This window comes from Bombina bombina, chromosome 1 (genome assembly GCF_027579735.1).
Source record: "Bombina bombina isolate aBomBom1 chromosome 1, aBomBom1.pri, whole genome shotgun sequence".
Lineage (NCBI taxonomy): Eukaryota > Metazoa > Chordata > Amphibia > Anura > Bombinatoridae > Bombina > Bombina bombina.
This window is the reverse complement of record NC_069499.1, coordinates 941,656,483-941,800,661: the sequence shown is the minus strand read 5'-3', so window position 1 is coordinate 941,800,661 and position 144,179 is coordinate 941,656,483. Positions and strand designations below refer to the sequence as shown.

Genomic DNA, 144,179 nt, shown 5'->3' with positions numbered 1-144,179 from the left:
AACCAGCGTTAGGAGCCCCCAATGCTGGTTTTGACGGCTAACGCAGAACTCTAAATCTAGGCGTTAGTCATTAAGAAATTAATAATTGAGAAAAATGTTTTTTTGGTAAAGGTAGGGTTAGTTTATTTTGGGTTAACTTAGTGGATGTTAGGTTAGGGAGTTTAGATGTTAGTGGATTATCTTGCGATGTGGGGGGCTAGCAGTTTAGGGGTTAATAGTGTAGTGGAGACTTTGCGATTTGGGGGTATGGTGGTTTAAGGGTTAATACTGTAGTTGAGACTTTTTGATGCGGGGGCTGGCGGTTTAAGGGTTAATAGTGTAAAGAGGTAGATTGCAATGTGGGGTGGCGGTTTAGGGGTTATTAGTGTCGATGAGACTTTGAGATGTAGGGGGGGTAGCAGAGTTTTAGGGTTTCATAGTGAAGTTTAGTGAATGACCGCATACAAATTTTGAGCAGTAAATGCGATTGTGTTCACGCAATCGCATTTACTTTCAACTTTACTCTATGCTATAGTTTGTACAAACAAATTTGTGGTAATTTGAACAGCGCTTCACTTGTAATATGGATTTATGCATAAAGAACACCACAATCTCGCTTCTTATTTGGGAGAGAGGCACAAACCCGATTGCAAGATTGCTGTGTTTTTTTGCACTCTACTCCGTAGTATGAATGGAATGGTGTTTAACTGCAATTTTGTTCCCTATACTTTGAAAGGACTCGTGTTACAGGTTGCATGTAAATGTGATTGTTTGAATGGAATTGCATTTTAAGTTTAAACTATTTGCATAACTTGAAAGTTTGCCTAAAGAATTTGGGTGGAGGAATAAGTTTCACTAAACTATACTATTAACACCTAAATTGCCACACCCCATCACAAACTACCCCACTATACTATTAACCCCTAAATAGCCACATACCCTATCACAAACTTCTCTGCTGCACTACTAACCCCCTAACCGCCACATAGCATGCTTAATTTACACAGCTACACTATTAACCCCTTAACTGCCACATATCCCAACACTTTAATTTCCCTAAATTATTAACCCCCTAATCACCACTAGCCTCATTGCAAAATACCCCCTAACCTCCTAACGGCTAACCCACCCAACAACCCTAACCTAACACCCCCTAAAAAAATAAAAAAAAAATCTAGCTTTCTAGAAAATAAAAAACCTACCATTACAAAAAATAAAAAACCTACCATTACAAAAAATAAAAAACCTACCATTACAAAAATAAAAAAATGACCATTACAAAAAATAAAAAACCCCAACTAGTAAGTCCTATCCTAAAAAACCTATCCAAAAAGTTGCCCTGAAAAGAGGAGCACCGCTGGAGTTGCCCAACTAAGGTGACCAGATTCAAGTTGGTGAGTACTAACTTTTGGGGTTTAGCATTAGGGATATTTTGGGGCTTTTTTTTTAGGTTAGGGATAAAAAAAATATATCAATGATGCCCATATTTTTTAGGTTAGGGTTTTTTCAATTTTTTTTTATAAAAGAGCTATATCACTGATACTCTTTTTCATGGCATTTTTTTTAGGATAGGGTATTTTTTTTGGCAAAAGAGCTATATCAGTGATGCCCTTTTCAGGACATTTTTTTATGATAGTGTTTTTTAATGATAGTTTTTTTTTGGTTAGGTTATTTTGGTTTTAAAGAATATTTTTTATGCAAAAGTGCTAATCACTTCAACTAGTGCACTGCCCAACAAATGCCCTTTTTTAAAGTTGGTTTTAGTGTTAGTTTAGGATTTTTTATTTTGGGGTAGGTTTTTTTAAGTTTTAGGATAGGTCTTACTGGTTAAAGGTTTTTTATTTTTTGTAACTTAGACTGTGTTAGATTAGGGGTGATGAGGGGTAAGCTGGTAGGAGGTTAGGGGGTATTTTACAATGGGGGTTTGTGGCGGTAAGGGGTTTATTAGATAAGGGGGTAGTTTGTGATGGGGGTTGTGGCAGTTAGGGGGTTAATAGGCTAGGGGTAGTTTGCTATTTTGGGTTGTGGCAGTATAGGGGTTAATATTGTAGCGGCATAATTTGCAGTTGAATATGTGTATTAGAGTAGGGTACTTATTGTGTTAGCGGGCGAGTATGGGTGTTAAGTTCTTTTTCAGTTTGTGTGCTCCATAGAAGTCTATAGGGGAGTACGTTAACACAATAACAATTTGCAAAGTCTGTCTTTTTGAGTGCATAATTTCAACTAGTAATACAAGCGCAACTCAACGCTCGCAAAAAGCCTTCATCTAGCGAACTCGTAATCTAGCCCTTTATAGGTAATGTAAAAACATTCTATCATTTTACTTTATTAATTAAAATTCTTGTAGTACAAGGGGACTTTTAAAAAATAGTTTGCAACATGATCAAAATGCAGTTCAGAGATTTGTAAGAAAGAATATTGCCATAGAAACACACAAAACAATGATTCATCTTTAAAAAATATTTTAACAAGATAGTTCAGTAAATAATAAATGATTTAATAATCAGAGAAGAAGGTAAGAGTAGTAAAAGTAAAAGTATTTATATCAATCACCTCTGAGAGAATGAGCAATACCTAGTGTGCTCAGTCTACTTCGGCAGTCACACGGCATAACACAAAAGTCAGTCTGGAAACACTAATAGTAAGAGAAGGCAATGGCCTCTATTTATCAAGGTCTGTCGGACCTGATCCGACAGTGCGGATCAGGTCCGACAGACCTCGCTGAATACGGCGAGCAATACGCTCGCTGTATTCAGCATTGCACCAGCAGCTCACAAGAGCTGAAGAGCTGCTGGTGCAACGCCGCCCCCTGCAGACTCGCGGCCAATGGGCCGCCAGTAGGGGGTGTCAATCAACCCTATCGTACTCGATCGGGTTAATTTCCAGCGATGTCTGTCTGCCTGCTCTGAGCAGGCGGACAGGTTATGGAGCAGCGGTCTTTGTGACCGCCGCTTCATAACTGCTGTTTGTGGCGAGTCTGCAGGCTCGCCAGAAACACAGGGCATCAAGCTCCATTCAGAGCTTGATAAATATGCCCCAGTGTGATGGATAAAATAAACAGAGATCAGGAACAGTTTGATGTGTGTGAATAAAATACATATCTGAATAAAAACAATTCACAACATCACAAATATTAAATAGGAATCACATCTGATTAGGAGCAATGTGAAAAGGAGATTAAGGGAGGTGTGATCAAATAAGAATGTGTTGGATACTGACTGTGATTTAGATAAATTAAATGACTACTAGAAACTTCACATTTGCAGACTCAATGCTAAGAATACACTTTTTTTTTCTACCTCCTGAATTATTTTAAATCTAGGCTAATACAGTATCTCCTGTCTAAAAATGCTTTATTTAATATGTTGTGCCTTGTTAAAGGAGCTACCTTTGTCTTCTTTTCCTGTAAATAAACTTTGAAAATAGATTTTGTTTTCCATTGTCCTCAGAGAGAGGAAAGTGGTTCCTGTAGACTTCAGATCCTGCTACATGCTGTTTATTGCCTGGTCAGTGAAGGAGCTCATCTATATTAGATATGATAAAAAAGAGGATTTTTAAGGGGTGTGTCACTGAACTCTAAAACAATATATAACTTTTCTGCAATACAGAAAAATCCAGTTCCTTGCACACAGTGACCAGTCAAAGATGGAATCAGCGCATCAGGTACTTTGCCATAAAAAGCTTTTATTGAATGATAATATAAAATCAAGCCATGAAAGAAGGTCAACGTGTTTTGTTAGTTCGTACTTTATCAATGACCCATATGTACCATAGTTACACCCCCATATTTAAAGGGGTAGATATAACTCTATCATTAAGTGTACTATAAACATATGTGTTAACACAGACTTGCTCTAAACAATAGCTTAAGCAATAATAAATACGCTGTGTCCTTAATAATGATATAACTATAATGATGATAAACCAATGTTTAACTTCCTTGTTCAGCAAAATCCCCAGCTATTCCATCACTCAATCTACATACAATTTCAGATCCCAATCAGAATTCAAGCCATGGGGTATGCTTGTGCTAAATGGAAAATCCAAAATACTTCTTTTTCAAAGGTCTTGTTGTTTGACCTACATATTTAATATTACATGATTTACAAGTAAGTATAGAAATCACATACAGCTAGATTACGAGTTGTGTGTTAAGGTAAAAAAGCAGCGTTAAGAGGTCCTAAAGCTGCATTTTTACGCCCGCTGCTAAAGTCTTGCAGGTTTAGGGTCACCGCACACTTCTTTGGTCTTACCGCAAAATGACTTACGTAAACTTCGTAAAATCTTTTTTCTATGGGACTTCCATTGCGCCAGTATTACGAGTCTGTCCTGGGAGGCCAAAAAGTGAGCGGTACACCCTACCCTGTCAAGAGTCCTAACATATTTAAAAGTCAGTAGTTAAGAGTTTTATGGTACAACGCCGTAACATAAAACTCATAACTAAAGTGCTAATAAGTACACTAACACCCATAAACTACCTTTTAACCCCTAAACTGAGGTCCTCCCACATTGCAAACAGTAAAATAAAAATTTTAACCCCTAATCTGCAGCTCCAGACACCGCCGCCACCTACATTATATTTATGAACCCCTAATCTGCTGCCCCCAACATCGCCGACACCTACAATATATGTATTAACCCCTAATCTGCTGCACCCAATGTCGCCGCAACCTACCTACACTTATTAACCCCTAATCTGCCACCCCCAATGTTGCCCACTATAACAAACATATTAACCCCTAAATCGCCGCACTCCCACCTCGCAAACATTAGCTAAATATTATTAACCCCTAATCTGCCATCCCTAACATCGCTGCAACCTACCTACATTTATTAACCACTAATCTGACGTCCCCAATGTCGCAGCTGCTATACTAAATGTATTAACCCCTAAACCTAAGTCTAACCCTAACACCCCCTAATTGAAATATAATTAAAATAAATCTAACTAAAAATTCCTATCATTACCTAAATAATTCCTAATTAAAACTAAATACTTACCTGTAAAATAAACCCTAAACTAGCTACAATATAACTAATAGTTACATTGTAGCTATTTTAGGGTTTATTTTTATTTCACAGGCAAGTTTGAATTTATTTTAACTAGGTAGAATAGTTATTAAATAGTTATAAACTATTTAATAACTACCTAGCTAAAATAAATACAAAAGTACCTGTAAGATAAAACCTAACCTAAGTTACAATAACGCCTAACACTACACTATAATTAAATACATTAACTAAATTAACAACAATTAAATAAATTAAATTAAATTAGCTAAAGTACAAAAAACCCCCCCACTAAATTACAGAAAATAATAAACATATTATTTAAATAAAAACCTAACACTAACCCCCTGAAGATCGATTTACAGTTCTGAAGCCTGAACATCCATCCTCAAGAAAGCGGCAGAAGTCTTCATCCAACTGGGCCAAAGTCCTCAACAAAGCCGGGAGGAGTCTTCATCCAAGCCAGGCGAAGTGGTCCCCCAGATGGGCAGAACTCTTCATCCAGACGGCATCTTCTATCTTCATCCATCTGATGTGGAGCGGCTCCATCTTCAAGATATCCAAGGCGGAGCATCCTCTTCATCCGACGACTACCCGACGAATGACGATTCCTTTAAGTGACGTCATCCAAGATGGCGTCCCTTAGATTCCGATTGGCTAATAGAATTCTAATAGCCAATTGGAATTAAGGTAGAAAACTTCCTATTGGCTGATGCAATCAGCCAATAGGATTGAGCTCACATTCTATTGGCTGATTGGAAAAGCCAATAGAATACGAGCTGAATCATATTGGCTGATTGCATCAGCCAATAGGATTTTTTCTACCTTAATTCCGATTGGCTGATAGAATTCTATCAGCCAATCGGAATCTAAGGGATGCCATATTGGATGACGTCACTTAAAGGAACCGTCATTCATCGGTTAGTCGTCAGATCAGGAAGATGCTCCGCATTGGATGTCTTGAAGATGGAGCCGCTCCGCGTCGGATAGATGAAAATAGAAGATGCCGTCTGGATGAAGACTTCTGCCCATCTGGAGGATCACTTCGCCCCGGCTTTGATGAAGACTTCTCCCGGCTTCGTTGAGGACTTTGGCCTGGTTGGATAAAGACTTCTGCCACTTCCTTGAGGATGGATGTCCGGTCATCAGAACTGTAAGTCGATCTTCAGGGGGTTAGTGTTAGGTTTTTTTAAGGGTGTATTGGGTGGGTTTCATTTTTAGGTTAGGGACTTTGGGCCGCAAAAGAGCTAACTGCCCTTTAAAGAGCAATGCCCATCCAAATGCCCTTTTCAGGGCAATGCGGAGCTTAGGTTTTTTTTATAGTATTTTATTTGGGGGGTTGGTTGTGTGGGTGGTGGGTTTTACTGTTGGGGGGGTTGTTTGTATTTTTTTTTTACAGGTAAAAGAGCTGATTACTTTTGGGCATTGCCCCGCAAAAGGCCCTTTTAAGGGCTATTGGTAGTTTAGTTTAGGCTAGGTTTTTTTTGGGGGGGCGGGGGGCTTTTTTATTTTGATAGGGCTATTAGATTAAGTGTAATTAGTTTAAATATCTTGTAATTTGTTAATTATTTTCTGTAATTTAGTGTTGTTTTTTATTTACTTTAGCTAATTTAATTTAATTTTTTAATTGTTGTTAATTTAGTTAATTTATTTAATTATATTGTAGTGTTAGGTGTATTGTAACTTAGGTTAGGTTTTATTTAACAGGTACTTTTGTATTTATTTTAGCTAGGTAGATATTTAATAGTTAATAACTATTTAATAACTATTCTACCTAGTTAAAATAAATACAAACTTGCCTGTAAAATAAAAATAAATCCTAAGCTAGCTACAATGTAACTATTAGTTATATTGTAGCTAGCTTGGGGTTTATTTTACAGATAAGTATTTAGTTTTAAATAGGAATTATTTAGTTAATGATAGGAATTTTTATTTAGATTTATTGTAATTATATTTAAGTTAGGGGGTGTTAGGGTTAGGTTTAGACTTTGGTTTAGGGGTTAATATATTTAGTATAGACGGCAGATTAGAGGTTAATAATATTTAACTAATGTTTGTGAGGCGGGAGTGCGGCGGTTTAGGGGTTAATATGTTTATTATAGTGGTGGCGACGTTGGGGGCGACAGATTAGGGGTTAATAAGTGTAGGTAGGTTGCGGCGACATTGGGGGCAGCAGATTAGGGGTTAACAAATATAATGTAGGTGTCGGCGATGTTGGGGGCAGCAGATTAGAGGTTCATAAGTATAATGTAGGTGGCGGCGGTGTCCGGAGCGGCAGATTAGGGTTTAATAAATATAATGCAGGTGTCAGCGATGTTGGGGGCAGCAGATTAAGGGTTAATAAGTGTAAGATTAGGGGTGTTTAGACTCAGGGTTCATGTTAGAGTGTTAGGTGTAGACATACATTTTATTTCCCCATAGGAATCAATAGGGCTGTGTTACTGAGTTTTATGCTGCTTGTTTGCAGGTGTTAGACTTTTTCTCAGCCGGCTCTCCCTGTTAAATCCTATGGGGAAGTCATGCGCGAGCACGTACGACCAGCTTACCGCTGACTTAAGCAGCGCTGGTATTGGAGTGCGGTAATGAGCAAAATTTTCCTCTACGCTCACTTCTTGCCTTTTAATGCCGGGTTTGTAAAACCCATAATACCAGCGCTGCATGTAAGTGAGCGGTGAGAGAAAACTGCTCGTTAGCACCGCATAGCCTCTAATGCAAAACTCGTAATCTAGCCGATAGCTTGTACTACAGTTAATTTATTTTAAAAGTTTTTTGTATTATAAGTTGGTTAGGAAATATTCGGCTAGATTTAGAGTTTTGTCGGTAACGACCCGCGTAGCTAACGCTGGCTTTTTTTCCCTCGCACCTTTTAAATATCGCTGGTATTTAGAGTTCACAGAAGGACTGCGTTAGGCTCCAAAAAGGGAGCGTAGAGCATAATTTACCGCCACTGCAACTCTCAATACCAGCGGTGCTTACGGACGCGGCCAGCTTCAAAAACGTGCTCGTGCACGATTCCCCCATAGGAAACAATGGGGCTGTTTGAGCTGGAAAAAAACCTAACACCTGCAAAAAAGCAGCGTTCAGCTCCTAACGCAGCCCCATTGTTTCCTATGGGGAAACACTTCCTAAGTCTGCACCTAACACTCTAACATGTACCCCGAGTCTAAACACCCCTAACTTTACACTTATTAACCCCTAATCTGCTGCCCCCGCTATCGCTGACCCCTGCATATTTTATTAACCCCTAATCTGCCGCTCCGTACACCGCCGCAACCTACGTTATCCTTATGTACCCCTAATCTGCTGCCCCTAACACCGCCGACTCCTATATTATATTTATTAACCCCTAATCTGCCGCCCCCAACGTCGCCTCCACCTACCTACAATTATTAACCCCTAATCTGCCGGCCGGACCTCGCCGCTACTCTAATAAATGTATTAACCCCTAAAGCTAAGTCTAACCCTAACCCTAACACCCCCCTAAGTTAAATATAATTTAAATCTAACAAAATAAATTAACTCTTATTAAATAAATTATTCCTAATTAAAGCTAAATACTTACCTGTAAAATAAATCCTAATATAGCTACAATATAAATTATAATTATATTGTAGCTATTTTAGGATTAATTTTTATTTTACAGGCAACTTTGTATTTATTTTAACCAGGTACAATAGCTATTAAATAGTTAAGAACTATTTAATAGTTACCTAGTTAAAATAATTACAAAATTACCTGTAAAATAAATCCTAACCTAAGTTACAATTAAACCTAACACTACACTATCAATAAATTAATTAAATAAAATACCTACAATTATCTACAATTAAACCTAACACTATACTATCAATAAATTAATTAAATACAATACCTACAAATTAATACAATTAAATAAACTAACTTACAAAAAATAAAAAAATATTTACAAACATTAGAAAAATATTACAACAATTTTAAGCTAATTACTCCTACTCTAAGCCCCTAATAAAATAACAAAGCCCTCCAAAATAAAAAAAATGCCCTACCCTATTCTAAAATTAAAATAGAAAAGCTCTTTTACCTTACCAGCCCTTAAAAGGGCCTTTTGCGGGGCATGCCCCAAAGAATTCAGCTCTTTTGCCTGGAAAAAAAAAACATACAATACCCCCCCCCAACATTACAACCCACCACCCACATACCCCTAATCTAACCCAAACCCCCCTTAAATAAACCTAACACTAAGCCCCTGAAGATCTTCCTACCTTATCTTCACCACGCCGGGTATCACCGATCCGTCCAGGCTCCGATGTCTTGATCCAAGCCCAAGCGGGGGATGAAGACGTCCATCCTCCGGCTGAAGTCTTGATCCAATCGGCAGCTGAAGAAGTCCATCTTCGGGCAGAAGTCTTCATCCTATCTGGGCAGAAAAAGGAGATCCGGAGCGGTAGATATCTTCATCCAAGCGGCATCTTCTATCTTCTTCCATCCGATGACGAGCGGCTCCATCTTCAAGATCTCCGGCGCGGATCCATCCTCTTCTTCCGACGTCCTAAAACAGAATGAAGGTTCCTTTAAGGGACGTCATCCAAGATGGCATCCCTCGAATTCTGATTGGCTAATAGGATTCTATCAGCCAATCGGAATTAAGGTAGGAAAATTCTGATTGGCTGATGGAATCAGCCAATCAGATTCAAGTTCAATCCAATTGGCTGATCCAATCAGCCAATCAGATTGAGCTCGCATTCTATTGGCTGATCGGAACAGCCAATAGAATGCGAGCTCAATCTGATTGGCTGATCCAATCAGCCAATCGGATTGAACTTGAATCTGATTGGCTGATTCAATCAGCCAATCAGAATTTTCCTACCTTAATCCTATCAGCCAATCGGAATTCGAGCGACGCCATCTTGGGTGACGTCCCTTAAAGGAGCCTTCATTCGTCGTCTAGTCGTCGGAAGAAGAGGATGGATCCGTGCCGGAGGTCTTGAAGATGGAGCCGCTCGCCCGATGGAAGAAGATAGAAGATGCCACTTGGATGAAGATGTTTGCCGGTCTGGATGTCCTCTTCTGCCCGGATAGGATGAAGACTTCTGCCCGATGATGGACTTCTTCAGCCGCCACTTGGATCAAGACTTCAGCCGGAGGATGGACGTCTTCAGCCCCTGCTTGGGCTTGGATCAAGACTTCAGCCGGAGGATGGACGTCTTCAGCCCCCGCTTGGGCTTGGATCAAGACATCGGAGCCTGGATGGATCGGTGATACCCGGCATGGTGAAGATAAGGTAGGAAGATCTTCAGGGGCTTAGTGTTAGGTTTATTTAAGGGGGGGTTGGGTTAGATTAGGGGTATGTCGGTGGTGGGTTGTAATGTTGGGAGGGGGTATTGTATGGGGTTTTTTTCCAGGCAAAAGAGCTGAATTCTTTGGGGCATGCCCCGCAAAAGGCCCTTTTAAGGGCTGGTAAGGTAAAAGAGCTTTCCTATTTTTATTTTAGAATAGGGTAGGGCATTTTTTTATTTTGGGGGCTTTGTTATTTTATTAGGGGGCTTAGAGTAGGTGTAATTAGCTTAAAATTGTTGTAATATTTTTCTAATGTTTGTAAATATTTTTTTATTTTTTGTAACTTAGTTCTTTTTTATTTTTTGTACTTTAGTTAGTTTATTTAATTGTATTTATTTGTAGGTATTGTATTTAATTAATTTATTGATAGTGTAGTGTTAGGTTTAATTGTAGATAATTGTAGGTATTTTATTTAATTAATTTATTGATAGTGTAGTGTTAGGTTTAATTGTAACTTAGGTTAGGATTTATTTTACAGGTAATTTTGCAATTATTTTAACTAGGTAACTATTAAATAGTTATTAACTATTTAATAGCTATTGTACCTGGTTAAAACAAATACAAAGTTGCCTGTAAAATAAATATTAATCCTAAAATAGCTACAATATAATTATAATTTATATTGTAGCTATATTAGGGTTTATTTTACAGGTAAGTATTTAGATTTAAATTGGAATAATTTATTTAATAAGAGTTAATTTATTTCGTTAAATTTTAATTATATTTAATTTAGGGGGTGTTAGGGTTAGGGTTAAACTTAGCTTTAGGGGTTAATACATTTATTAGAGTAGCGGTGAGGTCCGGTCGGCAGATTAGGGGTTAATAATTGTAGGTAGGTGGAGGCAACGTTAGATTAGGGGTTAATAAATATAATATAGGGGTTGGCGGTGTTAGGGGCAGCAGATTAGGGGTACATAGGGATAATGTAGGTGGCGGCGGTGTGCGGTCGGCAGATTAGGGGTTAATAATTGTAGGTAAGGTAGCGGCGATGTTGGGGTGGCAGATTAGGGGTTAATAAATATTATGTATTGGTCGACGGTGTTAGGGGCAGCAGATTAGGGGTACATAGGGATAATGTAGGTTGCAGCGGTGTGCGGTCGGCAGATTAGGGGTTAATAATTGTAGGTAAGGTAGCGGCGACGTTGGGGTGGCAGATTAGGGGTTAATAAATATTATGTATTGGTCGGCGGTGTTAGGGGCAGCAGATTAGGGGTACATAGGGATAATGTAGGTTGCGGCGGTGTGCGGTTGGCAGATTAGGGGTTAAAAAAAATTAATAGAGTGGCGGCGATGTGGGAGGACCTCGGTTTAGGGGTACATAGGTAGTTTATGGGTGTTAGTGTACTTTAGAGCACAGTAGTTAAGAGCTTTATAAACCGGCGTTAGCCCAGAAAGCTCTTAACTCCTGGCTTTTTTCTGCGGCTGGAGTCTTGTCGTTAGATTTCTAACGCTCACTTCAGCTACGACTCTAAATACCAGCGTTAGAAAGATCCCATTGAAAAGATAGGATATGCAAATGGCGTAGGGGGATCTGCGGTATGGAAAAGTCGCGGCTGCAAAGTGAGCGTTAGACCCTTTCCTGACTGACTCTAAATATCAGCGGTAGCCCAAAACCAGCGTTAGGAGTCTCTAACGCTGGTTTTGATGGCTAACGCCAAACTCTAAATCTAGGCGATTGACTTTAAGATAAATTCCCTGTGATGAATGTAACAGTTAAAAAATACTTCTAGACATGACTCTATTGCCTGCAATACCTTTTCATGGGGAATTGATGTATACAACGAAACAACATCAATGGTGACTAAATAATAGTCATCCTGCCATTCTACTGTTTCCATTTGTGTAATTAAATCAGTAGTATTTCTGATATAACTTTTTAACCCCAAAACAATAGTTTGCAAAAGCGTGTCAATCATGGCACATAGTGGTTCATTCAAAGATCCTATTCCTGCCACTATATGGTGCCCTGGGGGGGAGGTACTTTTATGTATTTTAGGCAAGTAGTGGAAGATGGACATTATAGGATGTTCCACCAACAAGTAATCCTAGTTGGCCTTTGTTATTACACCAAACATTGTGCCCCAATCCAATAGATCATCCAAAATTAATCTATAGCTAAAGGTGGAATTGCTCTGTAATTTCTCATAAACTGTAGTATCCAATAACTGTATGTAAGCTTCTGTTATATAATCATTATGGTTTAGAACAACTACATTCCCACCTTTATCCAAATAACATATCACTATTGAATGGTTGGATCGCAATTGTTTAAGAACTATTATTTTTTTCTTTGTCAAATTATCCTGTTTAAAGGTATCCTGTTTCTGCATAGTTATGTCATACAACTGTTGCAGCTCTTTCTCTACTGTCATCTGGAAGAGTAACTTTGTGGGATAAAAAGAAGATTTATTTTTAAATGCTTTTAAATCTATCATCCTATTTCCATCACTATAAATTACCTTACCACTCTATTTTCTTTAATAGGGAATTACAATCCTTGAGAAAAAAATGTATATACTAAATTACATAACCGCTCTCTTTTCTTTAATAGGGAATTACATTTCTTGGAAAAAAATGTATATACTAAAATTCCCATAGACATTAAAGGTGATTTTCTGTAGAAAATCATTAGGTATGTTTTACTAAAGGATAGGGAACAAATCCAAAATGACAATTATAGGAACACTGCAGGTACCGCCCCATCAGGCACTGAGCATAGCTTGCATGCTTGCTTCACCTCCCATTTGGCAGGATATTAGTCTCAAGAATGTATCCATCAATCACACGGAAGTGTCTAATACCGTTGTTCTGTCAAAGTTTGCTCCCTCATCAAAATGTGCTACTTCAATGTGCGCATGCACCCAATTACGTGATCACGCACTATATATGTTTGAAAAGCCTGCACATCTAATCCAAATTAAATAAAGCATTTTCTCCACCTGTACAATAGTTTTTAATATGCACATTATAGGAGTAAGCTTTATTAAATAATGCGCATATTAAAAAATGTTGTACATGTGGAGAAACGCTTTATTTCATTTGAATTAGGTATGTGTGGCTGAGCAGTCAAAAACCTTGTGTAATTGAAGAAAAAATTACTTTGTACCAACATGTTTAACTGCGCAGGTGCGCATCTACACAGGCACTTTAATAACAAATACCAGGAGTTATTTAGTCCTCCGTATTAATTTGCTACCTCAATCTGTGCATGCTTGTTATTACATTATCGTATTTCACACATTCTTCTCAAACCTATGTGGAGTGTGATTACGTAAGATGTGTGCATGCGCACATTGAGGTACCAAATCTTATGAGGGAGCAAATTGTGACAGAACACCGGCCCAAATTTACATCATGTGATCACTCACACAGACCATATTATTAACCAGGGGACAAGACAGTTATCACATATAGCCTTTCTCAATGCGATATCTGCTGGTCACTATTAGAGTCTGCAACTTTCGCACAAAGGGGCAATATCCTATGAAAAAAGTGATACTAAACAAAAAATAAAAAAAAATATACTAAACAAAAAATGTATATTGTATCAATACATAAATCACACATCCTGTAAAGATATACATGTCAAATATATGCATCCTATTCATTGTGTATCATTGACACACTAACTAAATATTCATCAGGCTTAAAACTTGCCCTCAATAACTAGACTGGGGAATGTCAACCTATTTAAAAGTATCCATGCTATAGCCTCTCCTTTGACCTTATTCTTTGGCAGTGATGTAAAAGACTCTTTGTATTATTTAATGTGTTTCGGAGAATATCCTCTTTCCAAAATCTAGTGGCCATATTGCTAAGTTGCTGTACCTTATTGGTCAACTCATTGTTATTCCTAACCACTACTTGCTTCTGAGCATGTGAAATAGCTTTAATTAATGTGAGAGGATGACTACTGGACATGTGTAATAGAGAATTCCTGTCAGTGAGTTTCTGCAACAGAGTGGTACCTAATGCATATCCCATTTTATAGATCCAAAAACTAAATGAATTTATAATTGCATGTCCATTTAAATCTAACTGGAAGTTGCAAAGTTTTCAGATCTTCAAACTAATCAACAAATGCAGTATTTGTATCAGCCCATGGAATGAACAGATCATCAATATATGTCTGATATAAATAAACCTGTGATTTATTATATATCCCGATAGTATGGACTTCATAATACTCCATATAAAGGTTTGAAAAAGATGGGGCCACATGGGATCCCATCTCTGTACAGATATCTGTTGATTATATTTTAATATAAGACATTAGTCCAATAGTTGCAAATGAAATTCAACTGGTGGCTCCACATAGGAAAATGTATTCAAGGCATTCTCCACTGCCTGCTTATCATCTGCATGGGGAATAATAGTGTATAAAACTATTAACATTGTCTGTCACTAACAATAGATTGCAACAGTTTGTTGGCTTGAGAAAGGGGCAGGAGCCCCAAAATTTTGCTCTATTAAAAGGTTATCCCTTATCCTGGAGTGCTACCTTCTCTTTTTGTTCTCTATATTCTTATTGTGGATCCTTGAGGGGGGCCATAATGGTTTGAGCACCCTTACATAAACTTATTTTGGAAGTGTCAATTGGCAATTGTTGAGCCACAAGCAGGAGTGCTGATCTGAATTTACACTCAAAATATTACTTTACCCTCATTTGGATTCCAGCACCGTTATAAAAGAAACAGTACATTGACTTTATTGTTACAATGTTGAGTGAAACTGGTATGTTTGCATATACGGAGGAGGAAGCAGCTCATATAGCAACCCTAACAGTGGGACCCAAAGAGTTCTGTACTAAATATCAATAGATTCTCAATAAGAGCTTGATGGATGTCATGATACTAAACATCGAATTTGCAAACCTTGAGTTCAATACATTGGGACCTGCAATAATAGCACAACAGGAGAAGCTCAGTGAGAACACTGGCAAGAATTAATAGTCAAAGTTCTTACAAGAGATTAAAGAAGCGACCGGAATATTTAAACAGGAATTTTAGGAGTGCAAGTGCCAGAAGTACAGTTGCGATGAGCATGACTACATCAAGGGAAGTGTGTACCGATGGAATCAAGGAAGGAGAAGGCTGGGCAATACATACGTGAGGAGGCCCAATACAAATACCAAGCAGCACTCCAGATTCGACACAGAATCATTCACTGGGTCTGATAACATGACCCCGGAGGTGTGTAGATAATCTCAGGAAACGGCTTCTTCTTTTTTAGAAGTGAATACAGCACCCATAAGAGGCGACAAAGGACTGGAAGGGGCAGAGGGCGGCGGAGAAATGGGGACGTGAACATGGCCCAATCAGAGGTGGTAAATGTAGTAAATTTATCCTCAAAAGAGTTAAACTGTGATGAAGTATCTGTACTAAGTAAGGGGTTAGCCTTTTGCCCTACTTAGTACCCTGATGAATTTGCACTGATGATTGACCTGACCTGCTTTTTTTAGATCATTGAGACTCAAGGCTTTCTTTAATAACTAAAATAGAGTAGCAACACAGATTACAGAGGATGAAGGAAAAGAAGTCCTTGACATAAGGGATTATGGGTTACGTGTGAAAAGTAAAATTTTTACCCCTCAGGAGATAATCCAGCATCGGAAACTTTTTATTAAGTGGTGGAGGCCAAGTTCAAGTCTCTTATCAACAAGGCCCCACGTAAGGATGAACATCATAATCTGACAAAAACTGAATTATTAGCTTTAAAATCAATACAGGAGGATAAAAAGCTTACTATCAAGCCAGCTGAAAAGGGAGGAGCTTTGGTAGAAATTGACACTGATAAATACAGAACTGAGGTCCTAAGACAATTAGGTGATACAGTAACATTTGAAAAATTGGAGAGGGATTCATGAAGACACATCTTAAGGCACCTAAGGAAAGAGATAGAATGGGGGCTTCAAAATGGCATTATTATAAAAAAAATTGGCTGATTTCTTACTTCCCCAACACCCAGTAACTGCTTTATTTTATGTGGTCCCCAAGATCCATAAGAGTATGGTTGATCCTCCTGGACGGCCAATTGGGGCAGGGATCAGATCCTTGCTGAGCCCTACAGCACAGCTTTTGGACAAAATATTGTCCCCATTGGTCATTAAGGGGAAGATTTATGTCAAGAACACTATGGACTTTATAGAGAAAATAAAACAATTTTCTAATTTGGATCGAGTTTTGTTGTCCACTTGGGATGTGACATCTTTGTACACTGTCATTCCCCACAATGTGGGGGTTAATAGTGTATAGAGTTCACTATCACATAGTGGACAATATAGTGATGTACAAAGAGATTGTTTTGATTGTGTTACTGGAATTGGTTTTGACTAACAACTTTTTAGGATTTGAAGACACTTTCTTTTTGCAAAAAAACGGCACAGCAATGGTGTCCAATGTGGCCCATCATATGCATTTCTAGTGATGGATAGAATAGAAGAGAGATACATATATACACATCCATTGTACAAGGAATTCTGTGTGGGGTGGTTCCGCTACATAGATGACTTGTTCATCATGTGGCGGGGCACCCCTGAAACATTATTTAAATTAAGAGAAGAGGAAGAGAGAGAAGTCCCCTTTTTGAAATTCAGTACTAAAAATAATGCTCAAGAGATAAATTCCTTGATATAATGGTTAAAAAAATGAAAAGAATAGTGGTATGGAGACAGATTTGTGTACTAAACCTACTGGCCACAATACTTTATTGCATAGAGAAAGTTTTCAGCATCCTAGGGTATTTAAATATCTCAATTGATTTGTGTAAATAGAATAGTCTCTGATCCTAAGGCACCTCAGGAAAGGTCAGGACAGATGTTTCACAAATTTGTTAAAAGGGGCTATAGTCCACAAGAGTTAAAAACCATACAAGAGTGTCTCACAGATGGAAGTAATAGGGTTAAAGGAGATCAAGCTAGTAGAATATCCTTTGTTAGCATATTATAGATTTAGTAGAGAAGAAAGTAGCTACCTCAAATAAGAGGTTCCTAAAAGTCTAGGGCGAAAGCACAACTGCACAATTATTAGACAGAGACTTCAATTGCCAAAATAAAACATACTTTAATGTACACCTATAAAAATATAAATATACTGTATATACACATACTAGTTATCCCTTAATATTCAAAGATGGAGTATGCGGCTATGACAATTTAAAGTTTACTTTGACCACAGAATGTCTTCATTTGAATCATTTAAGTTACGAATATGTATATATATAAGATACATTAATTAGAAATAAGCTGACCTTTTTTATTTTTTATTATTATCCTTTGTTAGCACCTATAATATTATGAGTAACAGAATGTTTAAAAAAAAAATTAGTTCCTTCTTAAGAAAGCGTGTCCTGAGATACACAGTATCCTAGAGCATCTTACCGTAAAGATAATTCCACAGGTTGAAGGCTAGTACGGGCTCATCAGGTAGTAACCATTAGGGGTAATGTTGAACCCTTTTTTGGTAAACTGCGTAATGGCACCTTTCCATGTTTAGGCTGCTCACAGTGTAATAACATCATGAAAGGTTGAGAGATATCACATCCATACACAGGAAAAAAAAATTAAATTCCAGATTTTTACACATGCAATTCCACATACGTGGTACATGCGCTAAAATGCCCTTGTGGACTTCTGTACATAGGTGAAACTAACCAAAAAGTTAAGGATCGCTTCTACCAGCCCAAGTCCAATATTAGAAATAAAAAATATGGGCCATCTCCCGGTACCCTCACATTTATTTGAAAAATGCCATCAAGCCAGTCAGCTGAGATTTATGGTCACTGACAAGCTAAAAAGAAATTATGGTGAGGAGACAGGATTAAAGATTTGTTATATAAAGGCAGAGGCTAAATGGATTTGGCAACTGGATACTATGTCCCCCAGGGGATTAAATAAAGAATTTGATTTAATGCTCCTTATTTAATATTCAGTGAAAGGTAAAAATTAGGTGTTATTTAAATAAGTCCCTTTAAAGTAGTAGCAGTAGGTGATAGGTTTATGGGTGATAGAGTCCTATCCAGCAAGTCTAGGTTTAAAATATGGAGGGATGTATATGAAATTAATGTCATGGTAATGTAACATTAGTACACGTCCCTATGAGGCCTGTAACTTGGTCACTCATTATGTGTGTTCTGTAAAAAAAGGCTCTATATTGCATTTAGAAAAAATAGAAAGAAAGTGGGCGGCTCATAGCATGATTCTGTATGGCAAGCCGGAATAAGCTGTTTAAAATTGCACTTACCAGATGATGTGGCACTGAACTCTGACCAGTGCAAATACGCAGGCTAGCTCTTAACAGTGGCTAGTACACTGCACCCAGATCAGGTTGGGATAATCACCGTTGCTTCGATCGATCATACAACGCTGCAGAAGATCTTTGATCTTTGTTTGGAACGCCAACACAGCTGGATAAAAACAAAGGCAACTTTTTAAAAAAAAAAAAGATAAAACGCTTTATTAATGTGACGCGTTTCTCGACCGCTCTCCTGGTCGTTTCATCAGACAAGATAAAGCAAATGCTTATTCAATACATATGGCAACATTATATGCAAATTTTGTTAAAAAACGGAAGTTGTCACTAATTACATGGCCAAAGGAAAGTTGGCAATTTAATTCAAAATTCCCTAAAAAAAATGGTTAAACAGGGGGGTATTGCACTATAAGAAAACAATTTAACCCCTTGGTAACCTATCATTCCTAAAAACTGGTCTATTTAATAGGTTCACTTCACGTATAACCTGCAAAGATATATATTTAACACCCAATGTTGAGATAACAAAAATTCTCAAATTCATATATACAATAAAGATATCAGTGAACGTATATAGCAGACTTGATCTCATGTATTTACAGTTTGTCAAATATTGTAACTATATGAACATGTACATTAAACTTATTGATCATATGATATATCTTCCTAACATATGAAATTACACTTGAATTATATTGTACTAGTCCTAAAGCCCGTTCACACGGGCCGTGTTGTGTTATATTCATTCTCATTTTCTCTCTCTCTCTCTCTCTCTCTCTCTCCCTCTCTCTCTCTCTCTCTCTCTCTCTTATTAAAGCATCAATGTTTTAAAATATTAGATCGTTTATGATTTTACAAAAGATGCAAGCAAAAACCCCCTTTTTTTCAGCTGTGAAACTGCGATCATAAATGAACCATAACAATATTTAGATGTCATCTTATTATCTCAAAATATATGTATATAAAATATAATATAATGTAATATAAGGGCCAAGGATGTTCAAAAACTTTCTGGTGGGAGCTAGATGAAAATAATCTCTCAATGATTATAATAGCTCTACCAATTAAACGATCTATCTGGTGTAACACATATAGAATAGAGAAAAGAATATATATGTGTCGTCAGTTGTTACACTGACTTCGGGAAATATTATTTTTGTATAACCTTATCTTAAAAAAGAATAAAAAAGAATACAAAAGACCCAATGTTCGTTTTATGTATTTTATATATTTTAGAAAAAGGTTATATATGTTGTTGGTTGTTACATTGGCTTGGGAAATGTTATTCTTATATGAACTTTGTTTGCAAGTGTGAAAATTCAATGTATGGTATATTTGTTAGAGTACTATTATTGCAAACAATTCTCCCTATTTTTGATGAAATATGTCCATGTATGAGTGTTACATGTTAGTACCCATATTAAGTTGTATAACATAAACATTGAGTACTAAAGTAACATATTAATTTAGGAAATTGAATGTAATCCTATGGTGTATGTTTGTATGAAGTTGAAACTTATGTGATGTTATTAATTTATTTTTAATCTTTGATGTTTTTAGTCTGTCTGTTGAAACATGTTAGTAGTGAATGAATGTATATGTTAATATAAGGCTGTGAATGTGTGTCTGTAATCTATTAGTGATCTAGTAATATTTTTAATCTATCATTAATAAATGTGTTATTCTTGAGAATAAGAATACAGCATAAAATTATTAAGAATGCGACAAAAAATTGTGTAGTGGGGGATTTGTGAGGATTGAGTCCAAAGGGATGTAGGGTATTCAATCGATATATCCAATATGTCTCTCGTTGTCTGAGTCTAATGAGCCTATTATAGTCAGAAGATTTGGGGATTTAATCTATGGGTATATATTTGTAAATGTAGGGATTATTGGTGTTCTTTTTTATTGTTTTTTTGTAAGATGTCTGTTCTGTTTAAAGTCTTTGCTCTATTTAAAGATTTATCCAACAATGTTGTGGGGTAATTTTTTTTCTCGAAATCTATTATATAGAATCTGACTTTGTTCAATAAAGGTGTCATAATTGTAACAATTGTGTCTAATTCTTCTAAACTGGCTGTATGGGATATTATGAATCCAACTTTTATAATGGTTACTATTGAAATTTAAGAAACTATTACTGTCCACGTCTTTGAAAAAAGTTTTAGATGTAATCTTATTTGTTTCAAAACTTAATATAAGATCTAAATATTCTATACTGTGTGTTTGAATATTTGCTGTAAAATTGAGACCTATGTCATTACAATTCAAATGATTGATCAAAGATTCAGCTGATGATATGTCACCCTCCCAAAGTAAAATCAAATTGTCAATATAGCGACCATAGAAGACCAGGTTTGCCCCAAAGTTTGTCGAGTAGATATATCTTTCTTCAAATAAACCCATAAATAGGATTGCAAAACTTGGGGCAAACCTGGTCCCCATAGCCATGCCCTTGACTTGCAGATAATATTTATCTTGGTAGATAAAATAATTGTGTTGAAGAATGTAATATATGCTTTCAAGAATAAATGATTTTTGTAAACTGGGAAGAGACATATCTTGGTCCAACATCTTTTTGTCGCATTCTTAATAATTTTATGCTGTATTCTTATTCTCAAGAATAACAAATTTATTAATGATAGATTAAAAATATTACTAGATCACTCATAGATTACAGACACACATTCACAACCTTGGGCTCCATATACGAAGCAGCGAAAGCTTCTCCGGAGCCTTTGCGGGGCAGGTTTGCATATGCAAGCCTGCTTCCCACAATGTAAGAAACAGCGGTCATTAGACCGCTGCTTCCTACACCCTACACCACCTCTTAGCTGGTGAGGCAAAATCATGAGAGCATGCTCGCTCTCGGTGATTGACAGCCCCTTCAGTCGCGTTATTGGTCACGCGATTGAAGGGGCGGGCATTACACACTCCGATCAGTGTGTAATGATACATACGGGCAAGCGGATCAACAGATCCGCTGCCCGTGTGTAGCGAAGGCGGGCGGACAAATTCGCGAGTTGAGAAGCTGTCCGCCATTTAGTACATGGCGCCCCTTATATTAACATATACATTTTAAGTCATTCATTCACTACTAACATGTTTCAACAGCATGCACAACCTTTACAAGTTTACCATTACTATTTTCGTTGTATTCTCATTTCAAGAACAACACATCTAATATTGACAGACTAAAAACATCAAAGATTAAAAATAAATTAATAACATCACATAAGTTTCAACTTCATACAAACATACACCATAGGATTACATTCAATTTCCTAAATTAATATGTTTCTTTAGTACTCAATGTTTATGTTATACAACTTAATATGGGTACTAACATGTAACACTCATACATGGACATATTTAATCAAAAATAGGGAGAATCGTTTGCAATAATAGTACTCTAACAAATATACCATACATTGAATTTTCACACTTGCAAACAAAGTACATATAAGAATAACATTTCCCAAGCCAATGTAACAACCAACAACATATATAACCTTTTTCTAAAATATATAAAATACATATAACGAACATTGGGTCTTTTTTATTCTTTTTTATTATTTTTTAAGATAAGGATATACAAAAATAATATTTCCCGAAGTCAGTGTAACAACTGACGACACATATATATTCTTTTCTCTATTCTATATGTGTTACACCAGATAGATCGTTTAATTGGTAGATCTATTATAATCATTAATCCACAAAAGAAATCCAGCGAACTCGGGCTTCAAACAAGGGGTGAGTTTATTGAAAATCTCCAATTAGATAGAATCCAACACAGTGAGAAACAAAAAAATAAATGAGGGTGGTAAAATGGTAAATATAAAAAGCTAATAGTTGCGCTTTGACCATCGGCTACCAGTCGGTCTTACGCGTTTCGGCTGGGAAATTTAGCCTTAATCATAGACCTCAATGTGTAGCCGGTGTTCTGCCTTAAAAACTATTCTAATGAGACTCAAGGGTGAACAGCTGGCAGTCACAGCGCAATTGGTCAATACTAACAGGCTAATTAACAGAAGATCTATTTCAACATTCAAGAACAGTATGAAAGTGCATTTTTCTACAAATGAATAATTAAACACGCTGGAAAATTAACAGAAGATCTATTCCAACATTCAAAAACAGTATGAAAGTGCATTTTTCTACAAAAGAATAATTATACATGCTGGAAAATATTATCTATCTTTATCAACCCTTATTGTTTTTCTGACTCTGTATTATCTTGAAAATAGAGTAACTTGTAATCCATTTGGCTAACATTAGTTAAAAAGATAGTTTCCAAATTGAATTTCTTTTCCTCAATCATTAACTATTATCTCTTATTTTCTATTTCAAAGTTGTTTCTTTACATCAAAAAGAAAATAAGTTTTAATCTTCATTCATTGGTATTACAAGTTTATAACTAATTTTGGATTTAAAGTCTACTTAAACATACTGCATTGCTCTATCTGAATATAGGTAACATCAGTGATGAAGAATGCACAACCCATATATTACGGTCTAGTTAATAAATACATCAGTGGTGAAGAGTATAAATCCCAAAAAGTATAGTCTGAACAATGAAAAACATCAATAATGAAGAATATAGAATGATAGATAAATCAAGATATTACATTAATTTAAAATCTCTCTCACACTTCACTTAATAAAGCTGTACAACAAGAATATGTATCTTACTAGATGATTCTGATACTCACTATCATTGGGTTAAACCCTCCTAATAGTTTTACATTTTTTCTGTATAGATATATATCTATGTATCAGTTATTTATTATCTTATTACTAAAACTCTTTATCTTAGATGCATACTACTTCCAAAAGTTAATGATGTCCCCAGCTACATTAAAGCCTTTAGGACGTCTAGTCTGGAGGGTAAAAATCCAGAATGCTTCTTTATATAAGAGTCGTTACATTCTGTCACCCCCTCTTGGAGTTGGAAAGATTCTCTCTATTACTTGCCATTTAAAGCTGTTGACTGACTTGTTGTGCTCATGGATGAAATGATGCACCAAATCAGACACGTCCCTTTCTTTAATATTGTTCAGGTGCTCTCTGATGCGTGTGCGTGCCTCACGTGAGGAGCACCCCACATATTGCTTTTTACAGAGAGTGCACTCCACAAGGTAAATGACAAAACTTGTTCGGCAATTAGTGCATGAATTAGATAAAAATACCCTTTGTGTACTTCTGGAATGAAATTTATCTGTAACATATGTATGATTGCAGGCTATGCAATTGGAAAAGTGACACTTATAATGCCCTTTAACCTGTAACCAACTACTTCCTGTTGCCGGAGACTTTTTTTTATCATACTAGGGGCTACTAAATTCCCAATTGTACGTCCTTTTTTAGAAATAAAGTTAAGACCCTCCCTGGTTAAATCTCTGAGGCTATCCTCACCTGTTAAAACAGGGAGGTGTTTGTTGATGATATCACAAATTGCTTTAAGTTGTGGACTATAGGTTGTAATAAAGTTTGGTTTATTAATATCAAACCTATTGTTAGACCTATAGCTACTCTGTTGTAGCATGTCATTTCTATCTAATCTGTCCACTTCTATAAAGGCTCTATTTATAACTTTCTTATTGTAGCCTCTTTCTAAAAGTTGTTGTCTCAGTGTGTCTGACTCTGTGTAAAAGTCTTGATCTGTTGTACAATTTCGTTTAAGTCTTGTAAATTGGCCCTTGGCCACCCCAAAACCTGTATGTCTCGGGTGGCATGATCGTGCGTGAAGTATAGTGTTTGAAGTGATTGGTTTTCTATATAATGTAGTTGTAATTTTCTGAGTGGAAGGTTCTCCCATTAAGTATACATCAAGATAGGCAATTTTATTTTTATCTGATGTATAGGTAAATTGTAAATTGACCTGTTTACTGTTTAGGTATTGAATGAATCCCTCCATTTCCTCTACAGATCCCAACCACACAAACAAAAGATCATCAATGTACCTTTTATATGATCTTATACAATGTTTGTAGGGGTTATTATCTCCAAAGACGTGGGACCGCTCCCACCAGCCCATGAATAAATTAGCATAGGCTGGGGCAAATTTAGCACCCATGGCGGTCCCACGTCTTTGGAGGTAAAAAGAATCATCAAATTTAAAATAATTATGAACCAGTAAAAATTCCAAACATATTAGAATATAATCCTTTAGACTGGTATCATAATTACTATAATGGTCTAGAGAAAATCTGATCGCTTCCATTCTTAAATGATGTGGTATACAAGAGTAAAGCCCAACAACATCTACAGTTAACCACGAGCAATCACTGCTCCATGTGAGTTGCTCTAAGCCAGTCAGCAGATGTGTAGTATCCTTGAGAAAGGAGGGGAGCTGCTGAAAGATGGGCTGCAGTAGCGACTCCAACCAACATGACATACTCTCAAATAGAGATCCTATCCCAGATATAATGGGTCTTCCCTTCACCTCCTCCAAGGATTTGTGTACCTTGGGGAGGTGATGAAAGATAGGAATGACAGGTGTTTTTACATATAGATAGTAAAAAGTATCTTGGTCGATAATTCTCCCCTGCAGTCCATCGTCCAACAGCTCCAAAAATTGCAACTTGAAAACATTAGTGGGATCACCAGAAAGAGGGAGGTAGACTTCTGGATCCTTGATCTGCCTTTCGACTTCCCTTATATAGTCTGTTTTATTTAATACCACAATGCTGCCCCCCTTATCCGCATATCTTATGACTATGTCATTTCTTTTAGTCAAAGATTCAATGGCCAACTTCTGGCGTTTTGTTAGATTAGGGGGGCCACATTGTGGCATTTGGACAAGGATATCAAATCCTCTTCTACTCTTTTTATGGAAAGCTTCCAAGAAGGGTCCTCTATCCTTAGTTGGGTAGAATACTGACCTTGGTTTGAACCCAGTATGTTCAGCCTTGAGGAAGTCACTCTGAGTATTTGATTCATAGTTTAAATCCTGGAGGGAAAAATAGTCACATGCTTCATTAAAATCTACAATATTTATTATAGGTTCTATGTTGTTAATTTCCCTCCATGTTTCATGATCTCTTGAACTATCAGGAGATGTCTCTGGGGATGCCTTGCCCCAGAAAAATTTCCTAAGAGTGAGATCTCTGATCAAACGATTCACATCAGTAATAATTTCAAAGAGGTTGAATGTGGTACTGGGGACAAAATTCAAACCCAAACTAAGTACTGAGGTTTCATCCTCAGTTAATATAGATTCTTAAAGATTAATGATTTTTAGATGCGATACTTGTTGTACATGTTGTATTGTCCCCTGCTTCTTCGCCTCTTTGTCCTCTTCCTATGATTTTTCCTCTTCCTCCTCCCCCTTCTGTTTCCATCCCTACCTGTCCCAAAGGGTGCTGCACAGATTGGCTATTTGTCTTTAGACACGATTTAATCTGAATGTCTGACACTGGACTATCACTCCTATCCATATTGAGAAACTCCCTACGTCTCATGTCAGTGTTTTCATTGAGAGATTATTTTCATCTAGCTCCCACCAGAAAGTTTTTGAACATCCTTGGCCCTTATATTACATTATATTATATTTTATATACATATATTTTGAGATAATAAGATGACAACTGAATATTGTTAGGGTTCATTTATGATCGCAGTTTCACAGCTGAAAAAAAGGGGGTTTTTGCTTGCATCTTTGGTAAAATCATAAACAATCTAATATTTTAAAACATTGATGCTTTAATAAGTTTACCCTATACAATATAATTCAAGTGTAATTTCAAATGTTAGGAAGATATATCATATGATCAATTAGTTTAATGTACATGTTCATATAGTTACAATATTTGACAAACTGTAAATACATGAGATCAAGTCTGCTATATACGTTCACTGATATCTTTATTGTATATATGAATTTGAGAATTTTTGTTATCTCAACATTGGGTGTTAAATATATATCTTTGCAGGTTATACGTGAAGTGAACCTATTAAATAGACCAGTTTTTAGCAATGATAGGTTACCGAGGAGTTAAATTGTTTTCTTATAGTGCAATACCCCCTATTTAACCATTTTTTTTAGGGAACTTTGAATTGAATTGCCATCTTTCCATTGGCCATGTAATTAGTGACAACTTCCGTTTTTTAACAAAATTTGTATATAATGTTGCCATATGTATTGTATTAACATTCGCTTTATCTTGTCTGATGAAACGACCAGGAGAGTGGTCGAGAAACGCATCACATTAATAAAGCGTTTTATCTTTTTAAAAGAAAAAAACTGAAGTTGTGTCCTTTCCTTGCATGTCTGCTGTATAAGTGGAATAAAAATTTCCTGAGTTTATTGATACTGCCGTGCTGCTGAATTTTTACTTTTTATTTTTTTAAAAATCGGAAGTTGCCTTTGTTTTTATCCAGCGGTGTTGGCGTTCCAAACAAAGATCAAAGATCTTCTGCATCGGTGTATGATCGAATCAACAGTGATTATCCCAACCTGATCTGGGTGCAGTGTACTAGCCACTGTTAAGAGCTAGCCTGCGTATTTGCACTGGTCAGAGTTCAGTGCCACATCATCTGGTAAGCGCAATTTTAAACAGCTTATTCCGGCTTGCCATACAGAATCATGCTTTGAGGCGCCCTCTTTCTTTCTATTTTTTCTAACAGCATACTCTACACTCCAAGATCAAGAGGAGCAGCCTTGCTTTTTATCACTACAAACAATAACTTTTTATGGTCCAAAATGTTCATTAACAGATGTCATCCCTTTTTCATCTATGTACTGGATGGACTTTATTATTACAATATATAATTTTTAATACATATATATATATATATATATATTTATTGTCTTATATATATTTTTTTCTTGTCTGCAGTTCAGTGTGCCTTTCTTCCCCTTCTGGGAATTTCTCTATATTGCATTGTTTGTTAGCTTGAGAATGGGACAGGGGCCCCGAAAAGTTGCTTTATTAAATGGTTATCCTTTCTCCTGGAGTGCTACCTTTGCTTTTTGTTTTTCTATATGCTTATTGTGGATCCTTGAGTGGGACCGTGGAGGTTTGAGCACCCTTACATACACTTATTTTGGAAGTGTCAATTGGCAGTTGTTGAGCCACAAGCAGGAGTGCGGATCTGCATTTACACTCTAAATAGATTGCCACAGTCCATGGTCAGTCCCAGCAGTATCTCACTTAGTTGTATGGAATCCCTCAAATATGAATCCATGTGTTTTACACACATTTGTAAAAAATAACCTCTAGTGAATACAAAGTGTCTTCCTTGTGATTTAAAAGGATCTTAATGGATTTTTTGTAAACGGAATAAACCTGGACAGATGTTTTAAACGCTGCTAGGAATTCAAATGTGTCCTTATCAATCCCACCGGCCTGAAGACCCTTACACAATGTATTCGTTGAAGTGTTTTGAAATTGTTGGACGGGCTCACCTATAATTAGTCTGTGCTTCTTCACATCTCCAAATTGTTGCTATACTTCCATACTGTAATCCCTATAGTTTACCCCTTTTGTCTGCAGGTCTAATATTGATAGAGGATTCTAAAGACAAGAATTCTAAAGACAAGAATTGTATGGTAGCCTTCTCTTCCTATGTCAAATTCTCATGAAACCAAATTTTTGGTGTCTGCAAAATCTGTTGGTTTGTCAATCTCATATGCATTATAATGCTAGGATTATTAATAGTACCAAAGGTATGCTGATTCCTAGATTTAGTATCACCTGTAGTTAAACTCTGATCCTTAAAATAATCTCGCAGTTTCAACACACTTGGAATTTAAAAAAATCTATCACTTAGATTACGAGTTTTGCATTAGAGGCTGTGTCACGGATATCAGACGGCTAAGGCTACCCCCCACCCCCCTACAACTTCACCCCTGTTGTTTCTCAGTGGTTTTGGGCTCCCCAGAGCAACCACCATCTCTGGAAGCTGTTTGCTTGCTTTGTGTTGGCTTGTTTTTGTGTTCAGAGAAAAGTTGGTGTATGACCGGGAAAATCCTCCTAGGCTGGCCGGGCTCCTGGAACTCCCGGTCGGCCGCCTTACAACGGACACCCGCCTAACCCCTCTCACGCTGGCCAGGCTCTTGGAACTCCCGGTCGGCCACATGACAGCAGAACACCAGCAAACTTTAACCCAGGTCGCTCCAGCAACCATGTGCCCCAGAGCTCCGCTCTTTTGGGGATTAGTAGCCCCTGGGGAGTACAAGGGGTAGGGGAATTTCCGGAGGGGAGCACCTTTGGGAACCAGGGGTTTTGGACACCCTTAACCCCATAACTTCATCGGACTGTAATTCCGGTCCCCAGTAACAAATCATGCTGATTTTTGGACTGTGAAAAATCTTTAAAATGACACACTGGAAGTTTTGCTGCTCCACCGGGATCACCCCAAAACCGCCACCCATATGTATTGGGATTATGTGGGACTGTGGCTCCTATGGAGGTGCCGGGCTGTCTGGAGGGGCGGCAATGGCGGGAAAATAGTGGGATTGTCCAGGGTCTTATCAAGATGAGCTGACTGTATAAAAGGAGTGTGTGTTTTCAATAAAATCAGTTCCTGTTAAACCTGAATGCTAGGCTGCCTAGTTATTTGGGTTTGTTCCAGCTAAAATTACTTTTCCTGGACTACATAGCAGCCTGTTCCAGGCAGAGGAAGGACACTCTGACAGAGCTACCTAGTCTGGTAGCTGGAGTCTGCTACAGGGTGGGACCCTGAGTACTGGTGCTGTCAGGTATCAGGGGTGGCTACAGGCTGTGGTCACTTGCCAGCTACAAAGCTGCAATTGGCAGGGAGGAAGCAGGACCCATTTGGCAGAGCTACCCAGTCGGGGTAGCCGGGGGTATCCGTCACATTGTCTGGCAGCGGTGGGATCTGCTTCTTTTACAAGGTTCCTGCTGACAGAGGAGACGTTCCATAGTAGCCAGTAAATATGGAGGCAGAGTTCCTAGGGAGAGTACAAAAGATGCTGACTGGAACAAAGGATCCTTGTTTGGAACAGTACATTCTAACATGGAGGAACCTTGCCCTCTGAGACCTTTGGTGGGAGGCTCTGCAACAGGAGCAGGAAAATGGAAAGGTCCTCCCCACGAATGACACAAGATTCCGGGTACGGTGGACCATGAGACTGCCTTTCCTGGGAGAACAGCCAAAGAAGGAATGGCAAGCTGTTCAACATAGACTGATCCAGCAAGAGATGTGGGTGGAGGACGGCTATCGAGCCCTCCAATGGCTCGCTATGCAAGCACAGCCATGGCTGGAGGAAGGATCCCCCACAAAGGGCTTTGGCTTCGGCGGCTCTGGATTGTTGTTTACAAAAAGGACAGAGGACCCACAGTTTGGGAGCGAGACAGACCAGGGTCTAGAGGATATCTCTGGGCTCCAAGAGGAATTGCTGGATCTCTTGGAGGAGACCTGGCTGCTGGACGATCTGGATTTTATAATTGAACAGGAAGAGGCACTGGTCAAGGAATACAAGAGGCTGCTGGATCTCGCTAAGCAGCGTGCCAGGGGCATACAGATCTGGGGTGCAGCCCTCTGGGATTCATGGAGCTTGACTGCAGAGGAGTGGCAGCAAAGAGAAAGGGAACCAGGGTTCCTGAATCCTGATCAGCAGTCTGGCTCTGAGATTATAGATTTGGAGAAGGGAGAGATGGATGTCGATAACTCTCCCCAGCAGCAGAATCCCTTCCTGGGAGAGGAGACAGTCGGTCTCTCTCCCCAGCGGCAGAGCCATCCCCTGGGAGCAGAGGTAGTCATCCTCCCTCCCCGTAAACAGAACCCCATCCTGGGAGAGGAGACAGTCGGTCTTTCTCCCCAACGGCAGAGCCAGGAGCCGGGAGAGGAGACAGTCAGTCTCTCTCCCCAGCGGCAGAGCCATCCCCTGGGAGTGGAGGTAGTCGTCCTCCCTCCCCGTAAGCTGAAACCCTGCCTGGGAGAGGAGACAGTCGGTCTCTCTCCCCAGCGGCAGACCCAGGAGCCAGGAGAGGAGACAGTTGGTCTCTCTCCCCAGTGGCAGAGCCATCCCCTGGGAGCGGAGGTAGTCGTCCCCCCTCCCCTTACAGAGAAGCCCTTGCAGGGAGAGATGGGTATCGATATCTCTCCCCAGTGGCCGAACCCCTTCCTGGGAGAGGAGACAGTCGGTCTCCCGCCCCAGCGGCAGAGCCAGGAGCCGGGAGAGAAGACAGTCGGTCTCTCTCCCCAGCGGCAGAGCCATGGTTCCCTTTCTCTTTGCTGCCACTCCTCTACAGTCAAGCTCCATGAATCCCAGAGGGCTGCACCCCAGATCTGTATGCCCCTGGCACGCTGCTTAGTGAGATCCAGCAGCCTCTTGTATTCCTTGACCAGTGCCTCTTCCTGGTCAATTATAAAATCCAGATCGTCCAGCAGCCAGGTCTCCTCCAAGAGATCCAGCAGTTCCTCTTGGAGCCCAGAGATATCCTCTAGACCCTGGTCTGTCTCGCTCCCAAACTGTGGGTCCTCTGTCCTTTTTGTAAACAACAATCCAGAGCCCTGGGAGCGGAGGTAGTCATCCTCCCTCCCCGTAAACAGAACCCCATCCTGGGAGAGGAGACAGTCGGTCTCTCTCCCCAACGGCAGAGCCAGGAGCCGGGAGAGGAGACAGTCAGTCTCTCTCCCCAGCGGCAGAGCCATCCCCTAGGAGTGGAGGTAGTCGTCCTCCCTCCCCGTAAGCCGAACCCCTGCCTGGAAGAGGAGACAGTCGGTCTCTCTCCCCAGCGGCAGACCCAGGAGCCAGGAGAGGAGACAGTTGGTCTCTCTCCCCAGTGGCAGAGCCATCCCCTGGGAGCGGAGGTAGTCGTCCCCCCTCCCTTTACAGAGAAGCCCTTGCAGGGAGAGATGGGTATCGATATCTCTCCCCAGTGGCCGAACCCCTTCCTGGGAGAGGAGACAGTTGGTCTGCCACCCCAGCGGCAGAGCCAGGAGCCGGGAGAGAAGACAGTCGGTCTCTCTCCCCAGCGGCAGAGCCATGGTTCCCTTTCTCTTTGCTGCCACTCCTCTACAGTCAAGCTCCATGAATCCCAGAGGGCTGCACCCCAGATCTGTATGCCCCTGGCACACTGCTTAGCGAGATCCAGCAGCCTCTTGTATTCCTTGACCAGTGCCTCTTCCTGGTCAATTATAAAATCCAGATCGTCCAGCAGCCAGGTCTCCTCCAAGAGATCCAGCAGTTCCTCTTGGAGCCCAGAGATATCCTCTAGACCCTGGTCTGTCTCGCTCCCAAACTGTGGGTCCTCTGTCCTTTTTGTAAACAACAATCCAGAGCCCTGGGAGCGGAGGTAGTCATCCTCCCTCCCCGTAAACAGAACCCCATCCTGGGAGAGGAGACAGTCGGTCTCTCTCCCCAGCGGCAGAGCCAGGAGCCGGGAGAGGAGACAGTCAGTCTCTCTCCCCAGCAGCAGAGCAATCCCCTGGGAGTGGAGGTAATCGTCCTCCCCGTAAACAGAACCCCTTCCTGGGAGAGGAGACAGTCGGTCTCTCTCCCCAGCAGCAGAGCCAGGAGCCGGGAGAGGAGACAGTTGGTCTCTCTCCCCAGCAGCAGAGCCATCCCCTGGGAGCGGAGGTAGTCGTCCTCCCTCCCCGTAAGCCGAACCCCTGCCTGGGAGAGGAGACAGTCGGTCTCTCTCCCCAGCAGCAGACCCAGGAGCCAGGAGTGGAGACAGTTGGTCTCTCTCCCCAGTGGCAGAGCCATCCCCTGGGAGCAGAGGTAGTCGTCCCCCCTCCCCTTACAGAGAAGACCTTGCAGGGGGAGATGGGTATCGATATCTCTCCCCAGCGGCCGAACCCCTTCCTGGGAGAGGAGACAGTCGGTCTCCCTCCCCAGCGGCAGAGCCAGGAGCCGGGAGAGAAGACAGTCGGTCTCTCTCCCCAGCGGCAGAGCCATCCCCTGGGAGCGGAGGTAGTCTTCCTCCCTCCCCATAAACAGAACCCCTTCCCAGGAGAGGAGACAGTCGGTATCTCTCCCCAGCGGCAGAGCCAGGAGAGGAGACAGTCGGTCTCTCTCCCCAGCGGCAGAGCCAGGAGCCGGGAGAGGAGACAGTCAGTCTCTCTCCCCAGTGGCAGAGCCATCCCCTGGGAGCGGAGGTAGTCGTCCTCCCTCCCCTTACAGAGAAGCCCTTGCAGGGAGAGATGGGTATCAATATCTCTCCCCAGTGGCCGAATCCCTTTCTGGGAGAGGAGACAGTCGGTCTCTCTCCCCAGCGGCAGCACAGTTTCCCATGGAGCGGAGGTAGCAGACCTCCCTCCCCAGCAGTAGATCTCCTTCTCGGGAGAGGAGACAGACGGTATCTCCCCTCAGTAGCTTGGCAGTGTCTATACCCTTTACTTGTCCTGGAGTATATCTCACAGGTCGCAGGCCAGGGGGGTACCCGCTCATGCAGTTGGTGCCACAAGTTTGGGCACCCGAGTTTTGCCTGCCCCACCAAGGAGCAACTTCCACCAACAGTCTGGGGTGGGTATACAGCCGGGAAACCGGTACTAGCTTTGTTTGTGGGTGGGTCAGCCGGTACTTAACAGAGTGTCACAGAGGGAAACAGTTTGGCCATGGAACTTAAGGACACTGGAACAGCAATTGTTTGGGAGCCGGCCTTAGAAAACTTGTTTGGGACTTTGCATTTTGTGACTATCCCTGCGCCCAACCGAAGTCCTCAACGAAGCCGGCAGAAGTGGTCCTCCAGACGGGCAGAAGTGGTCCTCCAGACGGGCAGAAGTCTTCATCCAGATGGCATCTTCTATCTTTATTCATTCGGTGCGGAGCATCCTTTTCATCCGGAGTCTTCTTCAACAATGACGGTTCCTTTAAGTGACGTCATCAACGATGGCGTCCCTTCAATTACCATTGGCTTAGAATTCAATCAGCCAATCAGAATTAAGGTAGGAAAAATCCTATCAGCCAATAGGATTGAGCTTGCATTCTATTGGCTGTTCCAATAGGAATTTTCCTATCTTAATTCCGATTGGCTGATAGAATTCTATCAGCCAATCGGAATTGAAGGGATGCCATCTTGGATGACGTCACTTGATGGAACCGTCATTGTTGAAGAAGACTCCAGATGAAGAGGATGCTCCGCGTTGGATGTCTTGAAGATGGAGCTGCTCCGCACCGAATGGATGAAGATAGAAGATGCCATCTGGATGAAGACTTCTGCCCGTCTGGATGACCACTTCTGCCCATCTGGCATCGTTGAGGACTTCGGTTTGGTGAAGACTTCTCAAGGTAGGGTGATCTTCAAGGGGTTAGTGTTAGGTTTTTTAAGGGGTGATTGGGTGGGTTTTAGAGTAGGGTTGGTTGTGTGGGTGGTGGGTGTTAATGTTGGGGGGGGGAATAGTACTTTTTTTACAGGTAAAAGAGCTGATTTCTTTTAAGGGCTATTTGTAATTTAGTGTAGGGTAGGGCTTTTTTTATTTTGGGGGGCTTTTTATTTTTTTAGGGGGATTAGAGTAGGTGTAATTAGTTTAAAAAAGGATTTTATTATTTTCTGTAATTTAGTGATTGTTTTTTTTCGTACTTTAGATAATTTTTTTAAATTGTAACTTAGGTTAGGTTTTATTTTACAGGTAAATTTGTCTTTATTTTAACTAGGTAGTTATTAAATAGTTAATAACTATTTAATAACTATTGTACCTAGTTAAAATAAATACAAACTTGCCTGTAAAATAAAAATAAACCCTAAGCTAGCTACAATGTAACTATTAGTTATATTGTAGCTATCTTAGGGTTTATTTTACAGGTAAGTATTTAGTTTTAAATAGGAATTATTTAGTGAATTGTAGTAATTTTATTTAGATTTATTTAAATTATATTTAAGTGGGGGGGGTTAGGGTTACACAGGTTTAGGGGTTAATAACTTTGTTATAGTGGCGGCGACATTGGGGGCGGCAAATTAGAGGTTAATAAATGTAGGTAGGTGGCGGCGATGTTAGGGACGGCAGATTAGGGGTTAATAATATTTAACTAATGTTTGCGATGTGGGAGTGCGGCGGTTTAGGGGTTAATATATTTATTATAGTGTTTGCGGTGTGGGAGGGCCTCGGTTTAGGGGTTAATATGTAGTTTATGGGTGTTAGTGTACTTTTTAGCACTTTAGTTAAGAGTTTGATGTTACGGCGTTGTAGTGTAAAACTCTTAACTACTGACTTTAAAATGCGGTACCAGTCTTGACAGGAGAGGGTCTACCGCTCACTTTTGGTCAGACTCGTAATACCGGCGCTATGCAAGTCCCATTGAAAAAAGAGGATACGCAATTGACGTAAGTGGATTTTCAGTATTTCCGAGTCTGGCCAAAAAAGTGAGCGGTACACCTGTACCTGCAAGACTCGTAATACCAGCGGGCATTAAAAAGCAGCGTTGGGACCGGCAAACGCTGCTTTTTAACCCTAACGCACAACTCGTAATCTAGCCGTATAAATGTAGTAATATGATCTTATGATATGGCAGGTATAAAGGAGAGTCTCCTATTCATTAGGCTCAGCTCACTGATATTAATAACAATATTCTCTTTAACCTGGAGGGTATAGGTGGTTTTTCTGCAATACCACCCCTCCTTTGGGTGCTTAGCTTGCAGGCAACCCCTCTTCAATGTTTGGGGAGTTTCTGAATCCTATGGACCTATGTGAAGTTGGCACCCCATGTTTGTAAAAACTGAATTAAAATATACCATTCGTTTGTGCTGCGTTTGTTCTGATTTGTGCTGCAAAAACCAACGTTTGTGCCGGTTTGGTTTAGGAGATATTGCACATTATTTTTTTATGAAACCCCGTCCACTTTGCACCCCATGTTATGCAATTTTAAAAACAAATATACCATTTGTTTGTGCTGTGTTTGTGCTGTTTTGTGCCGCAAAAATGAACATTTGTGCCGGTTTGGTTTCGGAGATATAGCGCATTATATTTTCTGAAACTCCGCCCACTTTGCACCCCATGTTATGCAATTTTAAAAACAAATATACCATTTGTTTGTGCGGCGTTTGTGCTGATTTGTGCTGCAAAAACGAACGTTTGTGCTGTTTTGGTTTCGGAGATATAGCGCATTATTTTTATGAAACCCCGCCCACTTTGCACCCCATGTTATTCAATTTTAAAAACAAATATACCATTCGTTTGTGCTGCGTTTGTGCTGATTTGTGCCGCAAAAACAAATGTTTGTGCCGGTTTGGTTTCGGAGATATAGCGCATTATATTTGCTGAAACTCCACCCACTTTGCACCCCATGTTATGCAATTTTAAAAACAAATATACCATTTGTTTGTGCTGCGTTTGTGCTGGTTTGTGCCACAAAAACGAATGTTTGTGCCAGTTTGGTTTCGGAGATATAGCACATTATATTTGTGAAAATCCACCCACTTAGCTCCCCATGTTATGCAATTTTAAAAACAAATATACCATTTGTTTGTGCTGCATTTGTGCTGATTTGTGCCGCAAAAACGAATATAGAACACCAGTGATTAAAGGGACATTATACACTCATTTTTTCTTTGCCTAAATGTTTTGTAGATGATCTATTTATATAGCCCATAAAGTTGTTGTTTTTTTTTTTTTTTTTTAAAAACTGATAGTTTTTGCTTATTCTTAAATAACATTGCTCTGATTTTGAGACTCCTAACCAAGCCCGAAAGTTTTAGGAGAATACCGAAGTATACCTACTCCACCTTGCTTCTGTTTGTGTAAAGGGTCTTTTCATATGCAAAGGAAGGGGGAGGGGGAGTGTCGGATATTTCCCACTTGCAATGGGTGCTCCAGTAACCTTTTAAACAGAGCTAAACTGGAAGCTTCTAAGTAAGTTTTTAAATGGTTTTATACCGGATTTTTATATCAGTAGCTGTGCATATTATTCTTTATAATAGTGTCTATTACATGCAGTTATATGAAAATTGGTGTATACTGTCCCTTTAACACTGCACCAGAAAGTAAAATGTAAGAGGGTTAATATTGTGGCATTTACAGGGCCAGATTTGTAATGAGGCAGAGTAGGCATGTGCCCACAGGTGCCCTCCATAGAGGGGAGCCGTGCCTAATTGCTGGTATTCTGTCAATTCGACAGAACAGCGACAACAACAAGGAGGGTGTGCTCTATAAAGAACACTATTCAGAGCGCACCTCCTTCTTTTCCATGACCGGCGGCTTCCGTGGGGGCAGAGAGGGACCTCGGTGTAGGCTGCCTATTAAAAAGTCTGTCCAGCACAGGCAGGCGTTTCACTGGCACCACGGAAGCCGCCGATAACAGAAAACAAGGGGGATGTGCTCTGTTTAGTGAACTCTGTGCCTATGGGCACCCGAAATGTAAATCCGGCCCTGGGCATTAAAGGATTAACATGGTAACATACTGGTTTATACGGCATATATGGGGTTATTGAAGAGTAATGGATTGGAAGAAGCCCAAACCATAGCTTAAAGGGACACTGAACCCAATTTTTTTCTTTCGTGATTCAGATAGCGCATGCAATTTTAAGCAACTTTCTAATTTACTCCTATTATCAATTATTATTTATTCTCTTGCAATTTTTATTTGAAAAAGAAGGCATCTAAGATTTTTTTGGGTTCAGAACTCTGGATAGCACTTTTTTATTGGTGGATGAATTTATCCACCAATCAGCAAGGACAACCCAGGTTGTTTACCAAAAATGGGCCGGCCTCTAAACTTACATTCTTGCATTTCAAATAAAGATTCCAAGAGAATGAAGAAAATTTGATAATAGGAGTAAAGTTGCTTACAATTTCATGCTCTATCTGAATCACAAAAGAAAAATTTGGGTTCAGTGTCCCTTTAAAGGGATATGAAACCCACATTTTTTCTTTCATGATTTAGAAAGAGCATGCAATTGTACACAACTTTCCAATTTACTTCTATCATCTAATTTGCTTAATTTTCTTGATATTCTTTGCTGAAAGCATATCTAGATATGCTCAGTAGCTGCTGATTGGTAGATGCACAGATGCCTCGTGTGATTGACTCACCCATGTGCATTGTTATTTCTTCAAAAAAGGATATCTAAAGAATGAAGCAAATTAGATAGAAGTAAACTGGAATGTTATTTAAAATTGTATTCTCTTCTTAAATCATGATAGAAAATGTTTGGGTTTAGTGTCCCTTTAAGTAATTTAACTGCAAAGTGAATAAGTAGAAACCCACTACTTAATTGAAAAAGGAAATTTTCAATTACATTGCAGTAAAGCCCTCTTCAACCCCATTAGGCCTAATAAACCTCCTTTAGCCAATTTAACCTCTTTGTTGCCATATTAATCGCCTGTAATGTCATGTTAACCACAGACAGCCCAATATTAACTTGCTTAGATTTAACAAGCGCTTAAAAGCACTCAAGCAAGTTTTCTTATATAAGTCAATTCTTTTTTAGTCGCTTTTTTTTTTTTTTTTTTTTTAAACATTTAGTGGGGCATTACATTCCTGGCGATGGGGAAAAAATTGTCTCACTAGTTTTCTATGCAGCGTAACTAGACTGTTTTCGCTGAGCAGCTACACTGCTGCGCTGCATAGAAAACTGAAACAGGTTTTTTTTCCAGTTGCCAGGGATGTAATCTCACCCATATGTTCTTAAATATTTTTTTCTGGTGTGGAAGTCACATCTGTTCTTTTGTATACCCCAAAGTTTTATAATTCTATTTGTACTTACAAACATTGTAGTTGTGATAATACTTTTGAATCAAACAGTATATGTACACATAATGCACAATATCTCCGAAATCAAACCGGAACAAACATTCATTTTTGCGGCACAAATCAGCACAAACGCAGCACAAACGAATGGTATATTTGTTTTTAAAATTGCATAACATGGGGTGCAAAGTGGGCGGAGTTTCAGCAAATATAATGCGCTATATCTCCGAAACCAAACCGGCACAAACATTCGTTTTTGCGGCACAAATCAGCACAAACGCAGCACAAACAAATGGTATATTTGTTTTTAAAATTGCATAACATGGGGTGCAAAGTGGGCGGGGTTTCATTAAAATATAATGCACAATATCTCCTAAACCAAACCGGCACAAACGTTAGTTTTTGCGGCACAAATCAGCACAAACGCAGCACAAACGAATGGTATATTTGTTTTTAAAATTGAATAACATGGGGTGCAAAGTGGGCGAAGTTTCAGAAAATATAATGCGCTATATCTCCGAAACCAAACTGGCACAAACGTTCGTTTTTGCGGCACAAACCAGCACAAACACAGCACAAATGGTATATTTGTTTTTAAAATTGAATAACATGGGGTGCAAAGTGGGCGGGGTTCATAAAAAATAATGCGCTATATCTTCGAAACCAAAACAGCACAAACGTTAGTTTTTGCGGCACAAATCAGCACAAACGCAGCACAAACCAATAGTATATTTGTTTTTAAAATTGCATAACATGGGGTGCAAAGTGGGCGGACTTTCAGCAAATATAATGCGCTATATCTCCGAAACCAAACCGGCACAAACGTTCGTTTTTGCGGCACAAACCAGCACAAACGCAGCACAAACAAATGTTATATTTGTTTTTAAAATTGCATAAAATGGGGTGCAAAGTGGGCGGAGTTTCAGCAAATATAATGCGCTATATCTCCGAAACCAAACCGGCACAAATGTTCATTTTTGCGGCACAAACCAGCACAAACGCAGCACAAACAAATGGTATATCTTTTTTTAAAATTGCATAACATGGGGTGCAAAGTGGGCGGAGTTTCAGCAAATATAATGTGCTATATCTCGGAAACCAAACTGGCACAAACGTTCGTTTTTGCAGCACAAACCAGCACGAACGCAGCACAAACAAATGGTATATTTGTTTTTAAAATTGCATAACATGGGGTGCAAAGTGGGCGGAGTTTCAGCAAATATAATGTGCTATATCTCTGAAACATAACCGGTACAAACGTTCGTTTTTGCGGCACAAACCAGCACAAACCCAGCACAAACAAATGGTATATTTGTTTTTAAAATTGAATAACATGGGGTGCAAAGTGGGCGGAGTTTCAGCAAATATAATGCGCTATATCTCCGAAACCAAACCGGCACAAACGTTCGTGTTTGCGGCACAAACCAGCACAAACGCAGCACAAACAAATGGTATATTTGTTTTTAAAATCGAATAACATGGGGTGCAAAGTGGGCGGGGTTCATAAAAAATAATGCGCTATATCTCCGAAACCAAAACAGCACAAACGTTAGTTTTTGCGGCACAAATCAGCACAAACGCAGCACAAACAAATGGTATATTTGTTTTTAAAATTGCATAACATGGGGTGCAAAGTGGGCGGAGTTTCACCAAATATAATGCGCTATATCTCCGAAACCAAACCGGCACAAACGTTCGTTTTTGCGGCACAAACCAGCACAAACGCAGCACAAACAAATGGTATATTTGTTTTTAAAATTGCATAACATGGGGTGCAAAGTGGGCGGAGTTTCAGCAAATATAATGCGCTATATCTCCGAAACCAAACCGGCACAAATGTTCATTTTTGCGGCACAAACCAGCACAAACGCAGCATAAACAAATGGTATATTTGTTTTTAAAATTGCATAACATTGGGTGCAAAGTGGGCGGAGTTTCAGCAAATATAATGCGCTATATCTCCGAAACCAAACCGGCACAAATGTTCATTTTTGCGGCACAAACCAGCACAAACGCAGCACAAACAAATGGTATATTTGTTTTTAAAATTGCATAACATGGGGGGCAAAGTGGGCGGGGTTTCATAAAAAAATATTGTGCAATATCTCCTAAACTAAACCGGCACAAACGTTGGTTTTTGCGGCACAAATCAGCACAAACGTAGCACAAACGAATGGTATATTTTAATTCAGTTTTTACAAACATGGGGTGCCAACTTCACATAGGTGTGTTTTGGTTTTGACATCTCTTAAATTTAAAATAAGAGAAATAGAGCACACATTTTTTATTTCAGGATTCAGATAGAGTGTACAATTAAAACCTAAAATCTTTCCAATTTATTTTTATAATCTAATTTACTTTGTTCTTTTAGTATTCTTTGTTGAAGATATTCTTAGGAGTGTGCATTATTTGGCAGCAGTTTAGCAAGATTAATTTTAGCATTGTTATTAGGGATGATTTGTTGGATTTGCAGAGATATAAGTGTGTTGGCCTTTCACAAGAAGAAATACATTTCCGAAAAGAGCTGAACGCCACGAGTGGCCACCTTCTTCCGCATTAGGCAGCTAACGTAACTGCCGAATGCACTTCCCTAATTGTCATACATTATACAAATGTTGCTGTCCTCTGGTGCTCAAATGTAAGTTAAAAACATTCTTTCAAAACAGATGACATATTATTCCTAGGGAGCTCCTAAGCATACCTAAGTATGCTCTTCAGCAAAGGATAGCAACAGAACAAAGTACATTTGATAAAAAAAGTTTATTTTTTTAAATTATGCTCTATATCTGTATTATGTGAGTTTGTCCAGAGGAAACAATTGCACTAAATGACTCTATTAACACCTAAATCGCCATCCCCCACATTGCAAACTACCTCTTTACACTATTAACTCCTAAACCGCCACACCCACATCAAAAAGCGACCTCTTTAAACTAGACATGTGCAGCCGTGAAAAATTTGGTTCGGATCGATTTGGACCGATTCGAATTTTGGTTCGGATCGATTCGAATTCGAAGAAATTGAATGAATTTGTTTCGGATTCATTTGGATTCTTTCAGATTCGTGTGAAATTCGGTTAAGTTCGATTCGGTTCGAAACGATTCGGATTTTCAGACTTTCGGCACTGTTAAGTGGAATGTGCTGTGTATTACACTAGTATACTGTACAATACTAGTGTAATACATGGCCATCCGAATCCATCCAAATAAATTCGAATCAATTCGGATTTATTCGGTAGATTCGGCACTGCCGCAATTCGGAAATTCGAATCGATCCAAATTCCGAATTTGGCAAAATTCGTCCAAAGTTTGATTCGGACCGAACCGAATCGCCCATGTCTACTTTAAACTATTATCCCCTAAACCGCCATCCCCCAGCATCGCAAAGTAACCCACTAACACCTAAACCCCCTAACCTAACACCCCCTAAATTAACCCAAAATAGACTAGCCTTACCTTTAGCAAAAAAAAACTAACTACATTTAAAAAATTAACAACTCACCAGAAAATTAAAAAAAATGAACCTCACCTTTAAAACATAAAAAACCCTACCATTACTTAAAAAAAAATTACATAACATTACAGAAAACCAAACAAAACTAACATTACTTTATAAAAAAAAACCACTTAACATTACAAAAATAAAAAAAACCTAACATTACAAAAAGTAACAAACAAATTTCCAAATATAACAAAAATGTTTTTCCTATTTTAAAACCCCACCCCAGCCAAAATGAAAAAAAAAACTATTATAACACGAAGCTACAAATATAGCCTTAAAAGGGCCTTTTGTGAGGCATTGCACTAAAATGAATCAGCTATTTTTCGTAAAAAAAACTATAACCTTCTAACATTAACCCCCCCCCCCCCCAAAAAAAAAACATTATTTTAAAAATCCACTCTAAAAAGTACACTGAAAAGTGCTGGGCATTGCCCTTAAAGTAGCATTTAGCTCACTTTCTGACGATATAAAAAAAAAAAAACATTGAAAAAGCGAACATTAAACCCCAGCAAGTTTTTAATTTTTAAAAAGGTACGATATATATATAAATGAGAATGGTCAGTCCTAATTGTGGATTTAAGAAACCACCATATTTATTTGATGTATACACTATCAATAAAGCATTTATATAACATTGTTGCTGTGTGTATGTTGTACATTGGTAACGAAAAAGCACAGCTTGAGTCATGTACAAAACATTATCTGACAGACCATTTAAACATCATATAAGATGCTTGCTGTGTGGCTCTGCAAGGAGACTACATACACAGTAGGAAGCAGAAAACACTTAATAAACAAAGCAAATGTTTCTCAAGATATCAAAATAATTTTGAATATGACTATATTATTCTGCGAATAAGCAGAAATGCTCAAAAAAGTCATACTAACAATGCTCACAGCTGGAAATATTTAACAATAAGTCAAATCAGTCAAAGTTGGTTATCAAGTTGCTATTTAGAGCAATATGGATATAGTGACTAAATGAAAACTTTTTTATAACTTTATTATAACTTTTAATTGAACTTGGTTTTAATATAGGGGGTTAGCCTGGACTGACTCCTACTGCTCATTTGGCTTGTTTGCCGTTTTCATACAACACCTGCAGCAATAAGACGTACTATGCTTTACTAACACGCATGAAGCTTTGGCTATATGTGGAAAATCATCCTGGTGTGATTTTTTTTTTTTTTTTTCAGCAATACATCTCTTGCGAGAACCCTATTTCTATATATGCAGGCATCTCTATGTAACTGCTGTGTTTATATGTAACTGTTGTGCTGAGGCAATTCATTATGGAAGATTAATTTGTTATGTTCCACTATCTATCTTATTGCTAATAACCATTGCAATAGTTATTCTTCATACTTGTATGTAACTCACTATCTATCTTATTGCTAATAACCATTGCAATAGTTATTCTTCATACTTGTATGTAACTCACTATCTATCTTATTGCTAATAACCATTGCAATAGTTATTCTTCATACTTGTATGTAACTCACTATCTATCTTATTGCTAATAACCATTGCAATAGCTATTCTTCATACTTGTATGTAATTCTTTGTAATTGTTGCTTTACTGCCGTTATTGTTGTTCCTGAAATCTTTACAAAGCACCTATCACTACTTAGATCCCTAAAATGTACCTGTCCAGTTATTATCCCTTGCATTGACTTGGGTACCGTGTACAGCTTGGGTGTAGCAGTGTACTAGGTAACTTTGGATTGTATTCTTGCCAACATTGTGATTATGATGTGCACATCTTCAGGGTCTTAATTGGCCACATGTACCATATTATTTGTTCAACATATTATACTTTGTGTTGCTAACATATACCTGAGGCCAGTATGTAATTTGGCCTATTGCTATGTTTGGACAGTTAGGATTTCTTTCTTTCTGTACTATTAATAAATTATTTATTGTTCTCTGTGATTGTAAAAACCCACTCTGTGGTCAGAGATTTATTTCATTTGTCTAATTTAGCTATACATTTTGAGCTATTTTTAAAAAGAGTGCTTGATTCCCTATCTGTTTAGGGCCATAGGAAATTTTTGAAGGTCCTTGTTCTCCTCTTGTAGTTTGTTGAAGAATATATATATTCTTCTATATATAGAGAATTCTATCAGCCAATCGGAATTAAGGTAGAAAAAATCCTATTGGCTGATCCAATCAGCCAATAGGATTGAGCTTGCATTCTATTGGCTGATCCAATCAGCCAATAGAATGCGAGCTCAATCCTATTGGCTGATTGGATCAGCCAATAGGATTGAAGTTCAATTCTATTGGCTGATGGGATCAGCCAATAGGATTTTTTCTACCTTAATTCCGATTGGCTGAGAGAATTCTATCAGCCAATCGGAATTGAAGGGACGCCATCTTGGATGACGTCACTTAAAGGTTCCGTCATGTAGTGTTAGTCATCAGAAAGAAGAGGATGCTCCGCGTCGGATTTGTCTTGAAGATGGACCCGCTCCGCTCCGGATGGATGAAGATAGAAGATGCCGCGTGGATGAAGACTTCTGGCCATCTGGAGGACCACTTCTGCCCGGATAGAATGAAGACTTCGGACCATCTGGAGGACCACTTCTGCCCAGTTGGGTGAAGATGTCTCAAGGTAGGGTGATCTTCAAGGGGTTAGTGTTAGGTTTTATTAATGGGGGATTGGGTGTGTTTTAGAGTAGGGTTGGGTGTGTGGGTGGTGGGTTTTAATGTTTTGGGGGGGTTGTAATTTTTTTTTACTGGTAAAAGAGCTAATTACTTTGGGGCAATACCCCTCAAAAAGCCATTTTAAGGGCTATTTGTAATTTAGTATAGGGTAAGGCTTTTTTATTTTGGGGGGCTTTTTTATTTTATGAGGTGGATTAGATTAGGTGTAATTAGTTTAATAAAATTGTAATTATTTTATTATTTTCTGTAATTTAGTGGGGGAATTTTTGTACTATAGTTTATTTTATTTAATTGTAATTAATTGTAGTTAATTTAGTTAATTTATTTAATGATAGTATATTGTTAGGTTTAATTGTAACATAGGTTAGGTTATATTTTACAGGTAAATTTGTACTTATTTTAGCTAAGTAGTTATTAAATAGTTAATAACTATTTAATAACTATTCTACATAGTTAAAATAAATACAAAGTTGCCTGTAAAATAAAAATAAACCGTATTAGTTATATTGTAGCTAGCTTATGGTTTATTTTATAGGTTAGTATTTAGTTTTAAATAAGAATAATTTAGTTAATTGTAGTAATTTTATTTAGATTATTTTAAATTATATTTAAGTTAGGGGGGTGTTAGGGTTAGGGTTAGACTTAGATTTAGGGGGTAATACATTTAATATAGTTGCGGCGACGTTTGGGGCTGAAGATTAGGGGTTAATAAATGTAGGTAGGTGTCGGCGATGTTAGGGACGGCAGATTAGGGGTTAATAAAATGTAACTAATGTTTGCAAGGCGGGAGTGCGGTGGTTTAGGGGTTAATATATTTATTGAAGTGGCGGCAATGTCCGGTCGGCAGATTAGGGGTTTAAAATTTTATTTAAGTGTTTGCGATGTGGGGGGGGGGGGGGGGCTCTGTTTAGTGGTACTGGTTAATAGGTAGTTTATGGGTGTTAGTGTACTTTTTAGCACTTTAGTTAAGAGTTTTATGTTACGGCGTTAGCCCATAAAACTCATAACTACTGACTTTTAAATGGTAGGAGTCTTGACAGGAGAGGGTCTACTGCTCACTTTTTCCAAGACTCGTAATACCGGTATTAGGCAAATCCCAATAAAAAGATAGGATACGCAATTTGCGTAAGTAGATTTGCGGTATGCTCGAGTCGCAGAAAAAAAGTGAGCGGTACACCTGTACCTGCCAGACTCGTAATACCAGTGGGTGTTAAAAAAGCAGCGTTGGGACCTCTCAACGCTGCTTTTTAACCCTAACGCAAGGCTCGTAATCTAGGCGATAGTACTTTTAAAGCCCCAGAAGCCCCACCTCCTGTGTTTGTAAATTGCACTAAAAAGTCCATTGTCCTGGTGCTCCAACAACAACAGTAATCAGCAATATAAACAAGATGTTAAAAATACACCTAAATGTGTCAACACAACTTAATTCATAGACAAAGAATGGTAACTAAACCCATTAAACCATTATTAACAAATACATAATTCGAAATTCAGAAAAATGTGATAACACAATTAATACATGTTCATATAGAGGAAATATGTGGTGTATATCCCCTATGTGTTTACCTTGCATGTGAGAACTCTACTTGGGTTTGTCCACCCTGGGACTGAAGTTACTGTTTACCTAATTGACACACTTGTAACACTTTTAGTCTTATATCAGTCTGTGTTTATCCTGCGGATATACTGATCATATTAGTAATGTTGGTGAATTAGTTAAAAATCTTCAAAGAATGCAGCCGCACCACTTCTCATATAAAAAGTTCCTTTATTTAGCACATAGTAGGAGCAGGTTAAAATAGAACGACGTTTCGGGTAGTCAACCCTTAGTCTTTTTCACATAGTGTTTGTTAAACTTAATCACCTTTAAATAGCCATCAGCCAGGTGAGACCACACCTTTCCACTTAATTACTAAGGCATACATTTTTCTTAACCTCTATTGCCATCTAGTGGTCTAACCTATATCAAACATGCAATTTATTTTACAAAACAATATTTTTTTTTAAAAAAGAGAACAATCACATTTGTTGAAGAGCAGATATCAAAATGTCAAAATACAGAATTAAATGCCAGAAAGGGAATTGTACAAAGATAGAAATATGTTACTCTATAAGAATACACTTAAATCTAGTTCCCTGTTCATACCATTGGGTATTAAGCAATCTAGTTTATTAATCCAAAATGCCTCACGTTTTTTGAGAAGCAATTCCCTATTGCCACCACGTCTAGGGCTCTGTATGTAATCTATTATTTGAAATCTTAGTTGTGCAATAGAGTGTCCTTTAGTTAGAAAATGGTGAGCAACTGGGGCCTTTAAATCTCCTGTCCTGATATTGGATTTATGTTGGACTATTCTGTCTCTCACTCTCTGAGTCGTCTCTCCAATGTAAATAAGCCCACACGGACATTTAATTAAACATATAGCAAAATTGGCATTACAATTATAATAGCCCTTGATCTTAAATTTCTGTCCCGTAAGGGGGTGGATGAATATATCACCTTTTATCATGTTATTACAACTGGAGCAATTGAGACAAGGGAAACAGACATTTTTCTCTGAAGTAATGTACCCCAATCTGGATTCGTTACTAGAGCCAATGTGAGCCTTAACAATTTTATCTTTTAAACTAGGAAGTCTAGTATAGGCTGGCATAGGTGGTTGGCGGAATGCTAGTACCCCAGGGTTGCACTCTCTTAAAACATACCAGTGCTTCTTAATGATCCTTTGTATTTCTGAACTGCAAGAATTATACTCAGACACAAATACCATCCTGTCAGGGTCCTTTCTCTTATGGGTATTTCCAGTATTAACCCTTTCATCAGGTAGCTGTACCACCTTATCAATATTCTCCTGAACCAAATCAGGGGGATATCCTCGCTGCACAAATCTAGTGCCCATCTCCTGCAATCTCTGTAATGCCAGGGACTTGTCTTTCACAATCCGCTTTACTCTCAGCATTTGACTATATGGTAAAGATTTCACCAAAGCAGGTGCATGGGCACTCGAGAAGTGTAGGCGACTATTCCTATCAGTATCCTTTCTGAATATATCTGTTTTTAGAAGGGAACCATCTTTATAGATTTTAGTATCAAGGAAGTGGTTGATAGACTCTTCGCTCCAAGACATTGTAAATTTAATACATCCTGATGCCCTGTTCAATTCACTCACAAATTGTTGTAGGGATCCAACATCACCCCACCAAATGCCAAATATATCATCTATGTAGCGCCACCAGGTGGCGCCACATAGAATGAAGAGCTCATTTTCATATACAAATTTCTCCTCGAAAATACTCATAAAAATATTGGCATAGGTAGGGGCGACATTGGACCCCATAGCAGTCCCCTGTTTTTGTAAGAAATAAGAATCCTCAAAAAGGAAATAATTACAGTGCAGAATAATTTCCATTAACTCCATAATAAATTGCTGTTGCATAGCAGTGAACCTATTACTTTTACCAATAGCATATTTAATAGAATCTAACCCACTACTATGTGGTATAGACGTGTAAAGGCTAACAATGTCCAAGCTATACAAAATACATTTATCCATATTCCCTGGCAGACCTTCAATCTTAGATAAAAAATCATTGGTATCTTTAATAAAAGACATAGCCTGAGCTACAAATGGTCTCAACAGTCTATCAAGGTATATGGATATATTTGTAAAGATGGAGTCAGAACCCGCCACTATGGGACGTCCAGGAGGGGTCCCCAAATTTTTATGAACCTTTGGGAGAGTGTAAAGTACTAGTATAGTGTATTCCTCTTTAATAAGGTAATTCTTAGTTTCATTATCAATAATCCCATTCTGGGATGCTCTCTGTATGCATCTTTTTATGTCTACTGCAATTTTAGATGAGGGGTCTGATGTTAATGGCATATATACATCTGTATTAGCTAATTGAGCTTTAATTTCACCAATATAGTAACCCCTATCCAAAATAACTGTGGCTCCGCCCTTATCAGCTTGTTTGCAAATCAATTCTTTATTATTGCAAATTGCTTGTAAGGCTTGATCATCTTCTTTTGACATATTAGGCAAAAAACGTAATTTCTTATTACAGTATTTTCTCTTTAAATTATCCAAGTCAGATTTCACCAATTTCATGAATACATCAACACTTGAATCATAACATGTTGGAACAAATGTACTCTTATTTTTTAATCCCAGACTCTTAATAGCTAAATCATCAAAGGTAGAAACATTTTTCAATTGACTTTTAAACCCACAATCAGCATTGGAAAAAAAGGATTTTAACTTAAGACTTCTATTGAATTTGTAAAGGTCCTGATCTAATTTAAACCAATTACAATAATCTTGTTTGCAAAAAGAAAGTCCTTTCTCCAACACCTTATGTTGGGCATTTCAAAGTTCTACCTTAGAGATGTTCAACACTAGCGTCTGGTCCCCTGGTGTGTCCTCCTTGGCGGTGCCTGTGACAGCTGGCTGTGGATTGGTTTTGCGGTGATGCCTCCTACCTCCCCGTCTCCTCCGACATCTGAATCCCCTGAGGTGGATTCCATGGTACTGTCAGAGCCGCTAGCTGTCTTCTGTGACCTCCGTTCTCTTCGACGAGCCGCACCAGAAGTGACGTTTCTTGAACTTCCGGTCGGGTCCCGGGTCCACGTGTAAACCGCTCCGGTAAGGTAATCGTTCTCATCACGGTTGAATTTAATCCGCTTCTTATTTTCAAGCTGTTTTTTCAGCTCGATAATCTTTATGTTTATTTCCTTTATAGATTTGTCGATGTTGAGATCTCCTGCGGACTGTTTGAAGCTTGCTATCACCTCCTTAATTTCCTCCGTCTGGGATTGCTTAATCCCCAATGGTATGAACAGGGAACTAGATTTAAGTGTATTCTTATAGAGTAACATATTTCTATCTTTGTACAATTCCCTTTCTGGCATTTAATTCTGTATTTTGACATTTTGATATCTGCTCTTCAACAAATGTGATTGTTCTCTTTTTTTAAAAAAAATATTGTTTTGTAAAATAAATTGCATGTTTGATATAGGTTAGACCACTAGATGGCAATAGAGGTTAAGAAAAATGTATGCCTTAGTAATTAAGTGGAAAGGTGTGGTCTCACCTGGCTGATGGCTATTTAAAGGTGATTAAGTTTAACAAACACTATGTGAACATGACTAAGGGTTGACTACCCGAAACGTCGTTCTATTTTAACCTGCTCCTACTATGTGCTAAATAAAGGAACTTTTTATATGAGAAGTGGTGCGGCTGCATTCTTTGAAGATTTTGGATACTGTTTGGATCTTTGCAGTGATCCTGTGCTAGCTTGCACACACCTTGGGTCTGAGTGCTGGATTCACATTTGTTTTTTTGGTGAATTAGTTAAGTCAGTGCACTATCCTATTTGATGTTATTGCTAATGTTTACTCTATAGTGCCCCAGCTTGTCTGGCTTGATCATGTATACAGATTATGTCTGCGCTTACCTTCCAGCTCTTACTATCAGGGCCAATGTTTCACCTAAACTGCGAGGAGCTGTTTAAGCTGTCTGTTCAGAAATATTCAGACATTCTGGGTGCAGAGCATTCGATCAGCGCATGGCTAATTAGCATAAACGTGGGCGTGTCCCAGTGCTGGTTGTCAGAGTGTTGGCTATTGCCATAGGTCATATCGTCTGTTAATTATATAATCCCTAACATGTTAGTAAACAAAACAGCGCTTATTTTAAATGTTGCAAATCTTTGCTGATCTAGTGTTTGCGGGATAATGGGTGCATATTCTGATTTGTGCGACCATTGTTCTTGCTTGCTATACTAGAAGAAAAGCCTACTGTGTAGGCATATATCCACATGGTCTTGTATGTTAAGAAACTAGTGACTTTAATGCAGGAAAAGATGTGCAACCCGTTTAGACCAGTCTATGATTATTAGCAATAGATCTAAGATCCCAACCGTATAACATGAAAATTATTTCTTCATAGTGTCATATTAACAGCAGATGTGTGCTAGTGTCAGGGCTGAAGGGCCATTATTATTGTGTGTTGAGAGCTAGTGTGCACCTATTGAGCTTTGTTAAACAGTATGGCCTAGATTTAGAGTTCGGCGGTAGCCGTGAATACCAGCGTTAGAGGCTCCTAACGCTGGTTTTAGGCTACCGCCGGTATTTGGAGTCAGTGATTAAAGGGTCTAACGCTCACTTTTCAGCCGCAACTTTTCCATACCGCAGATCCCCTTACGTCAATTGCGTATCCTATCTTTTCAATGGGATCTTTCTAACGCCGGTATTTAGAGTCGTTTCTGAAGTGAGCGTTAGAGCTCTAACGACAAAACTCCAGCCGCCGGAAAAAAGCAGGAGTTAAGAGCTTTCTGGGCTAACGCCGGTTCATAAAGCTCTTAACTACTGTACCCTAAAGTACACTAACACCCATAAACTACCTATGTACCCCTAAACCGAGGCCCCCCCACATCGCCGCCACTCGATTAAAATTTTTTAACCCCTAATCTGCCGACCGCCACCTACGTTATACTTATGTACCCCTAATCTGCTGCCCCTAACCCCGCCGACCCCTATATTATATTTATTAACCCCTAATCTGCCCCCCTCAACGTCGCCGACACCTGCCTACACTTATTAACCCCTAATCTGCCGAGCGGACCTGAGCGCTACTATAATAAAGTTATTAACCCCTAATCTGACGACCGGAGCTCACCGCTACTATAATAAATGGATTAACCCCTAAAGCTAAGTCTAACCCTAACACTAACACCCCCCTAATTTAAATATAATTTAAATCTAACGAAATTAATTAACTCTTATTAAATAAATTATTCCTATTTAAAGCTAAATACTTACCTGTAAAATACATCCTAATATAGCTACAATATAAATTATAATTATATTGTAGCTATTTTAGGATTAATATTTATTTTACAGGCAACTTGGTAATTATTTTAACCAGGTACAATAGCTATTAAATAGTTAAGAACTATTTAATAGTTACCTAGTTAAAATAATAACAAAATTACCTGTAAAATAAATCCTAACCTAAGTTATAATTAAACCTAACACTACCCTATCAATAAATTAATTAAATAAACTACCTACAATTACATACAATTAACCTAACACTAAAAAAACTATTATTAACTATTTAATAGCTATTGTACCTGGTTAAAATAAATACAAAGTTGCCTGTAAAATAAATATTAATCCTAAAATAGCTATAATATAATTATAATTTATATTGTAGCTATATTAGGATTTTTTTTACAGGTAAGTATTTAGCTTTAAATAGGAATAATTTATTTAATAAGAGTTAATTAATTTCGTTAGATGTAAATTATATTTAAGTTAGGGGGGTGTTAGTGTTAGGGTTAGACTTAGCTTTAGGGGTTAATACATTTATTAGAATAGCGGTGAGCTCCGGTCATCAGATTAGGGGTTAATAATTGAAGTTAGGTGTCAGCGATGTTAGGGAGGGCAGATTAGGGGTTAATACTATTTATGATAGGGTTAGTGAGGCGGGTTAGGGGTTAATAACTTTATTATAGTAGCGCTCAGGTCCGCTCGGCAGATTAGGGGTTAATAAGTGTAGGCAGGTGTCGGCGACGTTGAGGGGGGCAGATTAGGGGTTAATAAATATAATATAGGGGTCGGCGGTGTTAGGGGCAGCAGATTAGGGGTACATAGGGATAACGTAGGTTGCGGCGGTGTACGGAGCGGAAGATTAGGGGTTAAAAATAATATGCAGGGGTCAGCGATAGCGGGGGCGGCAGATTAGGGGTTAATAAGTGTAAGGTTAGGGGTGTTTAGACTCGGGGTACATGTTAGAGTGTTAGGTGCAGACGTAGGAAGTGTTTCCCCATAGGAAACAATGGGGCTGCGTTAGGAGCTGAACGCAGCTTTTTTGCAGGTGTTAGGTTTTTTTACAGCTCAAACAGCCCCATTGTTTCCTATGGGAGAATCGTGCACGAGCACGTTTTTGAGGCTGGCCGCGTCCGTAAGCAACTCTGGTATCGAGAGTTGCATTTGCGGTAAAAATGCTCTACGCTCCTTTTTTGGAGCCTAACGCAGCATTTTTTTGAACTCTCGATACCAGAGTTAATTTTATGCTGCGGCCAGAAAAAAGCCCGCAGAGCGTTAACAGCCCATCTACCGCCAAACTCCAAATCTAGGCCTATGTCTTTAAAATCAAATAGTCAAACATCACCAATAATAAGGCTAATCTTGTGGCTGGTATCTTTGGATACCCAGTGTGTAACCTCACCCATAGCTCATCAGTCATACACTTATAAATGACAATCAAGGCATCCCTTCTATTAGACATTCCCAGCCGTGGTATTATATATCTTTCATGGGTCATAGACATTATTGTTTATATACAGTGGTATCCAAACCCTTGTGCAAGTTAGATAGAAAAGTCTTCTATGTCATTGACCTCACTTTAGCGTTCATTGGTCATGAACTTACAATGGGCATTCAAGGTATCCTGTAGTGGTATACTGGCATGGTGTGCAGCTTTATTAAACACTGCAAATTGTAAGGACAATAAGCATTCCATTCACTAGTGCTGATGCACACACCCATATATTAAGGTCATCATGTTCTAGGACTAAGGTTCCCTCACATCAAACAGTTCCTCTGTCCCAATATGACTTGGATCCATTGGAGTGGTCCCCCGTGGAGATGGTAATGACACACTGACACCTCAATGTTGCACAACCAACCTGGGGTGATGCCATAGGATTATAGAAAGCAGTACTGGTCTATTGACATATTAAGACCATCAGAGGGCAGTCTGCGCAGTCTATGGGGCCAATTTATCAATGTCTGTCTGAACTGACAGACCAACAGACAGACATCGCTGAATGCCAACAGACATCGCTGAATGCCGACAGCATATTTATATTGCACAGTTCACCAGAACACCCCCGCAAGCAGGGGGTGTCAATCAGCTTGATCATAAAGAACTTGACGGATTGGAGACCACAGCCTCAGAGGAAGAAAACCAGTTATTGAGCAGCGGTCTTAAGACTGCTGCTTCATAATTCAGAGCTTGATAATTTGGCCCCTTTGTGTCCATCTTGCTATTAATCTCAGTAGTTTATCATCTCTATCACCCCCTCTCTTGAGTGGTGGGACATGATCTATCAGGATGAATCTCATTTCCAAGACCCTATGTCCGGCTGTGAGGAAATGTCTCGCTACAGGTTGTTCCGCTACAGGTTGTTCTGTCTCCCTATTTTTCAATGCCATCCTAATGGCTGATCAGTGTTTGCCATTCGTTTTCTAGTGTTGTCAGTAGTTTTACCCTTATAGAACATTCTGCAACAACAGCTCAGTAGGTATATCACAAAGGTGGTTGTGCACATGAAGAAGTGTCTAATTTCAAACTTTTGATTTGTGTTTAGTGATGTCGCGAATAGTTCGACAGTGAATAGTTCCTGGTGAACATAGCTTGTTCGCGTTTGCCGCAGTGGGCGAACATATACGATGTTAAATCTGCCCCTATTCGTCATCATTGACTAAACTTTGACCCTGTATCTCACAGTCTGCAGACTCATTTCAGCCAATCAGCAGCAGACACTCCCTTCCAGACCTTCCCAGCTCCTGGACAGCAGCCATTTTAGATTCATTCTGATCCTGCATTCTTAGTGAGAGGAGGGATAGTGTAGCTGCTGCTGATTTTATAGGGAAATTGATAGCTAGGCTAGTGTATTCAGTGTCCACTACAGTCCTGAAGGACTCATCTGATCTCTGCTGTAAGGACAGCACCCCAAAAAGTCCTTTTTAGGGCTAGAACATCTTTTTTTTTGCCTGTGTAATTTTGACTGTGAAACATCAGTCTGCTAGTGTAATCTAATTGCAGTTGCCTGCCTGAAGTGCCACCACTCATATCTGTTGTAACAGTAGTGTAAATTTTGTAAAAAAAAACTTTTTTGACTGTGAAACATCAGTCTGCTAGTGTAATCTAATAGCAGTTGCCTGCCTGCCAGCGTGTGTGCCAGACCCACTTGCCAACTAGTGCCACCACTCATATCTGTTGTAACAGTAGTGTAAATGTTTTTTAAAAAAAACTTTTTTAACTGTGAAACATCAGTCTGCTAGTGTAATCTAATTGCAGTTGCCTGCCTGCCAGCGTGTGTGCCAGGCCCACTTGCTAAGTGCCACCACTCATATCTGTTGTAACAGTAGTGTAAATTTTGTAAAAAAAAAATTTAACTGTGAAACATCAGTCTGCTAGTGTAATCTAATCGCAGTTGCCTGCCTGCCAGCCAGCGTGTGTGCCAGGCCCACTTGAAAACTAGTGCCACCATCATATCTGTTGTAACAGTAGTGTAATTTTTTTAAAAAAAAACTTTTTTGACTGTGAAATATCAGTCTGCTTGTGTAATCTAATTGCATTTGCCTGCCTGCCAGTGTGTGGGCCAGGCCCACTTGCTAAGTGCCATCACTCATATCTGTTGTAACAGTAGTGTATTTTTTTTTAAAAAAAATACTTTTTTGACTGTGAAACATCAGTCTGCTACTGTAATCTAATTGCAGTTGCCTGCCTGCCAGCGTGTGTGCCAGGCCCACTTGCCAAGTAGTGCTACCACTCATATCTGTTGTAACAGTAGTGTAAATTTAAAAAAAAAAATTTGACTGTGAAACATCAGTCTGCTAGTGTAATCTAATTGCAGTTGCCTGCCTGCCTGCCTGCCAGCGTGTGTGCCAGGCCTACTTGCCTTGCCAACTAGTGCCACCACTCATATCTGTTGTAACAGTAGTGTAAATTAAAAAAAAACAACTTTTTGACTGTGAAACAACAGTCTGCTAGTGTAATCTAATTGCAGTTGCCTGCCTGCCAGTGTGTGTGCCAGGCCCACTTGCCAACTAGTGCCACCACTCATATCTGTTGTAACAGTAGTGTACATTTTTTTAAAAAATTTTTTTGACTGTGAAACATCAGTCTGCTAGTGTAATCTAATTGCAGTTGCCTGCCTGCCAGTGTGTGTGCCAGGCCCACTTGCCAACTAGTGACACCACTCATATCTGTTGTAACAGTAGTGTAATTTAAAAAAAAAAAACTTTTTGGACTGTGAAACATCAGTCTGCTAGTGTAATCTAATAGCAGTTGCCTGCCTGCCAGCGTGTGTGCCAGGCCCTCTTGCCAACTAGTGCCACCACTCATATCTGTTGTAACAGTAGTGTAAATTTTTTTAAAAAAACTTTTTTGACTGTGAAACTTCAGTCTGCTAGTGTAATCTAATAGCAGTTGCCTGCATGCCAGCGTGTGTGCCAGGTCCACTTGCCAACTAGTACCACCACTCATATCTGTTGTAACAGTAGTGTAACATTTTTTAAAAAAAACTTTTTTGACTGTGAAATATCAGTCTGCTAGTGTAATCTAATTGCAGTTGCCTGCCAGTGTGTGTGCCAGGCCCACTTGCTAAGTGCCATCACTCATATCTCTTGTAACAGTAGAGTAAATTAAAAAAAAAAACTTTTTTGACTGTGAAACATCAGTCTGCTAGTGTAATCTAATAGCAGTTGCCTGCCTGCCAGCGTGTGTGTCAGGCCCACTTGCCAACTAGTGCCACCACTCATATCTGTTGTAACAGTAGGGTAAATTTAAAAAATTAATTGACTGTGAAACATCAGTCTGCTAGTGTAATCTAATAGCAGTTGCCTGCCTGCCAGCATGTGTGCCAGGCCCATTTGCCAACTAGTGCCACCACTCATATCTTTTGTAACACTAATGTAAATTTAAAAAAAAAAAAATTTTTGACTGTGAAACATCAGTCTGCTAGTGTAATCTAATTGCAGTTGCCTGCCTGCCAGTGTGCGTGCCAGGCCCACTTGCTAAGTGCCACCACTCATATCTTTTGTAACACTAGTGTAAATTTTTTTAAAAAAAAACTTTTTTGACTGTGAAACATCAGTCTGCTAGTATAATCTAATTGCAGTTGCCTGCCTGCCAGCGTGTGTGCCAGGCCCACTTGACAACTAGTGCCACCACTCATATCTGTTGTAACAGTAGTGTAAATTTAAAAAAAAAAAACATTTTGACTGTGAAACATCAGTCTGCTAGTGTAATCTAATTGCAGTTGCCTGTCTGCCAGCGTGTGTGCCAGGCCCACTTGCCAACTAGTGCCACTACTCATATCTGTTGTAACAGTAGTGTAAATTATTTTTTAAAAAAACTTTTTTGACTGTGAAACATCAGTCTGCTAGTGAAATCTAATTGCAGTTGCCTGCCTGCCAGCGTGTGTGCCAGGCCCACTTGCCAACTAGTGCCACCACTCATATCTGTTGTAACAGTAGTGTAAATTTTGTAAAATAAAACTTTTTTGACTGTGAAACATCAGTCTGCTAGCGTAATCTAATTGCAGTTGCCTGCCTGCCGGCGTGTGTGCCAGGCCCACTTGCTAAGTGCCACCACTCATATCTGTTGTAACAGTAGTGTAAATTTTTTAAAAAAAAACTTTTTTGACTGTGAAACATCAGTCTGCTAGTGTAATCTAATTGCAGTTGCCTGACTGCCAGTGTGTGTGCCAGGCCCGCTTGCTAAGTGCCATCACTCATATCTCTTGTAACAGTAGTGTACATTTTTAAAAAAAAAAAACTTTTTTGACTGTGAAACATCAGTCTGCTAGTGTAATCTAATTGCAGTTGCCTGCCTGCCTGCCAGCGTGTGTGCCAGGCCCACTTGCCAACTAGTGCCACCACTCATATCTGTTGTAACAGTAGTGTAAATTTAAAAAATAAATTGACTGTGAAACATCAGTCTGCTAGTGTAATCTAATTGCAGTTGCCTGCCTGTCTGTCTGCAAGCATGTGTGCCAGGCCCACTTGCCAACTAGTGCCACCACTCATATCTTTTGTAACACTAGTGTAATTTTTTTAAAAAAAAAAAAACTTTTTTGACTGTGAAACATCAGTCTGCTAGTGTAATCTAGTTGCAGTTGCCTGCCTGCCAGTGTGTGTGCCAGGCCCACTTGACAACTAGTGCCACCACTCATATCTGTTGTAACAGTAGTGTAAATTTAAAAACAAAAACAAATTTTGACTGTGAAACATCAGTCTGCTAGTGTAATCTAATTGCAGTTGCCTGCCTGCCAGCGTGTGTGCCAGGCCCACTTGCCAACTAGTGCCACTACTCATATCTGTTGTAACAATAGTGTAAATTATTTTTAAAAAAACTTTTTTGACTGTGAAACATCAGTCTGCTAGTGAAATCTAATTGCAGTTGCCTGCCTGCTAGCGTGTGTGCCAGGCCCACTTGCCAACTAGTGCCACCACTCATATCTGTTGTAACAGTAGTGTAATTTTTTAAAAAACAATACTTTTTTTACTGTGAAACATCAGTCTGCTAGTGTAATCTAATTCTAGTTGCCTGCCTGCCTGCCAATGTGTGTGCCAGGCCCACTTGCCAACTAGTGCCACCACTCTTATCCATTGTAACAGTAGTGTAAATTTAAAAAAAAAAAAAAATTTTGACTGTGAAATATCAGTCTGCTAGTGTAATCTAATTGAAGTTTCCTGCCTGCCAGTGTGTGCTAGGCCCACTTGCTAAGTGCCATCACTCATATCTCTTGTAACAGTAGTGTAAATTTAAAAAAAAAAAACTTATTTGACTGTGAAACATCAGTCTGCTAGTGTAATCTAATAGCAGTTGCCTGCCTGCCAGCGTGTGTGCCAGGCCCACTTGCCAACTAGTGCCACCACTCATATCTTTTGTAACACTAGTGTAAATTTTTTTTAAAAAAACTTTTTTGACCGTGAAAAATCAGTCTGCTAGTGTAATCTAATTGCAGTTGCCTGCCTGCCAGTGTGTGTGCCAGGCCCACTTGCTAAGTGCCACCACTCATATCTGTTGTAACAGTAGTGTAAATTTAAAAAAAAAAAAATTTTGACTGTGAAACATCAGTTTGCTAGTGTAATCTAATTGCAGTTGCCTGTCTGCCAGCATGTGTGCCAGGCCCACTTGCCAACTAGTGCTACTACTCATATCTGTTGTAACAGTAGTTTAAATTATTTTTAAAAAAAACTTTTTTGACTGTGAAACATCAGTCTGCTAGTGAAATCTAATTGCAGTTGCCTGCCTGCCAGCATGTGTGCAAGGCCCACTTGCCAACTAGTGCCACCACTCATATCTGTTGTAACAGTAGTGTAAATTTTGTAAAAAAAAACTTTTTTGACTGTGAAACATCAGTCTGCTAGCGTAATCTAATTGCAGTTGCCTGCCTGCCAGTGTGTGTGCCAGGCCCACTTGCTAAGAGCCATCACTCATATCTCTTGTAATAGTAGTGTAAATTATTTTTAAAAAAAACTTTTTTGACTGTGAAACATCAGTCTGCTAGTGTAATCTAATTGCAGTTGCCTGCCTGCCAGCGTGTGTGCCAGGCCCATTTTCCAACTAGTGCCACCACTCATATCTGTTGTAACAGTAGTGTAAATTTAAAAAAATAAATTGACTGTGAAACATCAGTCTGCTAGTGTAATCTAATAGCAGTTGCCTGCCTGCCAGCATGTGTGCCAGGCCGACTTGCCAACTAGTGCCACCACTCATATATTTTGTAACACTAGTGTAATTTGTTTTTAAAAAAACTTTTTTGACTGTGAAACATCAGTCTGCTAGTGTAATCTAATTGCAGTTGCCTGTCTGCCAGCGTGTGTGCCAGGCCCACTTGCCAACTAGTGCCACTACTCATATCTGTTGTAACAGTAGTTTAAATTATTTTTTAAAAAAACTTTTTTGACTGTGAAACATCAGTCTGCTAGTGAAATCTTATTGCAGTTGCCTGCCTGCCAGCGTGTGTTAAAGGCCCACTTGCCAACTAGTGCCACCACTCATATCTGTTGTAACAGTAGTGTAAATTTTGTAAAAAAAAACTTTTTTGACTGTGAAACATCAGTCTGCTAGCGTAATCTAATTGCAGTTGCCTGCCTGCCAGCGTGTGTGCCAGGCCCACTTGCTAAGATCCACCACTCATATCTCTTGTAATAGTAGTGTAAATTATTTTAAAAAAAAACTTTTTTGACTGTGAAACATCAGTCTGCTAGTGTAATCTAATTGCAGTTGCCTGCCTGCCAGAGTGTGTGCCAGGCCCACTTTCCAACTAGTGCCACCACTCATATCTGTTGTAACAGTAGTGTAAATTTAAAAAAAATAAATTGACTGTGAAACATCAGTCTGCTAGTGTAATCTAATAGCAGTTGCCTGCCTGCCAGCATGTGTGCCAGGCCGACTTGCCAACTAGTGCCACCACTCATATCTTTTGTAACACTAGTGTAATTTGTTTTAAAAAAAAACTTTTTTGACTGTGAAACATCAGTCTGCTAGTGTAATCTAGTTGCAGTTGCCTGCCTGCCAGCGTGTGTGCCAGGTCCACTTGACAACTAGTGCCACCACTCATATCTGTTGTAACAGTAGTGTACATTTAAAAAAACAAAAAAATTTTGACTGTGAAACATCAGTCTGCTAGTGTAATCTAATTGCAGTTGCCTGCCTGCCAGTGTGTGTGCCAGGCCCACTTGCCAACTAGTGCCACTACTCATATCTGTTGTAACAGTAGTGTAAATTATTTTTATAAAAACTTTTTTTACTGTGAAACATCAGTCTGCTAGTGAAATCTAATTGCAGTTGCCTGCCTGCTAGCGTGTGTGCCAGGCCCACTTGCCAACTAGTGCCACCACTCATATCTGTTGTAACAGTAGTGTGATTTTTTTAAAAAAAAATAATTTTTTGACTCTGAAACATCAGTCTGCTAGTGTAATCTAATTGCAGTTGCCTTTCTGCCAGCGTGTGTGCCAGGCCCACTTGCCAACTAGTGCCACTACTCATATCTGTTGTAACAGTAGTTTAAATTATTTTTAAAAAAAACTTTTTTAACTGTGAAACATCAGTCTGCTAGTGAAATCTAATTGCAGTTGCCTGCCTGCCAGCGTGTGTGCAAGGCCCACTTGCCAACTAGTGCCACCACTCATATCTGTTGTAACAGTAGTGTAAATTTTGTAAAAAAAAACTTTTTTGACTGTGAAACATCAGTCTGCTAGTGTAATCTAATTGCAGTTGCCTGCCTGCCAGCGTGTGTGCCAGGCCCACTTGCTAAGTGCCACCACTCATATCTGTTGTAACAGTAGTGTAAATGTAAAAAAAAAAATTTTTTGACTGTGAAACATCAGTCTGCTAGTGTAATCTAATTGCAGTTGCCTGCCTGCCAGTGTGTGTGCCAGGCCCGCTTGCTAAGAGCCATCAGTCATATCTCTTGTAACAGTAGTGTAAATTATTTTTTAAAAAAACTTTTTTGACTGTGAAACATCAGTCTGCTAGTGTAATCTAATTGCAGTTGCCTGCCTGCCAGCGTGTGTGCCAGGCCCACTTTCCAACTAGTGCCACCACTCATATCTGTTGTAACAGTAGTGTAAATTTAAAAAAATAAATTGACTGTGAAACATCAGTCTGCTAGTGTAATCTAATAGCAGTTGCCTGCCTGCCAGCATGTGTGCCAGGCCGACTTGCCAACTAGTGCCACCACTCATATATTTTGTAACACTAGTGTAATTTGTTTTTAAAAAAACTTTTTTGACTGTGAAACATCAGTCTGCTAGTGTATTTGCAGTTGCCTGCCTGCCAGCGTGTGTGCCAGGTCCACTTGACAACTAGTGCCACCACTCATATCTGTTGTAACAGTAGTGTAAATTTAAAAAAACAAAACAAATTTTGACTGTGAAACATCAGTCTGCTAGCGTAATCTAATTGCAGTTGCCTGCCTGCCAGCGTGTGTGCCAGGCCCACTTGCTAAGATCCATCACTCATATCTCTTGTAATAGTAGTGTAAATTATTTTTAAAAAAAACTTTTTTGACTGTGAAACATCAGTCTGCTAGTGTAATCTAATTGCAGTTGCCTGCCTGCCAGAGTGTGTGCCAGGCCCACTTTCCAACTAGTGCCACCACTCATATCTGTTGTAACAGTAGTGTAAATTTAAAAAAATAAATTGACTGTGAAACATCAGTCTGCTAGTGTAATCTAATAGCAGTTGCCTGCCTGCCAGCATGTGTGCCAGGCCGACTTGCCAACTAGTGCCACCACTCATATCTTTTGTAACACTAGTGTAATTTGTTTTTAAAAAAACTTTTTTGACTGTGAAACATCAGTCTGCTAGTGTAATCTAGTTGCAGTTGCCTGCCTGCCAGCGTGTGTGCCAGGTCCACTTGACAACTAGTGCCACCACTCATATCTGTTGTAACAGTAGTGTACATTTAAAAAAACAAAAAAATTTTGACTGTGAAACATCAGTCTGCTAGTGTAATCTAATTGCAGTTGCCTGCCTGCCAGTGTGTGTGCCAGGCCCACTTGCCAACTAGTGCCACTACTCATATCTGTTGTAACAGTAGTGTAAATTATTTTTATAAAAACTTTTTTTACTGTGAAACATCAGTCTGCTAGTGAAATCTAATTGCAGTTGCCTGCCTGCTAGCGTGTGTGCCAGGCCCACTTGCCAACTAGTGCCACCACTCATATCTGTTGTAACAGTAGTGTGATTTTTTTAAAAAAAAATAATTTTTTTGACTCTGAAACATCAGTCTGCTAGTGTAATCTAATTGCAGTTGCCTTTCTGCCAGCGTGTGTGCCAGGCCCACTTGCCAACTAGTGCCACTACTCATATCTGTTGTAACAGTAGTTTAAATTATTTTTAAAAAAAACTTTTTTAACTGTGAAACATCAGTCTGCTAGTGAAATCTAATTGCAGTTGCCTGCCTGCCAGCGTGTGTGCAAGGCCCACTTGCCAACTAGTGCCACCACTCATATCTGTTGTAACAGTAGTGTAAATTTTGTAAAAAAAAAACTTTTTTGACTGTGAAACATCAGTCTGCTAGTGTAATCTAATTGCAGTTGCCTGCCTGCCAGCGTGTGTGCCAGGCCCACTTGCTAAGTGCCACCACTCATATCTGTTGTAACAGTAGTGTAAATTTAAAAAAAAACTTTTTTGACTGTGAAACATCAGTCTGCTAGTGTAATCTAATTGCAGTTGCCTGCCTGCCAGTGTGTGTGCCAGGCCCGCTTGCTAAGAGCCATCAGTCATATCTCTTGTAACAGTAGTGTAAATTATTTTTTAAAAAAACTTTTTTGACTGTGAAACATCAGTCTGCTAGTGTAATCTAATTGCAGTTGCCTGCCTGCCAGCGTGTGTGCCAGGCCCACTTTCCAACTAGTGCCACCACTCATATCTGTTGTAACAGTAGTGTAAATTTAAAAAAATAAATTGACTGTGAAACATCAGTCTGCTAGTGTAATCTAATAGCAGTTGCCTGCCTGCCAGCATGTGTGCCAGGCCGACTTGCCAACTAGTGCCACCACTCATATATTTTGTAACACTAGTGTAATTTGTTTTTAAAAAAACTTTTTTGACTGTGAAACATCAGTCTGCTAGTGTATTTGCAGTTGCCTGCCTGCCAGCGTGTGTGCCAGGTCCACTTGACAACTAGTGCCACCACTCATATCTGTTGTAACAGTAGTGTAAATTTAAAAAAACAAAACAAATTTTGACTGTGAAACATCAGTCTGCTAGTGTAATCTAATTGCAGTTGCCTGCCTGCCAGTGTGTGTGCCAGGCCCACTTGCCAACTAGTGCCACTACTCATATCTGTTGTAACAGTAGTGTAAATTATTTTTATAAAAACTTTTTTGACTGTGAAACATCAGTCTGCTAGTGAAATCTAATTGCAGTTGCCTGCCTGCTAGCGTGTGTGCCAGGCCCACTTGCCAACTAGTGCCACCACTCATATCTGTTGTAACAGTAGTGTAATTTTTTTTAAAAAAATACTTTTTTGACTCTGAAACATCAGTCTGCTAGTGTAATCTAATTGTAGTTGCCTGCCTGCCAGCGTGTGTGCCAGGCCCACTTGCCAACTAGTGCTACCACTCATATCTGTTGTAACAGTAGTGTAAATTTAAAAAAAAAAACACTTTTTTGACTGTGAAACATCAGTCTGCTAGTGTAATCTAATTCTAGTTGCCTGCCTGCCTGCCAGCGTGTGTGCCAGGCCCACTTGCCAACTAGTGCCACCACTCTTATCCGTTGTAACAGTAGTGTAAATTAAAAAAAAAAAACTTTTTTGACTGTGAAACATCAGTCTGCTAGTGTAATCTAATTGCAGTTGCCTGTCTGCTAGCGCGTGTGCCAGGCCCACTTGCCCAGTGCCACCACTCATATCTGGTGTAACAGTAGTGTAAATAATTTAAAAAAAACTTTTTTGACTGTGAAACATCAGTCTGCTAGTGTAATTCTAATTGCATTTGCCTGCCTGCCAACGTGTGCCTGGCCCACTTTCCCAGTGCCACCACTCATATCTGGTGTAACAGTAGTGTAAATAATTAAAAAAAAACTTTTTGACTGTGAAACATCAGTCTGCTAGTGTAATTCTAATTGCATTTGCCTGCCTGCCAACTTGTGTGCCCGGCCCACTTGCCCAGTGCCACCACTCATATCTGGTGTAACAGTAGTGTAAATAATTTAAAAAAAAAACTTTTTTGACTGTGAAACATCAGTCTGCTAGTTTAATTCTAATTGCATTTGCCTGCCTGCCAACGTGTGTGACCGGCCCACTTGCCCAGTGCCACCACTCATATCTGGTGTAACAGTAGTGTAAATAATTAAAAAAAAAAAAAATTTGACTGTGAAACATCAGTCTGCTTGTGTAATCTAATTGCAGTTGCCTGCCTGCCAGCGTGTGTGCCAGGCTCACAGCATATACTGTGCCCACTTGCCCATTGGCACCACTCATATCTTGTTTAATAGTAGTGTAAGTGTACATTTAAAAAATAAAAACTTTTTGGACTGTGAAACATCAGTCTGCTTTTTTGTGTCAGGCTCACAGCGTATACTGTTCCCACTTGCCCAGTGCCACCACTCATATCTTGTTTAATAGTAATGTAAGTGTACATTTAAAAAAAATGACAGGCAGAGGCAGGCCATCCCGCAGGTAAATTTAAAAAAAAACCCACTTTTTTTTACTGTGAAGCATCAGTCTGCTAGTGTAATCTAATTCTAGTTGCCTGCCTGCCTGCCAGCGTGTGTGCCAGGCCCACTTGCCAACTAGTGCCACCACTCTTATCCGTTGTAACGGTAGTGTAAATTAAAAAAAAATAACTTTTTTGACTGTGAAACATCAGTCTGCTAGTGTAATCTAATTGCAGTTGCCTGCCTGCTAGCGCGTGTGCCAGGCCCACTTGCCCAGTGCCACCACTCATATCTGGTGTAACAGTAGTGTAAATAATTAAAAAAAAAACTTTTTTGACTGTGAAACATCAGTCTGCTAGTGTAATTCTATTTGCATTTGCCTGCCTGCCTGCCAACGTGTGCCTGGCCCACTTTCCCAGTACCACCACTCATATCTGGTGTAACAGTAGTGTAAATAATTTAAAAAAAATCTTTTTTGACTGTGAAACATCAGTCTGCTAGTGTAATTCTAATTGCATTTGCCTGCCAACGTGTGTGCCCGGCCCACTTGCCCAGTGCCACCACTCATATCTGGTGTAACAGTAGTATAAATAATTAAAAAAAAAACTTTTTTGACTGTGAAACATCAGTCTGCTAGTGTAATTCTAATTGCATTTGCCTGCCTGCCAACGTGTGTGACCGGCCCACTTGCCCAGTGCCACCACTCATATCTGGTGTAACAGTAGTGTAAATAAATTAAAAAAAAAAACTTTTTTGACTGTGAAACATCAGTCTGCTTGTGTAATCTAATTGCAGTTGCCTGCCTGCCAGCGTGTGTGCCAGGCACACAGCGTATACTGTGCCCACTTGCCCATTGGCACCACTCATATCTTGTTTAATAGTAGTGTAAGTGTACATTTAAAAAATAAAAACTTTTTGGAATGTGAAACATCAGTCTGCTTTTTTGTGTCAGGCTCACAGCGTATACTGTTCCCACTCATATCTTGTTTAATAGTAATGTAAGTGTACTTTTAAAAAAAAATGACAGGCAGAGGCAGGCCACCCCGCAGGTGCCGTCATGGTCGTGGTGCTGTGATTCCCTTTGGCCGTAGAATAATGCCCAGTGTCCAGAGGCCATGTCCCATGAACTCAAAAAGTTCTGAGGAGGACATAGTTGACTTTTTAACACAGGACACCCAATCTTTTATAGCTTCCGCTCCGAACCTTGACGCACCATCCTCCTCCTGCTTATCTTCGGGCACCTCTCAAGTTACCACCACTCGCCCACCTGCCGCCACCACCAACACTAGCACCACAGCCGCTTCACTTGATGTGTCAGAGGAGTTTTTTACACATCAGTTGGAAGAGATGAGTGATGTGCAACCATCATTGACAGAGGATGTAGATAACAGTGATATGTCTCAGTCAGGCAGCATTACAGACATGGACGTACGGTGTGATGATGATGATGTTGTACCCACGGCTGCTTCCTTTGTTGAATTGTCAGATACAAGTGAAGCGGTTGATGATGACGATGCGTTCGTGGATGTCACGTGGGTGCCCGCTAGAAGAGAAAAAGAACAGGGGGAAAGTTCAGATGGGGAGACAGAGAGGAGGAGGAGGAGACGAGTTGGAAGCAGGGGGAGGTCGTTGCAAGGAGCTAGTGGCACAGTCAGACAGCATGCATCGGCACTCGGGGTCAGCCAGACAGCACGCCAATCAACGCATACTTTTGCCACCACCAGAATGCTGTCATCGCAGAGCTCAGCAATATGGCATTTTTTTGTGTGTCTGCCTCTGACAACAGCAATGCTATTTGCAACCTGTACCAAAAGAAACTGAGTCATGGGAAGTGCAACACCCACCTAGGTACAACTGCTTTACGAAGGCACATGATCGCACATCAGAAACGCCTATGGGATCAACACAGGAGTAGAAACAGCACACAAACTCAAAGCTGTCATCCTCCTCCTGGTCCAGCATCTTCAGCTACATCAACCACTGCTGTCCTCCTTGCCCCCTCTCAACCATCTGCCACTCTATTTCTCTTACGGAGCAGTTCCTGCTCATCTGCCCACAGTCAGGTGTCTGTCAAGGACATGTTTGAGCGTAAGAAGCCAATGTCACAAAGTCACCCACGCCTGGCGTCTGACAGCTAGCTTGTCTGAACTTTTAGCCCGCCAGCTTTTACCATACAAGCTGGTGGAGTCTGAGGCGTTCAAAAAATTTGTAGCTATTGGGACACTGCAGTGGAAGGTACCCGGCCGAAATTTCTTTTCACAAAAGGCAATCCCCAACCTGTACTCGATTGTGCGAAAGGAAGTAATGGCATGTCTGGCACACAGATTTGGGGCAAGGGTCCATATGACGACTGATAGCTGGTCTGCAAAGCATGGTCAGGGCAGGTATATCACCTACACTGCGAGTTGGGTAAACCTGCTGACGGCTGCCAAGCATGGAATGCGTGGCTCTTCAGAGGAGGAGTTGCTGACACCGCCACGAATTGCAGGCAGGCCTGCTGCCACCTCCTTTTATCCTCCTACTCCATACTCTTCCATAACCTCCTCGGCTGAGTCCTCTTCTGCTGCTGCGTCTTGCTCCACATCAATGGCACCCCCCCAGCTCCGCAGGTACTATTCCACATCCCGGATACGGCATTGTCACGCCGTCTTGGGGTTGACTTGCCTGAAAGCAGAGAGTCACACCGGACCAGCACTCCTGTCCGCACTGAACGCACAGGTGCATCAGTGGCAGACTCCACACCAACTGGAGATCTGCAAAGTGGTTTCTGACAATGGAAGTAATTTGGTGGCGGCATTAAAATTGGGCAAGTTGACACATGTGCCGTGCATGGCACATGTGTGTAATCTGATTGTGCAACGCTTTGTGCATAAGTACCCAGACTTACAGGACGTCCTGAAGCAGGCCAGGAAGGTGTGTGGCCATTTCAGGCGTTCCTACACGGCCATGGCGCACTTTTCCGATATCCAGCGGTGAAACAACAAGCCAGTGAGGCGCTTGATTTGCGATAGCCCGACACGGTGGAATTCAACACTCCTAACACGAAAAAGCCGTTAATGAGTATTTGTATGACCGGTGTGCTAGGACAGCCTCTGCGGAGCTGGGAATGTTTTTGCCACGTTACTGGGCGCTCATGCGCAATGCCTGTAGGCTCATGCGTCCTTTTGAGGAGGTGACAAACCTAGTCAGTCGCACCGAAGGCACCATCAGCGACATCATACCATTTGTTTTCTTCCTGGAGCATGCCCTGCGAAGAGTGCTGGATCAAGCAGTAGATGAGCGTGAAGAGGAAGAGTTGTGGTCACCATCACCACCAGAAACACCCTTATCAGCATCGCTTGCTGGACCTGCGGCAACACTGGAAGAGGATTGTGAGGAAGAGGAGTCAGAGGAGGAATGTGTCTTTGAGGAGGAGGAGGAAGACCAACCACAACATGCATCCCAGGGTGCTCATTGTCACCTATCTGGTACCCGTGGTGTTTTACGTGGCTGGAGGGAAGAAGATACCTTCAGTGACATCACTTAGGACGAATAGCAGGACATGACTAGCTCGGCATCCAACCTTGTGCAAATGGGGTCTTTCATGCTGTCGTGCCTGTTGAGGGACCCTCGTATAAAAAAGCTGAAGGAGAAAGCTGAAGGAGAATGACCTGTACTGGGTGTCCACGATACTAGACCCCCGGTATAAGCATAAAGTGCCAGAAATGTTACCAAATTACAACAAGTCGGAAAGGATGCAGCATTTCCAAAATAAATCAAAAAGTATGCTTTACACAGCTTATAATGGTGATGTCACAGCACAACGTGAATCTAACAGGGGAAGAGATGAAAGTAATCCTCCGACTCCCACGACCACGCCGGCAAGGACAGGATGCTTTACAGACATGTTGTTGATGGAGGACATGCGGAGCTTTTTAACTCCTATGCATTGCTACAGCCCTTTGGGGTCCCCCCTCAGAGAACGACTCGACCAACAGGTAGCATACTACCTCGCCTTAACTGCATATCTCGACACTCTGAGGAGCGATGAACCCCTTGACTACTGGGTGTGCAGGCTTCACCTGTGGCCTGAGCTATCCCAATTTGCAATAGAACTTCTGGCCTGCCCCGCTTCAAGTGTCCTGTCGGAAAGGACCTTCAGTGCAGCAGGAGGTATTGTCACTGAGAAGAGAAGTCACCTAGGTCAAAAAAGTCTAGATTACCTCACCTTTATAAAGATGAATGAGGCATGGATCCCGAAGGGACTGACATTGGGCGATACATTCAAGTAAAAAAGTCCTGATGAGATGAGCTGCCTTGGGCTAAAAATGGTCCACACGCTGCTGTATTTTATCTTCAAATGCCGGATGACTTGCGTGACTTATCCGCCACCAACTAGGGTTCAAGCCGCAATGTTTTAGGGAACTTTCTGCCTGGGAAACAAACATCAATTTTTCTAGCAACTGCTACAACAGCGGCTGCAACAATACCTAATTTTTCAGGCAAGTGTACATGCCAAATTTTTCTGGCCTCTGGTGCTGCACTGTGGCTTCAAAAACAAAACAAAAAAAAAGACACTTAACAGGATTAAACTGATAGGAATAGTACTACTTAACACACAACTCCTATCTGGTGGGACATTAGAATTTGAAGTAGGAGGACCGACCAAGCATCTTTTTCCATCTCCCGGTTCCTAAAATCCATGCCATATACACATCCCCTTATAGGGGACACCGCAGTGGAAGGTACCCGACCGAAATTTCTTTGCGCAATTGTGCAAAAGGAAGTAACCTTACCATGGGTCGCAGGCTGCACGTCTTGTAATTCTCTGTCTGGGAAATTATATATCTATCAAATCTATCTATTTATCTATCAAATCTATCTAACTATCAATCGTATCTAACAAATGTATATTGCATCTATTGATCTATGTAATCTATGAATCTATCTATCAAATCTATCTATCTCATGGCCGGACTGTTTTGTGACAGCCACTTGTGTTTCAGACAAATGTCCGTCGGACAAATGGCCGTTGGCTAAAAGTCCGGCTACGATTGCACGCGCAGTGCCCCAAATTTGAAATAGGAGGACCGACCAAGCATCATTTTCAATATCCCGGTTCCTAAAATCCATGCCATATACACCTCCCCTGGCGCCGCAACTGCCTCTGGGAACCTTAACATGGGTCAAAGACCGCACGTCTTGTAATTCTTTGTCTTGGAAATTATATATCTATCAAATCTATCTATTTATCTATCAAATCTATCTAACTATCAATCATATCTATCAAATGTATATTGCATCTATTGATCTATGTAATCTATGTGATCTATGTATCTATCTATCTATCTATCTATCTATCTATCAAATCTATCTATCTCATGGCCGGACTGTTTTGTGACAGCCACTTGTGTTTCGACCAAATGTCGGTTGGACAAATGTCCGTTGACCAAATGGCCGTCGGCTAAAAGTCTGGCCACGATTGCATGCCCAGTGCCCCAAATTTGAAGTAGGAGGACCGACAAAGCATCTTTTTCTATCTCCTGGTTCCTAAAATCCATGCCATATACACCTCCCCCGATAGGGGGAGTAACAGGTATTAAACTGATTAGAATAGTACTACTTAACACACCACTCATATCTGGTGCGACAGTAGATTGCACGCCCAGTGCCTCAAATTTGAAGTAGGAGGACCGACCAAGCATCTTTTTCCATCTCCCGGTTCCTAAAATCCATGCGATATACACGTCCCCTGGCGCTGCAACTGCCTCTGGGAACTTTACCATGGGTCCCAGACCGCACGTCTTGTAATTCTGTGTCTGGGAAATTATATATCTATCAAATCTATCTATTTATCTATCAAATCTATCTATCGTATCTATCAAATGTATATTGCATCTATTGATCTATGCAATCTATGTATCTATCTATCAAATCTATCTATCTTGTGGCCGGACTGTTTTGTGACAGCCACTTGTGTTTTGGCCAAATGTCCGTCTGCGAAATGTCCGTCGTCCAAATGTCCGTCGGCTAAAAGTCCGGCCACGATTGCACGCGCAGTGCCCCAAATTTGAAGTAGGAGGACCGACCAAGCATCTTTTTCCATCTCACAGTTCCTAAAATCCATGCCATATACACCTCCACTGGCGCCGCAACTGCCTCTGGGAACCTTACCATGGGTCCCACTCCAAGACCGCACATCTTGTAATTCTCTGTCTGGGAAATTATATATCTATCAAATCTATCTATTTATCTATCAAATCTATCTATCGTTCCTATCAAATGTATATTGCATCTATTGATCTATGTAATCTATGTATCTAACTATCAAATCTATCTATCTCATGGTCGGACTGTTTTATGACAGCCACTTGTGTTTTGGCCAAATGTCCATCGGCCAAATGTCCGTCGGCCAAATGTCCGTCGGCTAAAAGTCCGGCCACGATTGCACGCGCAGTGCCCCAAATTTGAAGTAGGAGGACCGACCAAGCATCTTTTTCCATCTCCCGGTTCCTAAAATCTATGCCATATACACCTCCCCCGATAGGGGGAGTAACAGGTATTAAACTGAACAGAATAGTACTACTTAACACACCACTCATATCTGGTGCCACAGTAGATTGCATGCACAGTGCCACCAAATTTGAAGTAGGAGGACCGACCAAGCATCGTTTTCCATCTCCCGGTTCCTAAAATCCATGCCATATAAACGTCCCCTGGCGCCGCAACTGCCTCTGGGAACCTTACCATGGGTCCCACTCCCAGACCACACATCTTGTAATTCTCTGTCTGGGAAATTATATATCTATCAAATCTATCTATTTATCTATCAAATCTATCTATCGTTTCTATCAAATGTATATTGCATCTATTGATCTATGTAATCTATGTATCTAACTATCAAATCTATCTATCTCGTGGTCGGACTGTTTTGTGACAGCCACTTGTGTTTTGGCCAAATGTCCGTCGGCCAAATGTCCGTCGGCTAAAATTCCAGCCACGATTGCACGCGCAGTGCCCAAAATTTGAAGTAGGAGGACCGACCAAGCATCTTTTTCCATCTCCCGGTTCCTAAAATCCATGCGATGTACACGCCCCCTGGCGCTGCAACTGCCTCTGGGAACTTTACCATGGGTCCCATACCGCACGTCTTGTAATTCTGTGTCTGGGAAATTATATATCTATCAAATCTATCTATTTATCTATCAAATCTATCTATCGTATCTATCAAATGTATATTGCATCTATTGATCTATGTAATCTATGTATCTATCTATCAAATCTATCTATCTCGTGGTCTGACTGTTTTAAGACAGCCACTTGTGTTTCGGCCAAATGTCCGTCAGTCAAATGTCCGTCGGCCTAATGGCCGTCGGCTAAAAGTCCGGCCACGATTGCACGTGCAGTGCCCCAAATTTGAAGTAGGAGGAACGATCAAGCATCTTTTTCCATCTCCCGGTTCCTAAAATCCCTGCCATATACACATCCCCTGGCACCACAACTGCCTCTGGGAACTTTACCATGGGTCCCAGACCGCACGTCTTGTAATTCTGAGTCTGGGAAATTATATATCTATCAAATCTATCTATTTATCTATCAAATCTATATAACTATCTATCCTATCTATCAAATGTATATTGCATCTATTGATCTATGTAATCTATGTATCTATATATCAAATCTATCTATCTCGTGGTCTGACTGTTTTAAGACAGCCACTTGTGTTTCAGCCAAATGTCCATCAGACAAATGTCCGTCAGACTAATGGCCGTCGGCTAAAAGTCCGGCCACGATTGCACGCGCAGTGCCCCAAATTTGAAGTAGAAGGACAGACCAAGCATCTTTTTCCATCTCCTGGTTCTTAAAATCCATGTCATATACACCTCCCCCGATAGGGGGAGTAACAGGTATTAAACTGATCAGAATAGTACTACTTAACACACCATTCATATCTGGTGCCACAGTAGATTGCATGCGCAGTGCCCCAAATTTGAAGTAGGAGGACCGACCAAGCATCTTTTTCCATCTCCTGGTTCCTAAAATCCATGCCATATACACATCCCCTGGCGCTGCAACTGCCTCTGGGAACCTTACCATGGGTCCCAGCCTGCACGTCTTGTAATTCTCTGTCTGGGAAATTATATATCTATCAAATCTATCTATTTATCTATCAAATCTATCTATCGTTTCTATCAAATATATATTGCATCTATTGATCTATGTAATCTATGTATCTATCAATCAAATCTATCTATCTTGTGGCCGGACTGTTTTGTGACAGCCACTTGTGTTTTGGCCAAATGTCCGTCTGCGAAATGTCCGTTGACCAAATGTCCATCGGCTAAAAGTCCGGCCACGTTTTCCCGCGCAGTGCCCCAAATTTGAAGTAGGAGGACCGACCAAGCATCTTTTTCCATCTCCCGGTTCCTAAAATCCATGCCATATACACCTCCCCCGATAGGGGAAGTAACAGGAATTAAACTAATCAGAATAGTACTACTTAACACACCACTCATATCTTGTACCACAGTAGATTGCATGCGCAGTGCCCCAAATTTGAAGTAGGAGGACCGACCAAGCATCTTTTCAATATCCCGGTTCCTAAAATCCATGCCATATACACGTCCCCTGGCGCCGCAACTGCCTCTGGGAACATTACCATGGGTCCCAGACCGCACGTCTTGTAATTCTGTGTCTGGGAAATTATATATCTATCAAATCTATCTATTTATCTATCAAATCTATCTAACTATCTATCATATCTATCTAATGTATATTGCATCTATGTAATCTATGTATCTATCTATCAAATCTATCTATCTCGTGGCCGGACTGTTTTGTGACAGCCACTTGTGTTTCGGCCAAATGTCCGTCGGACAAATGTCCATCGGCCAAATGGCCGTTGGCTAAAAGTCTGGCCACAATAGCACGCGCAGTGCAAATTTGAAGTAGGAGGACCGACCAAGCATCTTTTTCCATCTCCCGGTTTCTAAAATCCATGCCATATACATATCCCCTGGCACCGCAACTGCCTCTGGGAACCTTACCATGGGTCCCAGGACGCACGTCTTGTAATTCTCTGTCTGGGAAATTATATATCTATCAAATCTATCTATTTATCTATCAAATCTATCTAACTATCAATCGTATCTATCAAATGTATATTGCATCTATTGATCTATCTAATCTATGTATCTATTTATCAAATCTATCTATCTCGTGACTGGACTTTTTTGTGACAGCCACTTGTGTTTCGGCCAAAAGTCCGTCCACGATTGCACGTGCAGTGCCCCAAATTTGAAGTAGGAGGACTGACCAAGCATCTTTTTCAATCTCCCAGTTCCTAAAATCCATGCCATATACACCTCCCCCGGCGCCACAACTGCCTCTGGGAACCTTGCCATGGGTTCCAGACCGCACGTCTTGTAATTCTCTGTCTTGGAAATTATATATCTATCAAATCTATCTATTTATCTATCAAATCTATCTAACTATCTATTGTATCTATCAAATGTATATTGCATCTATTGATCTATGTAATCTATGTATCTATCTATCAAATCTATCTATCTCGTGGCTGGACTGTTTTGCGACAGACACTTGTGTTTCGGCCAAATGTCCATCGGACAAATGTCCGTTGACCAAATGGCCGTCGGCTAAAAGTCCGGCCATGATTGCACGCGCAGTGCCCCAAATTTGAAGTAGGAGGACTGACCAAGCATCTTTTTCCATCTCCCGGTTCCTAAAATCCATGCCATATACACCTCCCCTGGCACCGCAACTGCCTCTGGGAACCTTACCATGGGTCTCAAGACCGCACTTCTTGTAATTCTCTGTCTGGGAAATTATATATCTATCAAATCTATCTATTTATCTATCAAATCTATCTAACTATCTATCGTATCTATCAAATGTATATTGCATCTCTTGATCAATGTAATCTATGTATCTATCTATCTATAAGGATATGTTAGGAGGGATAAAGGATTTGAGGCATTAAAGCCTAGTGCTTAATTAGACACTAAGTAGATAATATAAAGTAAGGGAATTGTTAAAACACTTTATTAACATTTATACTGAAATAGACGAACAAGATCAAATTGGATCATCAGAGAAATGGGTATATGCCTTCCATTACTCTATATTACACAAATGAATGATCCAAAAGAAAATTTAAAAACAGGCTTTAAAAATGGGCATATGTGTTCGGACAGGGCGTGAGGAATCCCACAATTATCAGTTTATGGCATGTTATATAGGTTGCAGCAAATTCATTCAATGCATACAGGTCTATGCGCTCAAAGGCATCCTCCTACCTGCATACTGCTGGGATTGAACCCAGTCAGCCGATTGCTAGCTAGAAGCCCTATATCTTAATCACATACCAAGCACATCAAAGTGAAGAAATATATCATACTGGTATCATACTGTCTAAGCATACCATGCACATCAAAGTGAAGAAATATATCATACTCGTATCGTATTACTTGAGCATACCGTGCACATTAAAGTGAAGAAATATAACATACTTGTATCAAATTATTTGACACTTGCATTCAAAACTTCAATCTAAAAATGCTAGTTATTGTATTATTGCATACGCTATGTCTATGTTCAGACATCCACATTCATAATGTTACTAAATTCACTCTCAGTGTATATATTCTTACTGAGATAGGCCTCGCTTCCATTGAGTCGTAATTCAGTTTGCGTGCACTCGCAAACCGTTAAATATGCTGTCGAAAGCAATAGCGTTTAACGACTGTTTCCAATGGCGCGTTATACCTTAATATCGGCTTCCGGACTTCGGCTGCCGAAAAGATTTTCGCGTCCCATAGAAAGTAATATAAGCCGTTAATCGATAAATTATACCAGGTTTCCATTGAAAGCGCTAACCGTTAATACACTGTCGGAGGCTGTCGATACATTGAGACATATTACCCCCAGCTCAACTAGGTGTAAAGGAGGAAAAAAGAGCTTTTTGAGGCCTGTTTCTCATTGAAATTGAAAATCAAAAAAAAATTACATATAGAAATATAATTTTATCTAATAATAATCTTCTCCTACATGTATATATGTATGATAATTGTATATATATATTTGACCTATATAAATCATATAATTTTAATAATTACTTTTAACTGTTATGATAAAGGCTGATATATTTAAATTGAAAAATATAATAATTACATTCAGTGTCTTTGAATTTCCGATATGTAACTACATATATGTTGAAATTATATTTCATATCAAAAATAAAAGTCATGAGTAAGTATATACTTTCAAACTGTTCATTAAATTAAGGATTAGATGAGATGAAGATAAGCCCTCCCCCCCATGTTATTCATTGCAATCACCAGTTTCACATATGTTAACAAGCAACACACAGCTATAAAAAAAAGACCACACCTAGCCTAACCTCAGAACAGATATTTCAAAATGCAGGGTGAGAGAGAAGCTGACAATGCTGAAGTTAGACAGCGTAGGCCTGACATCCCCAGAGTGAGGCTGGATATAGAAACCCTGAATGAGCAGCAGGTGTTTGAAAGTTTCAGGCTCAACAGGGAGAAAATATATCAGTTATATGCCCTGTTGCAAGATAGGCTGGAAAGCCAGGGCTATTCAAGCAGGGCTGTCCCTGGAATGACCAAACTACTAGGGGCACTTCATTTTTTGGCTTCTGGATCCTTTCAGGTGACAGGGGGCATTGTAACTGGGGTGCATAAGTCCACTCTTTCTAAGCATCTTTCAAAAGTTATTGATGGACTTTATGATAATTGCAGAAAATTTATTTTTTTCCCCACATCACCCAGAGGTTGGCGTGATGTTAAGAGGGACTTTTTTCTTTTAGGTGGCATACCCAATGTCCTTGGGGCCATTGACTGCACTCATATTGCCCTAAGACCCCCTGTGCGCAGGGAGATAATATTTAGAAATAGGAAACACTTCCACTCCTTAAATGTGCAGATTATATGTGATGCAAACATGCGCATATTAAATGTTGTGGCAGGGTTCCCAGGAAGTAGCCATGATGCCTACATCCTCAGGAATTCTGGTGTGTGGAGATTGTTTGAGACAAATCAAATGCCTGAAGGACATCTCCTCGGTAAGTGTTTATGTATATATTATGATGCCTTCATGTGTTCAATATTTTGACATTTTATTGTTTCATTGCTTTATAATCCTTTATGTATGTGTCTAAGGGGGTGAAATTGATTAAATAAATAAATTGTTAATCATTTAAAAGATATATATTAACTATGTCATAGTAAGACATATGCATAACATTATTTCATGTCATACATTGCTTTATGGAAAGATGTGTGTTTATCTATCTATCTATATCTATATCTATATATATATATACTGTATATCTATGCATTCATATTTTAGCAGATTCTGCATATCCTCTTAAAAAATGGATTTGGACACCATTGAAAGAGAACCAGGTTGTTGGGCCTGCTGAATTAAGGTAAAATATATATTTATTTTCTGCTCATGTGTGTCAGAAATATTGATTGTGCCTTGCAAAATGCTCACTATAATCTGTAGAAAAGTAGGACCAGTACACACTTCATAGGAATGTCCCTTTAAATCACTCTTGGGTGAATGTAGGTGCAAACCTGGAGGACCTCCTTTTCCAAAGTCCCAGTAAATGTAATGAAATAGAACACACAGGTAGCACTCTATGTGGAGCAACAGCACCTTTATTGAGCAACGTTTCGGGGCTCCTGCCCCTTTATTAAGCTATATATCTGTGTTTGTGCACATACATTTGTTGCTTGATTATCTTGTGTGTGTGTGCATATATCACTATCACAGACATAACAATGTTGTACTGAGTGCCTTTAAAGGGACAGTCAAAATACAAATCATCTATTATCAGTGAAGCATTTATAAATCTCTCTGCTTCAATATAAATATATTTATATATATATAAAATGGTTTAAAGATTTATAAGATCAAACCAGGAATGTAGTTAGCTCATTAGTATTTGATTTGTCTTCACATTATATATTATAATCATATTTCTTGTTCTTTTAATACAGATATAATGAAGCACATATCCGAACACGGGCTATAATAGAACGACTGTTTGGTGTTCTAAAAATGCGCTTTCGCTGCCTGGACAGATCAGGGGGGGATCTCCAATTCAGTCCGGAAAAAGCTATTAAAATCATAGTGGCATGTTGCTGTCTACACAACATGGCACAGGAGCATGGGATGTTGAACGACTTACTTCCAACACCACAGCCCCCAGGTGAAATCTTTGAGCCTGATGTAATTAATCATCCACAACCCCTCAATGCCCATTTGGAGAGATCTGCAACTATTCAAGAATTCTTTTCAGGTATTTTTATAGTATTGTAATGAGACCTTTTAGTTATTTATGATTATGTTTTTTAATAATACACATTTTTTTCTTTTAATGTTTTACAGATTGAAGATTCTCAGAAATGGAATACCACTCCCCTCCCTCTCTCCTCATCCCTATATTTACCACATTTTCCCTAAATAAATGTATACTTTACTCAAATATAGTCATGGTGAATGTTTCTTTATTTCCAGCTATGTACTAATCAATGCATTCATCTTATGATTTATGTATAACATAATTATCTAAAATATCATTTTAATTATATTCCAAATATGACTTTGTTCTCTTGGTATAATTATTTAAAGAGCAGCTATGCACTCCTGGTTAATAAAATTGAGTACATGGGTGAACCAATGACAGACAGGATATATACTGTATGTTGGCAACAATAAACAGCTCCAACATAGGTTCTATGCTGCTCCTGATCTTACCTAAATAAAACTATAATCAAAGGATACTAAGAATATTAAGAAATATAAAGAATATAAATATATTAGATTTGCTTTTAAATATATATGTTTTAGCAAAATAATGGAATTTATGTCACTTTAAAAAAAAAAAAGGAAGAGTGTGTTCACAATAAAACATTAATGAACCAGATAAATCATTCAATTCCAATCAACTTACATATGTACTCATAATCAATTTAATCCTTTTATGTTTCTTATTTCAATCATGTATTTAAGTTTAGGAGCCATTCCATTTAATGCTCATCACCTGTGGTGCACTTGCTGATTGTTGCCTACATTTAGACAACAATCATCAAGCGCTCCCCATGTGCAGATTCAAAATGGGTAGATTCCTAAGATAACATTCCTGTTTTATTAAATTACAGATGATAATTAAGTTAAATAGATTATAGGATTACATATTTAAGTATATAAATACTGCATGCTCTAATTCCTGAGTTTTATTTTTAATAGGCTATCCCTTTAAGAAATATATCAGATGCTCATTTCAAAGAGACAAATCCAGATATAATATAATCCTTAAAATAAAGATACATTATCAATACATACAATCCCCTGAGATTGCACACTTGAATGGCATGGTTACCTCATAGAAAATAATATAGAAAAATAAGTCAAAGGAAAAAATCTTTTTATCATGAAGATGAGTTTTATTATTACAGATTTACCCTCATTCAAATGTAATTTTCAATGTGAAAATCATATTTATTCAATACAAAACGATGACACATTAAAGTTATAATGTGTCATAGTACTAATATTTATAAAATATATGTAATGTCATGTCTGCTAAAGCAGATAATACATTTGCAATATTTAGACTATTAACCAAAATACATAAGTGCTTAATATGACATACTTCAAGAGATATGAAGTATTGTCTTTAACATGGAGTTATTGAAACAATTTAAAAGTGCATTGTGCATTGGTCCCAGGGAGAGTCTGTGTCTGTTCATATGATGTCAATTAAAATGTATTAATCACCTCTATATCATGGCAATCACATATATGTTGTGTATACACCAGTGCTTAAATATCATAAAGATACATTTATCTAATTATTCTAAATATTGAATAATAATCTTGACAAAAAGGAGTGCGTTAGTCATGATAGGTATATATTTCAGATATTACATTCCACATAGGACTAGAATGAATGCAAGGTGTTTGGCCATATCAACAGGAAGGAGTATTTACTTTTCAACTCTTCTATAACTGTATAAGCCTTATTAGCTTCATCTGAAGGAGCAAACAACATATGCTTGTGGAATATAAATCATAACATTTACACATGTCACGTTGACCAATGTTAGATAGCATATACTGTATAAATTTCAGACACTTATCCCCAAGTATTCTTAAACGGCATAATATCCTCAATAAAAGGACACATACATTTATCAACAATTTACACCTGCATATTAATTGACATCATGTGAAATAAAAATGAATAAAGCTGTTAATGTTTTTGAAAATAAACAGCTATTAAAACAATTTTGAAATATATTTTCTCATTTTGATTAGAAAAATATATGCATATTTATGAGATGGAAATCACACTTAAGAAAGTGCTTCATAAAAAAATTAGATATTATATATCTTGAAAGAATTTAAAAAGAAAAATACTTCTTAATGCTTGCGGCGGGATTTGGCCTTTGGAGGAGAGGTACTTGGGATGGAAGTGTGGCGTCTTGGGCGACGCACACCAGCTGGCTGGGAGGCTAAAAGATGTGATTCAGGGTCCTGCAGGGAGATAACGGAGGATGCGAGTGAGGAGGGAGTTTGCGGCCTATCTGCAACCCTCTCCACTGCCTCTGCCAGGCGGACGAGTGCAGCATTATGTATGTCCATCTGGCTCTGTAGCCTCCTGAAATCCTGCTGCTGCTGGAGCCTAGTAAGTCTAAGCTCCCTGTGAATGAGCCTCAGTAGAGCATCCTGCTGGGACTGCGTGGGGATATTGGATTCCATGGGGGGCACTTGTGGCTGTATAGGTGTCTCCGGCACATATTCCTGGCTCTGTGTGAGGTTGTCGTCACTCAGTCTTGGGGACTGTGTGGGTGGCTCAATATCCAATTGAGGACAGACGTTGGTGGGGGGTGGTGGTGATTGTTGTGGTGGTGGTAGTGGTGGTGGCATTTGTTGTGCCATGGGAGGGTGCTGAATGTGTTGTTGAGGTGGCATATAGTACATATGCTGCGGTGGAGGATGCATCTGCTGATGCTGTGGTGATGGAGGATGCATCTGCTGATGCTGTGGTGATGGAGGATGCATCTGCTGATGCTGTGGTGATGGAGGATGCATCTGCTGATGCTGTGGTGATGAAGGAGGCATCTGCTGATGCTGTGGTGGTGGAGGATGCATCTGCTGATGCTGTGGTGATGAAGGAGGCATCTGCTGATGCTGTGGTGGTGGAGGATGCATCTGCTGATGCTGTGGTGATGAAGGAGGCATCTGCCGATGCTGTGGTGGTGGAGGATGCATCTGATAATGCTGCGTTGGAGGATGCATCTGATAATGCTGCGTTGGAGGATGCATCTGATAATGCTGCGTTGGAGGATGCATCTGATAATGCTGCGTTGGAGGATGCATCTGATAATGCTGTGGTGGAGGATGCATCTGATAATGCTGTGGTGGTGGAGGCTGCATCTGATGATATGTCCTCCCAGATGAATATGGGGATGGGCCAGGAACATTTTCAACCTCATAGGCCAGTGGCTGTTGCTCATCTCCTTCAAGTATGCTGAGGTAGGAGTATCCAGCTTCAATAACATCCCCCTCCTCCTCCTCACTGAATTCCGGAACATCACTGGCCTCCGGTCTTGTTGAGGACTCATACTCATGTTCCAATTCTGAAAAATAAATTGTAATTATAAATTAATCTGATGAAACATCTAACATTTGAAAATCAATTTTATAGATATAGTTTTATATATATATATATATATATATATATATATATATATATATATATATATATATATATATATATATATATATATATATATATATATATATATATATATAATTTCTGTATGAACTTAAACATATTTAACCAGAGGTGTATATTTAAAGATTGTGCCTCTAAGCGACTCTTTGTATTACACATAGTCCATATATATGATATAGATAGAAAGAATTTAAATCTATACCCTTGCTTGTTTGAGCAGATAGCCACTCCAGAAATCAGGATGAATATATCCACTACAACTATGTTAAGATGCCATTAAAGGGGCAATGAAGTACAAATTAAACTTTCATGATTCAGACAGAGCATGCAAATTTAGTCAACATTTAATATTTTACTCCTATTATCATATTTTCTTCCTTCTCTTGGTATCTTTATTTGAGAAGCAAGAATGTAAAGCTTAAGAGCCAGACAATATTTGTTTCAGAACCTGGGTTGCTGTTGCTTATTGGGTGGCTAAATGTAGCCACCAATCACGAGCGCTAGCCAGGGTTCTGAACAAAAAATGCAAAGTCTCCATAGCTTACATTCCTACTTTTTCAGAAAAAGATACCAAGAGAACAAAGAAATATTTATAATAGTAGTACATTAGAGAGTTGCTTAAAATTGCTGCTCTATCTGAATCATGAAATAAAAAAATTGGGTTTACTATCACTTTAAGTTACTGTGCAAATTAGACTTTGAACCATGTAAAACATTACTTGTACTAATCCTACCTAGGTATGTTTTCCACTGATGCTTGAACACAATTGATTACTAAACATATATAATATATGAACATTCTATATTCTGTATTACACATGTGTATGATTACATTTATATTTTAAAAAACAAAGCCGATATATATTTCTGATGTTAACATATATTTGTTAGAAATAAAACATTTATTACATATGATATTTAATATTCACCTTCATGGACCTCTTCAGCTGGCACTGATGTGTCCATTGTCCCCTTACATCCGTAAACAGATTCATCTGAGATGACATTGGCCATCATCTCCTCCCATGACCTTAGGTGTATCCTCTTGCTAGGACCACCACCTGTCCCACGTGCATATTTGGCCTGCTGTGCCAGCTTAGCTTTGGTTTCCCTCCTGCAGTCATGATAGCGGTGTTTAATGCTGGCAATAGAACGATTACGTCCTAAGCAGCTGACTGCCACTCGAATCTCCTCCCACAGCTTATTCCGGACAGCCGGCCTCAGGTTAGGGTTCTCCAGCTGAGCTGCCCTCTCCAAGTATGCCTCAACAAGAGCCTCCTTCTCCTCCTCAGAGTACCTCTCCTCTCTTAGCCTGCCCTTCACACCTGAAGGGCCAGCAGACACAGACTCTCCCTCCTGTGACTGGGGACCAGCCCTCTCTACCTCCTCTGTCCCTGCAGGCTGTGACAGGCTACCACCAGCCCCACCCCCAGTTGCCACAGTCTGCCCCACTTTCCCTTTTCTTTTTGTGCCTAGCTGAGGCTGACTCCTCCTCACTCCTCCCACCTCCATTCCTCTTCCACCCTCTCTCCTTCCCTCCTCTGCCAGGGTTTGAGGAAGGACAAATCCTCCACCCAAACCTCGGCCCCTATTCCTGCCCATACTACTCCCTACTTCCCCCCTCCCCCTCCCTCTATCCACCCTCACCACTGCCCTCCCCCTAGCCACCCCCTTCCCAACTCCACTAGGCCTATCCATCCCTTTCTCCTTCCTCCCTAACTCTAACCTAACACTAAAGTCCCTAGCTTACCTAACTACACTAAGTCACCTAACTAAACCCTATATTAAATAGCCCCAAAACTAACTACCTAACCTATCTAGACCCTAACTATCTCTATTCTATATCCCTCAAAATAAAAATAAAATGTGGGGGTGAAAATAAACAAAGGGATGTAAATGAAAAAGGAAAAACTAAGGAGGATTAGAACAAAATTATAGACAAATAATAAGGGATGCAAATGAAGAAAGGGGTGAGCTATATAGTCAAATGAAACAAAAAATATGGGATGTAAAAAATAAATAGGATGGGAAAAATGTATATATAAAAAAAAAAGTTATATAGTGAGGAAGGGAAAGGTAGTCAAAGGGGGGATGGGAAGTGGAATAAGGGGATTAATGAAAGGAGTAATAAAGGAAGATGGGGATATGGGGGTTAATGAAAAAAAATATGTGAATGTGTTTGTATCAAATAAAAGTGTGTATGTGTGTGTGTGTGTATTTGTGTGTATAAACTAATGTGTGTTAATTAACTAATGTATGGATGTGTGTGTGTGTGTTCCTAATATTATATGAGGCCTACAATAAGAATATATGAAAATCAAATATCAAACTCTCCACTAACTCTCAAACAACTCTCAAAAACCCAAAACTCCTACCAACGCAACTAGCTCCCGTGTCTTTCTCTCTAGAGGCGATCACAGGTAAAGAGCGCAGGCGCAAACCGGTATTCTTATAGACAGAGGTCGGGTTACCATGGCAATGCACTTGTTATGGCGCGCTTTTCGACAAATCCGACATCGGTTGGCAACGCAAACTTACGTACGGCCGAAAAGAGCGACTGCGCGCAACACGCTAATCTTTTCAATGGAAACCTGGTACTAAAATGGAGCCGTAAATTACCTTTAGCTGTCGTCCGCTTCGGTAGCTTACGGCTCCATTTTTAACGACTCAATGGAAGCGAGGCCATGGTTGGTTAAAACAACCATATAATTAGAACATTCATCCAAAGTTAGCGAATATTATGCTGATAGCAGAATAAACTATCATTCAGTATAGCGTTATAGATAGTTGTTGGATATTAGCGGTAAACTATTTAAAATTTGATTAAATTCATTATCGGTAGCTCAGCGGTACCAAAAACCGCTACAAATAGTCTGTTAAAACATTGATAATGGTAATACAAAGTATCCCAGACAGTTATTGTTAGTCGACGGTTCAAGGGCCCCCATGCTCGTGTCACGGCCACACCCACAGGTGAGCTACCGATACTGAATTTAATCAAATTTGAAATAGTTTACCGCTAATATCCAACCACTATCTATAACGCTATACTGAATGATAGTTTATTCTGATATTAGCATAATATTCGCTAACGCTAACTTTGGATGAATGTTCTAATTATATGGTTGTTTAAATCAACTATCTCAGTAAGAATATATACACTGAGAGTGAATTTAGTAACATTATGAATGTGGATGTCTGAACATAGACATAGCGTATGCAATAATACAATAACTAGCGTTTTTAGATTGAAGTTTTGAATGCAAGTGTCAAATAATTAGATACAAGTATGTTATATTTCTTCACTTTAATGTGCACGGTATGCTCAAGTAATACGATACGAGTATGATATATTTCTTCACTTTGATGTGCATGGTATGTGATTAAGATATAGGGCTTCTAGCTAGCAATCGGCTGACTGGGTTCAGTCCCAGCAGTAGGCAGGTAGGAGGACGCCTTTGAGCGCATAGACCTGTATGCATTGAATGAGTTTGCTGCAACCTATATTACATGCCATATACTGATAATTGTGGGATTCCTCACACCCTGTCCGACCACATATGTCCATTTTTAAAGCCTGTTTTTAAATTTTCTTTTGGATCATTCATTTGTGTAATTTAGAGTAATGGAAGGCATATACCCATTTCTCTGATGATCCAATTTGATCTTGTTCGTCTATTTCAGTATAAATGTTAATAAAGTGTTTTAACAATTCCCTTACTTTATATTATCTATCTATCAAATCTACCTATCTCGTGGCTGGACTGTTTTGTGACAGCCACTTGTGTTTCGGTCAAATGTCCGTCGGACAAATGGCCGTTGGCCAAATGGCCGTCGGCTAAAAGTCCGGCCACGATTGCATGCTCAGTGCCCCAAATTTGAAGTAAAAGGACCGACCAAGCAACTTTTTCCATCTCCCGGTTCCTAAAATCCATGCCATATACACCTCCCCCGATAGGAGGAGTAACAGGTATTAAACTGATCAGAATAGTCCTACTTAACACACCACTCATATCTGGTGCCACAGTAGTTTGCACGCGCAGTGCCCCAAATTTGAAGTAGGAGGACCGACCAAGCATCTTTTTCCATCTCCCGGTTCCTAAAATCCATGCCATATACATGTCCCCTGGCGCCGCACCTGCCTCTGGGAACCTTACCATGGGTCTCAGACCACACGTCTTGTAATTCTGTGTCTGGGAAATTATATATCTATCAAATCTATCTATTTATCTATCAAATCTATCTAACTATCTATCGTATTTATCAAATGTATATTGCATCTATTGATCTATGTAATCTATGTACAGGGAGTGCAGAATTATTAGGCAAATGAGTATTTTGACCACATCATCCTCTTTATGCATGTTGTCTTACTTCAAGCTGTATAGGCTCGAAAGCCTACTACCAATTAAGCATATTAGGTGATGTGCATCTCTGTAATGAGAAGGGGTGTGGTCTAATGACATCAACACCCTATATCAGGTGTGCATAATTATTAGGCAACTTCCTTTCCTTCGGCAAAATGGGTCAAAAGAAGGACTTGACAGGCTCAGAAAAGTCAAAAATAGTGAGATATCTTGCAGAGGGATGCAGCACTCTTAAAATTGCAAAGCTTCTGAAGCGTGATCATCGAACAATCAAGCGTTTCATTCAAAATAGTCAACAGGGTCGCAAGAAGCGTGTGGAAAAACCAAGGCGCAAAATAACTGCCCATGAACTGAGAAAAGTCAAGCGTGCAGCTGCCAAGATGCCACTTGCCACCAGTTTGGCCATATTTCAGAGCTGCAACATCACTGGAGTGCCCAAAAGCACAAGGTGTGCAATACTCAGAGACATGGCCAAGGTAAGAAAGGCTGAAAGACGACCACCACTTACAAGACACACAAGCTGAAACGTCAAGACTGGGCCAAGAAATATCTCAAGACTGATTTTTCTAAGGTTTTATGGACTGATGAAATGAGAGTGAGTCTTGATGGGCCAGATGGATGGGCCCGTGGCTGGATTGGTAAAGGGCAGAGAGCTCCAGTCCGACTCAGACGCCAGCAAGGTGGAGGTGGAGTACTGGTTTGGGCTGGTATCATCAAAGATGAGCTTGTGGGGCCTTTTCGGGTTGAGGATGGAGTCAAGCTCAACTCCCAGTCCTACTGCCAGTTTCTGGAAGACACCTTCTTCAAGCAGTGGTACAGGAAGAAGCCTGCATCCTTCAAGAAAAACATGATTTTCATGCAGGACAATGCTCCATCACACGCGTCCAAGTACTCCACAGCGTGGCTGGCAAGAAAGGGTATAAAAGAAGAAAATCTAATGACATGGCCTCCTTGTTCACCTGATCTGAACCCCATTGAAAACCTGTGGTCCATCATCAAATGTGAGATTTACAAGGAGGGAAAACAGTACACCTCTCTGAACAGTGTCTGGGAGGCTGTGGTTGCTGCTGCACGCAATGTTGATGGTGAACAGATCAAAACACTGACAGAATCCATGGATGGCAGGCTTTTGAGTGTCCTTGCAAAGAAAGGTGGCTATATTGGTCACTGATATGTTTTTGTTTTGTTTTTGAATGTCAGAAATGTATATTTGTGAATGTTGAGATGTTATATTGGTTTCACTGGTAAAAATAAATAATTGAAATGGGTATATATTTGTTTTTTGTTAAGTTGCCTAATAATTATGCACAGTAATAGTCACCTGCACACACAGATATCCCCCTAAAATAGCTATAACTAAAAACAAACTAAAAACTACTTCCAAAACTATTCAGCTTTGATATTAGTGAGTTTTTTGGGTCCATTGAGAACATGGTTGTTGTTCAATAATAAAATTAATCCTCAAAAATACAACTTGCCTAATAATTCTGCACTCCCTGTATCTATCTATCAAATCTATCTATCTCGTGGCCGGACTGTTTTGTGACAGCCACTTGTGTTTCGGCCAAATGTCCGTCGGACAAATGTCCATCGGCCAAATGGCCGTTGGCTAAAAGTCCAGCGCGCAGTGCCCCAAATTTGAAGTAGGAGGACCGACCAAGCATCTTTTTCCATCTCCCGGTTCCTAAAATCCATGCCATATACACCACCCCCGATAGGGGGAGTAACAGGTATTAAACTGATCAGAATAGTACTGCTTAACACACCACTCATATCTGGTGCCACAGTAGATTGCACGCGCAGTGCCCCAAATTTGAAGTAGGAAGACCGACCAAGCATCTTTTTCCATCTCCCGGTTCCTAAAATCCATGCCATATACACGTCCCCTGGTGCCACAACTGCATATGGGAACCTTACCATTGGTCACAGACCGCACGTCTTGTAATTCTCTGTCTGGGAAATTATATATCTATCAAATCTATCTATTTATCTATCAAATCTATCTATTTATCTATCAAATCTATCTAACTATCTATCGTATCTATCAAATGTATATTGCATCAATTGATCTATGTAATCTATGTATCTATCTATCAAATCTATCTATCTCGTAGCCGGACTGTTTTCTGACAGCCACTTGTGTTTTGGCCAAATGTACGTCTGCGAAATGTCCGTCGGCTAAAAGTCCGGCCACGATTGCATGCGCAGTGCCCCAAATTTGAAGTAGGAGGACCGACCAAGCATCTTTTTCCATCTCCCGGTTCCTAAAATCCATGCCATATACACCTCCCCCGATAGGGGGAGTAACAGGAATTAAACTGATCAGAATAGTACTACTTAACACACCACTCATATCTTGTACCACAGTAGATTGCACGCTCAGTGCCCCAAATTTGAAGTAGAAGGACTGACCAAGCATCTTTTCAATATCCCTGTTCCTAAAATCCATGCCATATACACGTCCCCTGGCGCCGCAACTGCCTCTGGGAACCTTACCATGGGTCCCAGACCGCACGTCTTGTAATTCTGTGTCTGGGAAATTATATATCTATCAAATCTATCTAACTATCTATCGTATCTATCAAATGTATATTGCATCTATTGATCTATGTAATCTATGTATCTATCTATCTATCTATCAAATCTATCTATCTCGTTGCCGGACTGTTTTGTGACAGCCACTTTTGTTTCAGCCAAATGTCCGTCGGACAAATGTCCATTGGCCAAATGGCCGTCGGCTAAAAGTTCGGCCACGATAGCACGCGCAGTGCCCCAAATTTGAAGTAGGAGGACCGACCAAGCATCTTTTTCCATCTACCGGTTTCTAAAATCCATGCCATATACATGTCCCCTGGCGCCGCAACTGCCTCTGGGAACCTTACCATGGGTCTCAGACACACGTCTTGTAATTCTGTGTCTGGGAAATTATATATCTTCAAATCTATCTATTTATCTATCAAATCTATCTAACTATCTATCGTATCTATCAAATGTATATTTCATCTATTGATCTATGTAATCTATGTATCTATCTATCTATCAAATCTATCTATCTTGTGGCCAGACTGTTTTGTGACAGCCACTTGTGTTTCGGCCAAATGTCCGTCGGACAAATGTCCATCTGCCAAATGGCCGTCAGGTACAAGTCCGGCCACGATAGCACGCGCAGTGCCCCAAATTTGAAGTAGGAGTACCGACCAAGCATCTTTTTCCATCTCCCAGTTCCCAAAATCCATGCCATATACATGTCCCCTGGCACCGCAACTGCCTCTGGGAACCTTACCATGGGTCCCAGACGCACGTCTTGTAATTCTCTGTATGGGAAATTATATATCTATCAAATCTATCTATTTATCTATCAAATCTATCTAACTATCAATCGTATCTATCAAATGTATATTGCAGCTATTGATCTATGTAATCTATGTATCTATCTATCAAATCTATCCATCTCGTGGCTGGACTGTTTTGTGAAAGCCACTTGTGTTTCGGCCAAATGGCCGTCGGCTAAAAGTCCGGCCATGATTGCACACACAGTGCCCCAAATTTGAAGTAGGAGGACCGACCAAGCATCTTTTTCAATCTCCCGGTTCCTAAAATCCATGCCATATACACCTCCCCCGGTGCCGCAACTGCCTCTAGGAACTTTACCATGGGTCCCAGTCCGCACATCTTGTAATTCTCTGTCTTGGAAATTATATATCTATCAAATCTATCTATTTATCTATCAAATCTATCTAACTATCAATCGTATCTATCAAATGTATATTGCATCTATTTTTCTATGTAATCTATGTATCTATCTATCAACTCTATCTATCTCGTGGCCGGACTGTTTTGTGACAGCCACTTGTGTTTCGGCCAAATGTCCGTTGGACAAATGTCCGTCGGCCAAATGGCCGTCGGCTAAAAGTCCAGCCATGATTGCACGCACAGTGCCCCAAATTTGAAGTAGGAGGACCGACCAAGCATCTTTTTCCGTCTACTAGTTCCTAAAATCCATGCCATATACACCTCCCCTGGCGCTGCAACTGCCTGTGGGAACCTTACCATGGGTCACAGACCGCACGTCTTGCAATTCTCTGTCTGAGAAATGATATATCTATCAAATCTATCTATTTATCTAGCAAATCTATCTAACTTTCATCCGTATCTATCAAATGTATATTGCATCTATTGATCTATGTAATCTATGTATCTATCTATCAAATCTATCTATCTCGTGGCTGGACTGTTTTTTGACAGCCACTTGTGTTTCGGCCAAATGTCCGTCGGACAAATGTCCATTGACCAAATGGCCGTCGGCTAAAAGTCCGGCCATGATTGCACGCACAGTGCCCCAAATTTGAAGTAGGAGGACCGACCAAGCATCTTTTTCCATCTCCCGGTTCCTAAAATCCATGCCATATACACCTCCCCCGGCGCCGCAACTGCCTCTGGGAACCTTACCATGGGTCTCAGAACGCACGTCTTGTGATTCTCTGTCTGGGAAATTATATATCTATGAAATCTATCTATTTATCTATCAAATCTATCTAACTATCTATCGTATCTATCAAATATATATTGCATCTCTTGATCTATGTAATCTATGTATCTATCTATCTATCTATCTATCTATCTATAAGGATATGTTAGGAGGGATAAAGGATTTGAGGCATTAAAGCCTAGTGATGAATTAGACACTAAGTAGATAATATAAAGTAAGCTAATTGTTAAAACACTTTATTAACATTCATACTGAAACAGACAAACAAGATCAAATTGGATCATCAGAGAAATAAGTATATGCCTTCCATTACTCTATATTACACAAATGAATGATCCAAAAGAAAATTTAAAAACAGGCTTTAAAAATGGGCATATGTGGTCGGACAAGGCGTGAGGAATCCCACAATTATCAGTTTATGGCATGTAATATAGGTTGCAGCAAATTCATTCAATGCATACAGGTCTATGTGCTCAAAGGCATCCTCCTACCTGCGTACTGCTGGGATTGAACCCAGTCAGCCGATTGCTAGCTAGAAGCCCTATATCTTAATCACATACAAAGCACATCAAAGTGAAGAAATATATCATACTGGAATCATACTGTCTAAGCATACCATGCACATCAAAGTGAAGAAATATATCATACTCGTATCGTATTACTTGAGCATACCGTGCACATTAAAGTGAAGAAATATAACATACTTGTATCAAATTATTTGACACTTGCATTCAAAACTTCAATCTAAAAATGCTAGTTATTGTATTATTGCATACGCTATCTCTATGTTCAGACATCCACATTCATAATGTTACTAAATTAATTCTCAGTGTATATATTCTTACTGAGATAGTTGGTTAAAACAACCATATAATTAGAACTTTCATCCAAAGTTAGCGTTAGCGAATATTATGCTGATATCAGAATAAACTATCATTCAGTATAGCGTTATAGATAGTGATTGGATATTAGCGGTAAACTATTTCAAATTTGATTAAATTCAGTATCGGTAGCTCAGCGGTACCAAAACCCGCTACAAATAGTTTGTTAAATCATTGATTATTGTAATACAAAGTATCCCAGACAGTTATTGTTAGTCGAGGGTTCAAGGGCCCCCACGCTCGTGTCACGGCCACGCCTACAGGTGAGCTACCGATACTGAATTTAATCAAATTTTAAATAGTTTACTGCTAATATCCCACCACTATCTATAACGCTATACTGAATGATAGTTTATTCTGATATTAGCATAATATTCGCTAACGCTAACTTTGGATGAATGTTCTAATTATATGGTTGTTTAAACCAACTATCTCAGTAAGAATATATACACTGAGAGTGAATTTAGTAACATTATGAATGTGGATGTCTGAACATAGACATAGCGTATGCAATAATACAATAACTAGCGTTTTTAGATTGAAGTTTTGAATGCAAGTGTCAAATAATTTGATACAAGTATGTTATATTTCTTCACTTTAATGTGCACGGTATGCTCAAGTAATACGATACGAGTATGATATATTTCTTCACTTTGATGTGCATGGTATGCTTAGACAGTATGATACCAGTATGATATATTTCTTCACTTTGATGTGCTTGGTATGTGATTAAGATATATTGCTTCTAGCTAGCAATCGGCTGACTGGGTTCAATCCCAGCAGTACGCAGGTAGGAGGATGCCTTTGAGCACATAGACCTGTATGCATTGAATGAATTTGCTGCAACCTATATTACATGCCATATACTGATAATTGTGGGATTCCTCACGCCCTGTCCGACCACATATGCCCATTTTTAAAGCCTGTTTTTAAATTTTCTTTTGGATCATTCATTTGTGTAATATAGAGTAATGGAAGGCATATACCCATTTCTCTGATGATCCAATTTGATCTAGTTAGTTTATTTCAGTATAAATGTTAATAAAGTGTTTTAACAATTCCCTTACTTTATATTATCTATCTATCAAATCTATCTATCTCGTGGCTGGACTGTTTTGTGACAGCCACTTGTGTTTTGGCCAAATGTCCATTGGCCAAATGACCGTTGGCTAAAAGTCAGGCCACGATTGCACACGCAGTGCCCAAAATTTGAAGTAAAAGGACCGACCAAGCATCTTTTTCCATCTCCCGGTTCCTAAAATCCATGCCATATACACCTCCTCCGATAGGGGGAGTAACAGGTATTAAACTGATCAGAATAGTACTGCTTAACACACCACTCATATCTGGTGCCACAGTAGATTGCACGCGCAGTGCCCCAAATTTGAAGTAGGAAGACCGACCAAATGTCTATCGGCCAAATGTCCGTTGGCTAAAAGTCCGGCCACGATTGCACGCCCAGTGCCCCAAATTTGAAGTAGGAGGACCGACCAAGCATCGTGGCCGGACTGTTTTGTGACAGCCACTTGTGTTTCGGCCAAATGTCCGTCAGACAAATGTCCACTGGCCTAATGGCCATCGGCTAAAAGTCCGGCCACGATTGCACGCGCAGTGCCCCAAATTTGAAGTAGGAGGACCGACCAAGCATCTTTTTCCATCTCCCGGTTCCTAAAATCCATGCCATATACACGTCCCCTGGCACCGCAACTGCCTCTCGGAACTTTACCATGGGTCCCAGACCGCACGTCTTGTAATTCTGTGTCTGGGAAATTATATATCTATCAAATCTATCTATTTATCTATAAAATCTATCTAACTATCTATCGTATCTATCAAATGTATATTGCATCTATTGATCTATGTAATCTATGTATCTATCTATCAAATCTATCTATCTCGTGGCCGGACTGTTTTGTAACAGCCACCTTTGTTTCGGCCAAATGTCCGTCGGACAAATGTCCATTGGCCAAATGGCCGTTGGCTAAAAGTCCGGGCACGATTGCACGCGCAGTGCCCCAAATTTTAAGTAGGAGGACCGACCAAGCCCCTTTTTCCATCTCCCGGTTCCTAAAATCCATGCCATATACACCTCCCCCGATAGGGGGAGTAACAGGTATTAAACTGATCAGAATAGTACTGCTTAACACACCACTCATATCTGGTGCCACAGTAGATTGCACGCGCAGTGCCCCAAATTTGAAGTAGGAAGACCGACCAAGCATGTTTTTCCATCTCCCGATTCCTAAAATCCATCCCATATACACGTCCCCTGGCGCCACAACTGCCTCTTGGAACCTTACCATGGGTCCCAGACCGCACGTCTTGTAATTCTCTGTCTGGGAAATTATATATCTATCAAATCTATCTATTTATCTATCAAATCTATCTAACTATCTGTCGTATCTATCAAATGTATATTGCATCTATTGATCTATGTAATCTATGTATCTATCTATCAAATCTATCTATCTCGTGGCCGGACTGTTTTGTGACAGCCACTTGTGTTTCGGCCAAATGTCCGTCGGACAAATGTCCATCGGCCAAATGTCCGTTGGCTAAAAGTCCGGCCACGATTGCACGCGCAGTGCCCCAAATTTGAAGTAGGAGGACCGACCAAGCATCTTTTTCCATCTCCCGGTTCCTAAAATCCATGCCATATACACGTCCCCTGGCGCGGCAACTGACTCTGGGAACTTTAACATGGGTCCCAGACCGCACGTCTTGTAATTCTGTGTCTGGGAAATTATATATCTATCAAATCTATCTATTTATCTATCAAATCTATCTAACTATCTATCTTATCTATCAAATGTATATTGCATCTATTTATCTATGTAATCTATGTAGCTATCTATCAAATCTATCTATCTCGTGGCCGGACTGTTTTGTGACAGCCACTTGTGTTTCGGCCAAATGTCCGTCAGACAAATGTCCACTGGCCTAATGGCCATCGGCTAAAAGTCCGGCCACGATTGCACGCGCAGTGCCCCAAATTTGAAGTAGGAGGACCGACCAAGCATCTTTTTCCATCTCCCGGTTCCTAAAATCCATGCCATATACACGTCCCCTGGCACCGCAACTGCCTCTCGGAACTTTACCATGGGTCCCAGACCGCACGTCTTGTAATTCTGTGTCTGGGAAATTATATATCTATCAAATCTATCTATTTATCTATCAAATCTATCTAACTATCTATCGTATCTATCAAATGTATATTGCATCTATTGATCTATGTAATCTATGTATCTATCTATCAAATCTATCTATCTCGTGGCCGGACTGTTTTGTAACAGCCACCTTTGTTTCGGCCAAATGTCCGTCGGACAAATGTTCATTGGCCAAATGGCCGTTGGCTAAAAGTCCGGGCACGATTGCACGCGCAGTGCCCCAAATTTGAAGTAGGAGGACCGACCAAGCATCTTTTTCCATCTCCCGGTTCCTAAAATCCATGCCATATACACCTCCCCCGATAGGGGGAGTAACAGTTATTAAACTGATCAGAATAGTACTACTTAACACACCACTCATATCTGGTGCCACAGTAGATTGTACGCGCAGTGCCCCAAATTTAAAGTAGGAAGACCCACCAAGCATCTTTTTCCATCTCCCGGTTCCTAAAATCCATGCCATATACACGTCCCCTGACGCCACAACTGCCTCTGGGAACCTTGCCATGGGTCCCAGAATGCACATCTTGTAATTCTCTGTCTGGGAAATTATATATCTATCAAATCTATCTATTTATCTATCAAATCTATCTAACTATCTATCGTATCTATCAAATGTATATTGCATCTATTGATCTATGTAATCTATGTATCTATCTATCAAATCTATCTATCTCGTGGCCGGACTGTTTTGTGACAGCAAACCTTTGTTTCGGCCAAATGTCCGTCGGACAAATGTCCATTGGCCAAATGGCCGTTGGCTAAAAGTCCGGGCACGATTGCACGCGCAGTGCCCTAAATTTGAAGTAGGAGGACCGACCAAGCATCTTTTTCCATCTCCCGGTTCCTAAAATCCATGCCATATACACCTCCCCCGATAGGGGGAGTAACAGGTATTAAACTGATCAGAATAGTACTGCTTAACACACCATTCATATCTGGTGCCACAGTAGATTGCACGCGCAGTGCCCCAAATTTGAAGTAGGATAACCCACCAAGCATCTTTTTCCATCTCCCGGTTCCTAAAATCCATGCCATATACACGTCCCCTGGCGCCACAACTGCCTCTGGGAACCTTACCATAGGTCCCAGAACGCACATCTTGTAATTCTCTGTCTGGGAAATTATATATCTATCAAATCTATCTATTTATCTATCAAATCTATTTAACTATCTATCGTATCTATCAAATGTATATTGCATCTATTGATCTATGTAATCTATGTATCTATCTATCAAATCTATCTATCTCGTGGCCGGACTGTTTTGTGACAGTCACTTCTGTTTCGGCCAAATGTCCGTCGGACAAATGTCCATTGGCCAAATGGCCGTTGGCTAAAAGTCCGGCCACGATTGCACGTGCAGTGCCCCAAATTTGAAGTAGGAGGACCGACCAAGCATCTTTTTCCATCTCCCGGTTCCTAAAATCCATGCCATATACACCTCCCCCGATAGGGGGAGTAACAGGTATTAAAGTGATCAGAATAGTACTGCTTAACACACCACTCATATCTCGTGCCACAGTAGATTGCACGCGCAGTGCCCCAAATTTGAAGTAGGAAGACCGACCAAGCATCTTTTTCCATCTCCCGGTTCCTAAAATCCATGCCATATACACATCCCCTGGCACCACAACTGCCTCTGGGAACCTTACCATGGGTCCCAGAACGCACGTCTTGTAATTCTCTGTCTGGGAAATTATATATCTATCAAATCTATCTATTTATCTATCAAATCTATTTAACTATCTATCGTATCTATCAAATGTATATTGCATCTACTGATCTATGTAATCTATGTATCTATCTATCAAATCTATCTCGTGGCCGCACTGTTTTGTGACAGCCACTTGTGTTTCGGCCAAAAGTCCGTCGGACAAATGTCTGTCAGCCAAATGGCTGTCGGCTAAAAGTCCGGCCATGATTGCACGTGCAGTTCCCCAAATTTGAAGTAGGAGGACCGACCAAGCATCTTTTTTCATTTCCCGGTTCCTAAAATCCATGCCATATACACCTCCCCCAATAGGGGGAGTAACAGGTATTAAACTGATCAGAATAGTACTACTTAACACACCACTCATATCTGGTGGCACAGTAGATTGCACGTGCAGTGCCCCAAATTTGAACTAGGAGGACCGACCAAGCATCTTTTTCCATCTCCCGGTTCCGAAAATCCATGCCATATACACCTCCCCTGGCGCAGCAACTGCCTCTGGGAACCTTACCATGGGTCACAGACCGCACTTCTTGTAATTTTCTGTCTGGGAAATTATATATCTATCAAATCTATCTATTTATCTATCAAATCTATCTATCTATCGTATCTATCAAATGTATATTGCATCTATTGATCTATCTAATCTATGTGTCTATGTATGTATCAAATCTATCTATCTCGTGGTTGTGCAAATGGACTGTTTGCGGTTGTTTGCAGTGCATTAAATGGGGAGTTTGGTCTGTCACTGTGAAGCGGGCATAACCCTTACACTACCTGATCGATACAACATCATACATGATGTTTTAAAGCATGTTATTCCAAACAATTTAGGAATGTTAGGTGATTTATGCCCTTTATGGCTTAAAACCAGACTCTGCATCAACTATGTAATTTTCCGTGGGAGTTTTGCCATGGATCCCCCTCCGGCATGCCACAGTCCAGGTGTTAGTCCCCTTGAAACAACTTTTCCATCACTATTGTGGCCAGAAAGAGTCCCTGTGGGTTTTAAAATTCGCCTGCCTATTGAAGTCAATGGCGGTTCGCTCGGTTCGCCCGTTCGCGAACAGTTTGAGGAAGTTCGAGTCTGCCGTTCGCGAACGGAAAATTTTAAGTTCGCCTCATCACTATTTGTGTGCCTGTGACTAAAATTTCTACATGTAATCATGCCACTGCAAGTGGTACATCCACTACAACGGAAACACCTAATCTTGTTTGTTTTGAGCCATTTATCCCTATCATAATAGTGGTTAGGGTTGGTCAGCATCAACAGGTCTCAAATGTTTCTCCACCTTCTGTATCCCATGATGTGTCTATTTTCTTGAATGGCAGAGCCGGATCTGTTTGGAGGATTTCCTAACTGTTACGCATTGGCTTTGCCAGATCATGCTTTTCATTGTTGTAAGTTGTTGTAAATACCAATCTCTGGTAAATTCTTTTTTTGTCCTCCTGAATATGCTCCTGATCATTCTGTTCCAATACCTCAATTATATATATATATATATATATATATATATATATATATATATATATATATATATATATATATATATATATATATATATATACGTAAAATGTAACGTAAAAATTCTCACTGATGGATTAAAAGCATTTATTAAAAAACTGTTAATTATTGCTCCTGATTACCATATTCCTTGAGTGACACCTTGAGAGCTCTTGACTATGGTCCTGGTTTAGCTGTGCATACTGTGATCCTTGGACAATCTTGCTTACCATCATGCTTGTCAGAGTATATGAATATTATGATGAATATTACATATGTGTACATATATATATATATATATGTATATTTTATACACTGTATATGTTAGATGAGAACTCAGGATTAATTAAACATGAGTTTGTTGAACACAGCTTCTAATACACGTCTATCAGGATTGACGATCAGTAGAGCCTTTTTGAAACACAAACATTTCTTTTCTAAAGGAAATAGCTCAGTGACCCTATTCATTTGACTATATATGCAGATTTTTATAACCTCAGAACATTTGGTGAGGTGAGAAAAGAATGTGTTCAAGGACCCCTTTGGAATTTGACACGTGTGATACAACAGTTCTATCTCACTGAATCTCTATTTGAAGACTTACTGCAAAAACCCCTCTTGGGGGAAGGTGACACAAATAAAATCAAATACTCATCTGCACTGCTGGCTAAACAGGAAATATGCTGTTTTAAAGACTCTTACAACTCCTCATGGATTGACCCCATGTGGAGCAATAAAGGCCTTGGAAAACAAAGACAGATGCTGAGGTATGACTCTGGAAGTCACGTAAGCAGACAGCAAATAAACATTTTTTTTCTCTCTCTGTTTAAATACATGCCCCAGAATGTATTAAATATAGAAATTTGGGAAATTGTCTAATTCTATATTATTATTACATGGGTATTTGCTAAGCTTGGGAGGTAACTGTTTTAATCAGTCAAAAATGTGTAATAAATTCTGTTTTGTTTATATTTTTCAGACAGATAATCTCAAATCTACATAGAAGTGAATGTGCATGTATGTGTGTATATATATATATATATATATATGTGTGTATATATATGTATATATGTGTATATATATTTATATGTTTTGAAAACATAAAAGATCTTACTTAGCCTCTGTGTGTTTAAAAACATGAATAGGTGTTTATGGACCTGAAGAGAAGTGATTATTAACATTTATTTTCTTATTTCAGATCTACATAGACAGGATTCACTTGGAATACAGTACAATACTGAATTAAAAATAAGCTGTTATTTGCAAAGAAATGCCAGAATACTGATAAAATTATAATGCATTTTAAGCTAATAATTAGCAGTGTTAAATTACCTTAATATAATAAAATGTTAATAATATAACATATTTGGTATCAGAATAATCAGAAAAAATAACCTAATATTAACCATCTGTAATTGGGGTTATATATGATTAATGCAGAGAGTGTGATCTGATTAAATAACCATTTTATAAAAAAAAAATTAACTTGCTTAAAAATGTCAGAAATGCTGTATTGTATTGCTATGTTGTACTGTATGCTGCCACCTGGTGTTATGTTGCGAGAACTACAGCCAGAAGATTCTTTCTGGCTGTTAAAAATGAAATTTCCAAGGGCCAATCCGATTTAGACTTCCCAGATAACCAATGGGAAGGTCAGCTCCCGTAGTGCCACCCACATGATGTCATCAATGATTATATAATGGGAGTGTTGAATGCACAAGGGAGAGTTGTCTGTAACTTGTTGAAAATTAGTGATCTGATTTTGGCTGCGATATACCTGAAAAAAAAAAAAAAGTTCACTTCAGCAAGGAGCTTAAAACTTATCCTTGATTTGTGCAAAAACCTTCTTTCAAATGAGATGACCTAAAGACCGCTACGAATTGGTTCAAAATTGGTGAAGTATATTGTATTTTAAATTGGTAGTTATAAGCCTAGGTTTTGTTCAAATCTGTGTCTGAATTGGCTAAGTAACTCATCTATACAAGTTCTGATATTGTCGGTTAATTTTGTATTAGGATAAATTGCAGTTAAATAGCAGAATATATATTTTATCCTATTGTTTTATAAACACTGTTTAGAATTGTATTGCTTGGATGTTAAAGGTTTTTAGTCCCATTGTGTTAAATAAATAAGGCTGAATTGTGAAGATATATTGTTCTGGGTTTTGTAAGAAGAATAGCATATCTTAAGAGTCGGTTCTAACGCATATAAACTTTTATTTAGTTTCCTTTTATTGCAAATATAGTTCAATATGTTTATGGATATTAACTAAATAAAAGAATTCAGATATTTATATTAATTGTATGGTCTAGTAGGTGCATGGTTGATAAGGGTTTCTATTTCTTTGTATTGTGTTTATAACCCTGCCATAAACTTATATATATTATTTGGATAGCACTGCTAAGATTTTCATAAATATACTGACATAATAATTGGAGGCACTTTTTCTGAGATTTATTAATATTCCATCATAATTGATATAATATATTTGTAAGTAAATAGAAATTATTATAAAAGAGAAAAAAAAATAAATTCATATTTCGATATTAATATTTTAAAGATATAATTTTTTTTTTGAGAAGTTGAAATATTAATTTTCATGTTTCGAGATTGACATTAATATCTTGAAATATTATTAAAGATTAATTTTGAAAAATTAATAAAAATATTAATTTTTCATATTTCAAAATTAATCAAAAATATTAATTTTTCATATTTTCAAAGTTAATCAAAAATATTGATTTTTCATATTTCGGAATATTAATTTTTCATATTTCAAAATTAATAATATTTTTTTTTTTGAAATATAAAATTTTTCTCTCTTTTTATTGGCAAAAAAATTGTATTAGCATTTTAGTTAAATAAATACTAAACCAATACAATAATGTCTGTAGCCAGAAGTGACTCATTTAATTCTATACATAGCAATGAAATTGGTCCCATAACCATACCTATTACTAAAGGTCAGGTCCTTAAGAAAGATATCTTAAGTTACCTTAAAGGGAAGTTTAATATTGCGGGTGAATTAAATGATTTTCTGGATATGCTTGAAACTAGGGCTAAAAATATTACCGTTAATAATAATATGTGGAATGAAGAGAATGAATTCTTCCAGGAATTATTAATGATTAATCAATGCAAAGCTCCCATAAAGCGAGACGAACTAATACTAAAATCCTGGCCCCTTTTAATATGCATAATTGACGAAATGTCGTTTTGTGTCACAGACAAACGATTGCAAATACAGGAGCTAGAAAATAGTATTCGTTCCTCGCGCAGACGCGAAGAGGGTTTAAAAACAGCCAAAAATAAAATGGATGAATTTGCCCAAAACCTAGCCACCTTAGATAAGCACAATATGGACTTAATCGCGCAGATACAAGATTTAAATAAACAGCTTGCGCAAAGCCAGAGAGAATTAAGCGATTTAAAAAGGTCATATCGCCATAATGAAAACCCCTATATTAGCAATGAGAATAATACAGATAATGCTAACTCCTTTAGCGAACGCGTCAGGGACGAGGTACGAAAATATATAGAACAACATAGACAAATGACCCCTAACGGGTCAGAAGTAGATTTCCCAAATAGACAATCCCCTCAGGATGTAAATCCAGAGGACAGCTGTAGCGCAGCTGATGCGGGGGAGGGAAACTCTAACAGAGAATCCCAAAATAAGTCTGATAAAGTCTATGATTCCCATAAAATAATCACCTTCGTACAACGCGCAGTACCTATATTCTCCAATAAGGGAACAACATCTGTAATTGATCATTTACAGGCTTTTGAAAATGCGTTAGCTATAATGAATGTTACAAGTGAGAAATTGAAAATTGAATTTCTGCCTTGGGTATTTGACAGTAAGCATCACAAATTCTTTGCTTCACTAAAGGATATGAATATTCATTCCTGGAATGGGGTAAAACAACAATGCAGAAAAGAATTCGGGCAATATCGCACTAAAACTGCCGCGAAAATAGCGGTATATGGTTTAAAGTGTCGTGCGAATCAGAGTCCAGTCGAATTCCTTTCTGTATTGAAAAATGCGTACAGTATGGCTGAAGATAATCCCAGATTTGATGGCTCAGAATTTGTAAATTTATTTTTTGAAGCACTACCTACACCCATCAAAATCAACTTAGCTAGAGATTTTGATGAGGACTGCTCATTGGAATGGCTGATCAAAGAGAGTACGAAGTTATACTCTATTCAGCAGTCCAGTGAGCAGGGGGTTAAAAAGGAGTCAAAACCCAAAATTGTGGCAGAAACTAGGGTGTCACCTAGCCCACTCAATTTGGAGTCTAACAAGAGGACTTATGCAGAGGTGGCCAGTCAAAACAGGCCATCTCCACAGAGGTTTAATTCTGCCCCTCCCCCTACACAGGTTGAGGCGCAGGGAGACTATAACCAAAGTGGGGGACATAATCAGGTGAATAATTACTCACAAAGAGAATACTCACCAAATAATTGGTATCCGCGCAAGGGTAGATACAATAAACGGCGAAGATATTCTCAGGGTAACCAGACACCCCAGGTATATAATGCTTCCCAAAATATTAATACTGAACAAGCTGAACCCCAGGGACAACCACGCCAGAATAGAAATAGTGGCCCTGATTCTGAGGGAACCCAATGGTCCAGGAATCAGTACAATGGGGCACCAAGAGATAGGCCCAGGGGTAGAGGTAACTTGTACAATCAGGTAGATATGCTGTTTACCCAATTAAATCGGTTGAGCGAACAAATCGCTAATATGAGTCAAAAATCTACGGCTCAGCAACCGAACAATACTTTTTTAGGGGTACAGCCAGTGGTCAGCAGTGGACCACAGGCACAATCATAAATACTGCAGTATCACCTGAAGGGGAGGGGAGAGATATACAAAATGTAGTAATAAATATCAATGATACTAATCATGTTATCTCCCCACAGACCGGAAACGGACAAATTAGCTGTGACAATGAGCGACATCAGCCGGAAAAAGTTAACAAATCTCTTCCTTTGCAGCTCTCTCTTAACCTTGTTTCCACAGATGCAGTACAAAAGAATCCAGCCGACCCTGTCATAGAGGAAACAGGTAGGTATGAAGCTTCTTCTGCATCGGAAAGCATGGCAAACTCAGGTAATACGTGGCGAAGCCCACAAATGTATGAGAATGCAAATTTTATGTGTGAAATGATAGAAACTGCAGGAAGATATTATGTACTAGTTGAGGTGCAAGATTCAGTCTCCAACCCTATCAGGGGATTAATTGACACTGGGTCACAGGCAACTATCTTATCCCACAGATACTACACACAGCTAAATGAGCTAACACCCCACAAACCTAAAATAAAAGAATTTGACGGTTCTCTAATAGGTGTTGGGGGTGACTCCCTAAAAGTCTACGGTACTGCCTGGTTAAAATTTAAATTGGGGAACAGGGTCATAAGACACCCTGTCATTATAGTGGATCTGCCAACTGATCGTTTAATTATTGGTAGTGATCTCCTGAAACGATTAAGCACCATAATTGATTGCATAAATAATGTAATTTGGTCGCAAGTTAAACGGCCTATCAATTATGAAAAATCTGGTACATCTCGCGCCCGACATAGCTGTCACGTGGTGGAAGAGAAACCAGATGCTGTGGAGATTCATTTCAGGAATAACCCTATACCTGAAATCACTATTCTACAAATAGATGATCAGACTCCTTTTAGTGGCTCTGATGGTAATACTTTTGAAATATCGCCTGGAAAGATAGCGAATATCTCCCTAGATGGCGATATATTAACCATATCACTCCACAAGGGGGATCCTAAAATCCCTAAAGGGGGAGACCATGCTCAATACCTCACAGGGATTGAGAGAGTTAAAGAGGATCTATTTATCCCTATACAAGTACATGACCTTGGTAAAACCAAGTATGCTAAAATAAACTTAAAACAGGAAGCTAGCTATATAAGCGAAGGTTTATTAGAGCAAATAGCTGAACCTAAAGTGATTAAATATCTTTCTCCCCAAGACCACTGTGTCAACGGCCTGGATGACAGGTCTGAAAGCTATAACATCACAGCTAAGTGCTTATTATCTATCTCTCTTGGTAATAAGTCAGTGAAGCACCTGTTTTTAGTTTTAAATACTCCCCATAATCAAATATACATTGGCAATGATATCTTACATAGATATGCCATACAAATAGATCTGATTAATTCTTGCCTCTGGAGCAGGTTAAAGGGGGACCCTGAAGTATTTCAGGATGAAAATGCAGCCCTGAAATCAAACCAGCAATTGCCATATGCTGTGAATATGCAGGTATCTAGCGATGTTATAATTCCTGCTGGGGCTGATAAATTTCTGTTACCCTTACAGGTAAAGAGAGGTCAGAAATTAAAAACTTCTGAAACACTGATTTGCCTCTCCCATAGAATACAAAATCTGGGTGTCACAGTAACCTACACTCCTATGGTGAATATTGGAACTGTTCCAATACATATTATTGTGCATAACATGACCCCACAGGATATAACATTATCCAAGGGAACTACCTTAGGATATGCACTGGAATCAAGTTATTACACTTTTGGATTCCAGAATAATGTAATTGGGCTAATACCTGAAGGATACCTAACTGAAGAACAATTAATAGAACAATCCTTTGCATCTATGCCAGAGGGTCTATTTAATATTCAGTCTATTTATCCCTTCAGCTCAGAGGAAGGCATCTGTAAAATTGAAGAAGCCTCTCTAGTGTTTGATCAGCCAATCAAACAGCAAGATTACCCCAATACCCAGAGTCATGGGAGCAATGTAAATTATAATCAAGGGGATCTCACCTCTAGACTGGAAGAAGCCTATGAAATAGGACAGCCTGAAATCTTTCCAGGATTTCAGCAAATAGTCGAAGAGCAAATATCCTTAGCTAATGGCTGTTCCAGCGATGACGAACGCCAACAGCTGCGAGAACTCCTAATGGAATACAAGGATATTTTCGCTAAGGATTCTTATGACTGTGGTACTACAGACTTGCACATTGCAAGAATACAAACAGATCCTAATGCGCCACCTGTATTTGTCAAACAATACAGACTTCCCTTAGCCTCATATGATTCTCTTGCAGAGATCATAAGGAATTTGGAAGAAAGAGGTATTATCAGACAGGTGCACAGCTCTTATAATAATCCTATTCTAGGTGTCCTTAAGCCCAATGGACAATGGCGTTTGTGTGCTGACTTAAGACAGCTAAACAAACGAGTATACATGTCTGGCTGGCCTGTACCATACATTGACCAGTGCCTAGCACAAATGCAGGGATCCAAAATATTCACTGCCATTGATTGTGCACAGGGATATTGGACCATAAAGGTACATGAAGAGGACCAATATAAGCTGGCATTCTCTTTCCAAAAGGTCCAATATGCATTCCAGAGACTTCCATTTGGATACATAAATTCTGGACATGAATTTGCTGTATTCATGCATAAGGCTATGCCTGACGCACTGGAAAGGGGGACCTTATCTTATGTTGATGATGTTTTAATCAAAAGCACAGACTTTGAAAAACACATCACAGAACTTAAACACGTCCTCAGCCAACTTAAAAGGGCAGGTGTCAAATTATCCCTGCAAAAAGCTCAATGGTGCCGCACTCGGGTAAACTTCTTGGGACATGAAGTTACCTCTGAAGGATTAAATCCCCAAAAGAAAAAGGTGGAAGCTATAGTGAATTCTAAAAACCCAACTAACTTAAAGGAATTGAGATCATTCCTGGGTATGACAAACTATTCTCGCAAATTCATTGATAATTATGCGGAATTAACTAAACCACTACTACTTCTTCTGAAGAAAGATGTGAAATGGCACTGGAGTGAGTCTCAAGAGACAGCCATCAGAGAGCTGAAGAGAAAACTCACTCAAGCACCTTGCTTAGTGTACCCTGAAGGTGGTAAACCTTTCTACTTAGAAACAGGGTACACAGATGTAAGCATGAGTGCTGTGTTATACCAAAAGCATGATAATTTGAACAAAGCCATTGCTTATGCGAGCAAAAATCTATCCCCAGTAGAAATAAAGTTTAACGATTGCGAAAAAGCCCTCTTATCTACTGTATGGGCTCTACAAAATTTCCGCAGCTATATACAGGGCGAGAAAATTATTGTAGAAACGGCCCACCAGCCTTTGCTATATTTGCAAAGTGAGAGAATAAGAGATGGGAATTTGTCTAATAGCCGCATAACAGCGTGGACTCTTTCCTTACAAGGCTGGCCCTTAGAAATTCGCTACAAGCAGAATAAAAAGAATCCAGTCGCGCAAGGGCTTGCTGAGCTCCACGACTGTACTGCTAGAGATCCTGGGGAAGAATTATCAGAAGATGATTTTCTGGAAGAACAATTGCTTTCCCCATATAAAATGTACAATGAGGACCATTGTCAAACATTACCTTGGGTATATGTTGATGGTTGTTCTTACCATGCCACTATTGATAATGAGCGCAGATTAGTCGCTGGCATTGGTATAACTGGGGCAAACGGATTCTCAAATATATCTGTAGGTTTCAACATTGGACCAAGATCCAGTCAAGTTGCAGAACTAACTGCTGTTTTCAAAACCATTGAAATGGCTATTGAACATGGTATTCATGAATTTGTGATCATAACTGACTCAAATTATGTGCGTGACAGTTTTGTTGAATACCTGCCAACTTGGAAAAGAAATGGCATGCAGAAAAGCAATAACAAACCAGTCAAGCATGGCAAATTGTTCTGCGAGATTGATAATCTGGTAGTATCCAATGATTTAACCATACACTGGAAAAAGACCAAGGGTCATTCCAGAGTTTTAGGTCCTGATAAGGAAGGCAATGACCTTGCGGACTCATTAGCCAAACAAGGAGCCATAACTGGAGAACTCCTTAATATTGAACACTTAATGGGTGCAATTCAGGTAGAAGCCATTACCAGAAACCAGGCAAAACAACAGAGTGAGCCTAACTTGGTACAATGGAGTCAGGATTCTCCTAGTGAGGACCTGATCACTAGTCAAAAAGAAGACCCCATTGTAGGCATCTTCTATAAACACATAGAAGATCCTGAAAGCAACCCCATCTCAAAAGATGATTATATTGGCAAAGAAGATCTGAGAATCTTAATAAAATCTAAATCACAATTCAAATTACAGGATGGTTTGTTAATTAGAACCTCCAAAACTGGCATCCAACAGTGGGTAGTACCCACCAAGTTCAGAGGTCTAATGCTTCAACATGCCCATGATGCTCCCACATCTGGTCATCGCGGTGCCAAACTCACGTACGAAATATTGCGTGACTACGCTTTTTGGCCACACATGTTGAAAGATGTTCAAACCTACTGTCAAGGGTGTTTAATCTGTCCACAGTTCCAACCCACTGCACCAACGCATAGAGCGCCATTGCAGAAAAGGGGGATGGTAATGCCATGGTCAGATATACAAATTGATTTTATTGGTCCGGTAACAAGGTCATCAAGAGGTAACAAGTACATGTTAACAGTGACATGCCTGTTCACTAAATGGGTAGAGTGCATTAGTGCACCTAACAATAGTGCTGAAACATGTGCAGCATTGCTCATCAACCATGTATTTTCCAGATTTGGTTTGCCCCAAAGAATCGAATCAGATCGGGGGACCCACTTCACTAGCGAAGTGATGACAAAAATGTGGAAAATACTAGGGGTTAAAAGAAAGCTCCATATTGCTTATAGAGCTGCCTCAAGTGGTGGTGTAGAGCGTTACAACCAATCCATTGTTAAAATCCTCAAAAAGTTTGTGAGTGAAACAGGTAAAGACTGGGATATAAAACTACCTCTAGTCTTAATGGCATTAAGAGCAACTCCAAGTAGTGCTACCAAGATGTCACCTTTTGAGCTGATGACTGGTAGAAGAATGGTTCTACCTCAGCATCTGCTGTACCGTACATCAGACCAAAATTTGATAAACGCTGCCAATACACATCAATATGTGGAAAACTTAAGAAAGCACCTGCAATATGCCTTTGCATTTGCTCAAAGGAATTTAGAAAGAGCCGCAACTGCCACTAAAACCTATTATGATCTCAAAACATCCAAAAAGGAATATGAAATAAATGATAAAGTTTATCTTTATAACTTTGGAAGAGATCAGGTTAGGGAGAAGAAATTTCTTCCCTCATGGAAAGGTCCTTTTGTCATTACTGACAAAATATCTCCAGTGGCCTATAAAATACGGATCCCCAAAAATGAAGGTTTCATAGATAAATGGGTACATATAAATCAACTGCGGGCATGTCATCCCAGGTCCCAACTACAAGTCATAGAGGGAGAATGAAGTGTCATATCCCCAAATGCACTAAAGACATACTGTAATTTAAAGATGCCTAACTGATAAACATGAAAGCTCAAAATAACAAACTTTCTTCATAAGAGACTGTCTATGAGGTATACGGTTGATCCTCATCAAATACCACTGACTTTAAGCCAATTCAAATACATGTGTCCTACATCTATTTGAAGTTGGAAGGGGGATTTATGTCAGAGTATATGAATATTATGATGAATATTACATATGTGTACATATATATATATATATATGTATATTTTATACACTGTATATGTTAGATGAGAACTCAGGATTAATTAAACATGAGTTTGTTGAACACAGCTTCTAATACACGTCTATCAGGATTGACGATCAGTAGAGCCTTTTTGAAACACAAACATTTCTTTTCTAAAGGAAATAGCTCAGTGACCCTATTCATTTGACTATATATGCAGATTTTTATAACCTCAGAACATTTGGTGAGGTGAGAAAAGAATGTGTTCAAGGACCCCTTTGGAATTTGACACGTGTGATACAACAGTTCTATCTCACTGAATCTCTATTTGAAGACTTACTGCAAAAACCCCTCTTGGGGGAAGGTGACACAAATAAAATCAAATACTCATCTGCACTGCTGGCTAAACAGGAAATATGCTGTTTTAAAGACTCTTACAACTCCTCATGGATTGACCCCATGTGGAGCAATAAAGGCCTTGGAAAACAAAGACAGATGCTGAGGTATGACTCTGGAAGTCACGTAAGCAGACAGCAAATAAACATTTTTTTTCTCTCTCTGTTTAAATACATGCCCCAGAATGTATTAAATATAGAAATTTGGGAAATTGTCTAATTCTATATTATTATTACATGGGTATTTGCTAAGCTTGGGAGGTAACTGTTTTAATCAGTCAAAAATGTGTAATAAATTCTGTTTTGTTTATATTTTTCAGACAGATAATCTCAAATCTACATAGAAGTGAATGTGCATGTATGTGTGTATATATATATATATATATATATGTGTGTATATATATGTATATATGTGTATATATATTTATATGTTTTGAAAACATAAAAGATCTTACTTAGCCTCTGTGTGTTTAAAAACATGAATAGGTGTTTATGGACCTGAAGAGAAGTGATTATTAACATTTATTTTCTTATTTCAGATCTACATAGACAGGATTCACTTGGAATACAGTACAATACTGAATTAAAAATAAGCTGTTATTTGCAAAGAAATGCCAGAATACTGATAAAATTATAATGCATTTTAAGCTAATAATTAGCAGTGTTAAATTACCTTAATATAATAAAATGTTAATAATATAACATATTTGGTATCAGAATAATCAGAAAAAATAACCTAATATTAACCATCTGTAATTGGGGTTATATATGATTAATGCAGAGAGTGTGATCTGATTAAATAACCATTTTATAAAAAAAAAATTAACTTGCTTAAAAATGTCAGAAATGCTGTATTGTATTGCTATGTTGTACTGTATGCTGCCACCTGGTGTTATGTTGCGAGAACTACAGCCAGAAGATTCTTTCTGGCTGTTAAAAATGAAATTTCCAAGGGCCAATCCGATTTAGACTTCCCAGATAACCAATGGGAAGGTCAGCTCCCGTAGTGCCACCCACATGATGTCATCAATGATTATATAATGGGAGTGTTGAATGCACAAGGGAGAGTTGTCTGTAACTCGTTGAAAATTAGTGATCTGATTTTGGCTGCGATATACCTGAAAAAAAAAAAAAAGTTCACTTCAGCAAGGAGCTTAAAACTTATCCTTGATTTGTGCAAAAACCTTCTTTCAAATGAGATGACCTAAAGACCGCTACGAATTGGTTCAAAATTGGTGAAGTATATTGTATTTTAAATTGGTAGTTATAAGCCTAGGTTTTGTTCAAATCTGTGTCTGAATTGGCTAAGTAACTCATCTATACAAGTTCTGATATTGTCGGTTAATTTTGTATTAGGATAAATTGCAGTTAAATAGCAGAATATATATTTTATCCTATTGTTTTATAAACACTGTTTAGAATTGTATTGCTTGGATGTTAAAGGTTTTTAGTCCCATTGTGTTAAATAAATAAGGCTGAATTGTGAAGATATATTGTTCTGGGTTTTGTAAGAAGAATAGCATATCTTAAGAGTCGGTTCTAACGCATATAAACTTTTATTTAGTTTCCTTTTATTGCAAATATAGTTCAATATGTTTATGGATATTAACTAAATAAAAGAATTCAGATATTTATATTAATTGTATGGTCTAGTAGGTGCATGGTTGATAAGGGTTTCTATTTCTTTGTATTGTGTTTATAACCCTGCCATAAACTTATATATATTATTTGGATAGCACTGCTAAGATTTTCATAAATATACTGACATGCTCCAGTGGTGTTCACCGATTTTGTGTGTCCGGAGGGGAGCTGTTTGTGAAGCTCAGATGTCCGTTCCTTTTTTTTTATATAATTTTTATTATATTTTCATGTATAAAGAATATAACAATTACAGACATTTTTACACAGATTATACATCATATGTATGGAGAATACAGAGCTTAGAGGTTTATTTGATCTCATAAAACTAGGCTAGAAATACGGAATATTATATTTATATATATATTTAATGTTCATACAGATAATCTTTCCCCATCGATGTTTGTCTCCTATGTCTATAGCTAAAGACGAGTTGTACACACCAGTGCCTGTTGTATGTATAAGGCCTTTCTATTCAGAGATTCCTTTAAGTGTTTTGTTAGATGGGAGTGGGAGTCCGGTCTACCAACAACCACGTTCTTTGAGTATTCCAACGTGTTGCCTCGGAATACGTGATCCATGGTTCCCACACCCCTAAAAAGTTGTCCCTTACTTTTTGAATATTGCCTTTGCATATACTTGCTTCACTATGAGGTGCCTCTGCCATTTTTTGTTTCTTTAGATCAAAGACCTACTAAGCTTTATCAATTTTGATCCAGTTTAACGAATAAGAAGACTGGGGGTTCCCTTGGAGAACCGATTCTTCTTGGGACTTTGAATGACTAATTGAATCACTCATAACGGACCATTTTCCTGTTTTTTCAGTAGCATACAGTTTATTTCTATTGTATTCCTTTTTGTCTATCATATGATGTACTGGTGGTATGATTTATCCTATTTAATCACTTTATATATGTGAGCACCCTCTTTTTTATCTAGTAATTGTTAAATAATTCATTATTACATGGATATACATATTACATTTTAAAGGGCAGTAAATTTAGAAAATATATACCGGATTCATAAGAGATCCTGGAATATAAAAGGATTAAAAAAAAAAATCTAAAAAAATCATGTTACTAAAAATAATAATCTTTTGTATTTTTATCTTATGTTCCTTTAATTTTAAGTTTTAAATGTAGTTTGTTTACTTATTCTTAAACAGATTGTATACTTCAAAATATGATTCCAGTTTATGTAATCTCATTAAGGAGAATGTTACTTTTTTGTGTTTTGGGGATGACATAGATATATTTCCCTTGTAGAATTTAGTGGTTTGTTTACTCAAAATGTAGGATTGATCTTACTGAAGTGGCTTACTAAGACTGCAATGTTCTACATAAAAAATGACCTTACCATTAATTTAAAGTGCAAGTCTGTAGTTGAAATTTGCAGAATGGATTTCAAGTTCCTGATTGATAAGGCGTAAGACACTCATCAAAAGTTAATAGCAGAACACAGTGCAGTGATGTGGGCAACACAACCCACCAAATAAAGTCTTCTATTGATGTTGTTTTGTTCTAGCTTTTATACACTGAAATTTTATCAAAATAAGAGATAGAAATGACAAGCAAAACTACATAGATACAAAAATAACCACTAGTACAAAGCCTTCATAATGTTATATAATAGAGAATAAAAACCCCACAAATTTTCTATTTTCTGATGAATCTGAAACTTGTCTTTGTTTCTGAAAATTGGTTTGTAGAACCCAGATTTAAAAACTTTAACACAACAAAGAAAAAGTTTAGATTTATGAATAACTAAAAATCGGTATTTCCATAAAACTTTTTTTGTGAAATGAATACCTTGCTGAAAAATCTTCTCTGTTAAAAACTGCAGAGTTCATAAAAAGTTGTAGCCGTCCTCACCCCACAGCTGTGAGTAACAAGATGTTTTAAAAAACTACAAAACAAACTAAGAAAAATGAATAAAAATTAAATCCTCTATAAAAAAATCCACTCTAACATATGCACAAAAGGAAAAAAATAAATAAATAAATAAAACAAACTTGTCAACTTTAAAATAACGAGAGAGCACTAAGATTATAAACTTCACTAGGAAATTGTTTCTTTTTTTAAATCCTGCCTGCTGAGTTACGGTCTAGATCAAAAATACCCACCATGCCTTGGGAACTCCCTAGAACACCCTGGAATGGTTATGGTCAGCCACATTTTTGCATCTGAGAGATTTCTTTTCTGTCAAGCATAAAAAACAGCCACTCAAATATTAAACAATTACACACATTCACAGAGCCTCTTTTTTTCAAATGTGTTTAAAAAGTATTGCAGTTTTAATTATTTGCTTCTTCATATTGCTAGCGGTTACCTTTTGATGTGCGAGATATCATGTATTGGACCATTGAACACAACCATGTTTGTTAAAGGAACATGCAAGTCCAAATAAAAACTTTCATGATTCAAATAGGGAATGTAATTTTAAACAACTTTCCAATTTACTTTAACCACCAATTTTGCTTTGTTCTCTTGGTATTCTTAGTTGAAAGCTAAACCGAGGAGGTTCATATGCTAATTTCTTAGACCTTGAAGGCCGGCTCAAATCTAAATGCATGTTGACAGTTTTTCATCACTAGAGGGCGTTAGTTCATGGGTTTCCTATAGATAACATTCTGCTCATGCACGTAAATTTACCAAGGAGTGAGCAATGATTGGCTAAAATGCAAGTCTGTCAAAAGAACTGAAATAAGGGGCAGTCTGCAGAGGCTTAGATACAAGGTAATTACAGAGGTAAAATGTGTATTATTATAACTGTGTTGGTTTAGGTAAAACTGGGAAATGGTTAATTACGGGATTATCTATCTTTAAAAACAATAAAAATTCTGGTGTTTACTGTCCCTTTAATTGCAGGAACACTCAGTATTCAGTTGTACATTGCCTTAATGAACTTTGATAGCAGAATCTGTGGGAACAGGCATTCAAGTGTTTCATTTTGCTATTTTTTTTTCTAAAATCTATTTTTTATAGGAAAAGGAAGTTGAAAGCCTTTGATGGCGGTAATAAATGTTGAATTTGGTTGACCATTTAAAAATGAAAAAGGGGTTGCTGGATACATACATCTAGTCTGACATCTGGTGCTTGGGAATGTAGCTACTTCAATAGACTGCTGGGAACACTACTGGTGTGAGTTCTCCTATTTTGGGCATGTAGCTTCTGAAAAGGCTTTGTAGCTTCTGGTAGGTTCTAAAATAGGTTGACGGGTATGCATCATAAGCAGAGATCATATTTGATAAATTAAAAAGATTTTTTCTTAATTTACATAATATAACTTGATAAATGGGCCAGTAGAGTTCAATAAATGTACTACATTTCTTGATTTTCTTTCTATCATCCATCTATCTATCTATCTATCTATCTATCTATCTATCTATCTGTCTGCCTATCTATCTATTTGTCTCTCTTTCTGTATGTCTATCATCTATCTATCACCTATCTATCTATCTATCTATCTATCTATCTATCTATCTATCTATCTATCTGTATGTATATCTGTCTGTTTTTCTGTATGTCTATCTGTCTGTCTGCCTATCTTCTATCTATCTATCTATCTATCTATCTATCTATCTATCATCCATCTATCTATCTATCTATCTATCTATCTATAATCTATCTATCATCTATCTATCTATCTATCTATCTATCTATCTATCTATCTATCTATCTATCTAGCTATCTAGAAGAGGGGCTTTCAAACCTATCCTCAGTCCTCCCTAACAGGACAGATTTTCAGAATTACCTTGGGGGAAAACAGGTTAATAACCTTGTTTACTAATCATCTGATTATTTCACCTGTGCTCCAGTTCAGATATCCTGAAAATGTAGACGGTTAGGGAGGACAGGTTTGAAAACGCCTGATGTATGTAGATATATAAGAACTATGAGATTGTATAACTATTGCGCAATCTCCTTAAATATGGGTAGTGATGTCGTGAATAGTTCCCAGGCGATTAGTTCCCGGCGAACATAGCATGCTCGCGTTCACCACGAACGGCGAACATATGCGATGTTCGGTCCGCCCCCTATTCCTCACATTGAGTAAACTTTGACCCTGTACCTCACAGTCAGAAGACACATTCCAGCCAATCAGCAGCAGACCCACCTCCTGGACAGCATCCATTTTAGATTCATTCGGAAGCTGCATTCTTAGTGAGAGGAGGGACAGTGTAGCTGCTGCTGATTTAATAGGGAAATCGATAGCTAGGTTAGTGTATTCAGTGTCCACTACAGTCCTGAAGGACTCATCTGATCTCTGCTGTAAAGACAGCACCCCAAAAAGCCCTTTTTAGGGCTAGAACATCAGTCTGCTTTTTTTTTTTTTTCCTGTGTAATCTAATTGCAGTTGCCTGCCTGCCAGCGCGTGTGTCAGGCTCACAGCGTATACTGTGCCCACTTGCCCAGTGCCACCACTCATATCTGGTGTAACAGTAGTGTACATTTAAAAAAAACACTTTTTTTTTTCTTCAACAAGCTTTATTGACAAAAATAAAGGTTTAACAATTGCCATGGAATGCATCCGGCATTATACAGTTAGATCAGCAAAAAGAAAAAGAAGAAAGGGAAGAGCATAGGACAGGAACAATACCGTCTGATGATCAAAGTTCTGTGGATCATGGCAATGCATGCCCGATAAGGATATCTCAGAAGGACAGAGTAGCTTGTAGAGTTTTTCTTTTTTCCAAAACATGTGGACAGGATGACCACTAAACATGTAAACTTTGCTACATAACAAATTTCAAAATTAACAGGTCTTGCAAATATAAATACACTTGAATGAAAATTACTGTCAGCAAAATAATGATTAAGTAACAAGATTAAAGTTCCATTGGACCAAACAGGACGCAGGCCCAAGGCAATACTCCAGATAGGTCAAACACTTTTCTCACCCTTTAAAGTGATTTAAGCAGATAGGGATACCCCATTGTTGGAGTTATGTAGTTGGGAAGGAATCCTAGTGTGTGTATATATAAATGTTTCCCAGAATAAGACATGGCGCAATAGAAGTCCATCCTATTTGTTTTCTGATAATGAAATCTTTCTAGGGACAGGAGGAGCGTAACGTTTTGTGACCAGTCACTCTGGGTTGGTATACTACGCTGTTTCCATAATCTAGGGACCAATTGCTTAGCCCCACTTAGCATGATGTATAATAAAACCTGTCTATACTTACATTTGATCTTAGGCGGATTATTGAATAATAGCGTTAAAGGGTTAAAGGGGATATCTACGGAAAGGGCCTTTTGGATTTCTCTATGAATATTCTGCCAGAAGGGTTGGAGTATAGGGCAATCCCACCCTATATGGAGGAGTGTCCTGTTTGTTTACAGTCCCTCCAACACAATGGATTGGATTGAGGATAGATCTTGGCTAGCCTGCTAGGGTAGAGATACCATCTTTCTAGGAGTTTTAAGTTCTTTTCTGTGATACCCATTGAAGAGGGTGCTTTTCCCATTTGTTAGAATATAATTCTCCAGGTTTCAGGAGAGACCTCAAACCCTAGTTCAATTTCCCATGTTTTAGTATATGGCGGTAGGTTTTTAGAGTGTAGGGCAATGAGGATTTTATATATCTTAGAGAGGGTGCCCTTCGCTAGTTGTGAGGAGTGACATAATGTTTCAAAGGGGTTTAAACTTCTTATCAAGTTAGGCTTGTCTTTGTGGCAAGAGAGGAAATGAGATAATTATAGATACTCAAACCATCTGTCAAAGAAAACAATGTTTTTGTCTGCTAAGGCTGTTTTGTGTAAGATGGTTCCCTTTTCTATAACTAAGTGACAGGGTAAACATGTTAACAACGTGTACGGTTCGTCTAGCCATTTCTGTGATAACGGGGGAAAGTCGGTATGGTGTAGTAAAGGGGTTAGTGGTGAGGGGATGGTAGATATGCCTTTCTGAGGGCGCGTGAGGTGGTCCCATGAGGAAAGTGTATCGAGCACCAGCGAAGGGGTGAGTGGCGGTAGAGTCCTGTCTTGTCTATATGTCCAGCACACAAAACCTAGACTTTTTGAATTAGTTAAGTCATGCTCAAGCTTGACCCACTCTTTATCCGGATTGTTTTTGCACCAGTCAACCACTCTGGTTAGCTGTGCTGCCTGCAAGTATAACAAGAAGCTAGGTACCCCGAGTCCCCCTTCATCCCTGTTCCTATAAAAATTTTTTTTAGCTATTCTAGGACGTTTATGTGCACATATGAAACCATTTATAAAGGATTGTACGGAATGTATGTACTGCGGGGGAGATTGGATGGGTAATGTCTTGAACATATATAAAAATGTGGTAGGATACTCATTTTGAAGGCTTGTATTCTCCCAAGCCATGAGAGGTGTTTGTTACGCCAGGCCCCCATATCTGATCTAATAGAGTTTAAGAGGTGCTGGTGATTTAAGCGATGTAAGGATTCTCTCGAGTTTGTTAAGCTTATCCCTAAATAATTTATAGAGGTATGTTGTCACCGGAATTGGTATTGATTAGTGATCTGCTGGGAGGTCTGATAAGTGATGCTTATGCCTAGGAACTCCGATTTCTGCATGTTTATTTTGAAGTTAGAGAGGGAGCTATATGTTTCTATAACCGGCATCAGCGCCTCTAGGGATTGTAAGGGGGAGGTCAGTGAAAATAAAATGTCGTCCACATAGAGAGTAGATTTGTATTGGGTATCTGCTATATGGATACCGCTGACTCCTTCATCCTTCCTGACATTGGAGGCTAAAACCTCCATGGCCAAGATAAACAAAATGGGGGATAAAGGGCAGCCCTGTCTCATTCCATTTAATATGGGGAATGCGTCTGACATAGAATTGTTCAATTTGATGCGTGCCTTCGACATCCGATAGAGGGCAAAAAGTTTTCGATAAGCTTTTCTCCTAGGCCAAATCGGGATAATGTGGATTTGAGAAACAACCAGTCCAGCCTATCGAAGGCCTTTTTGGCGTCGATGGCAAGGAAGATTGAGGGGATATTTTGTGACTGGGTGTATTCAATCAAGTCTAAGATTTTGATGGTGTTATCTCGAGCTTCTCTATGGGGAACAAAGCCTACTTGATTTAAATGAATTAGATGTGGGAGAACTTTATTAAGTCTAGAGGCTATGAGTTTTGCATAAAGCTTGATGTCTACGTTTAAAAGCGAGATAGGACGAAAGTTAGAAGGGCTGTCTGTATGTTTGCCAGGTTTAGGGATCACAGAAATATGTGCTTCCAACATAGGGGGGAGGAAAGGATGCTACCGGTCTACTGAGTTAAATAAGGCACATAAATGCTGGAGTAGGTTGGGTGCAAACTTTCTATAATAGGCGGCAGTGAACCCATCAGGACCCGGGCTTTTACCCGAGGGTAGGTGTTTAAGGATAGTCAAGAGTTCCGTCATGGTGAAGGGCTCTTCCAGTTCTGACGCCTGAGCGTCAGTGAGTTGCGGTAAGGGGGTGTCTAGAAGATAGTAATTTATAGCGCTTCTAGTGTCCGTGGGGTGGGCGGGTTTAGGGAGGTTATAGAGTTTAGAGTAGTACGCCTCAAATTGAGTAAGAATTTCAGGAGTGGTATTTACTGTCTGGTTTGTGGGAGATTTAATTTGATGTATAAAGGTTTTAAGTTTTTTAAGCTTCAGGGAGCGTGCTAGAAGTTTTCCCGCCCTATTACTTTCAAAGTAAAATTTCTGCTTGGTCTTTAAGGCCAAAGCATTGGCTTCATTAATCTGTTGGTCATGGACTGTTTTCCTCGCCTTCTCCAAGTCAGCTAATATTTGAGGGGAAGAGGGATTTCGTTTATGTTCATATTCAAGCTTGGCTAATAGATCAGTGGATGTTTTATACAACTGGCGTGCTTTCTGTCTAACATGTGCTTGGTATTTTATGAATTCCCCTCTAATGTAACACTTGTGGGCTTCCCACACAACAAAAGGGTCTGTTTCTGGTAAGGAATTGAATCGGAAATACTCCTGTAGGAGCTTCTCCAATTTGGTAGTAAAGTCTGGGGAGTGTAGTAGTTTCTCATCCAGTTTCCACTGAAAGGTACTCTGTGGTGCCGATGGCCAATTTAGTGTTGTTAGTACTGCCGAATGGTCTGACCACACGGTGTGGGATAGTCTGGAAGACAGAACATTAGTAAGACCTCTCTGGTTGGTGAGGAGATAATCTATTCTACTATAAGAACTATGAGGGGCTGAGAAAAAGGTATAGTCCCTCCTCTCAGGGTTTTTAAATCTCCAAATGTCAAACAATGTTTGCTCGAGCATGAGTTTCCATAGTTGTTTAAGCGTGTATTTTGAGGTTGTGGGTTTTGGATTCGTGGAGTCTAAGTGTGGTTGAATAGGAAGATTGAGGTCTCCACCTAGATATAATGCTCCTATTGTGTGGTCTAAAATCTGCGCGAAGCATTTTCTAAAAAAAGGGAGTTGCCTAGTGTTGGGGGCATACAGGTTAACCAGCATCACCGGGGAGCCATATAATAGGCCAGTCACACATAGGAATCCACCCTCTGTGTCCGTGTAAGTATTTATAGGGGTAAAGGATATCTGTCTGCTAATGAGAATGCTCACCCCATTGCGTTTGTGATCAAATGAGCTGTGCAAACATTGGGTGAAATAGCCTCCAAAGTATTTAGGCTCCTTATGCTTCAAAAAGTGTGTCTCTTGTAAGAAGAGAATGTCGCCACCCTTTCTGCGCAAATCCCTCATTGCCAATGAGCGCTTCTGCGCAGAATTCAGGCCCCTGGCATTCTGGCTCAATAGAGTGAGTGTTTTAGTGTTTACGCTCATGATGGTGTTGTGTTTGGTGTCTATGAAAAGAAGAGTGCAAATGGTGATATAAGTGAAGATGTAAGTGTAACACATTGCAAGTAGGATTTTCTGGGTGAGCCATCGGACCCACGTCTCTGTTACATAGCAAAAATAACCTAAACAAAAACAAACAATAGAATATACATTTTCTCATAGAATTTCTAGATACTAATGAAGACATTTAGCAAGTGGTACTTAAGGGGAGGGATTATAACCCGTTCCATGAAAGGTGTTATACTATTAGGTCTAACTAATGCTCAGTTACATAGAATCATTGCTACTGATAACGAAGGAACAAACAGTCACGTAAATGACATGAAGGGGGAAAGACATAGCAATCTCTTAAACCAGAAATCATATTACAAATGCGAACATGTAGTCATTTAAGACTATACATTACCCAAATGATCAACTAGAATATCAGGCCAAACGACTATCAGTCTGTTCAAGGCGTAAGTAGAGTCAGTGTAAGGAGAAAACTGGCTAAGTAGTGTCCTTAGAGGACAGGCCGGAGGGTCTGGCCTGCAGTTTGGGCTTAGATCTTGATGATGTTTGCTGCCAGTCTCCAAAAGCAGAGTTCGTAGACCTCTTTTTAGGGGGTTCGTGGAGAACTTCTGAAGGAAGTCCCTCCGGAGGTTCAATTTCTAGTGCCAAGCAAAAGGCACTAACTTCTTCCAGAGTCCTGCAGATTAGCTTTCTGTTGCCATGTAACACATATAGGTGGAAGGGGAATCCCCACCTGTAGAGGATTTTCTTCTGTCGAAGGAGTGACGTCACAGGAGCAAGATCTCTTCTCCTTTGTAATGTCCGCTGGGACAGGTCCTGATAAAATTGGAGAACGACCCCCCTAAATTTCACTGGTTGGTGTTTACGGGAAAGATTTAGGAGTTCTTCTTTTTCTCTGAATTCTTTGAACTTCATGATGATATCTCTTGGGGGGGCCGTGTCCGGAGGCTTTGGTCTAAGGGCTCTGTGGGCTCTGACCCATGGTATATCTGTGGATGGAGAGGTGTTTCTGAGGTGTGCGAAGAGGGCTGGGAGATAGATTGGAAAGTCTTTAGGTAATACCGACTCAGGCACACCCCTGATTCTTAGATTTTTCCGACGGCTTCTATTCTCCAGATCTTCAATTTTGTCGAAGAGATCTGCTATAAGAGTTGTGTGTTGATTTGTAGAAGCTTGGCTCGAGTTAATCTCTTCTTGAAGATGGTCTGTGAATTCTTCCAGAGCCTCCACTCTGTTGTCCACAGAGTGAAGATCTAGCCTTATTTCTGCTATCTCCTCACGTATGCACTAGCAGATTATATCTGCAATGTCCTGTTTGGACGCTAATGTAGAGAGGATGGTGTTTGGGACGGGTGTGCTCTCCTCTGCATCATCCATATTTGCTTGTGGCGATTTGTTAACCTCTTCACCCATAGTAGCTTTTGTGTTTGTGGGAGAGAAAAACTGGGAAACCATGCTATCTCTGTGGCTGTGTAGTTTGGGAAGTTTATTGGGTTTTGCAGAGCGTTTAGTATTCATTTTACCACACTGACCGAGAGTAGATAAGTGTACTTGATGCCCTGTGCAGGCGCAGATGTGGTAGTGGTTTATAGACAGGGGTAGTGAGCGATATGATCCATGAGTTTCGGTAAAATCTCTATCAGTGTAGATAGAGTAATGAGGGCAAGTGCCACTTGGTATACTAACAGCACAAGGAAAAGAGCAGTCTCTGAACTAGCGTGGCAGTCGTTGCTATTTTGCCAAGTGGTATGTGTGCGCTTGTTGCACTTAAAAAGCTAAGCTGCTCCAGCTCCAAATCTAATCAGATATATCTCTAGGGCGCCAGTCTGTCGGCAAACTTATTCACACCACCACTGATTCTCTTTTCTTTAACGGGGCCCTGGTACTGCAGCACTATTTGTTCCTCACCTTTTTTAGGTCACTCTTCCATGACGGCACCCTCCGCCTCTAAGCAGCGTGATGGCGGCTTCCTCAATACGTGCCCGGGCCGTGTCGGACTAAGGCATCACACTGTGAGTGAGTACAGTTTGTCCCCGGTGCTTCACACAGATGCACTCCGTATTGTTGGGCAATGTGATAGGGTTTCCCCGAGGCGATCACCTAGATGCTTCCACTCCGGCACGGAGGCCTATGTCCTGTCGGGTTGTTTCTAGATGCGCCACAAATCAAACTATTTGGGACCGGTTAAAAAAGTGATCTTGGGGTTCTCCATTCGGTAATCCGTCACCGGAACATGCCGTGCATATTAAAATTAGGGCTAGAGTAACTATTTTGAGCAAAACTATGGAGCTGGGTCACAGAGCTCAGAAATTACACAGCCTCCATCGCTGCTGCTGGCTCCGCCCTCCAAAACAACACTTTTTTGACTGTGAAATAATAGCAGACAGCTGCCAGTACCCAAGATGGCCGCCAATAAGGCAGATGGGGAGGGTTAGAGAGCTGTTTTGGGGGGGATCAGGGAGGTTGGGGGCTAAGGGGGGATGCTACACCACAGCATATGTAAATATGCTAAAAAAAAAATTATAAACCTTTTATTTTAGTACTGGCAGACTTTCTGACAGTACTTAAGATGGTGGGGACAATTGTGGGGTGGGGGAGGGAAGGGAGCTGTTTGGGAGGGATCAGGGGGTCTGATGTGTCAGGTGGGAGGCTGATCTCTAAAGCTAAAACTAACCCTGCAAGCTCCCTACAAACTACCTAATTAACCCCTTCACTTCTAGCCATAATACACGTGTGATGCGCAGCAGCATTTAGCGGCCTTCTAATTACCAGAAAGCAACGCCAAAGTCATATATGTCTGCTATTTCTGAACAAAGGGGACCCCAGAGAAGCATTTACAACCATTTGTGCCATAATTGCACAAGCTGTTTGTAAATAATTTCAGTGAGAAACCTAAAATTGTGAAAAAATGAACACATTTTTTTTATTTGATCGCATTTGGCGGTGAAATGGTGGCATTACATATTCCATAATGGGCCTAGATCAATACTTTGGGTTGTCTACTACACTACACTTAAGCTAAAATTAACTCTACAAGCTGCCTACATGCTCCCTAATTAACCCCTTCACTGCAGGGAATAAAACACATGTGGTGCGGAGTGGCATTTAGCAGCCTTCTAATTACCAAAAAGCAATACCAAAGCATATAAGTCTGCTATTTCTGAACAAAGGGGATCCCAGAGAAGCATTTACAACCATTTATGCCATAATTGCATAAATTGTAAATAATTTCTGTGAGAAACCTAAAGTTTGTGAAAAAGTGAACAATTTTTTTTTTTTGATTGCATTTGGCGGTGAAATGGTGGCAATAAATATACCAAAATGGGCCTAGATCAATACTTTGGGTTGTCTACTACACTACACTTAAGCTAAAATTAACTCTACACGCTGCCTACATGCTCCCTAAATAACCCCTTCACTGCTGGGCATAAAACATGTGTGGTGTGCAGTGGCATTTAGCAGCCTTCTAATTACCAAAAAGCAACGCCAAAGCCATATAAGTCTGCTATTTCTGAACAAAGGGGATCCCAGAGAAGCATTTACAACCATTTATGCCATAATTGCAAAATGTTAGTAAATAATTTCTGTGAGAAACCTAAAGTTTGTGAGAAAGTGAACAATTTTTTTTTTATTTGATCGCATTTGGCGGTGAAATGGTGGCATTTAATATACCAAAATGGGCCTAAATCAATACTTTGGGTTGTCTACTACACTACACTTAAGCTAAAATTAACTATACAAGCTCCCTACATGATCCCTAATTAACCCCTTCAATGCTGGGCATAAAACACATGTGGTGCGCAGTGGCATTTAGCAGCCTTCTAATTACCAAAAAGCAACGCCAAAGCCATATAAGTCTGCTATTTCTGAACAAAGGGGATCCCAGAGAAGCATTTACAACCATTTATGCCATAATTGCATAAGTTGTTTGTAAATAATTTCTGTGAGAAACCTAAAGTTTGTGGAAAAGTGAACATTTTTTTTTTAATTTGATTGCATTTGGCGGTGAAATAGTGGCATTAAATATACCAAAATGGGCCTAGATCAATACTTTGGGTTGTCTACTACACTACACTTAAGCTAAAATTAACTCTACACGCTGCCTACATGCTCCCTAATTAACCCCTTCACTGCTGGGCATAAAACACGTGTGGTGTGCAGTGGCATTTAGCAGCCTTCTAATTACCAAAAAGTAACGCCAAAGCCATATAAGTCTGCTATTTCTGAACAAAGGGGATCCCAGAGAAGCATTTACAACCATTTATGCCATAATTGCATAAGTTGTTTGTAAATAATTTCTGTGAGAAACCTAAAGTTTGTGAAAAAGTGAACAATTTTTTTTTATTTGATCGCATTTGGCGGTGAAATGGTGGCATTAAATATACCAAAATGGGCCTAAATCAATACTTTGGGTTGTCTACTACACTACACTTAAGCTAAACTTAACTCTACAAGCTCCCTACATGATTCCTAATTAACCCCTTCACTGCTGGGCATAAAACACGTGTGGTGCGCAGTGGCATTTAGCAGCCTTCTAATTACCAAAAAGCAACGCCAAAGCCATATAAGTCTGCTATTTCTGAACAAAGGGGATCCCAGAGAAGCATTTACAACCATTTATGCCATAATTGCATAAGTTGTTTGTAAATAATTTCTGTGAGAAACCTAAAGTTTGTGAAAAAGTGAACAATTTTTTTTATTTGATCGCATTTGGCGGGGAAATGGTGGCATTAAATATACCAAAAAGGGCCTAGATCAATACTTTGGGTTGTCTACTACACTACACTTAAGCTAAAATTAACTCTACAAGCTGTCTACATGCTCCCTAATTAAGTCCTTCACTGCTGGGCATAAAACACATTTGGTGCGCAGTGGCATTTAGCAGCCTTCTAATTACCAAAAAGCAATGCCAAAGCCATATAAGTCTGCTATTTCTAAACAAAGGGGATCCCAGAGAAGCATTTACAACCATTTATGCCATAATTGCATAAGTTGTTTGTAAATAATTTCTGTGAGAAACCTAAAGTTTGTGAAAAAGTGAACATTTTTTTTTATTTGATTGCATTTGGCTGTGAAATGGTGGCATTAAATATACCAAAATGGGCCTAGATCAATACTTTGGGTTGTCTACTACACTACACTTAAGCTAAAATTAACTCTACAAGCTGCCTGCATGCTCCCTAATTAACCCCTTCACTGCTGGGCATAAAACAAGTGTGGTGTGCAGTGGCATTTAGCAGCCTTCTAATTACCAAAAAGCAACGCCAAAGCCATATAAGTCTGCTATTTCTGAACAAAGGGGATCCCAGAGAATCATTTACAACCATTTATGCCATAATTGCATAAGTTGTTTGTAAATAATTTCTGTGAGAAACCTAAAGTTTGTGAAAAAGTGAACAATTTTTTTTTTATTTGATCGCATTTGGCGGTGAAATGGTGGCATTAAATATACCAAAATGGGCCTAGATCAATACTTTGTGTTGTCTACTACACTACACTTAAGCTAAAATTAACTCTACAAGCTCCCTACATGATCCCTAATTAACCCCTTCACTGCTGGGCATAAAACACGTGTGGTGTGCAGTGGCATTTAGCAGCCTTCTAATTACCTAAAAGCAACGCCAAAGCCATATAAGTCTGCTATTTCTGAACAAAGGGGATCCCAGAGAAGCATTTACAACCATTTATGCCATAATTGCAAAATGTTAGTAAATAATTTCTGTGAGAAACCTAAAGTTTGTGAGAAAGTGAACAATTTTTTTTTTATTTGATCGCATTTGGCGGTGAAATGGTGGCATTTAATATACCAAAATGGGCCTAAATCAATACTTTGGGTTGTCTACTACACTACACTTAAGCTAAAATTAACTATACAAGCTCCCTACATGATCCCTAATTAACCCCTTCAATGCTGGGCATAAAACACATGTGGTGCGCAGTGGCATTTAGCAGCCTTCTAATTACCAAAAAGCAACGCCAAAGCCATATAAGTCTGCTATTTCTGAACAAAGGGGATCCCAGAGAAGAATTTACAACCATTTATGCCATAATTGCATAAATTGTAAATAATTTCTGTGAGAAACCTAAAGTTTGTGAAAAAGTGAACAATTTTTTTTTTTTGATTGCATTTGGCGGTGAAATGGTGGCAATAAATATACCAAAATGGGCCTAGATCAATACTTTGGGTTGTCTACTACACTACACTTAAGCTAAAATTAACTCTACACGCTGCCTACATGCTCCCTAAATAACCCCTTCACTGCTGGGCATAAAACATGTGTGGTGTGCAGTGGCATTTAGCAGCCTTCTAATTACCAAAAAGCAACGCCAAAGCCATATAAGTCTGCTATTTCTGAACAAAGGGGATCCCAGAGAAGCATTTACAACCATTTATGCCATAATTGCAAAATGTTAGTAAATAATTTCTGTGAGAAACCTAAAGTTTGTGAGAAAGTGAACAATTTTTTTTTTATTTGATCGCATTTGGCGGTGAAATGGTGGCATTTAATATACCAAAATGGGCCTAAATCAATACTTTGGGTTGTCTACTACACTACACTTAAGCTAAAATTAACTATACAAGCTCCCTACATGATCCCTAATTAACCCCTTCAATGCTGGGCATAAAACACATGTGGTGCGCAGTGGCATTTAGCAGCCTTCTAATTACCAAAAAGCAACGCCAAAGCCATATAAGTCTGCTATTTCTGAACAAAGGGGATCCCAGAGAAGCATTTACAACCATTTATGCCATAATTGCATAAGTTGTTTGTAAATAATTTCTGTGAGAAACCTAAAGTTTGTGGAAAAGTGAACATTTTTTTTTTAATTTGATTGCATTTGGCGGTGAAATAGTGGCATTAAATATACCAAAATGGGCCTAGATCAATACTTTGGGTTGTCTACTACACTACACTTAAGCTAAAATTAACTCTACACGCTGCCTACATGCTCCCTAATTAACCCCTTCACTGCTGGGCATAAAACACGTGTGGTGTGCAGTGGCATTTAGCAGCCTTCTAATTACCAAAAAGCAACGCCAAAGCCATATAAGTCTGCTATTTCTGAACAAAGGGGATCCCAGAGAAGCATTTACAACCATTTATGCCATAATTGCATAAGTTGTTTGTAAATAATTTCTGTGAGAAACCTAAAGTTTGTGAAAAAGTGAACAATTTTTTTTTATTTGATCGCATTTGGCGGTGAAATGGTGGCATTAAATATACCAAAATGGGCCTAAATCAATACTTTGGGTTGTCTACTACACTACACTTAAGCTAAACTTAACTCTACAAGCTCCCTACATGATTCCTAATTAACCCCTTCACTGCTGGGCATAAAACACGTGTGGTGCGCAGTGGCATTTAGCAGCCTTCTAATTACCAAAAAGCAACGCCAAAGCCATATAAGTCTACTATTTCTGAACAAAGGGGATCCCAGAGAAGCATTTACAACCATTTATGCCATAATTGCATAAGTTGTTTGTAAATAATTTCTGTGAGAAACCTAAAGTTTGTGAAAAAGTGAACAATTTTTTTTATTTGATCGCATTTGGCGGGGAAATGGTGGCATTAAATATACCAAAAAGGGCCTAGATCAATACTTTGGGTTGTCTACTACACTACACTTAAGCTAAAATTAACTCTACAAGCTGTCTACATGCTCCCTAATTAAGTCCTTCACTGCTGGGCATAAAACACATTTGGTGCGCAGTGGCATTTAGCAGCCTTCTAATTACCAAAAAGCAATGCCAAAGCCATATAAGTCTGCTATTTCTAAACAAAGGGGATCCCAGAGAAGCATTTACAACCATTTATGCCATAATTGCATAAGTTGTTTGTAAATAATTTCTGTGAGAAACCTAAAGTTTGTGAAAAAGTGAACATTTTTTTTTATTTGATTGCATTTGGCTGTGAAATGGTGGCATTAAATATACCAAAATGGGCCTAGATCAATACTTTGGGTTGTCTACTACACTACACTTAAGCTAAAATTAACTCTACAAGCTGCCTGCATGCTCCCTAATTAACCCCTTCACTGCTGGGCATAAAACAAGTGTGGTGTGCAGTGGCATTTAGCAGCCTTCTAATTACCAAAAAGCAACGCCAAAGCCATATAAGTCTGCTATTTCTGAACAAAGGGGATCCCAGAGAATCATTTACAACCATTTATGCCATAATTGCATAAGTTGTTTGTAAATAATTTCTGTGAGAAACCTAAAGTTTGTGAAAAAGTGAACAATTTTTTTTTTATTTGATCGCATTTGGCGGTGAAATGGTGGCATTAAATATACCAAAATGGGCCTAGATCAATACTTTGTGTTGTCTACTACACTACACTTAAGCTAAAATTAACTCTACAAGCTCCCTACATGATCCCTAATTAACCCCTTCACTGCTGGGCATAAAACACGTGTGGTGTGCAGTGGCATTTAGCAGCCTTCTAATTACCTAAAAGCAACGCCAAAGCCATATAAGTCTGCTATTTCTAAACAAAGGGGATCCCAGAGAAGCATTTACAACCATTTATGCCATAATTGCATAAGTTGTAAATAATTTCTGTGAGAAACCTAAAGTTTGTGAAAATGTGAACAATTTTTTTTTATTTGATCGGATTTGGCGGGGAAATGGTGGCATTAAATATACCAAAAAGGGCCTAGATCAATACTTTGGGTTGTCTACTACCATAGTTGCCAACATTTCCAAAAAAAGTCCAGGGACACTTTGTAGCAGAGCAAGCAAGCGGGTTACTGGAGTATTGACGACCTACTGTTCAACTGCTCTGCCCACTCAGTTCTGCAATCAAAACACACCCATTTGAAAGTAATAGTATAATTTAGACTTATCCATAGTTTATTATACAGATTACAGCACCAAGCTCTTACACCTACCCAGTCTCTGGAACACATTCTGGGCATATGGTTATTTTTACAACACAGCATCAAAATTAGAAAGACAAATAATATGTAAACCCATTCAATAATAATAACAACAATATTCCATTAGGAATGAATTATATTTAAATAATACACTATATTTATTTATCATCTATCTATCTGTATATGTGTATGTGTTTGTGTGTATATATATATATATATATATATATATATATATATATATATATATATATGCAAACAACAAATGTGCAAAGGAGATTTTCAGGGACATTTCCAGGGACAAAAGAAATCCAGGGACAAACAACAAAATCCAGGGACTGTCCCTGGAAATCAGGGACTGTTGGCAACTATGTACTACACTACACTTAAGCTAAAATTAACTCTACAAGCTGCCTACATGCTCCCTAATTAACTCCTTCAATGCTGGGCATAAAACACATTTGGTGCGCAGTGGCATTTAGCAGCCTTCTAATGACCCCTATATAGGCCATACATTACGCCTACTATGAATAAATAAAACAATTTACAACAAGGATGGGTGTAAAGGCCGCAGCCCGCATTTATTAAATAATTTATTAATTAACAATTTTCCAAAACAACAATTAAAAACATAAACTTCTTTAACTTTTAAAACAAAAGGTGCCATAGCACCGAGATGTACCTTCCCCCCGGTTTACAACCAGATACATCCCCCAAAACTCTCCCGCCTCTTTAGGGAGGTACCAACTTACTTAACCTCCAGATCTAAAACACCCCGCCAAAGCACGCCAACGCGTGCCTACCCCACCCGGGCTAAGGCCTTTAACACAGCTTCTTTGATGTTAAAATTAAAAAGATGCAAACCTACTTCATTTAAGTGTACACCATCTTTCAAAAAGAAACAACGCCCAGTCTCGCCCTCGAACTCTACATGGCGAATGCCAAACCCCCCAATCCTGCAAACAAAACTACTAACAGATCTATTTACCTTTTTTCTAGAGGCCTCCAGCTTCCTCACATCCCATGCTGCCCTCCAAACAGACCTGGGTTCAATATCAGACCACACTAACACCATGTCAGGGAACAATTCCTGCAACCTAACCAAATCCCACTTAATTTTGTCCAACAAATCCTTCTGAGAAATGAAACCCAAGTCATTTCCTCCTGCATGTATAATTAGAATCGCTGGAGGCCGAAACAACCTAGCATAACCCACCACCTTTCCAAGTAATTGATCCCACCTCAACCCTCTGGTTCCAAAACACCTCAACCTCACTGTCTCCTCATTAAGCTTCAGCTGAATGCCCTGCTCTGTACATGCTGCTGCCTTCCGGGCCCAATAAATGTAGGAATGCCCGACAATCCAACAATGTACTGGTCCTGTCAAAACAAAAACAAAACCTAAACTCTCATATCAAGTCTAACATAAGATTTAAAACATCCAGACTTCCAGCCACCAATCCTCTTAATCACATTCTCACTCAAACCCAAATTTGCCGCCTCCGTCGCTGCCCCTATCCGAAACGAGTGAGTACCAAAATCCTTTGCCGCATAACCAAGCTTCGACAAAACCTTTCTAAACACCGCCAGGAATTGGAAACGCGAAAGACTGGACCCGTCCTGATGTACAAACAAAGGTAAGAAACCCATTGGACGCACCTCCAAAAAGGCCTTCAATATCGCCACCGGACAACAACTCCCTTTAGTTTCTTTAATCTGGATCCACCTTCCCAACCCCATTTGATCCGTTTTTGATTTCTTCAACCAAACCCATAACACATTATCTTTGATAGAAACATCACGGGCCCACAGACCCCCAGAATCCTGTCTATTAGCACCAACAATTTCAGATATACGAAAGGCACCAAAAAAGGCCAACACAAAAGCAGCCTGAAATAAAAGAAATTCATACTCAGATTAACAAACAGCATTTAAGGAACCCAATAACTTTTTCAAAGTTTCAAAAACCACCGGACGCCTTCTGTCGTTACAAACCTGACCTTTACATAAGCCCCTTACTGCCAATTTAATTACAAACAGTTTTGTCAAGTCCTGACAACCTAATAACTTAAAAAGAAAACCCATTGCTGCAATGGATTTATGAACTTTTGACTTTGACCAACCCAAATCGCCCCATTTCAAGACCCATGCTAAGAGTCCATGACTCCACTCCTCATTGGCAAAAACCAAACCATTCGCTGACACAAATTTAAACCATTGCTTCCAAACAGCTACATAAGCCAACCAAGTACCTTGAGCTAAAGCTCCCTTAGCGACCCGAATTAAATCCAGCATCTCAGATCCCATAGCTCTGTCGGACATCCAACACCCTCCTTCTCTGCTTCCGGAGCCACTTTCCAGAACCTTTCCCACTGAAAGCGAGAAAGAGAATCAGCAATGACATTTTGACAACCTGGAACATGAACAGCACGAAATAAAACATTCAATTGCATACAATCCAGAACAAACAACCTCAGAAGACGCACCACTGGCAGCGAGCTAGATGTGAGTCTGTTAATTGCGAACACAACCCCCAAGTTATCCGTGTGGAATATCACCTTTTTGTCCCTTAGAACATCTTTCCAAATTTTTAAAGCTACTACCAACGGGAATAACTCCAGAAAAACCAAATTCTTATTGAGACCCGCCTGTTTCCATTCCACCGGCCATAACTCCGCAGACCAACGCCCATGCAAATATGCACCGTAACCCACCGAACCAGAGGCATCAGTATACAAATGAATATCCTCATTCGAAACTGCCAAACCTTGAACCATCGCACATCCATTAAAATCTTCTAGAAAAATCAGCCAAATTTTTAAATCCTCTTTTATTTCTTTACCCAACCGAATCCAATGAGAGGGGTTCTTTACACCTGCCGTTGCTAAAGATAATCTCCTACAGAAGACTCTCCCAACTGGGATAATTCTGCAGGCAAAATTAAGCTTACCAACTAACGACTGAATTTCTTTAAGCCTAAGCTTCTTTCTCTTCAAACAAGCATCAATACAACTCTTCAGGTCCAAAACTTTATCCAAAGGCAAACGGCATTCCATTTTCCCGGAATCAATTTCAATGCCCAAAAAACTCAAAACTGTTTGTGGACCTTCCGTCTTTTCGTGGGCTACTGGAATGCCGAAATCTGCTGCCACCGCAAAGAAATGTTCCATAAGCTGAGCACAAACCATTTCACCTGCCCTACCAATGAAAAGGAAATCGTCAAGATAATGCACTAAAGATTTCGATCCAGATACCTGTCTAACCACCCATTCCACAAAAGTGCTGAATTTTTCAAAATACGCACATGATATGGAACAACCCATTGGTAGACACAAATCCACGTAAAAGGACCCTTCAAAATAACAGCCCAACAAGTGATGACAAACCGGATGAACAGGTAAAAGCCGAAAGGCTGCCTCCACGTCCACTTTCCCCAACAAAGCACCCACACCCGCCGCTGTCACCAGCTTAACAGCCTGATCAAATGAAGCGTACCTCACTGCAGCCGCATCAGGATCTATACCATCATTAACTGACGAGCCTTTTGGGAAAGACAGATGGTGAATTAAACGAAATTGTCCAGCCACTTTTTTGGGAACCACTCCTAACGGGGACACCCTCAAATTCCTAAATGGAGGGTGACTGAATGGTCCTGCCATCCTACCTAATGCAACTTCCTTATTCAATTTACTTCTAACAACCTCTGGAAATTCCTTAGCAGACTTTAGGTTCCCTGAAATTTGACAAACCCCCCCGTCCTCAAACGGGATCCAAAAACCAGAACTAAACCCTGATAACAACAACTCAGCATCACCCGCTTTTCCCCTCACCTTAGCGAATTGCTCTAACCAGGGCACCATCCTTCTTACCTTCACTGGGGTCTTGGCCCTTAGGAGCAACCTCTCCTGCCTTACCACCGCCACCTTTTTTGAAACATCTGAACCAAGGGTGAGTTCCTTCACAACCGGAACAAGCGTGCTTGTATTTACATCCACTACCGAATTTACACAAGCCTTCATTGTACTGGAAGCACAACCCTTTTCTAATGGCCACTGCCGCACCTCCCCCTGAAACTCCCCCAGCTGAGCCGACACCCCCTGTATTTCCTGCCCCAATACCACGAAAGGACCCACGCATTGGAGTCATCAACTCCAACCAGATCCCCATATCCCGGTCATCCCAACGCATCTCCGGCCTTACTGCCAAACGCTGACGAAATTGTTCGTCATAACGCCACCACGCTAATCCCCCATAAGTGTGACATGCCGCCGAGATTTCATCGTAATAGCAAAAAAGGGGGGAACACTGATCTGGGAACTTCTCACCAATCACCGAAGCCAGAATACAAAAGGCCCTTGACCAATTAGAAAGCGTTTTAGGTAACTTACGATAACGTTTCTTGCGTTCATCCTCTTCTTTCTTCTCTTTATCCTTCGTCTCTTCTTTAATCTCCATCATCTGTTCTAAGGGTAACAGTGAAAAAAGCTCCAAAAATTCCCGTTTCCAAATTTTTTCTTTTATTTCTTGAGTCAAATGAATCCCGAGTGGTCCAATAGAGCATAAGCATGGTCTTCTCATCGCGCACTCTGGAACTTTCACAATATCCCCCGACGAAACAACGTCTTTTTTCTGCCCTTGAGTCCCCCCAGCTACCAGACCGCTGTCTCCCGAAACCGTAGGCACACCTGTTGCAGAGGCCACGCTACCTGACCCTGTAGCTGCTCCCGACACAGGAGTCCCAACACCCGAAACCCCACTCCAGGCCGACGCTACATTCTCCTTCTGACCTTCTGATTGTCTTTCAATTTTTTCCAATAATTCCTTTAAGCCGCTCACCAGCATCTGCTGCATACTACCACCAACATGCTCACTACCATCCACCACCACCATTCTTGCAGCACCCTCACCTGTGTTCCTGGGTGCCGTGTTTGGATGTACTGCTCCGGAGTCCCTCGTCTGCTCTGCTACAACTGCAACCTGCTGGGGCCTAGATTCCCTCTCATGGGGTCTATAAGCCCTCCGTCTGGGCGAAGAAGACCTGGACCTTCTCCTCCTTCCACTCCTCACTGCTGCTCTTTCCAACCTTCCCCATGTGGGCGACCTCCTTTCCTGACGATGACGAGATCTTTCTCTAGGCGACCGGAATTTTTCCCGACGCCGTTCCTCACCAGACCTTCTGTGACTATGGCACTCACGGGCATCCACAACCCGCGGCCGTATCTGTGGAGAGGAGACAGTGATAGGCCTAACATGATAACCTTCCCTACTAATACTACCACTCCCTACCCTAGACCTAACCCTAGAATCTCCAGCCTCCTCCTGCACAATGAAACCAGGCGATAAAGCCCTTATTAACTGTTCTAAAGTGGCCAGGTCCCCTACCTGCCGTTGTCCCACTGGTCCAGCTGAAGTGCCCTCCCCAGGATCCTCCATATCCAAGTCACTGTAGGTATAATCAAAGCACAATGCATCACCCTCCACGTCCTGCCCTGCTGGAGCAACAGAAATATCTGTCCCGCCGCCCACATGGGCCCTTTTTTCTTTCTGCCCTAAACCTGTCAGAGATAAATGTAATACATTAATTCCCTCTCTTTCAGACCCCCCTCCAACTATTCCTAATTGCCTTCCCCCCCTCATTCTGCCCTTACCTTTTCCTTTTGAGCCCACCCCTTTACCCCTATGGCTTATACTATCAGACTGACCTACACTTTCTTTCCTTAACTCACAGCCCTCTTCAACCTGAGACTTCTTAGCCCTACTACCTCTAACTGATTTCCTCACACACTTCAACCCTCTCCTGGGAACTGCACATATAGCATGACTCTCAACATCACCCCTTATATCCTTTTCAACAAACCTAGACCCTTCTATTTGATAATCTACTGCAGCCCCAATTTTTCCCCCCTCACACTCAATTCTGTGCCTTCACACTCCCCTTCCAACAGCTCCAGAGTTTGAGAGGCAACAGGATTTAACTCCTTTGCCGTAACCAGCTCCCGCGAATCTTGAGAGGCCAATATGCTCCTATCTTCTGACAGTGCCATGCTCCTAATTACAATATCTCCCTGACATGAAGGCAACCTTTCCCCAAATTGATCAAGGCCCAGCCCACACAATACATTTTCCTTACCTGCCGTGAGTCCGGTCCTGCTAGCCGCCTCAACCGTCTGCTCCTTCTCCAATGCCTTCTGCCCTTTAGCCTTACCAACGCTCCTCCGTTCAACCGGTAAGGATTTGGACCCACCCCCCCGCCGGGGGGCTCCGACACTGCTGCTCCTGACATCCGGCGATAAACGAACTGGAGGCCTGGACCGCCTCCGCGACCTGCCGTGACTGCTCCCTTCCGATGCGGCTCCCGGGAGATTGGCAGCTGCCAAATAATCCCGGAGCCATGCTGTCCCGCATGCTGCCGCCACCTTACTAACTTCGTCAAGGACTGACTCCATCCTCTAAGGCCTATCCAACCGCAAGGAGCAAACTTTTTCCTTGCGCTTGTATAAGCTAAAGAGGACGGTTGATACGCGCCCAAGTTTGAAATAGAGAACTCAGGCTCCGCCCCCTCTTACCGGACGGCTCCATTGCCAAAATAGGGGTCACATTCCCCTACGTCAATTTTAATTCCTCCAGGGAGTCATTACCAAAAAGCAACGTCAAAGCCATATAAGTCTGCTATTTCTGAACAAAGGGGATCCCAGAGAAGCATTTACAACCATTTATGCCATAATTGCATAAGTTGTTTGTAAATAATTTCTGTGAGAAACCTAAAGTTTGTGAAAAAGTGAACATTTTTTTTTTTTATTTGATCGCATTTGGCGGTGAAAGGGTGGCATTAAATATACCAAAATTGGCCTAAATCAATACGTTGGGTTGTCTACTACACTACACTTAAGCTAAAATTAACCCTACAAGCTCCCTACATGATCCCTAATTAACCCCTTCACTGCTGGGCATAAAACACGTGTGGTGCACAGTGGCATTTAGCAGCCTTCTAATTACCAAAAAAGCAACGCCAAAGCCATATAAGTCTGCTATTTCTGAACAAAGGGGATCCCAGAGAAGCATTTACAACCATTTATGCCATAATTGCATAAGTTGTTTGTAAATACTTTCTGTGAGAAACCTAAAGTTTGTGAAAAAGTGAACAATTTTTTTTTATTTGATCGCATTTGGTGGTGAAATGGTGGCATTAAATATACCAAAATGGGCCTAGATCAATACTTTGGGTTGTCTACTACACTACACTTAAGCTAAAATTAACTCTACAAGCTGCCTACATGCTCCCTAATTAACTCCTTCACTGCTGGGCATAAAACACATGTGGTGCGCAGTGGCATTTAGCAGCCTTCTAATTACCAAAAAGCAACGCCAAAGCCATATAAGTCTGCTATTTCTGAACATAGGGGATTCCAGAGAAGCATTTACAACCATTTATACCATAATTGCATAAGTTGTTTGTAAATAATTTCTGTGAGAAACCTAAAGTTTGTGAAAAAGTGAACAATTTTTTTTTTTATTTGATCGCATTTGGCGGTGAAAGGGTGGCATTAAATATACCAAAATGGGCCTAAATCAATACTTTGGGTTGTCTACTACACTACACTTAAGCTAAAATTAACCCTAGAAGCTCCCTACATGATCCCTAATTAACCCCTTCACTGCTGGGCATAAAACACGTGTGGTTCACAGTGGCATTTAGCAGCCTTCTAATTACCAAAAAGCAACGCCAAAGCCATATAAGTCTGCTATTTCTGAACAAAGGGGATCCCAGAGAAGCATTTACAACCATTTATGCCATAATTGCATAAGTTGTTTGTAAATACTTTCTGTGAGAAACCTAAAGTTTGTGAAAAAGTGAACAATTTTTTTTTATTTGATCGCATTTGGCGGTGAAATGGTGGCATTAAATATACCAAAATGGGCCTAGATCAATACTTTGGGTTGTCTACTACACTACACTTAAGCTAAAATTAACTCTACAAGCTGCCTACATGCTCCCTAATTAACTCCTTCACTGCTGGGCATAAAACACATGTGGTGCGCAGTGGCATTTAGCAGCCTTCTAATTACCAAAAAGCAACGCCAAAGCCATATAAGTCAGCTATTTCTGAACAAAGGGGATCCCAGAGAAGCATTTACAACCATTTATGCCATAATTGCATAAGTTGTTTGTAAATAATTTCTGTGAGAAACCTAAAGTTTGTGAAAAAGTGAACAATTTTTTTTTTATTTGATCGCATTTGGCGGTGAAATGGTGGCATTAAATATACCAAAATGGGCCTAAATCAATACTTTGGGTTGTCTACTACACTACACTTAAGCTAAAATTAACTCTACAAGCTCCCTACATGATCCCTAATTAACCCCTTCACTGCTGGGCATAAAACACGTGTGGTGTGCAGTGGCATTTAGCAGCCTTCTAATTACCTAAAAGCAACGCCAAAGCCATATAAGTCTGCTATTTCTAAACAAAGGGGATCCCAGAGAAGCATTTACAACCATTTATGCCATAATTGCATAAGTTGTAAATAATTTCTGTGAGAAACCTAAAGTTTGTGAAAATGTGAACAATTTTTTTTTATTTGATCGGATTTGGCGGGGAAATGGTGGCATTAAATATACCAAAAAGGGCCTAGATCAATACTTTGGGTTGTCTACTACCATAGTTGCCAACATTTCCAAAAAAAGTCCAGGGACACTTTGTAGCAGAGCAAGCAAGCGGGTTACTGGAGTATTGACGACCCACTGTTCAACTGCTCTGCCCACTCAGTTCTGCAATCAAAACACACCCATTTGAAAGTAATAGTATAATTTAGACTTATCCATAGTTTATTATACAGATTACAGCACCAAGCTCTTACACCTACCCAGTCTCTGGAACACATTCTGGGCATATGGTTATTTTTACAACACAGCATCAAAATTAGAAAGACAAATAATATGTAAACCCATTCAATAATAATAACAACAATATTCCATTAGGAATGAATTATATTTAAATAATACACTATATTTATTTATCATCTATCTATCTGTATATGTGTATGTGTTTGTGTGTGTATATATATATATATATATATATATATATATATATATATATATATATATATATATATATATATATATATATATATATATATATATATATGCAAACAACAAATGTGCAAAGGAGATTTTCAGGGACATTTCCAGGGACAAAAGAAATCCAGGGACAAACAACAAAATCCAGGGACTATCCCTGGAAATCAGGGACTGTTGGCAACTATGTACTACACTACACTTAAGCTAAAATTAACTCTACAAGTTGCCTACATGCTCCCTAATTAACTCCTTCAATGCTGGGCATAAAACACATTTGGTGCGCAGTGGCATTTAGCAGCCTTCTAATTACCAAAAAGCAACGCCAAAGCCATATAAGTATGCTATTTCTGAACAAAGGGGATCCCAGAGAAGCATTTACAACCATTTATGCCATAATTGCATAAGTTGTTTGTAAATAATTTCTGTGAGAAACCTAAAGTTTGTGAAAAAGTGAACAATTTTTTTTTTATTTGATCGCATTTGGCGGTGAAAGGGTGGCATTAAATATACCAAAATGGGCCTAAATCAATACTTTGGGTTGTCTACTACACTACACTTAAGCTAAAATTAACCCTACAAGCTCCCTACATGATCCCTAATTAACCCCTTCACTGCTGGGCATAAAACACGTGTGGTGCACAGTGGCATTTAGCAGCCTTCTAATTACCAAAAAGCAACGCCAAAGCCATATAAGTCTGCTATTTCTGACCAAAGGGGATTCCAGAGAAGCATTTACAACCATTTATACCATAATTGCATAAGTTGTTTGTAAATAATTTCTTTGAGAAACCTAAAGTTTGTGAAAAAGTGAACATTTTTTTTTTATTTGATCGGATTTGGCGGGGAAATGGTGGCATTAAATATACCAAAAAGGGCCTAGATCAATACTTTGGGTTGTCTACTACACTACACTTAAGCTAAAATTAACTCTACAAGCTGCCTACATGCTCCCTAATTAACTCCTTCACTGCTGGGCATAAAACACATGTGGTGCGCAGTGGCATTTAGCAGCCTTCTAATTACCAAAAAGCAACGCCAAAGCCATATAAGTCTGCTATTTCTGAACATAGGGGATTCCAGAGAAGCATTTACAACCATTTATACCATAATTGCATAAGTTGTTTGTAAATAATTTCTGTGAGAAACCTAAAGTTTGTGAAAAAGTGAACAATTTTTTTTTTTATTTGATTGCATTTGTTTTTTTATTTTTATTATTTTTATTATACACAACAAACCATTACAACATTACAATGACCTACAAAATTTACACATAAACTTGAACAAACGTCGTATATATTCTTAAACATGGTATAAAGCTAGTTTGTTCCACTTACATTTATACCTCAGTGTGTCCCAAAAAAAAAAAAAAAAAAAAAAAAAAGGGAAAAACACTTAACTCCCCCCCCCCTCCAGGCCCCCCTCCTCTACCCTACGTCTGGTCTATTCATATATTCCTCCCAGTAAAACCTAATCATCTGAAATATATGTTCCCTATTAGTTTTTAGATATTCATATTCTTCAAGTATCAAAAGTTCATTGATTCTATCAGTGACTATTTTTTTCTCAGGAACATAGGTTTTTTTCCAATTTCTGGCTATTATAGATTTTGTTCCATTTAATATATAAGTTATTAATTTAGCTCTTATTTTGCAAATACCTTTAATAGGTTTGTTTAGTAAAGCTGTATAGATATCTAATTGGAACTCGTTTATCCCACTTATCCTTTGGATACACCTCAACATTTCTTCCCAAATATTTCTAACCAGAGGGCAATCCCACCAAATATGCCGCATGCTACCCACCCTCCCGCAACCCCTCCAACATTGGTTGGAGGCGTTTGGGTAGATACTATGTAACCTAGCCGGGGTCAAATACCATCTGGCCAGGATTTTATAATTTAGTTCTTGTATATTAGAAGATGAAGATGAGCCAGCTGTATTTTTATAAATTTTTAACCATTCTTTTTCTTCTAATTGAATCCCTGTTTCCAATTCCCATTTAAGTGCATATCCATGTTTTGTACTCTCCTCAGTAGCCATAAGTAATTTGTAACTAAGTGAGATAGTGCTTTTAATGGGGGCCTCTGTGAGACAGATTTTTTCAAAGTTCGTTAGTTGTCGAGTTAGTTTTGCTCTTTCTGGGTGATGTTCTAAAAAATTATGCAGTTGTAGATACTTAAACCAATCACCGTATCTACCTTTAGCTAAATTCATTATTTCTCTTTGGGGCTTAAGTTTACCATTTTCTAAAAATTGAATTAACGGTATAAGTTCTACTTGTGATTGTTGGTTCTGATACCTAGGAATATGTCCCCCCTGAAATTCTATATTCGTTGTTATTGGTAAGAGAGGGGAAGGGATTGTTGATATATTAACAGATTCTTTTATTATTTTGATCCAATTATTAAAGGTATGGTTAATTATTGGAAATTGTTTGATACCTATTGGTTTACTTTCTACTGCAGTCCATATAAAATCTTTCAGTGGTTGTTGGGATACCAAGTTATTTTCTAGCAATATCCATGCTTTATTTTTGTCATTAATATGCCAATCTAGAATTCTTTGCAATGTTATTGCTCTATAATAATTTTGAATATTTGGTACCCCCATGCCCCCTACTTTCCTCCCCATATATAGTATTGATCTTTTAATTCTCGGCTTTGTTTGTTTCCAGATAAATGAATTTATTATTTTTTGAAGGCTTATGCAATATGTATATGGAATGTTTATAGGAATTGTCTGAAATATATATAAGATTCGAGGGAGAATGTTCATTTTTACTGTATGTATACGGCCTATCCATGACAATGTCTTTGATGCCCAGTTTTTTAAATCTGTTTGTAAGTTTGTTAGTAGTTTAGAGTAATTTTCAGAGAAGAGCTTGCTATCACTTGTTGCTAAATGAACTCCAAGATATTTTAATGAGGTATCTTTCCAGATATATGCACTATGTTTTTTACATTCTTGATATACCCTTTCTGATAACGAAATCTTAAGTGCTTCCGATTTATTTTTATTGATTGAAAAATTTGAGTACATCCCATACTCTTGGAGTAAGTGTTCTAAATTTATAATAGACCTTACCGGTTCGGTTAATGTTAGTAGTACATCGTCTGCATATAATGTTACTTTATATTCTTGGTCCCTTATCGTAATGCCTTTAATCTTACTATCCATACGAATTTTTATTGCCAATATTTCCATGGATAAAACAAATAGCAGGGGTGACAAAGGGCACCCCTGTCTCGTACCGTTAGAGATTGTAATTGGTTCCGAGAGTATGCCATTAATTTTCACTTTGGCAGAAGGAAATTTATATAAATAAGAGATGCATTGTCTAATATTTTCCCCAAAACCGAATTTTTCAAGTGCCAACTGCAAAAAGGACCAATCTAGCCGGTCGAATGCTTTCTCAGCATCTAAAGATAATATTATTGATGGTATTTTATGTAATTTAGCATATTTTATTAAATGTAATGCTTTTATCGTATTATCTCTGGTTTCTCTTCTTGGCACAAACCCGACCTGATCTTTATTTATAATTTCCGGTAGCAACTTATTTATTCTATTAGATATTAGTTTAGCATAGATTTTTATATCATTATTCAACAGCGAGATCGGTCTATAATTTGCAGTTTCACTAGGATCTTTATCCGGCTTGGGTAGTACTATTATTCTTGCTTCTAGCATTTCTTTTGAGAACGCCGATTCTTGGCTGAGAGAATTAAAAAATTCCCATAATTTAGGGGCTAATAAATCAGAAAATACCTTGTAATAGTTTGCACTGAAACCGTCCGGCCCAGGGCTTTTCCCTATGACCAGGTTTTGGATTATCTGCTTTATTTCTTGTAGGGAAAACGGCTCATCTAGCATTTCTTTTTGAGCTTCTGTTAATACGGGAGTTTTTACCTCCTTTATATATTTTATTTTATCCTCTACGGGGCTTTCTGATTTCTTTTGATTATCCAAGTTATATAACTGTTGATAGTATATCTGAAATTCTTTAGCTATATCTTGGCTGCCTACCTTATAATTGCCTTGTTTGTCTTTTATTCTAAGGATATATGATTGTAATGACCTTTTTTTGATTGCCCTTGCCAACAGTTTTCCCGCCTTATTACCACCATTAAAAAATATTTTTTTAAGTTGTATCGCTCTGCGTTGAGCCCCTTTTATTAAATAGTTGTTCAATTTTTCTCTAGCCTCCTTAAGATTTTCAGTTAATTGGCTATTGTAGGGGTCCTTTTTATGTTTATGTTCTATCTTAGAAAGAGAGTCCAAAAGATTATTATAGTGCTCTCTTGATTTCTTATTTATTCTCGCTTTATGTTTTATAAATTCCCCTCTTATTACGGCCTTATGCGCCTCCCACCAAATACATGAAGCGGTGTCTACAGGGCTATTTGTACTAAAATATGTCTCAATGGAGTTTTCAATGTCTTGTTTTATTTGGATATCCTTTAAAAGATTATCATCTAATCTCCACTGGTATGATATTATTGGTTTATCTGGCCACTCCAGATCCATTGATAACATTGAATGGTCCGACCAGGTTATGTTATGGATTTTGGCATTTTTAACCAATATGTAACTCTTCTGATCTATAAAAAAATAATCTATCCGTGTATAGGATTTTTGTGATGCTGAATAAAAGGTAAAATCTCTTGTAGTTGGGTGGAGAGTCCTCCAGACATCTAGCAGGGATAAAGATAAAAGGTTAGCTTTAGTTGTTTTAATAATGTATTTCGATATATTACTTCTAGATTTCGAACAATCTATTTTAGGTTCTAATGAGATATTGAAATCACCGCCTAAGATTAGCGTACCTTTTTGAAGGTCTAGTATTTGGTTACATATTTTTTTTTAAAATGACTTCTGTCCACTGTTTGGTGCATATATATTCACTAAGGTTACTGGTCTATTATATAGCAACCCTACTAAACAAACGAATCTCCCCTCCACATCCTTTTCTTCTTGTATGAGTTGAAAGGGTATGTCTTTATGTATCACTATCCCTACGCCATTTCTCTTTCTCTGATTAATACTCTGGTATATCTTTGGGTAGTATCTATTTGTAAAATTTGGCGTATTGTTACTAGAAAAATGGGATTCTTGAATAAATATGATGTCTCCCTTCTCTTTATGAAAACTATTTAATGCCATATTTCTTTTCTGTGGACTGTTAAGCCCTTTTACGTTCTGGGATATTAAACGTATAATTCTTTTAGACATTAATTATTATTTCCTTGTGCCCTGTATTTTGTGTAGTGGATGTGGCCTGGGGGGTGAGGGGAGACAGAGAAAAAAAAAAAAAAAACACATATAACCCAACAAAAGGGACCACACTACATATAACCAACATTTATTCATCAAAAATAGGGGAAATAAATCCAAAAACGATGGAATTCCTCCTATGGCAACCAGTTAGAAAAAATAAAATTTATGATAATTACACATTCTGTAACCCATACTCTTTTAATGTTATACTATATCATGTTATTTAATTTGTACCTAGATTTAATACCTTCTTTATTATTATAGTTATTAACTCCTCCCTCAACTCCTATTATATATCACGTAGCAAAAAAAAAATAAAAAAAAAAATAAAAAAAAATAAATAAAGGGAACACATCCATTGTGATATGTGAAATACCTTATAATATGTGGATTCTTATCCATAACAACCATTGTGAAGAAGAGAAAAAAAAAAAAAAAAAAAAAAAAAAAGGAACACATCCATTGTGATATGTGAAATACCTTATAATAATATGTGGATTCTTATCCACTTATCCATAACAACCATTGTGAAGAAGAGAAAAAAAAAAAAAATATATAAAAGGGGGGGGGGGTATACAACCCCCCTCCTTAACAACCTTATGATAATTCAAAAAAAAAAAAAAAAAAAAAAAGGCCCTGTGCATACTCTTATAAATACCCTTAGTGAGTTATACCTTTTAATAATCATTATTCCTATTACATAATACTGTGTGACTCCTTAGCCATATTACTCGCCCATTATGCGAGGTAAAAATAACAAGTGTAATATCAAGTGACACAAAAAAAAAAAAAAAAAGGGGGGGGAAGCCTCCATTTTACGACCATTATAAAAGGTGAAAAAAAACATTTGTAATAATTAGTGACAAAAAACCATATTACACGCCCATTATGCGAGGTGAAAAACTTTTGTAATAACACGTGACAAAAAGAGAAAAACAAAAAAAAAAGGGGGAAGGGGGGGGACAGCCCCCCAAAAAATTGTCAACCATTGTGAAATGGAGAAAAGATACCTTTATAATATTATGTGACTTCTTAACCTTAAAAAAGGGGAAAAAAACAAAAAGAAAAAAAAAGACAAAAAATATACAAATTAAATAAATAAATGGGGGGTGGAAAATCTCCCCCCTCTTTAACAACATTTGTGCTATGTAAAAAATATCATTATAAAATCTTAGGATTCTTTAATAAAACCTAAAACCCTGTGCTTATCCTTGTATATACCCTAGGGGGATTCTATTTTACTTTTACACAGAAAAGGTTATTCGGGTATTAGTAAACAGTTAATGTTCTCTTGGGAAACTGCCTTCTCTAGTTGTTTTTTTCCTCCTGGAACTTTAGTCCATTGTTGAGTTACTGTCCCATAAAGAGCAGATTTATTTTGTGAGGAATTCTCTCTCCCATTCTCTCGGCCCTTTATTATATTGCTTTCCGGGGTACTAATCCCCAGTGTATCACAGAAGGTTTTAAGCTCCTCCAGAATATGTAAAGTGGCCGTCTTGCCATTTGATGTGGCTTTTAATTCAAAAGGAAAACCCCACCTATAGGGGATATTCATTTGATTTAGATGCGATGTTAAAAATCTAAGTTCTCTTCTTTTTTGTAAAGTCCTTGGACAGAGATCTGTAAATATCTGGATTGATTGTCCTTCATACTTGATACTATGTTGTTTTCTTGCGGCTTGTAATATAGCTTCCTTATCTTTATAGTGAGCCATTTTAATTATTACATCTCTAGGGGAATCACTGCTAGTTACTCTAGGTTTTATTGCTCTATGGCAACGCTCTGGGCATAAAACACGTGTGGTTCACAGTGGCATTTAGCAGCCTTTTAATTACCAAAAAGCAACGCCAAAGCCATATAAGTCTGCTATTTCTGAACAAAGGGGATCCCAGAGAAGCATTTACAACCATTTATGCCATAATTGCATAAGTTGTTTGTAAATACTTTCTGTGAGAAACCTAAAGTTTGTGAAAAAGTGAACAATTTTTTTTTATTTGATCGCATTTGGCGGTGAAATGGTGGCATTAAATATACCAAAATGGGCCTAGATCAATACTTTGGGTTGTCTACTACACTACACTTAAGTTAAAATTAACTCTACAAGCTGCCTGCATGCTCCCTAATTAACCCCTTCACTGCTGGGCATAAAACAACTGTGGTGTGCAGTGGCATTTAGCAGCCTTCTAATTACCAAAAAGCAACGCCAAAGCCATATAAGTCTGCTATTTCTGAACAAAGGGGATCCCAAAGAAGCATTTACAACCATTTATGCCATAATTGCATAAGTTGTTTGTAAATAATTTCTGTGAGAAACCTAAAGTTTGTGAAAAAGTGAACAATTTTTTTTTTATTTGATCGCATTTGGCGGTGAAATGGTGGCATTAAATATACCAAAATGGGCCTAAATCAATACTTTGGGTTGTCTACTACACTACACT

The 144,179-nt window shown here is 39.2% G+C and overlaps 2 protein-coding genes across 2 annotated transcripts; both read left to right on the top strand.

Moving 5' to 3' along the window:
- Positions 1-75,375: 75,375 nt before the first annotated feature.
- LOC128640524 (putative nuclease HARBI1) lies at positions 75,376-76,702 on the top strand. Its single transcript, XM_053692999.1, has 2 exons — positions 75,376-76,332; positions 76,620-76,702. The coding sequence occupies exons 1-2, from the start codon at positions 75,666-75,668 to the stop codon at positions 76,700-76,702; spliced, it is 750 nt and encodes a 249-aa protein (XP_053548974.1). The 5' UTR covers positions 75,376-75,665.
- Positions 76,703-77,194: 492 nt separating this feature from the next.
- On the top strand, positions 77,195-77,763 carry LOC128640520 (putative nuclease HARBI1). The gene is made up of 2 exons (XM_053692995.1): positions 77,195-77,577; positions 77,667-77,763. The coding sequence occupies exons 1-2, from the start codon at positions 77,337-77,339 to the stop codon at positions 77,669-77,671; spliced, it is 246 nt and encodes an 81-aa protein (XP_053548970.1). The 5' UTR covers positions 77,195-77,336; the 3' UTR covers positions 77,672-77,763.
- The last annotated feature ends 66,416 nt before the right edge of the window (positions 77,764-144,179 follow it).

Bases quoted from the DNA above. Each gene is read 5' to 3' on its own strand.
- LOC128640524 (XM_053692999.1), top strand. From the start codon at position 75,666: ATGCAGGGTGAGAGAGAAGCTGACAATGCTGAAGTTAGACAGCGTAGG. The intron at 76,333-76,619 runs GTAAGTGTTTAT...TTCATATTTTAG, and splicing joins GCCTGAAGGACATCTCCTCG to CAGATTCTGCATATCCTCTT.
- LOC128640520 (XM_053692995.1), top strand. From the start codon at position 77,337: ATGCGCTTTCGCTGCCTGGACAGATCAGGGGGGGATCTCCAATTCAGT.